The sequence below is a fragment of the Patella vulgata genome, chromosome 8, assembly GCF_932274485.2.
Source record: "Patella vulgata chromosome 8, xgPatVulg1.2, whole genome shotgun sequence".
In the NCBI taxonomy this organism is placed as follows: domain Eukaryota; kingdom Metazoa; phylum Mollusca; class Gastropoda; family Patellidae; genus Patella; species Patella vulgata.
In genome coordinates this window covers 34,531,193-34,675,371 of record NC_065886.2, presented here as the reverse complement: position 1 = coordinate 34,675,371, position 144,179 = coordinate 34,531,193, and the positions used below count along the sequence as shown (strand labels likewise).

At 36.2% G+C, this 144,179-nt stretch overlaps 1 protein-coding gene and 1 long non-coding RNA gene across 6 annotated transcripts; both read right to left on the bottom strand.

The window, feature by feature from the left end:
* Positions 1-29,994: 29,994 nt before the first annotated feature.
* LOC126829386 (uncharacterized) lies at positions 29,995-44,274 on the bottom strand. The gene is made up of 4 exons (XR_007683375.2): positions 44,026-44,274; positions 42,798-42,968; positions 34,276-34,426; positions 29,995-30,639 (listed from the first exon to the last, which is right to left on the bottom strand). It is a non-coding gene; the product is annotated as an uncharacterized LOC126829386 (long non-coding RNA).
* A 14,122-nt stretch (positions 44,275-58,396) lies between these two features.
* LOC126829368 (uncharacterized) lies at positions 58,397-131,572 on the bottom strand. 5 transcript variants are annotated; one of them, XM_056103076.1, is made up of 11 exons: positions 131,313-131,456; positions 122,567-122,917; positions 121,195-121,542; positions 88,211-88,609; positions 84,082-84,411; positions 82,983-83,024; positions 74,854-74,976; positions 74,407-74,440; positions 73,594-73,645; positions 72,697-72,822; positions 58,397-62,900 (listed from the first exon to the last, which is right to left on the bottom strand). In XM_056103076.1, exons 1-11 carry the CDS (start codon positions 131,368-131,370, stop codon positions 62,694-62,696), a joined length of 2,070 nt encoding a protein of 689 aa, XP_055959051.1. In that variant the 5' UTR covers positions 131,371-131,456; the 3' UTR covers positions 58,397-62,693. The 5 variants fall into 5 exon arrangements, with proteins under 5 accessions (XP_055959051.1, XP_055959052.1, XP_055959055.1 ...); XM_056103077.1 differs by lacking the exon at positions 72,697-72,822 and having other exon boundaries at positions 131,313-131,451; XM_056103078.1 differs by lacking the exons at positions 58,397-62,900; positions 72,697-72,822 and adding an exon at positions 68,378-70,421 and having other exon boundaries at positions 131,313-131,554.
* Between the last annotated feature and the right edge of the window lie 12,607 nt (positions 131,573-144,179).

Sequence of the window (144,179 nt, the reverse complement as noted above, 5' to 3'; positions counted from 1 at the left end):
CCTTTCTTACATGCACAAATAAATAAATATAATTCTTTGCTATAGATTTCACTTTTACTGAACCTGATTACATTACGGTGTAGTGATACATCATTTTTTGACAGTTCTTACAAAAAAAAAACAATTCACAACCAGATATTTATAAGTTATTAGTAGAAATCAAACATCTACCAATGTGTACTACCCCACTAGTAATGTTAACTATCCCTTATCGCATTTAAAATACAATACCCATAGCTACACACACATTAATTAGTTATTTCTCTCTTTCAAGCAACATTCTTCAATCCAGTCATTTCATGCCTAACAATTACAAACAATTAAACATTATTTTGATTTTATCAATAATTAAACCTTAAAAAACTTCCTTCATCTTTCCTGCAATATTCGTCCTGTTGTTGTTTTACACGGCGGAATCCAACATGGCGTTCGATTGCCTGATACGACGTATCAGTACCATCTTCGGCTAAGTAGGGATCTTGCGGAACATCGTCCGATTCGAAACTGTTGTCCATACCTCGGTTTGTACGACAACCATTTGTCTGGATGGGTGATAACTATGTTCAGAATAAAGTAATTTGACTGAAATTTTCAATATATTCGCCCACAGCTAAGTGCAAGCGAATTATAGAAATAGACTTGAACCATATGTCAGTCCGAAAATAACCTAGTTTATGTCCAGTGGACATTAAACCCCATTTTTCTCTCGTGTATCTTTCTCCCGTTTTAAAATAAGATCTAAGGCTGCGCAAAAGATTAATTCTTTAAACGAGGCAGGTCTCTAACTCAATATTCGACATTGCAAATACAACCTATTGGCCAATTTAAATCAACATTGATGTTGTTATCTTACCGTGAAAAGATAGGCTTCTGATATCCAATATTTAAGACAAAATACTTTTTTAAAAAATGGCATACCAATCGCGTGCCAGAATGCTTCCGTACGCCATTTGTAATGAAGCAATTCTATGAACGAGGCTAAACATATCCCACAGGCGAATTCTACCGAAGCACTGAAAAAAAAAACTTGTGTTGGATCTCAACACAAGTATTTGTGTGAAAATTATTCTACACAAAACTTGTGGTTTTTTTGCATTGCATTAACACAAACTTCTGTTCTTTTTAATGCATTAACACAAATCTTGTGATTTTTTCATATAATTAACACAAGTAATGTGTAGACCGACAATAAATATTTTGTGTTTTTAAAAATTGAACTCCATACAAAGTCTTAATTCGGGGGTCCACAAGAATAAGAAAAGTATTTTTTTTTACACAGACAATATAGCCAGACAGACTTGAATGCTTATTGGTGTTTAGATGTCTGTAGTTAAAATAAATAAATATTTTGTGTTTTTAAAAATTGAACTCCATACAAAGTCTTAATTCAGGGGTCCACAAGAATAAGAAAAGTATTTTTTTACTCAGACAATATCCCAGTTAACATTGATGGTTAGATTTACGTAAAGTTTACGTCATTATGGTTAGATTTTGGTTAGCGTCCAATAATGGTAAAATTCTTTGGTTAAATTTACGTTACTTTTACGTCATAATGGTTATGGTTACTTTTACGTCAGAAAATGACGTAAATGTAACGTAAACTTTATGACGGATTACTAACCAATTTTTTTCCCTTTGAATACTTCTTGATTAAATAACATTACAAGTGTGTGCACATTCTAACAATTGATATATAGTCGGAATTGAGACATAATAATTATATATGTATTATTGGTTATAATTCTAACGTTAATCTAACGTAAATTTTACATCAGGTTTCTAACCGTTAGTTTATGGTTAGTTTTCTGACGTAAATCTAACGTTAGTTTTCTGACGTAAATCTAACGTTAGTGTTAGTTTTATGTCATAATTTTAAGCGTTAATTTAACGTTAGTTTTCTAACGTAAATCTAATGTTAATTTTATAACATAAATCTAACTTTAGTTTTCTAACATAAATCTAACGTTAGTTTTCTAACATAAACCTGATATTAGTAGTAAAACGTAAAACAAATGTCAGTTTAATGTCATGATACTAACAATTAAGGGCCTGACAAGACAGCTGTCTAGTCATTAAAATGGGTAAGACCCTGGCTCGCTAGCCTGGAGGTCGGGTGTTCGATCCCTGCATTGGCCGAGAAAGTTCATCCAGATTTCCGGCGTGGTTTCCACTTGTCAGTGATGCAGGACGGAGAGTCTGACAAGGACAGCTGTCTAGTTGTTCAGATGGGATAAAAAAACCGAGGTCCCGTGTACACATTGGCATGCATGTAAAAGATCCCTTGACAGTTGGAATTCGATATAAGAGTAGGCCGTAGTGCCACTGTCAGGGCAAAATTTCCCTCATAACACATTGTATGGTGTATGGCCATCTTCATTAGCCCAGTTCGGAGCAGAACAGTTGGACGTTAAACCCCATTTCATTTCATTACATTTTGTATCCATTTCTAAGTGCCCAAGAATAGAGATCTAGCTCCTTTAGTAGTTGCGGTCTGTAGGTGACACACAAAGAGAAACTGAATGAATGAATGATCTACTCTCATTTCAAATTCCAAATGTCAAGAGTTCTTTTACGTGCACACCCACGTGATGGACTAGACACTGTTTTTTTTGAGGTCCTCTGTCCTACACCACTACTAACAAAGGGAACTTTCTCGACCAACATGGGGATCACGTTGGCTAAGTGGGTAAGACGCTGACTCGCTAGCCTGGAGGTCGGGTGTTCGATCCCTGCATTGGCTGAGAAAGTTCATCCAGATTTTCCTGCGTGTTTTCCCCTTGTCAGTGATACAGGACGGTGGGCCTGACAAGAACAGCTGTCTAGTCAGGGATGAAAAACTGAGGTCACGTGTACACACAGGAGTGCACATGAAAGATCCCTTGGTAGTTGGAACTTGATATAAGAGTAGGCCATAGCGCCGCTGCCTGGGCAAAATTTCCTTCATAGCATACTGTATGGCGTATGCTCGTCTTCATTAGCTCAGTTTAGGAGCAGAACAGTAGGACGTTAAACCCGATTTCATTTCATTTTTCTCGACCAACACGGAAATTGAACCCCTCATTTGCTAGCCAGTGTGTTACTAATTACTAGAGAGAGAGAGAGAGAGAAATGGGGTTTAACGTCTACTCGACACAAACTAGGTCATTTCGGGACTAACATATGGTTTAATTTTTATTTACATAATTCGCTTGCGCGTAGGGGTCTTTAGCAGTGGGAGAAAACCGGAGGTTGGACAGGCGACCCTACTCCTTGTCACGTACAACCGGGGATCCGAAACCACGCCAGTCAACTCAATGACAGACTTTATGATACAGCGCCCGCACACTAACCATTCAGCCATCCAACCCCCCCCCCCCCCCCGTTACTAATTACTAAGTTTGTGAAATGTAGGTTTTTCCTCATGTAGGTTTGTCCTGATGAAGACAGGTACATACCATACAATGTGCTATGAGGGAAATTTTGCCCCAGCAGCGGCACTATGGCCTACTAATATCGAATCCAACTGCCAAGGGATCTTTTCGTGCAAGCCAATGTATACATGGTACCTCGGTTTTTTGTCCCATCTGAGTGACTAGACTACTGTCCTTGTTCCTGCACCTCTGACAAGGGGAAACCATGTCGGAAAATCCTGATGAACTTTCTCCACCAATGCAGGGATAGAACACGTGCCCTCCGAATTACCGAGCCAGCATCTTACGCACTTAGCCACCGTGGCTTTATCAAAATTAGTAATGAAGATGCGCTATGACAGAAATTTTGCCTGGACAGCAGCATTACCGCACTTACTAATGACGATGTGCTAGGAAAGACATTTTGCCTGGAGAGCAGCATTTCCGCATATAGTCATTACCAATAGTTCTAAGTGCACGCCAACCTGTAAAACAGGTCTTTACACACTTTTCCATCATTACCAATTACTAGTCTGTGGGTTCACTAGTCCGTGGGTGCACTAATCCGTGCATTCACTAGTCCACTAGTCTGACTCTATAAAATACTATAAATATGAGTATTAAAGAAACCCAGTAGATATGGTGACTGATATCACCCTTCGTAAACCGATAACCCAACATCACGGCATTTTAACCCGAAATCACAACATTTTAACCATTATAGCATATGCCCTTCTTCATTAGCCCACTTGGAACAAAATAGTAGGATTTTCAAACCCCATTTAAAATTCATTTTCATACTTTTCTGCACCAATCGGACTATTGAAGATAGTAATACGCAATGCAGAGTGCTATGACGAAAATTTTCTATGGACTGTGGCAGGGCGGAGGATCTGGCAAGGGATAAGGTATAGGTGTTTGGGTCATACAAAAAATCAAGTCCTCATGTACATATTGGCATGCACGTAAAAGACACTCCGACAGTTGTAATTCAATATCAGAGTAGGCCATAGTGCCGCTATCCGTGCAAAGTTTCCCTCATAGTACACTGTATATAGTGTATGCCTGTCTTCATTAGCTCACTCAGAGCAAAACAGTAGGATGTTTAATCTCATTTAATTTTATTTAATTTTCCTACTTTTCTGCACCAATGGGACTATAAAAGATAGGCTGGCAAGCGGACGAGTGCACCCGTTGACTATTGAGCATCATTTACTTGAAAACGTTGAGAGAACCCTCAACGAAATGTCGCTTTAATTAAAATAGTAATTGTGTTTTTTGTTGTATCATCGAGTCAAGTGAACGTTAAACCCCATTTCTCTCTCTCTCAATTTTGATACCCAAAAATTTGACAAAACAAATAATGATTGATTGTCGGAAACTGTTTCATAAAGCAAAGTTGTTCTCTACTAAAAGGTTATCACTGTCCAAATGTTCGGAGTAGTCCACACCTAGGCCGACTATGCATGAAGTGTTTTTATAATTAAATTTATTAAATATAGTACCTTGCACCAGTAAATATAAAATTAATGATCCTTTCACCAGTAAATATAAAATTCATAGGCCGACAATGCATTAAGTGTTTTTATAATTAAAGTTATTAAATGTAGTACCTTGCACCAGTAAATATAAACTTAATGATCCTTGGACCAGTAAATATAATATTCATGATCATTATTTATATAAGGCCTTCATCAACCTTACACCAGTAAATATAAAATTAATGATCCTTGCACCAGTAAATATAAAATTCATGATCATTATTTATATAAGGCCTTCATGTATGTTTGTACAAGTGTACATTCTTGGAATTGTATTACCATTAACAATATGGAGATCAATTATAATAACCTTTGGCCTTGTTCATGAATCCTTAAATTTTTGAAAATTTAGTTCTTAATATGAAACTATCTAAATAAAATATTGCTTAAATCAATGTGTGTTGTTAATGTCATTCAAAATGGCGGCTGTCTACATATACAATATATAAAATAGGTCATGAGTCGATTGTTGCCGTTTTTTTATTTCGAATTTAAAATTTCAACACTTAATTATATAAGTTGTAAAACCATATAAAAATAAAGGTTGGACCAAGACTAGTTCCATTTTTTTAAGTTATGAATCTGAAAAATAGATAATAATGACCCAGTCAATTAACATAGAGATCTACTCTAGCTATATGAGTCCATATATTTATCGTCTCTCGATAAAAGACCTATCTCTGAAAATTAAAATTCCCCGATTTGATTATTCTTTTAATATGACGTAATTATGTAACCTCATATAAAATATAGTAGAGCGTATACAAACAAATTATATGAATAGATTCATTATCAGAAATATTACAGGCCTTTCAAACGAACAGTCGCCATTTTTAGACCTATATAGATGTACAAATATATTTTTATCGTCTCGGGCAAGGTCAAGGTCACGATCTGTTCACGGTTGATGATTGTGTTTAAATCGGTTTATATCATATTATTTCTATTCACATTACAATATTGTTTATAGGTTACGGTTATTGTTGTTATTTATCTAAATTGCTTTTATTATTTATTAAATATTTTTTGTTTGTTCGTTTGACCGGAACGTACGGAATTCTGGGATTTAAAATGGCGGCATAGGTTATTATTTTTCCCAAAGAAGAAATGATGCCGTGATTTAAAGTTAAATAAAGCTATTCCACACATACACACACGATTTTGGATTCAGCAAAGTAAAGTTGAAGGTAAGTGCACTTTTTATGCGAACTTCCGTTGACAGTATACCGATAGATCTAATGTTGATAAAAAAATAATCTGGCCGTGGAAAAAGTTTGCACGCAACTTTGTATATCAGACAGTCAGTATTTGTTTTTAACACGATGCAGTTACATTGTCCGTAGATCATACTATTCATAAACAAAATCAACATTGCTTTAAGTTATGGAAAGTAATACTGGTTCCAAAATTGTTTTTAAAAAATCTGGATTAAAAAGTTATCAAACACATAACGAATTTATTAATGATGTAGACTGTTAAAATTCAGGCTGTGCTAATTATAATATAAGTACATGTATACTATTCAAAAAAAGTAGGGGATATTTGATTTTTAAGTGTTATTAAAGTCACCTAATGAAACTGACGAAGAAACAAATGACAAAATGAAATGAAGTTCACATTCATCGATTTATTCCAAATGATCGTTAGACTAAGTAAGGCACAGACTGACCATTATAAGGGTAAAATGATACCCGGGGTCAAACAGCAAAGTTACCACAGCATCACAACCAAGTCAGTAACGGGTAAATCCCCCTCTGTTTGCCAAACAAGCATTGATCCGACGTGACATACTCCTAATGAGACGTCTAAGGTCATTTTGGTCCAGATTGTCCCATTCCTGTTGCAACGCAGCAGCAAGTTCTTGGACATTGGCAGGACGTTGTTGACGTTGACGTAACCTCTGTCCAAGCATGTCCCAGACATGCTCGATGGGGGAGAGGTCGGGACTCAGTGCTGGCCAAGGTAATGTGGTGATGTTCTGTTGTTGGAGGTAACCTGTAACGATCCTGGACCTGTGACATCTTGCGTTGTCATCCTGGAAGATGAAACGGCGGCCATGACGTCGTGCGAACGGCACAACATGGACTGCCAAGATGTTGTCCCGGTAGTACTGGCCTGTAACACGCCCTGCAACAACATGTAAAGCCGTTCTTCCAGCAACAGTGATGCCTACCCACACCATAACAGAACCACCCCCAAATCGATCATGTCTGATGACGTTAACGTCTTGGAAGCGCTCGTTTCGACGACGCCACACCCTCCTACGTCTGTCCAAAAAATCAACAGTGAACCTTGACTCATCTGAAAACATCACATTGATCCAGCGTCGATTATCCCAGTGTTGACGATCCCTACACCAACGACGTCTTGCCTGAATGTGATGATCTCTCAAACAAGGGATCACGCGAGGACGTCGGGCGCGAAGGTGACCCCTATGCAGTCGATTCCGAATCGTCTGGCCACTCACTCTCACACCAGTGTCTGTTTGAAGACGAGCGCTGATCTGATTTGCTGTGATGACACGATTTCTCAAGGCCAAGGTACGGATAAATCGATCCTTGGCTTGAGTTGTCGCCCTTGGTCGACCTGAGCGTGGTCTGTCCTGTACAGATTGTGTATCACGGTATCTGGACCATAGCCTGCTTATGACAGACTGAGAAACATTCATCGTCCGCGCCACAACCGCCTGTGTTGTGCCGATCTGTAGCATGCCAAGGGCACGTAACCTTTCATTTTGGGTAAGCCGACGCATATCAAAATTTGTTTTCTGGTCACTAAAACAATTAAACTGATGTTTCCACCCTGGAATTCAATGCCACAATGACTGTAACATTCAAAGTCAGAGTCGTGCAAATCTTGGGTTGGACCCCCATGATGATCCCAAGCATCACCTGCATTCCATGCGGTAGCTATTGGTGCGTTTGGGCGTCACATGTAACTGGAAATGTTTCTTCTGTTAGGTTCTATAGTGACTTTTTTCGTAGTCATTTGCATATTTTAGTATTATGCCCCCAAAATCAAATATCCCCTACTTTTTTTGAATAGTATAGTATTTTCTAAACATTTTTATGGGTGTTTCAGGTTGGGTTTTTTTGTTGTTATTGTACTGATATTTTTGCAAATTTAATAATGCATAATGCAAGAGCTAAATCTATATATTGTACGTAGGTTAAGTAGGTATTTCTTGAGACTGTAAATGTTAAATTTTTTTATAAGATATTTTAATGTATTAACTTGCTAAGTCTATAATCAAGTCTCAATGCCATCGGGTGTAATTTGACTGAAATTTTCAATATATTCGCCCACAGCTAAGTGCAAGCGAATTATAGAAATAGACTTGAACCATATGTCAGTCCGAAAATAACCTAGTTTATGTCCAGTGGACATTAAACCCCATTTTTCTCTCGTGTATCTTTCTCCCGTTTTAAAATAAGATCTAAGGCTGCGCAAAAGATTAATTCTTTAAACGAGGCAGGTCTCTAACTCAATATTCGACATTGCAAATACAACCTATTGGCCAATTTAAATCAACATTGATGTTGTTATCTTACCGTGAAAAGATAGGCTTCTGATATCCAATATTTAAGACAAAATACTTTTTTAAAAAATGGCATACCAATCGCGTGCCAGAATGCTTCCGTACGCCATTTGTAATGAAGCAATTCTATGAACGAGGCTAAACATATCCCACAGGCGAATTCTACCGAAGCACTGAAAAAAAAAACTTGTGTTGGATCTCAACACAAGTATTTGTGTGAAAATTATTCTACACAAAACTTGTGGTTTTTTTGCATTGCATTAACACAAACTTCTGTTCTTTTTAATGCATTAACACAAATCTTGTGATTTTTTCATATAATTAACACAAGTAATGTGTAGACCGACAATAAATATTTTGTGTTTTTAAAAATTGAACTCCATACAAAGTCTTAATTCGGGGGTCCACAAGAATAAGAAAAGTATTTTTTTTTACACAGACAATATAGCCAGACAGACTTGAATGCTTATTGGTGTTTAGATGTCTGTAGTTAAAATAAATAAATATTTTGTGTTTTTAAAAATTGAACTCCATACAAAGTCTTAATTCAGGGGTCCACAAGAATAAGAAAAGTATTTTTTTACTCAGACAATATCCCAGTTAACATTGATGGTTAGATTTACGTAAAGTTTACGTCATTATGGTTAGATTTTGGTTAGCGTCCAATAATGGTAAAATTCTTTGGTTAAATTTACGTTACTTTTACGTCATAATGGTTATGGTTACTTTTACGTCAGAAAATGACGTAAATGTAACGTAAACTTTATGACGGATTACTAACCAATTTTTTTCCCTTTGAATACTTCTTGATTAAATAACATTACAAGTGTGTGCACATTCTAACAATTGATATATAGTCGGAATTGAGACATAATAATTATATATGTATTATTGGTTATAATTCTAACGTTAATCTAACGTAAATTTTACATCAGGTTTCTAACCGTTAGTTTATGGTTAGTTTTCTGACGTAAATCTAACGTTAGTTTTCTGACGTAAATCTAACGTTAGTGTTAGTTTTATGTCATAATTTTAAGCGTTAATTTAACGTTAGTTTTCTAACGTAAATCTAATGTTAATTTTATAACATAAATCTAACTTTAGTTTTCTAACATAAATCTAACGTTAGTTTTCTAACATAAACCTGATATTAGTAGTAAAACGTAAAACAAATGTCAGTTTAATGTCATGATACTAACAATTAAGGGCCTGACAAGACAGCTGTCTAGTCATTAAAATGGGTAAGACCCTGGCTCGCTAGCCTGGAGGTCGGGTGTTCGATCCCTGCATTGGCCGAGAAAGTTCATCCAGATTTCCGGCGTGGTTTCCACTTGTCAGTGATGCAGGACGGAGAGTCTGACAAGGACAGCTGTCTAGTTGTTCAGATGGGATAAAAAAACCGAGGTCCCGTGTACACATTGGCATGCATGTAAAAGATCCCTTGACAGTTGGAATTCGATATAAGAGTAGGCCGTAGTGCCACTGTCAGGGCAAAATTTCCCTCATAACACATTGTATGGTGTATGGCCATCTTCATTAGCCCAGTTCGGAGCAGAACAGTTGGACGTTAAACCCCATTTCATTTCATTACATTTTGTATCCATTTCTAAGTGCCCAAGAATAGAGATCTAGCTCCTTTAGTAGTTGCGGTCTGTAGGTGACACACAAAGAGAAACTGAATGAATGAATGATCTACTCTCATTTCAAATTCCAAATGTCAAGAGTTCTTTTACGTGCACACCCACGTGATGGACTAGACACTGTTTTTTTGAGGTCCTCTGTCCTACACCACTACTAACAAAGGGAACTTTCTCGACCAACATGGGGATCACGTTGGCTAAGTGGGTAAGACGCTGACTCGCTAGCCTGGAGGTCGGGTGTTCGATCCCTGCATTGGCTGAGAAAGTTCATCCAGATTTTCCTGCGTGTTTTCCCCTTGTCAGTGATACAGGACGGTGGGCCTGACAAGAACAGCTGTCTAGTCAGGGATGAAAAACTGAGGTCACGTGTACACACAGGAGTGCACATGAAAGATCCCTTGGTAGTTGGAACTTGATATAAGAGTAGGCCATAGCGCCGCTGCCTGGGCAAAATTTCCTTCATAGCATACTGTATGGCGTATGCTCGTCTTCATTAGCTCAGTTTAGGAGCAGAACAGTAGGACGTTAAACCCGATTTCATTTCATTTTTCTCGACCAACACGGAAATTGAACCCCTCATTTGCTAGCCAGTGTGTTACTAATTACTAGAGAGAGAGAGAGAGAGAAATGGGGTTTAACGTCTACTCGACACAAACTAGGTCATTTCGGGACTAACATATGGTTTAATTTTTATTTACATAATTCGCTTGCGCGTAGGGGTCTTTAGCAGTGGGAGAAAACCGGAGGTTGGACAGGCGACCCTACTCCTTGTCACGTACAACCGGGGATCCGAAACCACGCCAGTCAACTCAATGACAGACTTTATGATACAGCGCCCGCACACTAACCATTCAGCCATCCAACCCCCCCCCCCCCCCCCCGTTACTAATTACTAAGTTTGTGAAATGTAGGTTTTTCCTCATGTAGGTTTGTCCTGATGAAGACAGGTACATACCATACAATGTGCTATGAGGGAAATTTTGCCCCAGCAGCGGCACTATGGCCTACTAATATCGAATCCAACTGCCAAGGGATCTTTTCGTGCAAGCCAATGTATACATGGTACCTCGGTTTTTTGTCCCATCTGAGTGACTAGACTACTGTCCTTGTTCCTGCACCTCTGACAAGGGGAAACCATGTCGGAAAATCCTGATGAACTTTCTCCACCAATGCAGGGATAGAACACGTGCCCTCCGAATTACCGAGCCAGCATCTTACGCACTTAGCCACCGTGGCTTTATCAAAATTAGTAATGAAGATGCGCTATGACAGAAATTTTGCCTGGACAGCAGCATTACCGCACTTACTAATGACGATGTGCTAGGAAAGACATTTTGCCTGGAGAGCAGCATTTCCGCAAATAGTCATTACCAATAGTTCTAAGTGCACGCCAACCTGTAAAACAGGTCTTTACACACTTTTCCATCATTACCAATTACTAGTCTGTGGGTTCACTAGTCCGTGGGTGCACTAATCCGTGCATTCACTAGTCCACTAGTCTGACTCTATAAAATACTATAAATATGAGTATTAAAGAAACCCAGTAGATATGGTGACTGATATCACCCTTCGTAAACCGATAACCCAACATCACGGCATTTTAACCCGAAATCACAACATTTTAACCATTATAGCATATGCCCTTCTTCATTAGCCCACTTGGAACAAAATAGTAGGATTTTCAAACCCCATTTAAAATTCATTTTCATACTTTTCTGCACCAATCGGACTATTGAAGATAGTAATACGCAATGCAGAGTGCTATGACGAAAATTTTCTATGGACTGTGGCAGGGCGGAGGATCTGGCAAGGGATAAGGTATAGGTGTTTGGGTCATACAAAAAATCAAGTCCTCATGTACATATTGGCATGCACGTAAAAGACACTCCGACAGTTGTAATTCAATATCAGAGTAGGCCATAGTGCCGCTATCCGTGCAAAGTTTCCCTCATAGTACACTGTATATAGTGTATGCCTGTCTTCATTAGCTCACTCAGAGCAAAACAGTAGGATGTTTAATCTCATTTAATTTTATTTAATTTTCCTACTTTTCTGCACCAATGGGACTATAAAAGATAGGCTGGCAAGCGGACGAGTGCACCCGTTGACTATTGAGCATCATTTACTTGAAAACGTTGAGAGAACCCTCAACGAAATGTCGCTTTAATTAAAATAGTAATTGTGTTTTTTGTTGTATCATCGAGTCAAGTGAACGTTAAACCCCATTTCTCTCTCTCTCAATTTTGATACCCAAAAATTTGACAAAACAAATAATGATTGATTGTCGGAAACTGTTTCATAAAGCAAAGTTGTTCTCTACTAAAAGGTTATCACTGTCCAAATGTTCGGAGTAGTCCACACCTAGGCCGACTATGCATGAAGTGTTTTTATAATTAAATTTATTAAATATAGTACCTTGCACCAGTAAATATAAAATTAATGATCCTTTCACCAGTAAATATAAAATTCATAGGCCGACAATGCATTAAGTGTTTTTATAATTAAAGTTATTAAATGTAGTACCTTGCACCAGTAAATATAAACTTAATGATCCTTGGACCAGTAAATATAATATTCATGATCATTATTTATATAAGGCCTTCATCAACCTTACACCAGTAAATATAAAATTAATGATCCTTGCACCAGTAAATATAAAATTCATGATCATTATTTATATAAGGCCTTCATGTATGTTTGTACAAGTGTACATTCTTGGAATTGTATTACCATTAACAATATGGAGATCAATTATAATAACCTTTGGCCTTGTTCATGAATCCTTAAATTTTTGAAAATTTAGTTCTTAATATGAAACTATCTAAATAAAATATTGCTTAAATCAATGTGTGTTGTTAATGTCATTCAAAATGGCGGCTGTCTACATATACAATATATAAAATAGGTCATGAGTCGATTGTTGCCGTTTTTTTATTTCGAATTTAAAATTTCAACACTTAATTATATAAGTTGTAAAACCATATAAAAATAAAGGTTGGACCAAGACTAGTTCCATTTTTTTAAGTTATGAATCTGAAAAATAGATAATAATGACCCAGTCAATTAACATAGAGATCTACTCTAGCTATATGAGTCCATATATTTATCGTCTCTCGATAAAAGACCTATCTCTGAAAATTAAAATTCCCCGATTTGATTATTCTTTTAATATGACGTAATTATGTAACCTCATATAAAATATAGTAGAGCGTATACAAACAAATTATATGAATAGATTCATTATCAGAAATATTACAGGCCTTTCAAACGAACAGTCGCCATTTTTAGACCTATATAGATGTACAAATATATTTTTATCGTCTCGGGCAAGGTCAAGGTCACGATCTGTTCACGGTTGATGATTGTGTTTAAATCGGTTTATATCATATTATTTCTATTCACATTACAATATTGTTTATAGGTTACGGTTATTGTTGTTATTTATCTAAATTGCTTTTATTATTTATTAAATATTTTTTGTTTGTTCGTTTGACCGGAACGTACGGAATTCTGGGATTTAAAATGGCGGCATAGGTTATTATTTTTCCCAAAGAAGAAATGATGCCGTGATTTAAAGTTAAATAAAGCTATTCCACACATACACACACGATTTTGGATTCAGCAAAGTAAAGTTGAAGGTAAGTGCACTTTTTATGCGAACTTCCGTTGACAGTATACCGATAGATCTAATGTTGATAAAAAAATAATCTGGCCGTGGAAAAAGTTTGCACGCAACTTTGTATATCAGACAGTCAGTATTTGTTTTTAACACGATGCAGTTACATTGTCCGTAGATCATACTATTCATAAACAAAATCAACATTGCTTTAAGTTATGGAAAGTAATACTGGTTCCAAAATTGTTTTTAAAAAATCTGGATTAAAAAGTTATCAAACACATAACGAATTTATTAATGATGTAGACTGTTAAAATTCAGGCTGTGCTAATTATAATATAAGTACATGTATACTATTCAAAAAAAGTAGGGGATATTTGATTTTTAAGTGTTATTAAAGTCACCTAATGAAACTGACGAAGAAACAAATGACAAAATGAAATGAAGTTCACATTCATCGATTTATTCCAAATGATCGTTAGACTAAGTAAGGCACAGACTGACCATTATAAGGGTAAAATGATACCCGGGGTCAAACAGCAAAGTTACCACAGCATCACAACCAAGTCAGTAACGGGTAAATCCCCCTCTGTTTGCCAAACAAGCATTGATCCGACGTGACATACTCCTAATGAGACGTCTAAGGTCATTTTGGTCCAGATTGTCCCATTCCTGTTGCAACGCAGCAGCAAGTTCTTGGACATTGGCAGGACGTTGTTGACGTTGACGTAACCTCTGTCCAAGCATGTCCCAGACATGCTCGATGGGGGAGAGGTCGGGACTCAGTGCTGGCCAAGGTAATGTGGTGATGTTCTGTTGTTGGAGGTAACCTGTAACGATCCTGGACCTGTGACATCTTGCGTTGTCATCCTGGAAGATGAAACGGCGGCCATGACGTCGTGCGAACGGCACAACATGGACTGCCAAGATGTTGTCCCGGTAGTACTGGCCTGTAACACGCCCTGCAACAACATGTAAAGCCGTTCTTCCAGCAACAGTGATGCCTACCCACACCATAACAGAACCACCCCCAAATCGATCATGTCTGATGACGTTAACGTCTTGGAAGCGCTCGTTTCGACGACGCCACACCCTCCTACGTCTGTCCAAAAAATCAACAGTGAACCTTGACTCATCTGAAAACATCACATTGATCCAGCGTCGATTATCCCAGTGTTGACGATCCCTACACCAACGACGTCTTGCCTGAATGTGATGATCTCTCAAACAAGGGATCACGCGAGGACGTCGGGCGCGAAGGTGACCCCTATGCAGTCGATTCCGAATCGTCTGGCCACTCACTCTCACACCAGTGTCTGTTTGAAGACGAGCGCTGATCTGATTTGCTGTGATGACACGATTTCTCAAGGCCAAGGTACGGATAAATCGATCCTTGGCTTGAGTTGTCGCCCTTGGTCGACCTGAGCGTGGTCTGTCCTGTACAGATTGTGTATCACGGTATCTGGACCATAGCCTGCTTATGACAGACTGAGAAACATTCATCGTCCGCGCCACAACCGCCTGTGTTGTGCCGATCTGTAGCATACCAAGGGCACGTAACCTTTCATTTTGGGTAAGCCGACGCATATCAAAATTTGTTTTCTGGTCACTAAAACAATTAAACTGATGTTTCCACCCTGGAATTCAATGCCACAATGACTGTAACATTCAAAGTCAGAGTCGTGCAAATCTTGGGTTGGACCCCCATGATGATCCCAAGCATCACCTGCATTCCATGCGGTAGCTATTGGTGCGTTTGGGCGTCACATGTAACTGGAAATGTTTCTTCTGTTAGGTTCTATAGTGACTTTTTTCGTAGTCATTTGCATATTTTAGTATTATGCCCCCAAAATCAAATATCCCCTACTTTTTTTGAATAGTATAGTATTTTCTAAACATTTTTATGGGTGTTTCAGGTTGGGTTTTTTTGTTGTTATTGTACTGATATTTTTGCAAATTTAATAATGCATAATGCAAGAGCTAAATCTATATATTGTACGTAGGTTAAGTAGGTATTTCTTGAGACTGTAAATGTTAAATTTTTTTATAAGATATTTTAATGTATTAACTTGCTAAGTCTATAATCAAGTCTCAATGCCATCGGGTGCTCGAGATGTTCACATATTCAAACACTGGCGGTTAATGTTAATGATTTAATTTAATTGAAAAATGGATAATCAAGACTTTAAGCTTATATACATAGGCCTATTTAAATGATATAACATTAAATAACAAGTTTGCCCGTACATACTTGTACATAAAGGTTTCAGTCCTACTCTCCTGCTTATTTTTTCTTGTGGTGGCCAAGAAAGTTCATCAGGATTTTCTGGCATGGTTCCTCTTTTAACTGGTGCAAGACAGAGGGGCTGGTAAGGGCTAATGTACAGTTGTTCGGATAGGACAAAAAAACAAGCTCTTTTGTACACACGGCCAGTCAAAATTTCCATCACAGCACACTTTCAAGCATTTGTCCAACTTCTTTAGACTGTTTGAGCAGCACAGTATGATGTTGAACCCCATTTCATTACAGATCCACAGTAGGTTGGCTGTCAGCCCAGTTGGAGCTGAACAGTAGGCCGTTTAACCCAATTACGTTTTTTTTTGGGAGTATAAAGTTGCTTTTTATTTATTTTTATTTTTTACAGATCCTACATGTATATTTTAGCACCCTTGGTGGCAGTAATGACAAAGAAGTTCTAAAAAGATTTATATGGGCTTTATAATGAAAGTTAGACAACACTACTACTTGCCAAACACTACTACTTGTCACATAATGTAATGATATAAATATATATGTATCTATGGTAGCACAAATATCATCAGAATGTAGGCCAAAGCTTTACAAGCATTGTAGGCCTAAAATATACTATTCAAAAAAAGTAGGGGATATTTGATTTTGGGGGCATAATACTAAAATATGCAAATGACTACGAAAAAAGTCACTATAGAACCTAACAGAAGAAACCTTTCCAGTTACATGTGACGCCCAAACGCACCAATAGCTACCGCATGGAATGCAGGTGATGCTTGGGATCATCATGGGGGTCCAACCCAAGATTTGCACGACTCTGACTTTGAATGTTACAGTCATTGTGGCATTGAATTCCAGGGTGGAAACATCAGTTTAATTGTTTTAGTGACCAGAAAACAAATTTTGATATGCGTCGGCTTACCCAAAATGAAAGGTTACGTGCCCTTGGCATGCTACAGATCGGCACAACACAGGCGGTTGTGGCGCGGACGATGAATGTTTCTCAGTCTGTCATAAGCAGGCTATGGTCCAGATACCGTGATACACGATCTGTACAGGACAGACCACGCTCAGGTCGACCAAGGGCGACAACTCAAGCCCAGGATCGATTTATCCGTACCTTGGCCTTGAGAAATCGTGTCATCACAGCAAATCAGATCAGCGCTCGTCTTCAAACAGACACTGGTGTGAGAGTGAGTGGCCAGACGATTCGGAATCGACTGCATAGGGGTCACCTTCGCGCCCGACGTCCTCGCGTGATCCCTTGTTTGAGAGATCATCACATTCAGGCAAAACGTCGTTGGTGTAGGGATCGTCAACACTGGGATAATCGACGCTGGAGCAATGTGATGTTTTCAGATGAGTCAAGGTTCACTGTTGATTTTTTGGACAGACGTAGGAGGGTGTGGCGTCGTCGAAACGAGCGCTTCCAAGACGTTAACGTCATCAGACATGATCGATTTGGGGGTGGTTCTGTTATGGTGTGGGGAGGCATCACTGTTGCTGGAAGAACGGCTTTACATGTTGTTGCAGGGCGTGTTACAGGCCAGTACTACCGGGACAACATCTTGGCAGTCCATGTTGTGCCGTTCGCACGACGTCATGGCCGCCGTTTCATCTTCCAGGATGACAACGCAAGATGTCACAGGGCCAGGATCGTTACAGGTTACCTCCAACAACAGAACATCACCACATTACCTTGGCCAGCACTGAGTCCCGACCTCTCCCCCATCGAGCATGTCTGGGACATGCTTGGACAGAGGTTACCTCAACGTCAACAACGTCCTGCCAATGTCCAAGAACTTGCTGCTGCGTTGCAACAGGAATGGGACAATCTGGACCAAAATGACCTTAGACGTCTCATTAGGAGTATGCCACGTCGGATCAATGCTTGTTTGGCAAACAGAGGAGGATTTACCCGTTACTGACTTGGTTGTGATGCTGTGGTAACTTTGCTGTTTGACCCCGGGTATCATTTTACCCTTATAATGGTCAGTCTGTGCCTTACTTAGTCTAACGATCATTTGGAATAAATCGATGAATGTGAACTTCATTTCATTTTGTCATTTGTTTCTTCGTCAGTTTCATTAGGTGACTTTAATAACACTTAAAAATCAAATATCCCCTACTTTTTTTGAATAGTATACTTTCTGTCTGAACTTTTGACAGTCAATTCTTTGATGACTAGTTAGTTTAGAGCAGATATCCTGTCACAGTATTATATAACAGCTCTTTGGCTTAAAGTCTAAACTGAGTTGTATCAGTGAGTTGAAAATCATCTGTGTTCCTGTTATTGCTCCCTGCTGCAGCCAGTAAACAATAACCTTTTGCGTTCCTTACAAATCTTCCAATTTTTATTGATAGATCAACCATAGCAAAGATCTCTATTAAGATTATATTTGTAATGTGTGTAACAAATTCTATGACATAGGTATAATATTGGTGTAGTTAAGTATATACCATATTTATGCACACATTTCAATGTTGGCATATTATTAGTCTCTATCATCTAGAAAAAAATATTCTATATTCTACGAATATTAGTGTGGTTGCGTTGTCAACATTTGAGAATAATCGGTCATAGGCTAGATTATTCGGTCTTTTACATTATCATAAACAAAGTCTAAGGGAGGTAACTAGTCCTAAAACAAGATGTTGACGCCCATGGAATTTATATAAGAATGCCATTTCCGAAAATCCATTTGATTGCATTGTCAGTTCAATATCCAACACTCTTAATTTTTTTTATTGTAAAATTTCTCTCTTCATGGGCCATATCTATGGGTTTTTTTTTATTGAATCCTAATTCGTCATCACGATTCATGTTTGTTTATAAATGCAAGTGTTATTGACAATTTATATGGCCCAACTTTTCTTCGGCGTACACCGGCACGGTATTAGACTAGGATAACAGTCCCGAAACTCATGGAGTTGAAAAACATTAGTCTTATATACCGCCTCTACTTAATTATGGAAGTAGGTTGGAAAAATGTAAAATTTGGCAATTTGACTTATACTCAACATCGACTTATACCCTGTATGGTAATGTGATGATGCCCCCTCTTCCAGACAAGACATAGGCTATAACTGTTTCAAATGACAAGTGCTAAATGAAGTATTTATGTGGTCTTTGGTGAAAGAAATGAAATGAAATGAAATGGGGTTTAACGTCCTACTGTTCTGCTCCTAACCTGGGCTAATGAAGACGAGCATATGCCATACAGTGTACTATGAGGGAAATTTTGCCTGGGCAGCGGGGCTACGGCCTACTCTTATATCGAATTCCAACTGCCAAGGGATCTTTTACGTGCACGCCAATGTCTACACGGGACCTCGGTTTTTCGTCCCATAACGACTAGACAGCTGTCCCTCTGTCAGTTCCTCCGTCCTGCATCACTGACAAGGGAAACCACGCCGGAAAATCAGGATGAACTTTCTCGGCCAATACAGGGATCGAACACCCGATCTCCAGGCTAGCGAGCCAGCGTCTTACCCACTTAGCCACTTGATCCCCCCTTTGGTGAAAGAGAGAGAGAGAGAAATGGGGTTTACCGTCCACTCGACACAAACTAGGTCATTTCGGGACTAACATATGGTTTAATTTTTTATTTACATAATTCGCTTGCGCGTAGGGGTCTTTAGCAGTGGGAGGAAACCGAAGGACCCGGAGAAAACCCACGAGGTTGGACAGGCGACCCTACTCCTTGCCACGTACAACCAGGGTTTCGAAACCACGCCATTCGACTCAATGACAGACTTTATGATACAGCGCGCGCACGCTAACCATTCATCCATCCACCCCCCACCCCCCTTTGTTGAAAGAAAACAGAGCTGTGGCTAGTGAAATGAAAGTTTAACGTCCTACTGTTTTGCTCTGAACTGGGCTAATGAAGATGGGCATACGCCATACAGTGTGCTATGTGGGAAATTTTGCCCGGACAGTGGCACTACGGCCTTCTCTTATATCGAATTCTAACTTCAAGGGCTCTTGTACGTGCACGCCAATGTGTACATGGGACCTCATTTTTTTGTCCCATTTTAATGACTAGACAGCTGTCTTGTCTAGCCCTCTGTCCTGCATCACTGACAAGGGAGAACCACGCCCGAAAATCTGGAGTAACTTTCTCGGCCAATGCAGGGATCGAACACCCGACCTCCAGACTAGATAGCCAGTGTCTTACCGACTTCACCAACGTGACCCCCGTTGTGGCTACAATTCCTGGATTTGAAGGTCGGGTATGATATGAAACGAATATTTTGAACCGGTTCACCAATGCAACCAATCCGTGACGGGTTAACTGATAGAGGGTTACATCCTTGATATAAATATACTTGTCGCGGGTTTTAAAAATAGAAATATATATATAAAGGTAGCTCAAAATTCATCTCTACATGTACAGAGGCCAAGGGGGATCATGTGGCTAAGTGGGTAAGACGCTGACTCGCTAGCCTTGAGGTCGGGTGTTCGATCCCTGCATTGGCCGAGAAAGTTCATCCTGATTTTCCGGTGTGGTTTCCCATTGTCAGTGATGCAGGACGGAGGGCCTGACGAAGACAGCTGTCTAGTCGTTTGGATGGGACAAAAAAAAACAATGTCCAGTGTACACATTGGCGTGCACATAAAAGATCCCCTGGCAGTTGGAATTCGATACAAGAGTAGGCCATAGCGCTGCTGCCCGGGCAAAATTTCCCTCATAGCACACTGTATGGCGTAACCTTTTGCGTCTCTTCAAAATATTTCAAATCTTTTGTCATGGATCAACCATTGCAAATATCCGTGTTACAATTATATTTGAAATGTGTTAAACCAATTCTGCAACACATGTAATATTGGTGTAGTATATATCTTTGTTTATACACCCACATATCAATTTTGGCCCTGTTTGTCCGTACACTGGGTGTGAAATGTGAATCATTCCGAATGTGAGAGGACAAGCATTATCAATATACAGCTTTTCAAGACTTTGCTTTCCTTGGTTAATTCTCCCTAGTCTAGTCGTTTGGATGGTACGAATGATCGAGGTCCTGTGCACACATTGGTGTGCACGTGAAAGATCCCTTGGCAGTTTGAATTCGATATAAGAGTAGGCTTTAGCGCCGCTGTCTGGATAAAATTCCATAATAGGACACTGTATAGCATATTTCCATGTCATTAGCCCTGTCGGAATAGGACATTAAACCCATTTCATTTCACTCATTCCAAAGTTAACTTCTATTCCATCAATACCTTGAGCAAATAAGATAGAGGCTATAGGTTTTGGCATAAACTGTCCTTTGGGACTAAGTGATTCAATTCAAGTTGAATAATTCATCCGCACCAGGAATCTTTAGTAGTAGGAGGACCCAGAGAAAACCCATGTTCAAGTTGGGTGTGGAAACAAACCACTTGACTCAATGACAGACCTTATGATCTAAAGCGCACACGTTGGACCACTCAACTTTTAGCCTCACCCACGGGTCAGGAAAATTTGATTATTGGTTGAATGTACTTTTGAAGGTTTTAATGCTCATCAAAATTTGACTTTAGAATTGCATCCGTAAATGATGTTTATTTAATGTTAGATTTACGTTATAATGATCGGTTAGATCTCCATCATTTTGCTCATCCTTTTAACGACAATTTAACGTCAGGAAATGACGTTAATCTAGCGTAAAGTTTACGTCATTTTTACGTTATATTTACATCATTTTCTGACGTAAATCTAACGTAAAGTTTACGTAATTTTCTGACGTAAATCTAACGAAAATGACGTAAACTTTACGCAAATTTTACGTTAGATTTACGTCAGAAAATGACGTAAAGTTTACGTTAGATTTACGTCAGAAAATGACGTAAATATAACGTAAAAATGACGTAAAGTTTACGTTAGATTAACGTCATTTCCTGACGTAAAATTATCGTTAAAAAGATGAGCAAAATGATGGTAAACTGACTGACCATTTTTACGTAAATGTAACGTAAAATTAACATCATATTGTTATGTGGGATAGCCAGACAGACCTGAATGCTAATTGGTGTTTAGATGTCTGTAGTTAAAATAAAGTTGTTGATTAATTTATTGATCCAATAAACTGGTAGATTAAAGGAATACGTAATAGGCCTGGTGAGCATGTCCGGTGTGATTTTAACAATTGACTCCAAATGCGTTGACAAGAAAATGGGTAAAACTCTTATTTATTTATGTAATTGGTTGATAAAATCTACGTACTATAGACTACATTTTGTCTGCGATATCACCTCGGTGGAAGCGGGCGTTAAATAAAGCTATTTCACACACATACATTTAGCATTAACAGCGTGCTGAAATGATTTTTGAGCCGTGATCTGATTCACAAATATAATGGTCTCAGACAGAGAATACAAGACTGCAGGTTTGTAAATATTTATTAAAGATACATTATGGGAGATTTTTATAAGGAGTTAGCCATTCTTGCAATAACAGTTCAAAAATAGATGATGAAAGAAGAATATTATATTGAAAATTTCAGTCAAATTACTTTATTCTGAACATAGTTATCACCAGTGTAATTTTTGACTAGAAATGGGATTGAATTCCAACTTCACCGATTCTTAGTATGGCCGATCGTTTGATTGACAGGCGTTAACTCCACCTACATAATCACTGCTGTATTTTGTCTGCTGTCATATCCGAATTATTGTTTTACCTTTTTGGATTTTTATAACAATTGGACAAAATGAGTGAGAGGGTAAATTTTCATTCTTACTTGTATTTTGGGCATGCATTAAATCAATTGAATATAGGACATAATATTATAATACAATTATGATATATCTATAGGTAGGCCTATACACCAGTGGCGTCGTGCCTATTGGGGAAATAAAAATATTTTTATTGATATTATTAAGACAGAAGACCTGTCCGTCTGTATTACGATCTGATTAAATCACAGATCCAATTTCGTTTCGTTTTTATAGTTCAAACTTTCGGTTTTACTTGTCTTTACTACACTTGGATCTGGAAGCGTTAAATTGTTATTTAACTCGTGTTCTGCTTGGAATGAGGGGTCACCCAATCAAATGGTCTGTCGAATCGAGCGTTTGACCTTTTTTGCGCGGAACTGTGGGTAGACATTAGCGGCAATAGAAAAATACATGGCGGTCGCTAATTGGTTAATCAAATGACTGACGTAATTGGGTCAAATGTCGCTTGCTTGGTACCTGACGTCATAGAACGTGAACTCCCACTATAACTTGTTAGATCTACATGTTGTGTAGGCCATCGAAAGTATAAAAAACGAAACGAAATATAGATCTATATTTTAATTAGATTGTCTGTATTAGGGTCTCCAGGAATTGTATAATTTGTCATTATCTGTGTTTAGTTTATTGCACTTTAATAGTTTAGATGTCATTTGTTAAGGCATCGCTCAACAGCGGCCTCGCTTCGTACACTCTATCATTTAGCTTCGATCCGGGAGTATGACGTCAACGTAACGGTTAATCTCCGCGGCTTACGACGCCATTTAAAATTAAATCAGTCAACGAAATCCCGTTTAAATCCAAGCTGAATCCAAGCCATCCGTCGGTCTACAGAGTTGATTTTGTGCTTGTTGTGTACATAAAGATCACTCTATCATTTAGCCTCGATCCGGGAGTATGACGTCAACGTAACGGTTAATCTCCGCGGCTCACGACGCCATTTAAAATTAAATCAGTCAACGAAATCCCGTTTAAATCCAAGCTGAATCCAAGCCATCCGTCGGTCTACAGAGTTGATTTTGTGCTTATAAAGATCTAATTTATAATTTCTATGGCATATGAAGCCTAAATAAAGACTTGCAATAATCAGATTTAGCTCTTGCATAATGTTTAAAAAAATAATACCATGTATTTAATTTAGCATCGATATTTGTTTCTATGTATATTAGTATTTCGTTTCCTAAAAAAAAATCTCCGGAAGTTCATGCTTACCGCGAGGACAGTGAAAAAAAATTTCGGCAAGTTATAATTGAATCTGTCTAATTTCGGCAAGTTATAATTGAATCTGTCTAATTTTTCTGAAATCATGTTTAATTAACATTAGTTGTTTGGCGGTACGATGTTGTTCAAATACTCATATTACAGAATCACATTAAACCAAAAACGGCTGGACTTGAGCCAGCCAGCAGGTAAGAATCTGTTTTGAAATTATACCTAGGTAAGGCGGATTGATTTGGCGGGGGAAGACCCAATTGGCGACCATCTTGATTCTTGTTTCATGGGGTTTTTTTTTATAAACATTTGGGCAAGATTAGACATAAATCCGGGCACGTACTAGAAAATAACTTTTTACACTTTTGTGTTATTTGAAATGTTATCTAATTTCTGTTTTAAAAAAAAAAGAAAAAAAAAAGAAAACCTCTTATCAAATAAGCAGATATTTTCCCCCACACTCTGTTCAACCTCTGTGTAATATTATTTCACTGATTCAGTTATAGTTAATAAATGATAGAACTAGAATCGAGTCTGTGGAAGTTTCTCTATAGTTTCATTATTTTTTCCAGTCAGCGATGCTATATGTGACCCTTTCCAACTCCTAGTTTTAAACAATTATTGAGAATTTACCAAAGACTCCATTGTCGAAAAACTGGTAACTATTTCTTATATTTCATTTTTTTTATTACCAATGTCCTACAATTATTAGTGTATGTGAAGATAAAGTATTTATATGGCACTTATATACATGTATGCAACGGAGAGGGAAATGACATAAACAGGGCCTTACATGCATGTACTTGTATTTGTCGAATCCTGAAATGAAATGAGGTTTAACGTCTTCCTGAAATGAAATGAGGTTTAACGTCCTACTGTTGAGCTCCGACTGGTTTAATGCAGTGTGCTAAGAGAAAAAATTTGCCTGAGCAGCGGCACAAGGATTATTAAAATAGATTTTTACAGCTTAGGTAGTTCCTTGAGATTAAAACTTTTGATACATATAGATACATAAGTTTCAATTTAATATCACACAGTTTGAATATGGTAAGGTATCTTTAAAGGTTAATTACATGTCCTGTATCATTTTTTCAGTTTCAATATTGGATGCATACGCAAATCACCCAGAAAAAGATCATATAATAAAAGAAATTAAAACAAAGAGAAAAATGGAAGAAGAAATGGCTGATAGAGCAGCTTGATCTTGGTGGATACCTATTCAATTCTAATAGAAAAGATTGTTGTTATGCTATTTTGGAATCTAAAATTTAGTTTAGTATAGTAAAACTGTACACATACATCTATGAGCACAGACAGAATCTTAGTTAGATATGACTGTCTCATCTGTGGCAAAGCAAACGAACACATGAAATCAAAGCCCAGCTTAGGCATGGGCCTGAGGGGCCCAGGGCCCTGCGGTTTAGGGGGCCCCGCGGTTCGTGGCATAAAGAGAAAAAAATTCAAATTCCAGAGGAAAGTTTCACGGAAATCGATCTAAAGGCGCGAGGGCGGAGACAGAGCTATCCCTCAACCTTCTCTGTGAAGTTCCACAAACTTTTATGCCATTCGGAACTGAATAGATTTCGTATATGATCATATATTATGTAATTATTCTTGTATTACAGACCGTTTAATTGTGTGTTACGCATGTGTGTCATTCAAAAGGATATGAAATAATCTTTTAGTCACGTTAGGGGCCCCGCAATTTTAGTCAGGCCCAGGGCCCTCTCCGATTAAGCTGGGCTTTGCATGAAATAAAACAAATGTAATTAAATTAACATTTCTTAACTAAATCAAAACTGTCTAGTAAATTTAAGCCAAATAATACATAGCATATATCTTTTTTCAGTTACCCACCTCGGAAGATCAAGACTGTTGGAAATGGCTATTGATATTGTGGACGCGTTTTCTAACAGAGCTTGCTAATCAGACAAAGGCTATGTAAGTACCATGCATAATTGTTTTTTGAATCAGGAACTGGTTCTATACACTTGGTAATCTAGTTCTTCTTTTTGGGGCAATGTCTAGGGCTCTGCCATTTCATATACGTTCAACATGAAACTCAGGAGGCTTGTTTGGTTGATTTTCTTAGAGTTTTGATATATTACGTCAGAACTATAAGATGGATGCAATGTTACACCCTTTCATAACAAATATTATAAAGCGTTCAAATGCATGAGTTTGTAAAATAAAAATAATTCATATTATAATACTGTTTGCAATACTGTATTCACAATTGCCTTAGTGGAGCTAATTGATAAATCAAATGATTATTTTTTCATTGTTATTATCATTATCTTCTGACCCATTGAGGCATAATAATCTGCCTGGGTCTGTAATTGGAAAAGGCACAATAAGTATTATTGCAAAGTTGAAACAATAGAGAATCAACATGTGATAAAATAAGTTGTTTATTTAAATATTCTGAACCATAGAAAGTATATATTTATTGCCTACTACAATGTATAATATATTTTTTTTTCAGACTAAAGAGCATTTGATGTATGATAACAACAAGGGAACTCAACTATATACTTTTTGAATATTAAGCCATCAAATTATTTTATAATTTTGTAAAAGAATGTAGTGATTGTAAATGCTAATAAGTTATCTGTTGCATTTAAATATTTTATTTTTGTTTTTAATGTTAAATATCCTTCCCAAACACAATTATATATTAATTCTCTCCAGAAATTTATGTAAAATATTGACTGTAAAGTGACCTATAAATCACTTAGAATTTGGTCGGAAATCATAAAGAATTAAATAGGTATTATCTTGAAACCAAATGCAGATCGAATATACAAAGAATTACAAAAAACCCTTTAGGTACATTAAGGTGACTTTCCCTTGCTTATGAAATGAAATGGGATTTGACATCCTACTTTTCTATGTTATGAGGGTATTTCTGCCCTGGTAGTTAAGGTGACTTTCATTTGCTTATAAAATGAAATAGGATTTAACATCCTACCTTTCTGGAGGGGGGGGGGGTGTTTTTAATGATAAATAGGGCCACCTTTCCAACCTCGTGGGTTTTCTCTCCGGGCCCCTCGGTTTCCTTCCAGGTTGTGTCGAGTGGACGTTAAACCCAATCTCTCTCTCTCTTGTTCATATAACTTTATAATTTTTTTGTTTATTTTCTTTATTTTTTTTTTTATTTTTTTTTGAGGGGGGGGGGGTATTTTTTCATTATATATCACAATTATATTAGTATTGGATTTACTATGTTTTTATTACCCATCAAAATGTCTGTTTATTTTTGATTTGGTATTAATTTAATTGTTCATATAATTTTATGAATAAATAATCATTTTATGAATAAATAATAATTTAACAAACAAAATTATTGTCATGTCAGTTATCAAACATTACAGTTAATACAGAACAAAAGGAGGGTCTGCATGGTAAAGGCTGCTATACTGGATATAAATTGGTTAAATAGAACACAAGTTTTGTTGGTGGTTATACACAAGTTTGTATGAAACAACACAAGTTTCATAAATTTTAACACAAGTTTCAGAAATTTCAACACAAGTTTCAGAAATTTCAACACAAGTTTTACAAATTCCAACACAAGTTTCAGAAATTTCAACACAATTTTTTTTCAGTGTGTATAGACTGGAATAACCAGACGCCAAAAACTGCCATTCAATTTGCACGTCTTAGCATATTCCCCGGAACATAATTGATTAGAAATTACAGTTTATATATATTCATATTACGTTCTTATATATGTGTTGTGACCCATTTGTGTCCATTTCTAGGTGCCAAGGAATAGAGGTGTAGCCTCTTTACCTTCATCTCTGTCTCTTCGTTGTAACGTCGTGGACAAGGCATGACTCCGCGGGGCCAGATATATTCGATTCAGAAGACGATGGCGTTGAATTACCAAGTCAAATAATCCCTGTGAGTTTTAACCAGGACGGTCTCCCGTCACCAATCACCTCTGAACGAAAATCGAATAGAAAGAATCACAAGTATATGGGCCCTTTTGGTGGTAGGGAAATTGGGTTGCCGGGTGCGCTTTCAGTGCGTTTTGTGGGATTCCTTTAATATTTATACATAGCCCAATGCTTTCCGGAAATATTGTCATGTTAAACTTTGAGACACCTGATAGAAATTTAATACACTGTTTAATATAGTAAAATTATTGACCAATTCAGTGAAACTCTAGGTTTAGATTTATTTTCTGGTTTTTTTCTATCAATACGACGTACTAGGATTATGTATTCACCAAACGTATTCTGATAAATGGATGCATTATAAAAATGTGTTGGGACATGAAGTATGTTATAGGGGAATTGTATTTGCTCAGCAATCCTCTCCAAATGCTTGTTGTTGTTTAAATTTCAATCTAAACCATCCTCGTAAAATAATTGGTTAACTTTTTTTTATATAAGTAGTAGCGAAGAAATCTTAGGAAATTTTAAAAAATGGGTTGTGTGGAATGCAGGTGAACAGGAAACCGAAAGCGCCATTATCAGACAAAGATGACGTCACTATCAGAGAATCCACGAAAATAGAAACTATGAAATGGTTTAGGGTTAATACTGATGTTATTCACGGCCTTTATGTTCGGCGTTTATATTTAAAGATATTATTTGTAGAGTATATAAACGTACTCTACTGTTAAACTATTGGTTTTAATTTTAAATCTTGAAAGTGTTCTAACTCAGGGAGTTTGCAATAAACAGTAATAATTAGCATTGTGAGAGATACAAATTGATCAATTTTGAAGGAAAAAATATAAGAAAGTCAATTTTTGAAAAATATTCCAATATTTTTAATATTTTTGATGGGACTTGTTTGAAAATCTTTATATCTTTTTACAAAATTAACAAAGAATCTTAGAGTCTAGAACAAAAGGGCCCATGGATCCGAGCTTCAACCATGTTTACAAAAGAGCAATTAACTTTAAAGTTACAATTTCATATTTTTAAGTTATATTTTTAAAATTTATTAAAATAAAGCCTTAAAATAGACGGTATCTATAAACAGTCCTACCTTGTTAAAGAATAATCCTATTAATCCTATAATTCACTATTGCCAGTTGAGAAATTGGCAAAAATATTATTTTCAACTTCAAATTCAAACGTTTGAAGATAGCTATTCCATGGGGTGGGAGGGGTAGGAAAACAAGGGAGGTAATTGTGTTATTATTTCCTGTATCAATGATTTTTAAGTGTGGGAAATAATGTCTATGATCGTATAATAGTGAGTTGATAACGTATTGAGCAAAAGACACAGAAATAATTATGTTTTGACTTTCTTAGAAAATATGAAATTCTCGCTTTAAAGGGTCACTGTTCTGCTGTTATTATTTTATTTTGTTTTTGTATTATAAAAATGTTGCTAGAATAAAGGTATGAGGAAAAGAAGTGTGCTGATACATGAACTTATAAAACCATATAAGACGTATAGGAGGCAGACCACCATTACATTTCACCATCTCGGTACAAATTGTAGTTCGTCTATTCATCTCTCTCCCCCCCCCCTCCCTCTCCCTTCCTTTCTCTCTCCCTCCCCCCTTTGCATGGTCATTTTTGCTGATTTGTTGGTCTAGAATGGAAGAGGAAAGAGCTTTTGAATTATCATTAGTAAATATTCATAATTTAGCGGTGGAAGGGGTAACAACATAGTCAAGGGGTTGGTTACGGGGATATGCACGGCAGATAGGAGCGTGCTACTTAATGTTTTTGTATATCTCAAAATTTCACTGGTCAAACCCATTCAAATTCTAGACCAAAGCCATGACCAGTTATTGCTCAGTCTGTAGGGAAAAGCGTTCAGCCCAGCGAAAGTTTTGGAAAAAGCTGGAATGGTGGTCTGCCTCCTATATGGATACACCTTGTTTTATTCTGGTTGATGATAATATTTAAACGAGTCTTCAAGGGATGGTGTTTTTCAGCAGTCCCTTAACACCAGTCTCGTTAGCAATGTAAAGATGTGCGAATAAGTGCCAAGTCAAAGGTGGCTCGTCTTATTCTACTTCCTATCGTATTCCATTGATTTTCACCTGCAGCACAAATTGGTTCCATCCCAGTTGTAAAATAATTACAACACTTTATAGAATTATATGAGCTTTATATGATTCCAATAATACAAAACAATATATAAAAGCAGATAAGTGTAACTATGTAATATCATTGTAAGCTATATACACAAGCTAAACTATTGGGACAGTAAATTAAATCTTAAATAATATATCGCAAGTTGGCCTATTCAAAATCAGGAAAATATGTCATTTTGTGACGTCATGTGACAGCTCGCAGGAAGTGGATAATTGATCATACCGCCACATATTGGCATGTATTGGCGCACTGATGATGGTAAGCAACTGTAGCCTATTTGTGTTATCTCTCTTTATTTACAACAAGGCATGCTAGTTGGCGATATGATATCAGATAAAATATTAACAAAAGGAGGCAACGTAACGGATTGAATGTATAATATTAGTCTCGAACACCTAGAACCTCAACGTACGGAGGATCTGGGTCAGTTGTACATATTTGACAAAATTGTACTCAATAATCATAAACATAAAGAATCCCGATTCCGCATGGACAATGGAACATTTTAGTTAAAGCCAAGAAAGAGTGACAGATACTAATATTATATATAATAAAATACACAGGAGGACAAGTAATTGTTGAAGATATTATATCAGAAAGGAATGGGAAATATCTCCCTTTAATTACACTGTGGCATGATGGCTGCTGATAACGGGGGCACTAAAATGAAAACAAAGAAATTCTACATTAATGCATATCGATACATAATCTTATAGTCAAAAATATATATTAGGTTACCAGAATATGTCGAACCAAATAACTTGTGGGAGGGTTGGCAGTGCATAGAACTCACCAATCACACTGAGATTTTAAAATGATAAAATAGTATTGTTGATTACTTGATCATAACTCAATTTGGATCTGTACTTCTCGCGTGAAGATCAATAAGAATATATTGCTTTGGATGTGGTTATGCTAAATTATTATGAGATACTTCAACAAAAAGAGACATGGGGGTTTAGCGTCCACTCGATACAAACTAGGTAATTTCGGGACATGTTTTAATTTTATTTCAGTAAATCGCTTGTGCATATGGGTCTTTAGTAGTGGGAAGAAACCGGAGGACCCAGGAAAACCAAAGAGGTTGGATAGCCGATCCTACTCCTTGTCACATTCAAGCGGGGAATCGGAATCAAGCCACTTGATTCAATGACTGACATACCACTTGACCACCCAACTACTCGTTACTTTACAATGCACGTGTAAGACTATACGATATACGATATTGCTTTGACAGTAGTCATCCTAAATCATTACGAGACGCTTCAGCATAAGCTAGGTTAACGGCCTCAACGTTTCCGTCACTATATAGTACATTTGAAAGGCGGTAAACGTATTAGTATTACCGGGCAACGCACATGTTGAAATAACAACAGTGGGATAGTGGTTGACGATGTTAAATAATTGAGTGGGTTTATAATATAGTTTTGGTCTATAAATTCTTTGTGGGTTAATCATACAATTATACTGGAAAAAATAACACAGTGATATCTTTCACAACGTTCTGAATTTGCGTTTCGTTTCATACAATAAGGATAGGAGATTTTGGTCATCTAAAAATGGCAGTTTTTTCTTGTAGGTCATTCGGATTTTATTTATACAAGCTTTAGGTTTAGATCATTTAACCTTTCAATACTGTATCTATGTTTGATGAGAGCATGATAATTCATCGAAATCTATGGTTTATTACCATTTAAGACGATCGCACTTTCTAGAATTGTCATTTGAAAACTTCTAGAAACCATGGAAACTTCTGGAAACAGTGTTTAGAAATAATTGGTGAGTAATCGTGTACATTGTTATACTTGTACTTATTTGTCCCAATATCATTTTATTATTTATAGCTGTTATGCTTCTAATTATACTCATTTGTTCCAATATCTTTTTTATATATACTATTCAAAAAAAGTAGGGGATATTTGATTTTGGGGGCATAATACTAAAATATGCAAATGACTACGAAAAAAGTCACTATAGAACCTAACAGAAGAAACATTTCCAGTTACATGTGACGCCCAAACGCACCAATAGCTACCGCATGGAATGCAGGTGATGCTTGGGATCATCATGGGGGTCCAACCCAAGATTTGCACGACTCTGACTTTGAATGTTACAGTCATTGTGGCATTGAATTCCAGGGTGGAAACATCAGTTTAATTGTTTTAGTGACCAGAAAACAAATTTTGATATGCGTCGGCTTACCCAAAATGAAAGGTTACGTGCCCTTGGCATGCTACAGATCGGCACAAAACAGGCGGTTGTGGCGCGGACGATGAATGTTTCTCAGTCTGTCATAAGCAGGCTATGGTCCAGATACCGTGATACACAATATGTACAGGACAGACCACGCTCAGGTCGACCAAGGGCGACAACTCAAGCCCAGGATCGATTTATCCGTACCTTGGCCTTGAGAAATCGTGTCATCACAGCAAATCCGATCAGCGCTCGTCTTCAAACAGACACTGGTGTGAGAGTGAGTGGCCAGACGATTCGGAATCGACTGCATAGGGGTCACCTTCGCGCCCGACGTCCTCGCGTGATCCCTTGTTTGAGAGATCATCACATTCAGGCAAGACGTCGTTGGTGTAGGGATCGTCAACACTGGGATAATCGACGCTGGAGCAATGTGATGTTTTCAGATGAGTCAAGGTTCACTGTTGATTTTTTGGACAGACGTAGGAGGGTGTGGCGTCGTCGAAACGAGCGCTTTCAAGACGTTAACGTCATCAGACATGATCGATTTGGGGGTGGTTCTGTTATGGTGTGGGGAGGCATCACTGTTGCTGGAAGAACGGCTTTACATGTTGTTGCAGGGCGTGTTACAGGCCAGTACTACCGGGACAACATCTTGGCAGTCCATGTTGTGCCGTTCGCACGACGTCATGGCCGCCGTTTCATCTTCCAGGATGACAACGCAAGATGTCACAGGGCCAGGATCGTTACAGGTTACCTCCAACAACAGAACATCACCACTTTACCTTGGCCAGCACTGAGTCCCGACCTCTCCCCCATCGAGCATGTCTGGGACATGCTTGGACAGAGGTTACGTCAACGTCAACAACGTCCTGCCAATGTCCAAGAACTTGCTGCTGCGTTGCAACAGGAATGGGACAATCTGGACCAAAATGACCTTAGACGTCTCATTAGGAGTATGCCACGTCGGATCAATGCTTGTTTGGCAAACAGAGGAGGATTTACCCGTTACTGACTTGGTTGTGATGCTGTGGTAACTTTGCTGTTTGACCCCGGGTATCATTTTACCCTTATAATGGTCAGTCTGTGCCTTACTAAGTCTAACGATCATTTGGAATAAATCGATGAATGTGAACTTCATTTCATTTTGTCATTTGTTTCTTCGTCAGTTTCATTAGGTGACTTTAATAACACTTAAAAATCAAATATCCCCTACTTTTTTTGAATAGTATATATTATTAAGTGTGTTGTCTGATCTATGTATTGTGTGGATTGTGAATCAGTAAACTGCAATCGGTACACGGAGATTGAAACACTGTGGAAGTCGAGAAGTACGCGTTCGACCCACCTTTGCCTTAGCGTTACCTAGTTGCGACAGATTGGCCTAACTAGCTGCGTCTTGCTTTGGTCTTTCGGCAGCTATAGGGCTGTGCATGACAGAATGATATAGACCGGAAGGCGTAGTTAAATGACTTCATTCCTTCTTGACTTTGCGGCTTTTTACCTTCGCCCTACGATGAAGCCAAGAAGCATGCCGCGAAAAATGGTCCAAATCTCGCGCCGTTGAGGCTTCGTTTGACCATGAGTTAACAGGGCGAAGGCAAGTACACATATATTGAACAATACGAATACGTGACGCGACTTCGTGGCTACGCACTGATTATGACTTGCCTCCGCGCTGTTGAGTCAGTGAAGTGAAGCCTCGACGGACTGAGATAAGGGCCATTTGAGGCGGCTTCTTGACAAGGACAGCTGTCTAGTCGTTCGGATGGGACGAAAAACCGAGGTCCCGTGTACACATTGGCGTGCACGTAAAAGATCCCTTGGCAGTTGGAATTCGATATAAGAGTAGGCCGTAGCGCCACTTCCCGGGCAAAATTTCCGTCATAGCACACTGTATGGCGTATGCCCGTCTTCATTAGCCCAGGTTAGGAGCAGAACAGTAGGACGTTAAACCCCATTTCATTTCATTTCATTTCATTTCATTTCGTCTTCTCCACTTGTTAAGGTAAAGGCAAGAGGATGCGCCGGGTTTTATCGGCTTCCATGGGTGGGTGGGTGGGTGTTGGGGGGGGGGGGGCTTTTAAAGCATCATATACTCACTTGTTGGCAAGTCGAGATCTACTTTTATTCTCGATATTGGTATGCAACCACCACAGTATCCATCCCCTCTAGCTTCAAATCTATACGTTGACTGTTCTATTATATCACAATCTTCGAAATAAGTTGCCAAAGAACTGTTCTTCCAGGTAGTCTTTAATATATAACATGACATATATCATCGTATTGTACAGTTCTTACTATTACGATTGTCATCTAACATAAATCTATACTAAAAAATATCCTGGACGATAACACATGGTAAATGTGGAGAAAGTACACCCTATGTAACACTATCAGTGTATAACAGAATATCAGTTTGGTAAATATGAAAGTCATTCCCACCAGGAACAAGAATATAAAACAAGAATAGGAAATCTGGAACATGACGTAACAATTACATGGGTTCATAAACGGTTGTGACAAAGAAGTGATCTTTATACTTTTCATCAAATTGAACGATCATTTAGGTGCATAGAACTTCGTGAACTCTGCTAGATTTGATAGTATATGATATTGACGTATCACCTCTGTACTCCCTACAATCTTATTAAACATCTAATTAATTCAATATGTCCTTTACACGCTACACATGATATGTGTGTAACACTAGGCAGAACTTCAAAGAGCATGTAGTAGTGGTCAGTGTATCATACAATGATCTGACAATGACATACCAGGAAATATGCAGTAAGGCAGACTTGGAATAGACCTACTGAATTATGTCTATTTCATCTTTTTAATAAAGGTCTTATTAATTACGCTGATCTTCTGTTATATAGAGAATCTCCTACCAGTCTTTTTTGATATCAAAAAATATCAACACAAGTTGATAAAGTAACAAAAAACGAGGCTCTGCCGAGTTTTTTTTACTTTATCAACGAGTGTTGATATTTTTTGATATAAAAAAAAACGAGTAGGAGATTTTATTTATCACCCAATTCCTTCTTACATGCACAAATAGATAAATATAATTCTTTGCTGTAGATTTCACTTTTACTGAACATTAGAAGTGAACTGTTCTTTGAAAATAAAAAAAAGTAGTTCCTTTTCAACTGACCAATCAAATTCATGTAAAACGATATCTCCTAATATATCACACAAGCGATATCTACTGTAGAATGTATTATTGGGTGATAAATGTAGTGTCACACGGTGCATACTAAAGGAAAAATCAACCTTAGGTCCACTCGTTTAAAGCAACTACCAAAACAGCGACTCAAGCTGGGAATATTAAACAACACGACAAAAGAGAGAGAGAGATAGGGAAAAATGTGGTTTAACGTTCACTTGACACAAACTAGGTCAATTCGGGACAAACATATGGTTTAATTTTATTTCAATCAATACAGTAGGGGGAAACCGGGGTACCCTGAGAAAACCCACGAGATTAGACAGGCGAGCCTACTCCTTGTCACGTACAACCGGTGAATCGAAACCACACCAATTGACTCACTCAATGATAGATTTCATTATGCAACGCGCACCGGTTTTTCCGGTTTCCTCCCATTGCTAAAGACTCCTACGCACAAGCGAATTATTTAAATAAAATTGAACCATATGTCAGTCCCGAAATGAACTAGCTCTCTCTCTCTCTCTCTCTCTAAATTATAGGAACTAATGGTTCCTAAAATGAGTGCATTGGCCGAAAAAGTTCATCCAGATTTTCCGACGTGGATTCTGCTTGTCAGTGGTGCAGAACGGAGGGCCGGACAAGGACAGCTGTCTAGTTCTTCGGATGAGACGAAAAACCGAGGTCCTGTGTATATATTGGAATGCACGTAAAAGATCCCTTGGCAGTTGGGATTCGATATAAGAGTAGGCGATAGTGCCGCTACCCGGGCAAAATTTCCCTCATAGCACACTGTGTGGCGTATGCCCGTCTTCATTAGCCCAGTGTAGGAGCAATATAGGCCAAGATGGCCGACAGAAGTTAGACGTGTACCTGGTCATAGCAAGTTATTATAAATCATGAGTGATATACTTTAAATTATGGTGTGAAATTAGATTAACTTTATGTAGAGCCGATTTTAAAATATTTGATGTTTATAAGTGTAGATATTTTCCTCGGTTGACATATACTCAGTTGTGTGAGATTGTTGTGAGTAGATTTTATAACAGCCAGATTCGTTCAACCATACACTAAAACACCAAACATGCCTAAAGTGAAAGAACCGGTTGTATCCAAACTTAGAGATCGGTCTGTATCCATAAAACGTAAACGCGGAAATCATGAGTCGAGTGCCAGTTCCCATAGCATTTCTGAGTTTTTAGATGATGTTCTTTCGAATGAATCATCCTTAAAGTCGTTCGTTGGAGAATTATTCAAACGAGATCTGATCATGGACCACATTATAAAAATAATTCATCCAACATTAACAGACCCTCTACGCAATCGTATAGATGATTTAGAGAACCGAGTCGATGACTTAGAACAGTATTCTAGGCGAACATGCCTAAAATTTAGTGGCATCCCCGAAACACCTGAAGAAAACACTGATAATATAGTTTTAAATATTATTAACAATGACATACTTCCTGAAAAACAGGCCAAACTCACACTAGGTCAAATTGGCCGAACTCACCGGGTTGGAGCCAAACGCAGAGAAAAGGGCCGTGATATAATAGTACGTTTCAATAGTTATAGAGACAGGGCAAGGATATATGGTTCTAAACGCAACTTAAAACAGAGAAACCTCACCCAAATTCACAAGATATTTATCAATGAAGCCCTCACTCGTAAACGCGCTGCACCTTACAAAAGATGTCGTGATATGTTTAAATCAAAGCTAATTAAAAACTGTTGGACGTATGATGGTCGAGTTGACATACGACCTCTAGCAGACGACAGAAATATTGTCATAACCTGTGAGCAGGACTTCAATAACTTTCATACATCAACAAACAGAGTAAATTCACAAGCTAATAAGTCTCTGTTTAATTACAACGAAGCTACTTTATCACATTCTGCAATCAACACATCTTTTAGGCCATTAAAACAACAATCCTTACGAGATTTTGGCGGATTTGCCTCGACCCCACAGCCTGATAAAAAGAAATAATGATGCCTGACAGTATCTTTATATTTTTGAACCAATTTCATTCATCAATATCATTCCCAGACTACTGTACCTTATTGTGTACTGGTTTTTCCTTATTTTTCTTAATGTCTACAAATGCATGAATATATATACGTATTTAATTATATTTAAACATCCATTACAAAAGCTGAATCTGCGTATTGCAGGTCTTTTTAAGGCCTGAAATTTTATCTAAATTATTAATTAAGACATTAATTAAAACTTATCCAGACCATAATCAACTCTCGATGTCATCACTAGCCTGCGATATTTACTGGATTAGGATCCGATTTGCTGCTCAGCTTTCATTCATGATTTAATCGAATTCCATTTACATTATCTAGTTTTAAACTATTATAGTGAGAGATGCCAGCTCTTTATCTAATCGCCCATAATGTATCTCTAAGTTGATGACCAACTGGATAGTACCTCAAATCGTTTCATGCATTCGCCATTGCCCCAATTTTCCTTCATGCAATAATAAGTTTGCTTAGATTTTTAAAACAATGACAAAATCTTTCTGTAAAGTAAAGTCATGTACATGTATTTTACTTGTTGGTTCCCTATTGTCTAACTTTTACAGAGTAGTATTAGATTAGACCACTGTTTAGTTTATAATACATAGTTACATGTAGTTATACATTTATATTATTATATAACTAATTATGATATAAAAAGAATCGAATGTATAAAACTATGCCCACATTATTTATGCATTTAAAATGGGCGTATCTTTTAAAGTTCTCAATTATCTACTTAAAAGTTCCATTAAAATATTAACTAATTGGGTTATCATCTCAGTTTAAACTTTTGATTTCGTTATTTATTCCATTTAACTTACTGAAATGTAAACAGCCAATTATCTAAATAATTGTCAACTATGGGAACTCAGTCCTTGCATCAAAATTGCATATCGGATTGTTAAACTGACCACCCTCTAAGTATTATCACTTTAACTTTCATCTTCATTTTTTCTCAAAATTGCCTGCTTTAGATATCATCGTACGATATTGTTATATTAACTTAACTATGACCGAAACATTCAATGTTTATGTATTATACTATTGCTTTAACTGTAAATAATTCACTGTTTTTTTCTGTATATATGTTTTATTTGTTTACTATTTATTTACATCATGTTCTCATGTCTCTATATCCACCAAAACTAACCACTAAATATTTAAGATCTAACTGTTTGATGATTTCTCAGTCCCCTCGTGCAATACTGGCGCTAGTGCAACATCGCTACTGTAAAAGTTGACATTTACTACACAGTAAAGCACGAGGCATCTGAGAAATGGCAATAGTTTTATGTGAACTTGATAATTTATGTCTGCTAAGTACTGTTTTAGCCTTATTAGTTCTAAGATCAGGAGACGTTCATAAAAATCCTGGACCTTCAAATCACGATTCAAATGAAAACCTATCAGTCTATCACTTAAATGCACATAGTATAAGACACAAACTTGAAACAGTATACAACGATGTCAATGATTACCATATTTGTAGTTTCACTGAGACTCATCTGGATAACTATGTGTTAGATTCATCTCTAAAATGGGACGGTTACCATTCTCCATACCGGAAGGATCGGACGTCGCATAGTGGCGGATTATTATTATATGTTAATAAAACCATTTATTGCAAACGGCGGGATGATCTTGAGGTTACAGGTATAGAGAGTATTTGGGTGGAATGCAAATTTCCAAACACCGTATTACTTGTTGCCTTATTTTACCGCCCGCCAAACAGCACAATTGAATTCTGGTCATTGTTCGAAAGATCCATTGAACTAGCCTATCAAACCACGCTTAAGGTTGTAATTTTAGGTGATCTAAATGATGACTTGCTAGCACCACGCTGCAAGCTACGGGATGTTTTATCTTTAAATAATCTCAGAAATGTTATTGATGAACCTACACGCGTTATTCTGACGTCATCAACCTTATTAGATGTAATTTTAGTAAATGACGAAATTCAGATTAGTTCCAGTGAAACGATTAATGTCACTCCTGACATATCCGATCATAAGGGTGTTTATGCATTATTAGATTTTCCAGTTTCAAGTGCCAGGAATTTTAAACGGGAGATATTTGTATATACGGATGGTAATTATAATAGGTTAAATACTCTTATCAAAGAACACGATTGGGAGAGTACCTTTGCAAATTCTGATATTAACTTAGTATGTTCAAAATTTTATGAAATTCTAAATAGCTATATTACATTGTGCATACCAAAGAAATCAATAACTATAAGACTAACTGACAAACCGTGGTTCAATACAGAAATACGTAGAGCGATAAGAATCAGAAAGAGGTTACACAAAAAAGCTTTGAAAACACAACATGAATGCGATTTAAGAAAATACAAAGTTCAAAGAAATAAAGTAAATAATTTTAAAAAAGCGTTAAAAACAAAATACAAAGAAGAAATCACAAATTTCTTGAATTCTAACGATACAAATAGCCAGAATTACTGGAATAATTTAAGGAAAGTATTAGGCCAAAATGTATCAAATGATATTCCTCCACTTTTAGACCCCAATGGAAGAATTGCTCATTCAAATTTTGATAAAGCTGAATTACTTAACAACTATTTCGGATCAATTTCAAATAACACTCAGCAAGGAGAATTACCAAAATTCAATAAGCGAACAAATTGTCTACTTGATATTCCTTTAGTCGAAGAAAAGGAAATCGCAGATCTTATAAGTACACTGAAATTAAAAAAAGCCAATGGATTTGATAATATTAGTAACAAGTTACTAAAATATACCAAAACCTCAATATGTGTACCATTAAAATATATCTTTAATAAATCACTAGAATCAGGCGTTTTTCCAACAATTTGGAAAAAAGCAAATGTCCTACCTTTCTATAAAAAAGGAGACAGCTCTCTAGTTTCAAACTACCGACCTATAAGCCTATTAAGTACTTTGAGTAAATTATTAGAAAAGGTAGTTTTCAAACACCTGTTTAACTACTTTCATGAAAACAATCTCTTGTACAAATACCAATCAGGGTTTCGACCGAACTACTCTACTGTTCATCAACTTTTAGAAGTGTATCATGATATCTCATCTGCAATAGATAAGCAACTATATTCCTGCTATGTTTTTTGCGATATATCTAAAGCGTTTGACCGCGTATATTTACCTGGTTTGATACACAAATTAAGTCAATATGGGGTTTCAGGCATGCTAATTCCGTGGTTGTCTAGTTATGTCCAAGACCGGGCTCAACGAGTATTCGTAAATGGCTCTGTGTCATAAGAAATTACTCTTCAATCAGGAGTTCCCCAGGGATCAGTTTTGGGCCCCTTTTTGTTTTTGACTTACATCAACGATGTACAAGATGTACTCCATAATGTGGCTAGATTATTTGCAGACGACACGGCACTTGGGTGTAGCAAACAGTCAGTTTCAGAGATAGAACAGTCCCTAAACTACGATCTGACAAATCTCAACATTTGGGCGAATAATTGGCTTATAAACTTTAATCCAAACAAAACAAAAGCTATTTTATTTAGCTCCAAAAAAACAGAAAATTATCCGAGTCTGATATTCGATAATCAAGCACTTGAAGTGGTTAAATGTCACAAACACTTGGGCATTACCCTTTCAAATGACGCCAAATGGACCAACCATATAGAAACTATTATCTCGTCCACCTCAAAATTATTAAATATTTTGTGTAAACTAAAATTCACCTTTAATAGACAAACTCTAAATAACGTATATTTGATATTCATAAGGCCGAAATTGGAATACGCTTGTGAAGTGTGGGATGGGTGTAACGTTTCCAATACCGAAAAACTTGAAAAGGTACAGCTAGAAGCTGCCAGGATTGTCACTGGACTAACTAAAACTTGTTCTCGTGAAGCGCTTTATTTTGAAACCGGATGGAATAAATTGTCAGACAGACGTGCACAAAAGCGACTAACTACATTTTTTCAAATTAAAAATCAGAGAAACCCAGTATACTTATATGACATTCTAGAATATTATCAACAAACACCACAAAAATACAATTTAAGAAACATTAGCGAATATAGATATCCTTATTGTAGAACAACATTACACCAAACTTCGTACTTCCCCACAACAATTCGAGATTGGGAATTATTAGAGGACCCCATAAAGCAATCAACCAACATTAAATCCTTCAAATATCTATACAAACAAAAATTACATTCCTTAATACATAAAGCGCCAATCTACTACTGTAAAGGTAATAGACCTGAAAATATTATTCACACTAGAATACGGCATGGGTGTAGTTCGTTGCAAAATGATTTGTATGAAATAAACGTTGTGAATGATCCCACATGTTCTTGTGGCAAATTTATAGAAAATGCCGAACACTATTTCCTGCAATGACACTTATATGATGTAATTCGTGCCGAACTATTAAATACATTGTCAAATTATTCTGTGATAAATATAGATATCCTATTGTGCGGCAATTCAGAATTGTCAATTGAGATGAATACAAACCTTTTCCTTGAAGTTCACAAATATATCAAACTTTCAAAACGATTTAAATAAAAGTTATTGTTAGTAGTTACATCTTAGAATAAATTATTAGCTATAGCTTTTTTGGTGGATAACATTTATTATTGTATATACTATTTCGCAATCTTGTTTGTATTAAATTGTGTCTGTCATTTGTATGTATGTATGAAACTTGTGCTCAATCCTTTTGATATTTGTCAATAAAATATGTTTAAACCAACAGTAGGACGTTAAACCCCATTTCATTTCATTTCATTTCATTTGGTTTTACATGTTCACTAAATCTAGAAGATTGAAAATCATCATTAGATATGGAGTCTGAAATGAAATGAAATCGGGTTTAACGTCCTGCTGTTCTGCTCCGATTGAACTAATGAAGACGGGGATACGCCATAGAGTGTGCTGTGAAGGAAATTGTGGCCAGACAGTGGCTCTACGGCCTACTATTATATCGATTTCCAATTGACAATGGATCTTTTAGGTGCACGCCAATGTGTACACAGGGCATCGGTTTTCTGTCCTGCACCACTGACAAGGGGAAACCACATCGGAAGATCCCGAAGAACTTTCTTGGCCAACACAGGGATCGACCACGGAATCCTTACCTTAGGTTAGTGAGCCAACGTCTTACTCACTGAGCCACCGTGGCTACTAAATATGGAGTCTTATATACCACACGTTACCGTATAACTGACAAGCCTATTAAGGAAATCTTTATGTTATGATATGTTATGTTAAGAAATCTTTATGTTATGATATAATCTCGATTGTCAAGTACCATTCTTACGACAATAAACACAGTCTCGATTATCCAGTTTTACGCTAATTTATTAAATGGTGATGGTGTTTTAATCCATTCAATATCTCGGCCATCAGATGGTTTAGAGAGTTGATTAGAGACTTGTAAATATTAAAAAGTAGATACGAACCAAGGGACTTAATTTAAATCCCGTCTGTCTAAAGTCCACCAAAACATAGCCTCTTCTTGGACAAGTGACGTGATCATGAATTCCAGAACATGCTATAGCATCACCAAATCGTTTCACTTCTCCACTGATTTGTGTAGTATAGTAGTCGTTAGTACCAATAATTTCCCCTGTCTGGCGAAAAGAAAAATATAAATTATGAGGAACTGAACTAATTGAGTACACAGACAGTACGGATAATGCAGGTCGTGGGTGCAGAATGGAAGGCATGACAAGGAAATATGTCTAGGCATTCGAAATGCACTAAAATGGACTCTTGATAGTTGGAATTCTATGACGAATGGATGGAAATCCCGATGTATGTTCAACATGTTCTTCAGACGAGGACTGGCTAAAAAGTTCTAAGTCTGAAAAGGATTGATCAATTGGGTTGAAACAAAATATTGCCACCAATAAATAAAAGCATTGAATGAATCATAGACATAAGGACTGCAGTAAAGAAGGGGGCTGGAAGGCCATCAACAGCAACCATTCAAGAAAACATTACCCTGGTGCATGAGATGTTGATGTTGTTAATATTTTGTCTGTAAATAATTTACAGGTTGCAATTATTAACATATTTTGATCGAATTCCCTATGATCCATCATAGAGTTGTACTTATTTATATTGGTCCATGTCCAACTCCCAGGGGCTGAGCCACGCCAAATTTCTGCGGTTGCCTACAGGTTGGCATTCTGAATCTGAATGGATCATCTTGGAACTTGGCATATTTATTAATTATACAATAAGAATAGCAACTATTTATTTTGGTACATGTCCCGACCGCCAGGGGCGGTGTCACACCCACTTTATTTTAAAAAGTACCATATGAATCAAAGCAGGAATGTGGACGTATATTGCGGTGATAGCGATGCTCTCGTTTAGGACTTTACCGTACAGCAAAGTAGGATTTTAAATCCATATTATATGGATTCTAAATGTCATGCAAACTTAAAGTTCATATGATTAATAAGTCGCTTGCGCCTAGGGGCCTGAGAGCGCCTAGTCGTTTGGATTGGACAAACATCCGAGCTCCGTGGACACGTAACGTTGCTGTTCATGAGCTCAGTCGGCACAGAACAGTAAGACGTTAAATCTCATTTCAAATTTATAATAACATCAGATTTACTGATGCCGTGTACAAGGCAGGGTACATTTTTTCACATTTATAATAACCTAACAACTATTTACCGATAAATCTAGTCTCACTTTATGAAATTCCGTTTCTCCCGGATTCATTGGAGTTGATACTGTTTCGTTGACGTCGCAACCGGTCCCTACATATTTACCACTAGGAAACCTGACAACATTCAGGTGATGTAAAGTGATAAAATCCCTGGGAATAACCTTTGAAAAATCACCACAATATATCTTGACTCTGTTATAATTAAATATAGGAGGGTATAACCAATATTCACCACTAACATACGATGAATTACATCTCTTTATATCTAAACATGACGATACTGTAATATAAAACATATCCATGATATAATACCATTATATATCTTTACATAAAATCCATTATATTATTATATCTTCATGTGTTGATATAACTAAAATATAAAACATTATATATAAAACCGATATATATTCTTCAAAATAAAATAGGGGATATTGAAATGCAAATAGCAATGCAGGTTGTGATATGATAAATAGTCATGGATACTTATCGCTCCAACAGAACCACTGAGCTGCACATGCAACACGCAATAGCGCCATTCGCGTGGGAGGGGTTCATTGTCAAATTTGACACTTCAAGGAAGGGTTGATGAAAAGTGCCGCGTGCTGGTTTATCTATCCATGTTTGCTTTCCTATCGGTTCTTGCATACGATTTAATGTTTAGCGTATCTTTGCTTTTGTGTGTCACGTTTAATTTGATCAGGAGACGTATTCGTCGACGTCAACGTCAACCGACAAGACTGCAAGAATTGGCCGTGGCACTGCAAGAGGGGTGGGTCAGATTGCCCCAAATCGTGATTGGACGGTTGATTAGGAGCATGCCACGGCGTATTGCTGAATGTCTGGGGATTGGTGGAGCAATTACTCATTATTAAGCCCAATATATCAAAAACGTCCATTTTCACTTTTGACTGTGTATCTCTTTGCGAGTGAAATGGGGTCGTCAGATAAGCCGCTCATGTGAACTGTTTATGTTCATGTGTAGGCAATTGACCTGTTATTATCATTTACATAAAAACAGCAGTCCATTTCCGCAGTTTTGTATTGTTTCAGAATATCCCCTACTTTTTTTAAGAGTATATTCTCCACGTGATGATTTAATTATAATATAAAACCAATACATGTCTCCAAATGATGATATAACTAAAATATAAAACCATTATATATCTCCAAATAACTATAATATAAAACCATTATATAGCTGCATATGATGATATAATTATAGTGATATAACGATAATATTAAACATTTATAGTTCTCTATTTATATGTGTCCTTGAATATTGTAGGATATAATAACCAATATTTACCATTAACATACGATGTGTTATATATGTCAACATCTCCCAATGATGAAGTATCTATATATATATATAAAAAAAACAGAATATATTTAGGCATTTCCTTACAGTGATACAAATATAATATAGATGATACAAATATAACGATATGAAATCCAGTAGATATCTTCCCATGATGATATAAAAGCATCATTGACATCCATTTTTTGACAATATCGAGACACCCTTCCAGATTCTTGATGACGACATTTTGATCGATTTGACTTGGCTTGAAGTTGTCAAGGAGCTGCGAATCATCAGCATAAAAATGATACAGCAGAATGTGATCACGAATAAGTTTACCTAACGTCTTTGTATATATTGTCAAGATTATCGGGCCCAAAACAAATCCTTGGGGAACACCACATAACATTGTTGATGACTTGAGGAGGAGTTGGTTAACTTCAACATACTGAAATCGTCCAGTGAGATAGAATGACAACCATTTTAGAATGGATCCAGTTGGTCCATCATCTGATAACAGTCGATCCAGTTGGTTGCCATGGTCAACAGTATCGAAAGCTGCTGATAAATAAAGAAAGGACCAAAAATCCGATCTTTGATTTATCAACAGAGAATTTTATGGTACCCAGAACACATAGTAGGACTTGCTTAACAACCTTCTAAGAAATGTGGACAGAAAGGTCAGATTAAATACTATAATATAAACGGACTATATTTTCACATAACTATAATATAAAACACTATTATACATCTTCACATAATAGTAGGATATAACTAATATTTACCATTAACATAAGTTGAGTTAACATCTTGACACGGTATCATATCTAGAATTATAAAATAACATTATACATCTTCACAGGATCGGGTAAGCAAATAAATTATCTATAAATATCCAGATCTCGTGACTTGCAGGACATCCATAAGGTATCCTGTATTATAAGTCCTTTTTTACTGCTGAAAGTGCCTTAATTTTCTCAGACCCAAATATGTCCGTTCCCAACACGTTGCAGGGATCCCAAATGACTCAAACCATCGACTCAAACACACCAGCCTGGTCTAATTAATGCTTCCACTTTCAAACGAATTCTTGTTGTTTAGCTGCGGTGCCCTAATCCTATAGACTGACTTTAGACAGACATCAATGATAGCATCTTGTGGAATCGGCGGCGTATACACTCATGCCAATCACCGACGCGCATGAGTGCAACTAGATGTAGCATTGTTTCATGTGTGAACAGTACACAGTACAAGTTACAAGGCTTAAATAGTGAAGTGGCTAGATTCGTCTTTTTCCCCATCATAATGCTCGCTCGCCTTGACAATTTTCGAGTCGCATGTTCAACTGGCTTTTTTGCTCGATTTTAAGGCTCTTTTTCAATGATTTCCGAACGTTAACTTAGACGAAAATATCAGCCAAATAGCTCTTGGAATGGCTACAGATGCAAGGAAATGACGGATAATATTCTTTTTTTTTTGACAGAGAGGAGTGAGATCAAAGGTTGCGACTTGGACATTAGCTTAATACTATTTGTTACAAGACACGGTAGCTCAGTGAGTAAGACTATGGCTCGCTAGTCTGGGGGTTCGCTCCCTGTGTTGGTCGAGAAAGTTGACACTGTATAGCGTATGACGTATTCGTTAACCCATAGTTATAATTAGCTAATTATACCCTAATGCTGTCTTAATTTCTCTATATCAACCCGATGAACTAACCTTCAGTAATCCAATAGTCAAATCCATCCTCGTAAACCAGGTTTTGTGTAGAGTTGATGTTATATGATAAAGGTATACAGACCTCGGTATCATTATTATAGAAAAACGATGTCCCATCTGACTGTATTGTTATCATAACACATTCTAATTTACTGGTTGTATAATTTACCAGAGTTTGGTCAGGTAAAATATAGTTAGATATAAATATAATAAAATTAAAGTCTGCAATATTCATGTTATCTGCATCAGCTATTCTGTCATTTTAATCTGTAAGAATGGAAATAAGAACAAAATATATCATGCAAGCTTAAAACAAATTTTACTATTTGAAATCTTATAAGTTGCTAAACATAAAAAACATTTTATTATAGTTTTGACGAGATTTAAATTGTTCCTCTATACTTTTCTGTGATATATGTGCATTTATTGTTATATTATGTGATTTTCGTTGTAGGAATTGTGGAACTTTGTTCACATATAGTAAAATGGAGAAACTGGTGGGTGTCCGTACTGTTAGTCTCAATTAATCCATTCGGTTTTAACAGATATGTGATTTACTGAAATGTGGTTGGCTTAAAGTATATGGTGAATTTAATGCGTTCGTCTCAATCTGATTAAAATACAGATCTATATTCCGTTTCGTTTTTCTATACTTTCGATGGCCTATACTACATGAAGGTCTGACCAGTTGTGGTGGGAGGTCGCGTCAGGGTCATATGAGCGGCTTTTGACCCTATAACTTCAGACATTTGATTAACCAATCAGCGTTGATGTTTCTAATAGGATGCCCACAGTTCCGTGCACCCCACGCCAAGAACTCGCTGCAACAGACAGTTCCACTGGCTTATCCCTAAACGCGGGTTATATAACAACTCTTCTAGACCCTAGTGTAGTAAAGACAAGTATAACGAACTTTCGAACTATAAAAAACGAAACGAAACAGGATCTGTGTTTTAATCAGATTGCGTTCATCTATATTATTTAAAGGGGCATTATGTAAGATTTAGATAAAGTGTTGAAAGTTCTATAATAGTTCTGTTATAGTTATGTTATAGTATCAGTCTGATTAAAACACGGTTCCTACTTCGTTTCGTTTTTTATAGTTCAAAATTACGTTTTACTTGTCTTTACTACACTAGGATCTGGAAGAGTTGTTATCTTTGACGTGTTTTGGATGGTGTGAGGTATTAGCCAATGAAATGGCCTGTTACGGCGAGCTTTAGGTGTGTTTTGCACGGAAAAGTGGGTAATCCACTAGTAACATCAATGCTGATTGATTAATCAATTGTCTGACATCATAGGTCAAAAGTAGGTCGTATGACCTCTGACGCGACGTATCGCTACAACCTGTCAGATCTTCATGTAGTGTAGGCCATCGAAAGTATAAAAACGAAACGAAATATAGATCTTTATTTTAATCAGATTGTTTTAGAATAGAGATAATATGTTCCTATGTTTAGTCATATACGTATACATGTCTTATCACACCTCCTCGAATAGCCTTTTCCTACAGAGTGAAATACTATGCATACTGTGAGTCGCTGGCTACATGTGGAAAGCCCAGACGCATAGAAACTCCCCCACCCCCACAGCCGACGTGTAACGCACACTCTCTTCTGCTACATATTTTAATAGCCTTGTAATCGTCAAGTATTTGTAATTCTCTTCATTTGACTAGGACTCAGGTTGTGTATATTCGTCTTACTATCTTAGAAATGAAGACGTCTGTCTTAACGGGAATGACAATGCATCAGTTTGCTTCTACATTTTATATCAAGCTGGATACATGTTATAGGCACAATACAATACAATGCATAGTTTACAATACAATACTTAAAATTAACTTGTCTTTCTCTCCTACCCCTAACTCGCAGATGAGTTTACTGATGGCTACATCATATGGCTCTTCTACAAATCAATGGGGTCGACTCATGCCAGCTGGTGTCTCTTGAACCTCGGCGGTCTCACCAGAATTTAACTGTCCAAGGCTAAGAAATGTTCATGATGTTTCAAATCTATAGGACCTAAATCAGTCTTATAACAGTTCTGTCAATTATTTACTTAGATAAATATTACGTAATTAATTATGATGATTGGTTAGTAAGTCAAATGATGCAATATGAATTTTCCAACACAAGTGATAAACATGATATTCTTGGTTCATCTAAAATCATCTTCTTTTTTTTTGGTTTTATAAATCTTTTTATGTGCCAACCACTCAATCATTTTAATTTGAGCACGTGAAATATGACTTCTCTACAATGTGTGAATCTAATAATTAATTAAAGATACAATATCATTATGGTCGCAAAGACCATAGTACTACAAGAGCTCATGTACATCAAAAAGTTGTATAATTATTGAAATACTAGTATGTAGTTCTATCAAGATCCCTTACTCAACTTTAATTTAGTTAGATCCACATCATTAATTGCGGTTTCCTACAATCATAGGTTTAGACTAAATTTAGAAACTAAGAGGAATAAAAGTTAATAATAATAATAGTAATAATAATAGTATATTTATATTGCGCAATATCCATGCATGAGCATGCTCAAAGCGCAGTCCAAAAATGATCACAAATGTCACAAAGTGAATGCCTTCTTAAACAAAAAGTTTTTAAGTCTGGATCTAAACACAGCAATATCTGGAGAGTTCTTTATTTCCAGTGGGGCTGAGTAGGAAAAAGTTCTTTGACCAAAACGGGTTGTTTTAGGCTTAGGCACTACAAGGAGTTTCTTATCTACTGATCTTAAGGTCCTTACAGGAGTATAGGATTGTAAGAGATCACTCAGGTATTTTGGGGCAGTACCATTTAAACATCGAAATGTATAACAGAGAATTTTAAATTTGATTCTGTAACTAACAGGAAGAAAATGAAGTTCTTTGAGAATTGGTGTTATGTGACTGTAACGAGGAGCAAGTGATATTATTCTAGCTGCTGTGTTCTGGATCTTTTGGAGTCGCGAAACAATAGAAGTAGGAGCACCAGCCAGTCAACTATTGCAGTAATCTATTCTGGAAAGAATCAACGAGGACACCAGTATCTTAGTAGAATCAACATTAAGTTATTTCCTGATGCACCCAATGTTCCGTAGAATGAGATAGCACACTTTAGATATATGGTTACTTAACACTGACGACAAGGGTTAGTGTCGTTAGGTTAAATATAAGGGTGAGCCTCGTCGATCTCTTCACTCACGTACATTGTATACACCAGCGCCCGCAATAAATGTCAGTTGTCTTAAAAGTATGCTTTTCCCTTAGGTAAGTCTAAACTATATTATGTTCATTGTATATTTTAATTGTGTTCATTGTATATTTTAATTGTGTTATATTTTATATTATTATTTTATATTTTAGTGGCAAATAGAATAGTTTCCAACATTGAGCATACCATGTTTGTACATTTTTAAGACCACATACGTATATGCGTTAATGAATGAATAAAATCTTGTATTCTTGTATCCACGAGCGTATTAGGTAATTTATAAACGATGTACAATGTTCCAAGTAGAACCCTAAATCATACCCAGCTCTAATGGATTATAGACTACATCTTAAAGATATATTATGTAAGATTTAAATAAAAAAGCTAGCTAGCCATTCTTGCTATGATAGTTCGAAAATAGATAAAGTAAAATTAATAATTTGAAAATTTCATTTAAATTACTCTATTGCGATCGAAGATATTAGCCTCTGAAGGTTTAGCAAGACGTGTGCAATAATTTCAACCACAATACTGGTTGTTCGAAGTTAAGTCTCGCTCCTCCATTTTTAAATTAAATCAAAATATGGCTGAACCGTTCTAATCTATTTAATATCGGAGAATTCCGATGCCATAGAGAGTTGATTATGGCCTGGATTAGTTCATTAATGTCTAATTAATAATTTCGAAAACATTTCAGGCCCCAAGAAAGACCTGCAACCGGCAGATTTAGCTCTTGCATAGTGCATGCTTAATTATGAATAATGTCAATACTGTGCAAATATTACACGCACACAAGCTTGCTCATCATAAAGGACATTGCATGCGCATATGCCCTCCATATGGTAACATTAACGTTCACTTTATTACATAAAATAGGTTAGCTTTATTACATAAAGCACATGTATATTTTATATCAGTCCACATTTTATATTCTTATCGTTATACATTTGTAGTAATATGTATTTTCTTTATTCATTATCATGCATTTTTATATTACTATGGACTCGCGTACATTGTATATACCAGCACCCGCAATAAATCATAGTTGTCTTAAAAGTATTCTTTTCCCTTAGTTTTTAGACGCTCCAGTATCGTCATATTATTAAGTATTGCTGTTGGGCAAAGGTTTCCCGTTACGCATTACCGGAAGACGCCCCTACTCTATATAATATTCCCGAGGCTCATTGATTCGAGCGGATTATCAATGTATCCTCGGTGTAAGGACGATACATAATGGAAATAAAACCCCGTTTCTAGTTCTTCAAAAACAAAACAAAACAAAAAAAAAATCAAAAAAATCAAAGACATGAAAGCTTAGGTGGGACCAACTGTCGTACCCTTAGTTACCACTTCAATTTGGGAACGATATTGGGATCGAAGGAAAATATTTTGTTTAATACTTGTACAATTTGGAAACAAACAATATGTTCTGTTCGAATATTACAAAAATTATTTCTTTTTGTACACAAAGGAGTGTAACTGGATTTAGCGTCTTCTCTAAACAATCAGCGGCTGCCAGGCAGGATTCGCCCACATTTTCGAAAGATGGATGGAGAACAAGCCAAAAAGAAAGTGATTTTTCCTACAATCAAGGGCCATAATTCAGGAAATTATAATTCGATATGTGCAAATATCGAAAAAAATGACATCTTTGGGTTATAAACTTACATTTCAAGTTTCAACAAAATCGGATAAAAATTGTGACCTCTATAGGGTCCACAACTATTTTTACGCTATTGCAGAACGAGGGCAGCCATTTTGCCAGTCAGTTTTGGGCCGATTTTCACAAAATTCCAATTCAGCCGTCCTTGGGGTGTAAAGGTGGTACACTACAATGTTTTTTTAAATCGGATAAAAATTATGACCTCTATAGGGCCCACAAGCTATAAACGCAATTTTTCCTACAATCAAGGGCCATAATTCAGGAAATTACAATTCGATATGTGCAAATATCGAAAGAAATCGAGATCTTTGTGTTATAAACTTACATTTCAAGTTTCAACAAAATCGGATTAAAATTGTGACCTCTATAGGGTCCACAACCTTGATATACCATATTTTTACGCTATTTGAGAACGAAGGGCGGCCATTTTGTCTGTCAATGTTGGGCCGATTTTCACGAAATTCGAACTCAGACACCCTTAGGGTGTAACGGTGATATAGTAATACGTTTTTTTTAAATCAGATAAATATTATGACCTCTATAGGGTCCACAATCTAAAAACGTGATTTTTCGTACAATCAGGGGCCATAATTCAGGAAGTTACGGTCTGATATGCGCGAATATTGAAAGGAACCGAGATCTTTGGGTTATAAACTTACATTTCAAGTTTCAACAAAATCGGATACAAATTGTGACCTTTATAGGGTCCACAACCTTGATATACCATATTTTTTACACTATTCGCGTACAAGCGGCGGCCATTTTGTCCGTCAGTTTTGGTCCGATTTTCTCGAAATTCGAACTCAACCTTTATTACGGTGTAACGGTGATATAATAAAACGGTTTTTTAAATTGGATAAAAATTGTGACCTCTGGAGGGACCACAAGCCAAAAACGCGATTTTTCGTACAATCAGGGGCCATATTTCAGGAAGTTACGATCCGATATGCGCGAATATCGAAAGGAACCAAGATCTTTGGGTTGTAATCAGGCATTTCAAGTTTCATCAAAATCGGATCAAAATTATTGTGACCTCTAGAGTGTCCACAAGCTAAAAACGCGATTTTTTTGTACAATCAGGGACCATAATCCATGAAGTTACGGTCAGATACATGCCAATATCGAAAGGAACCGAGATCTTAGGGAGATAAAGCTATATTTGAAGTTTCGTTGAAATCGGATAAAAATTGTGACCTGTAGAGTGTCCACAAACAAATTGTGGACGGACGTCCGGACGGACGGACGAACAGGGGCGACGACAATATACGTCCACATGAAAATGTGGGCGTATAAAAATTCAATCTTTCTGATAAAAGTGTATTATTATTTACATATGCAACAGAAACGTGTGCTATCCTTATTCGGACCTTAAACAAGCATTAAGTAAGAGCTAATCCTGCGTTTTGCAGGTCTTTGGGTCTTAATTGTTATATAATTTATTAATTAGGCATTATATTAACATGACAAGACCTATAATCAACCCTCAACGTCATCTGATGGCTCCGATTATAAGTAGATTAGAAAGGTTAGGCTATTTAATGATTTAATTTAAAAATGGACTAGTACTCAAATGACTAGTACGGTAGTTAGATCAATGCACACATCTTGTCAAAACTACAACCATTTATAACAAATAAAGTAATTTGAATGACATTTTCAATATATTCATTTTTGCATTATCTATTTGTGAAATATATCGAGAACGATCAGCTCTTTATCTAAATCTTACATAATACCCCTTTAAGATGGGTATGGTTTTAAATCAATGTTAAAGTGGTGGGGAAAAATCAGCTGTTGAATACTAATTTTCAAACCCCAATAAAATTCAATGACAACATTCATATCTTGTTTCGTCTTCATCCTCGAGGTTAAACGTCCGCTTCCATAAGCGTTTACTATATATAAGAAACTTGCCAAAGAAACCATACAGTAGGTTTAGTCCAGCGTGGGTAGGAGACGTGAGATCGATTAGTAGGCCTGTTCGATTTCGTTTCCTTAAATAAAGACATATTGCCTTTTGCAATGTGTCGTCCAAGGTAAATTTCATCCAAAGGTGTTGCTCTGGGGATTAGTAATGGGGTTTGTATGGGAAACCGTAAGAAGGCGAGCGTGCGTAGTCTGACAAGAGTTGCCATCAATGCTATGGTATTGTGGGGGCTAGACTGGTAGATCTGACTGGCAGCTAGACTCGTGGTCCCGCCGCCTGTCCGACCTGGGTCAATCATACCTTGCCATAAGTTTTAACACTTTATACTTTACACGAATCAGTCCGCTTACTCTAATACAAAAACCATTTCCCCGCCAATATAATCCCTTTAACTCGGTAATTAAATCTATGCCTTACAACTAAACAAATTCCAGACATAGGAAAGTGTGATCAACAATTACCATTCATTTCGTTAAAGGTACATTATGTAAGATTTGTATAAAAAGCTGATTGGTTCAAAAATAGATAATGCAAAATAAATATATTGAAAATTTCATTCAAATTACTTTATTTTGAGCCAAGTTATCACTTTTTGTAGTTTTGATAAGATGTGTGTGATTGATGGTGTATTAACTTAACCACGGTACTGGTATACATGTATTAGAGGCTAAGCCTCGCTTTTCCATTTTTAAATTAAATCTTAACATGGCCTCGAGTATCCGATGTCATCGAGATTTGATTATAGTCTTGCCATGTTAATAAATGTCTAATTAATAATTTATCCACAAAAAAATAAGATCTGCAACAATAGACAGATTTAGCTCTTGAATAATGTATAGAGTCCTTGAATACATTTTATTAAGCAATATAAATTACTGTCTAAACATCAGGGTTTTACCACATAACCCGGAACTAAACCAACTTGAGGTATATAACATAATTATAAGCAGTCTAAATAAAGAGAAGGGCAATACTATTTTAATCAGTGATTTTTCTAAAGCTTTTGATAATGTTTTATTAAACCGAACCAAGTTATATATCGGAACTTGTAGGTTATGGAGTTTAGCGCGTTAACCTTTTGCTTTTATTATTATGATCATATCAATGTGGGCTAATACACGGTTGGTAATATTGAATCCCAAAAATTAAAAACTATCAGGTATTACCCTAGTAATATCATTATCACATGCCTCGCCATTTCGTAGCTGAATTAAAAATTTCATTATGGACACCGTCAGGAAAACATCATTTATTGCAAGCAAGAAATAAATCAAGTAATGTCAATAATCACCCTCGGAATTGAAAGTATGTTACAAACAATATTAATGTATATAGATGCACAATTATCATACGGAGAGAGAGAGTTTATAGCCCGCCCGTTCCCCAATTCATTTTCTGTGAATAAATATTGTTTGTAAAAAATTTATCATCTGAATTTCCTGAAGCAAGATTTTGAAGGGTGCAAGTCGCTAACTTAGTATCATTCACAATCTTCGACATTGATGTTGTTATCTTACTGTGAATAAGAGAGAGAGAGAGGTGGGACTTAACGTCCACTCGACATAAACTAGGTCATTTAGGGACTAACACATGGTTCAATTTTATTTTAATAATTCGCTTGGGCGTAGGGGTCTTTAGCATTGGGATGAAACCGGAGGACCCGGAGAAAACCAACGAGGTTGGACAGGTGTCCCTACTCCTTGTCACGTACAACAACCGGGCATTCGAAACCACACCAGTTGACTCAAATGACAGACCTTATGATACAACGCGCACGTGCTACCCACTCGACCAACCATCCTCCACCCCCACCTAATTTTGAATAGCTGTACAGATCTAAGGAACAGTTATAATTAATTAATTTATAAAGACTATCAAAAGTTTTTATTTTTTATAATGTTGTATCAAATAGTCGTATCGCTTGTGTTGGTTATGGAAGCCTATAACTACCATTCATAATTTCTACGTTTCGCCTCTTCAAAACACGAAAGTCGAAAAGTCGAAAAGTAGAAGTTACGACAAAATGTGAAGCGACAACACGCTATACAAGCCAAAATCAACTAGAAAATAGGAAATGAAGAAATAACACATAGCGATAATAGCGCCCCTCGTTTTTCCTAATTTCTTATTGTCGACTTGCATGTTGGCTTGTATACCGTCGTGTCGACTGTCGACTTAGTCATATTTTTGTTTTTATTGATGTCAGTAAGAAGGCGCCAACACCCTATACAAGCCAAAATGAAACTCGAAAAGTAGAAATTAGGAAATTAACACACCACGCTATTAGCGACTTTTCGACTTTTCGCCTAGGAAGTTGTTGTAGTCTCAGTTTTCCAGGTCGCATTTGGATACTTGCAATCAGGGCTCACACTGTATTTCATGCTTTTCCGTCAAAATGGATAATAATTTTTATATAAAAAAAATGTTCATATTTTTTTTCCACCAACTGGGATATTTTATCTGCCAAAAATGTGTAGAAATTATGAATGGCAATTATAGGCTTCCGTAGTTGGTATATATCATTTCCTCACGAAAATGTAACTATATATGTTAGGTTTTAAAGCAGTATGTCTGATCTTATTTTTAATAGCTAATGTATACTATTGAAATATTTTAAACTTTTTTCTATATCCTTACGTACGAACTTATACATGTATAGGCATTCAATCCATTTCAAATAAATAAAATATTGTTTAAATTATAATTGAATTCTACTATATAATTACTTACTCTACATAAATGGTAGCAGCGCAGGAACTTTAACAGCTATCCGGCTTTCGTCCTTCTCGGGTAAAGATCTTTTGTCAACTGACAAAGATATCTGATTTAAAACAATAGTGATTCAATTATTCCCATCTGAGCACCTTCATTATCATGATGATTTTTTTTTAAAATGTATTTCTTATCCGAGTAAACTATGGAAGCACATTTTGGCCACGTGACAATAATTTATGACTGGAAATTGTACGGCAGTTACTCAAAATGTCCAGTTAATAACTTAAGCATATACTAACGTATCCAAGTAAGGCTAAATCGAAACATATTTGGATAACAATAAGGTAGTATGCGGTAGTATTTAGTAGTATTTGGTTATATTAGGAAGTATTTTGTGGTATATAGTTATTTTGGGTTGGTGTTCAGACTCCTGAGCTACGTATGTTGATACAATAAATAGACTTTAGCAGTTTACCATAAACATTTGCGAATTTACTCAATTTGTATTGATATAATTAAACTATTCTGTTAATTTTTCACAATACGGGGGTAGTAAGTGGCGGTGTTTATTATTGCTGGGTAAAATCATCGTGTTATCCTATATGTTTCTCTTTTTGACGATTTTGAAGTTATAAGAGGTGATTTCACTAACGAACTTATATGTACTAACCAGCTAGAACATTTACTTGTGGTGCTGTTAGGTGCACTGGTCATTTTGATGTACGACAAGCCCGTTTATATAAGACTACACGGGATCTCACGGCGACATAAACTTATAATTTTAAATAGAATGTTTAATCACCAGTGGCTCATGGCGTATGACAATTTTTCGTTACAATTATCGATATGCTAATCCAGTTAATCATGGCGGGTCTTCTTTAGTCGTTACGATTAGGAACCGAGTTGAGGTGGTTTGAAAATAATTGGGACGGGGTCTTTTTGGTTTGTGGTGGAATGCTATCTAATTAAAACAACGTATTTCATTAATAAAGAAAAAATCGGTGCCCATCATTCCTGGCATTAAATAACTGGATTATAATTGTTGGTGCGATTGTAGGACACTCAAGATGCGGGTGGAGGAATCTTGGGCCCATGCTGTTATATCTGTTGCGTGAGTGGGTGCTTCTGTCGCTGTAGACGCTACTGTGTCTGCGGTGTGTGTGTGAAATGGGGAAAGAGCTACTATCATTCGGGTGTTTTGTGGGGAGACACTACTAATGCTGTGGAATTTTGCTGTCGCTGTGGCATAGGGACAGAGCTACTTCCATTTTGGTTCTGTTGCTGTCGCTGTGAAATCGGGATAAAACTACTGACAATATTGTGTTGGCTTTTTTCTTTTTAGGGGGATGGCGGTTGGGGTGGGGCAGTACCGTTGTCGAGTAAGATAGTGCCGTTGTTGCCGTAATTTTGGTGATTGGGTAAACACTCAAGTGCTGTTGGTCGCTTTAGAATCGGGACAGAGCTTACTACCATTATGTTTTGGGGATACAACACCGTCGCTGTAGACTCGGACAGAGCTACTATTAACAACTATTGGTGTTGTCGTGGACTCATTGTGGTTACTGGGGACACACTACTGTCGTCGAGGGTGTAAGTGCCGCCGCTGCTGCTGCCGTTGCTATTAATGTGGACTTTGCTATATAATGTGGACTGTGCGAAGTGCTACTAGACTGCTATCCTTGTATCGTTATGTTATAGAGGAATTAGAGGGCGTGTACGGACACTGCCTTTCAAACTTAAGTACAAACTCCTCCAAGGCGAGTTGCTTTTACCTTCCAATCTCTTTTCCAAACAGTTTTCTCGGAAATCAAAAATATTTGTTTAAGACCAACTCGTACAATATGTTGTTTTGATTATTTTTTTTTTAATAAAAGAAAAACATCTGATCTGGGTAATTAATATAAATGACGTAATGTACAAGATATTAGCAATATAAATCTATATTGGTTATATTAAAATTATGTTAAATAATGATTCTATTTAAGAAAGTAAATATATAATGACTAATGATACTAGAACGTGTACCGTAAAGCAAGAACATATGGTGACTGTACATGTAATTACTGTCTTTAATGTATTCCACACAGATGATTTCCTAAATATCAAATTTTAATACTCTCAAAGACATGCTTGGTGCTAAGCAGTCCAAATGTGTACAATGTTAAATCAACCAACTGATTTGTCATCATGTCGAAATATTTTGCTATTTGAATGTCTCGAAGAGTAAATGAATTCATTGTTGCGTGCAAAGACAAATTCAGTTTCATTTACTCTCAAAGACATGCTTAGTGTTTAGTGGGCCAACTTTAAAATAACCAACTCTAATGCTGCATATCAAAACAACTCTTGCTCTACAGTAGTTTAACTTGCGTATTAAAATGGACGTAATAATTCTAAATATAGGCACTTTCAATATGGAACTAAACTACAACTGTACATGGGGATGCTTATGTTACTTTTATCAAAAGATTGGGATGAGTTCCAAATTTCAAAAGCAAATAAAATTCCTGAATTTAAAAACATAAAGAAATCTGTTTTTTTAACATAGGGATAAATGGCTTAACACAAAAACATACACACAAATAAAATAATAAAACTTCTTTTAATACCGGTTATGCGTAACGAAACGGATTGTCTTCATTTCTTTTTTTTTTTTTAGCTTCCAGCGAGTTTTCTTTCATTTACACTGAAAGGTCGGAATATTTGGTTCCATTTAAGCTGTGCAATATTTCGATAGATTTCGCGAGTTTTTCTTTAATTCGTTAGATACATGTACATGAACTGTTGTGATGGGGTCTCCTGTGACTATTTATAACAACAGATCCATATAGTCAGTCTAATTTTGGAAGAGATTTCATGTTAAGTACAAATATATATACTGACTTTAAAATAATATTCCGAATAAAGAATTCAATTTTGAACTATTGTCCCTAGACGCCGATAGGATACAAGAATAAATGAATGATATTTCAATATGTAGTGATTATATACACGTATGTAATGTTTACTATAATCATAAATACAGATAAATCTACTATTGATGTACACAGTATATATAATAAAAGATGCAGTATGTAAGATCGAAATCTGTCTATTGCAGGTCTTTGTTCTGGCTTCAAATGTTATACAAATTATCATTTAATCTTTTATTAACATTTATTAAACCCATAATCAACTCTCTGAGCCATAGTACAATTAGAACAACCTCGGACATTTTCATTTACGAGTTTAACGATGGTCTCAAAATATAGTAATTTGACTGTGACGGAAATTTTCATGACATTTTTTGAACCTATTATAGCGAAAACTGTCAGTTCTGTATCTAAACCTTACATGATGCATCTATTATAATCAACACAAATAAAAGCAACCTAAAATATGGAAGATTTTAAAAATCAAGAGTCAATCTAACACAATGACGGAAAAAAAACAGATGTATAAAAAATAAATCAAAATTTACAATTATGGAAAGTAATCATATATACAATTAACAATAAAAATTATTAAAGAAAAAAAACAATATGTATAGATAATGTGTATTATAATATAGATATATATTTATATCAGATTTTAATCAGGGGCTTTAAACATGTGCAATAAATGAATTAAAAACAAAAATTTCATGTGTGAACAATTGCAATGTATCTAAGTGAAACGGACATTTCATGTGTGACCAACTGCAGTGTCTAAGTGAAACAACTATGTGTGACCAACTGCAGTTTATCTAATTGGAACAAACACGTGCATTAACACAATTTAATTATGCAATGTGTCTAACAACTGCAATGAATTGTAGTGGAAAATCCATTGTATTAACAACTGTAATGACTCCAAGGAAAACGGTAGTTTTATTAACCGCTGCAAGGAATTTACATGTAAGAAATGGTAAACATAAAACGGCAGTCGTGGTGATTATATTGTTAATTTTCTATATAATCAATTAAAATAGACAATAAGAATACTCTGTACAATGAGAGAAAACTGTTGTAGCCCCTAATTAAAATCTTTATCATGTCATGATTTATAGTATTTAATATACATAAGGGTAGTGTCCAAACGGCTAACCTATTTCCGAGTCAACTTTTCAAACCCGTTTAAAAAATTACCCTATTCATCAACTAACGAACGGAATGATGTTAAACCGTTAACGAATAAATGTTTTATGATTTGTTATCCCCAAATAATAGCAATGGATATCCGGATAACCGGTAAACTACGAAGAAACAATCAGTAACCGTTTGAGCACCACCAACAAGACAAATGTTGGTCGGATTCTAACTAAATCGCAAAAACAATTTCCCGACAGTGTGCCAGGCATACAATTATTAATTCTATGTAATTGGAAACTTATATGAGGGGCTATAGCATATTTTTATTCGTCACAGCGTATAATCACATCGAGCCAACATTCTGTATCGAATATACGATAGGGTTTTTAAACTTTGTAAAGTTTCAAATTGTATGAATTCGACCAACCGAACCAATTAGGAATGTTTGATAGTATAAAATGATTGTCCTGATTTACACGTATGATATAACATAATATAATACTATTACTAATAATAATAATAATAATACGAATTTAAATGCTACGTGATGGATAATATTTACACTTCAATGATTATTATTCTTAAACAAGCCCAGATTTAATATCACCACCGTGATTCTTTCAACGGGCATAATCATCTTTTGCTTCTTTTTATGATTATTGGATTTTTTTAACTGCCTCTATTAAATGGTTTGATTAGACCCGGAATTAATTAAGGAATTTAGTCTATTATTATGCATTTGATATTCTCTAATCAGATACCATTGGTAACTCGGCACACTCCCTGCTAAAACGACTAAAGGTGGGGATAATAATTCATTTTATTTTTTAATTATAATTCTACAACAATTTAAAGCATTTTGTTAAGAGACAGCCACATAGCCAGATGTCAGTTAATGTGAATATCTGAACAATGTGTGTTACATTGATAATTTCAAAGGCGACACATTTGTGACATTTTATATTGTTCATGGCGACACGCATGTAGCATTTGGTACTGTCGAAGGCAACATATTTGTGATATTTTGTACTGTCAATGGAGACATATCTGTGACATTTTATATCGTACATGGTGACATTTTATATCGATCATGGCGACATATTACTATTAGTGACATTTTATATCTATCATGGCGACATATTAGTGACATTTTATATCGATCATGGCGACATATTAGTGACATTTTATATCGTCAAAGGCGACAAACAAATGTTATTTTGAAATAACACAAGATCAACAAAACGATCAGACATTGCTTCGATGTGTCGTAATACCAACTAGGTGACATAAAATCTGAATTAATATCCATTTGTCATTTGGATACATTAATATATCGTGATGTATTTAAAGATTTTAAATCTGATTTTCTTTTAAAATTCGCGTTTTAGCCTCATAAGAGTATCTCCTTGCTAATCCGGCTACGTTACTGGACAGGGACCAGTTTGTTGGGAACTTGAAGGAACTACTAGCTAACTTACAAAAATATATAAAAAAGACATTTCTGTTTGGATATATAATACAACCCTTGGGATATTGTACAAATCAAGCAACATAAAATATATAGAACAGGACCAAAAATAAGATATTATTCTGTTTCATGTTCAGAATAACTCAATACAAGGTCCCTTTCAAGTGTTTTTGTGGTTGTTTCGTTTCTATCTAGAAGGAGCGAGGTTCAGATAAATAATTTGTTATTACAACATATTCTAAATACAACTGGGGATCAATATACAGTGTATAATATGCAATTGATAAAGGAGTCAATATTCAGCTGTCTGACACATTAATTCAAGGGGTCTCACAAAAAACAACAATTCACAACCAAATCATTATAAATTATTCCTAGAAATCAAACATCTATCAGTGTGTGCTACACCAGTAATAATCAAAACTATCCCTAATCGCATTTAAAATACAATACCCATAGCTACACACACATTAATTAGTTACTTTTCTCTTTGAACTCACATTCTTCAACCCAATTATTTCACACCTGACAATTACAAACAATTTACACGTTATTTTGATTTTATCACTAGCTAAATCTTAAAATAGTTCTTTTATCTTTTACCGCAATATTCGTCCTGTTGTTTTACACGGCGGAACCCAACATGGCGTTCGATCCTCTGATATCAGTACCATCTTCGGCTAAGTAGATATCTCTTGGAGCATCGTCTGATTCGAAACTTTGGTCCATACCTTGGTTTGTACGACCACCATTTGTCTGAATGGTGTATGGCCGTCTATCTCGATCGTTAGGTGAATCCTCCATAGATTTATTTACTCTACCGCGAACCTCCTGAAATGATAATCACATAACACTTATTTTAAAACCATTGAGATGTTATTTTGAAACTAATAAAATATTATTTTGAAACTAATAAAATATTATTTTGAAACTAATAAATAGTCATTTTGAAACCAATAAGATGTTATTTTGAAACCTAAGAGGTGCTATCTTGAAACCAATAAGACAATATTTTGAAACCAAAAAGATGTTAGTTCGAAACAAAAATAATTTATTTCGAAAACAAAAATATGTAATTTTGATAACAAAAATATGTAATTTTGATAACAAAAATATGTTATTTTGAAAACAATATAAGATGTTATTTTGAAAACAATATAAGATGTTATTTTGAAAATATAAGATGTTATTTTGAAAATATAAGATGTTATTTTGAAACCAAAAAGATGTCGTCAGGACTTTAAGTTGAGGAGGATTTCTCACATAACCTTTTAAATTGGATATCGCTCATTGTTTATATGAATGACAAGCAAAACACTCTCCCTGTTTTTATTAGAGAGCAATGAGTAAAATGCACCATATTGAACCCTGTAACATTCTCAGTTGTAACTAGTATAAAACCATAAAAACATAAGATAAAAGAAATGAGAAATTCAAAAGGGCATCTGGGGATTTTTAACGTCTTTCTAGGGACACTATCTATACTTTAGTAGAAAATGGAGCAGGAACTACACAACGAAAAGGATGACACAAATGCAATGAATGGGGTTTAGCATCATACTTTTGTGTTTGACTGAGGTAATGAAGATGGAATAGATGAAACAAATGATACATTTGTACAAGATACAATCGTATACCTTCAAACGATATACAACTTGTAACAGAATGCTGGAACATTTGTGGTCTTGGGAGGGATGCAACACCACCTGTGCAAAGTTGTCCCGGTGAGGATGGACAAAGAAAGTTTACAAAGAAAGATGTTATCAAAATCCCGAAGGTCTTTCTTGGTTCGCCTATCTCCCATGGCCCCACGAAGTCGAACTCAGTTTTTGATTCAATCGCCATCAACATATTGCATTGAATTATTACAAATACCACCAGATCTAACAACACGGGTCACAAATAAAATATTTTATATCTACCTAATTTGGACAGTACTCGGTACATAATATCAAAATATTTATGTAATTTGGACACTAAATAAAGGTCCTTAATATCAAAATATTTGATATTTGACTAATTTCGGATTTCCTTACCGTTTCGTCAGGCTTACGGTTCACTGAAATTCCAAAGATACGATGAGCTATTTTCCTGGTGGAACCAGTATCTGTGTTTGTCTTTATAATTATACAATATAATACATTAATTGATATAGGACACAGGGTGAATCTATAGGGCACGCGATGAATCAATAGGAGCTGAATCAATAGGACACTGGATGAATCTATAGGACACTGGATGAATCTATAAGACACAAGATGAATCAATATGACACTGGATATTTCTATAGGACACGAGATGTATCAATAGGAAAATTGGTTTAACAATACTTTGGTCCCAAGTATCCACTACAAATGAGAGAGAGAGAGAGAGAGAGAGAGAGAGAGAGAGATGGGGTTTAACGTCCACTCGACACAAACTAGGTCATTTCGGGACTAACATATAGTTCAATTTTATTTTCAATAATTCGCTTGCGCGTAGGGGTCTTTAACAGTGGGAGGAAACCGAAGGACCCGGAGAAAACCCACGAGGTTGGACAGGCAACCTTACTCCTTGTCACGTACAACCGGGGAATCGAATTCCCGCCAGTTGACTCTATGACAGACCGTATGATACAGCGCGCACGTGCTAACCATTCGGCCACCCCACTACAAATGAAATGACAGCAGTTTTATATCAGCGGTAAGTTGCTTGTTACTGTATCCAATTATTCATTTTATTCCCTTTATGATTGTATATACGAAATATGAATAAATACTGTTTAAATCAAATGGAATGAAATGAAAATCCTTTCTTTCCAGCACCGATAAGACTAATAAAAACACTTGTTAACAATACATTGAAATTATTGTAAAATCAATAGTGTTTTGTTGATGTGTTTGGTAAGTATGTTCATAAATCACTGTGCAATATAACACAGACAGGGGGGGGGGGGTAATTTTATACCAATTTTGCATCAATTAAGCACGATATTTTACTCATAAGTTAACTGTATAGATATCTTTCGACCCACATAACAAATAACCAGTAAAATAAAACCAAAATGAAAAACACCAAAATTATTACAAACAATTTTAATACATATCTGAAAATTATATCTACAATTGCAAATGTACAAAAGTTCGGCTAACATATAATATTAAAATATTATAAAAAAAAATAATATACAAGGAATGATTAAAGCTGCATCGGATGTATATCAGAATATAGTAATTATCATTAAGCTGTATCAGACCATACATGTGGTAGGTTTCCTAAACATGGACAGTTGCTTTCATTTGAAGGTGCTATTTCCCGTCAACCAAAATCTTAACTCACTATTTCATTTTTAAATTCTATTCTGATACTCAGTGTATATAACGCAGTAAAGGGCACATGAAATTCACTAATGTTGCATTGAGCCCAGTGTCTACGATTTTTCAAATTTATATTAAAAGCGCTATTCTCAAATAGAATCCACATCATTTGACCCTGATATGAGAGAGAGAGAGAGAGAGAGAGAGAGAGAGGGATTCTTTGATTTCACTATTGTCTAATTTTGGGGATTTTTGGTCTGGTTGAGCACTAAACATACATTTTGAACAGTAGTTATTTTACACACTTCACGTACATAAAATAACAACTATTAACTTTTAGCGACAGCCATACATATGCCTAGTCTAAACCGTTTAGTCCAGCACTGTGGTAAGGATATCGTTTGATCGCGAGTCCACTATAGTAAACACGACAATTTACCGTTTAGCTATACCGACCTGCAAATTCAAGACTACTGTATTGGTCTAGTTCTTTAAAACAACTATTAGCTCTATTAAAAATAATTTATGATATTAGATTTATTATTTACATGGTGAGGTAACATGGCCGCCTATCAAATTGGGCATAATGTTATTACTGTTAATTGATGCCCGACCCCTAGTCCTGTGTACCCGCAGTTCAATTACTAAATGTTGCACAGTAATAAACAGTGATTGTATTCTATAGAATAGGGTCTTGTGTCTCAGTGATTTTATTTTATAGAGTAGTGCCCTGTGTTTCAGTAATAAACAGTGATTGTATTCTATAGAATAGTGTCCTATGTCACAGTAATAAACAGTGATTATATTCTATAGAATAGCGTCCTGTGTCTCAGTAATAAACAGTAATTGTATACTATAGAATCGTGACCTGTGTCTGAAAAATAAACAGTGATTGTATTCTATAGAATAGTGCCATGTGTCTCAGTTATAAACAGTAATTATATTCTACAGATTAATGTCCCGTGTCTCGGTAATAAACATTAAGCATATTCGATTAAACACTTTAACAATCGATTAAAAGATATAAGCTAACCGAATTATTATTGTGCCACTCAACATAATTATGATAACTTCAATAATACATGTATCTATTAAATTTATATAATGACTGAAGATATAAAGTTAATCAAATTATTATTGTGTGTATTAAAATAATGATGATCACATCAAAACTAATGTATCTATTGAGTAAGCAAATTTATATAAAAAAAACATATAATAAAAAATATATTGAAATAATATCAGATACTGCTTTTGATCGTTTAATTTTGATGGAAGATTCAAATGAATCAGTATGTAAGAAATGTATATAACCTCAAGCAAGCCACGGAATTATTTATATATAGTCTGGATAAATGCAATAGAATAATGTGTAAAATCATACATATAGGTAAAGATGTGTTATGCAAGAGCTAAGTCTGCCTATTGCAGGTCATTATTGTGGCTTCAAATGTTATATAAACTATTATTGAGAATTTATTCACAAGACAAACCTGTAATCAACTCTCTAGATCGGCGGATGGCCGAGATTTTACATGGCGTGAAACATGATCACCATTTAATAATTTAATTTAAAATGGATAACCTAGTCTTAATCTCGATTGTCAAGTACAATCTACCCTACATCTTCAAATAACTTCGCTCAGAATAAAGTAATTTGAATGAAATTTTCAATAATCATTTTTCCATATCTTTTTTTTGACTACTATAGCAACAGCCGCCAGCTCTTTATCTAAATCTTACATACAGCATCTTGAAGCCTAATATTAAAGAAACTCTAAAATTCATGTAACATTTTAGTAATTATTGAATAAACATAAAATCCAGGTTAATTTGTATTTCGATTGCTACGTGTGTGCAATGAAGGTGGAACTAATTTTTCCCTACTTTTCTAAGTCAAAGCTTCTTTTACCATGCATGTCAATGCACTGCCTGAAGGACCAGGCACACCTTTCGTGTTGCCCACATCAGGTGAAGGCAAGCCTGAAAAATCCTAAAGGTTCTACTTGCACATACTTTTGTCATAGGAATAAAATTTGCATACAGAATTTAAAAGGCTACATTGGCCTTAAGAGATACTTTGTTAGGGAATATTACAATTTTTGGCAATTAGAAAATGGAAGATTAAGAGTTAGCCTTAACAAACATAACAATGTCAATGCTTTGAAACACCTATTGGAGATGTACATGTATACATGCCATTAATCGGAATACAAGTTGTTCACATATACAGTACAGGTCAGGTGGAAGTATGAAATAAGTCCTTGGTGGTGTTTATTCCTCTCAAGAATTGCACAGTTTTTCCTATTTACATATTAAAAGTATTTCATACCACACAATCCAAAACAGAACATAACAAATTATTAACAATAATATAAACAAAATTAAGTACAGTTGAATAAGGCACCTTGGAGATTAACATAATAAACATTATAATATACATAAATTACTACTATATATACCTACCTATATGCCAGGGGAGTTATTTACAAAAAACTTAACACTAAAATATTTTAAAAATTCAATTCTTGCATTGGTAAAGAGCTAAAAGTTGTGAAAATGAAATGAAATAGGGTTTAACATCTTACTGTTCTGCTCCGATTGGTCATACGCCATGTAGTGTGCTATGAGGGAAATTTTGCCCAGATAGCGATGCTTATATCGAATTCCAACTGCTGAGGATTTTTTTACATGCCATCCAATGTGTACATGAGACCTTGGTTTTTATTCCTATCCGAACAACTATACGTTGTCCCTTGGCAGGCCCTTTGTCCTGCACCACTGAGAAGGGAGAAGCATGCTGGAAAATCCAAATGAACTTTTTCGGCCAATGCAGGAATCGAACACAGGATCTCCAGGTTTTGGTTAGTGGGCCAACCTCCTACCCACTGAGCCACTGTGACTACTAAAATTTGCATTAGTGATCAACGAATGAAATGTTCGCATCCTTAAAATATTTTAGTAGAAGTTTTTTGTGAATTAGGCCCCAGTTCTTTATAAAGTACAAATGTACGGCTCTTATTTTAGAATTTTACTTAACAATCAACTGTTTCCTTATTTTCTTTTTCAAAGAATTTTAACAATTTTAGGATTATCTTATTTTCTAAAACCATTTTCATACATAGAAGTAGAAAATATACATTTAGCTGTATTTATAATCACTTAGAACATCTAAATATGCTAATAAATATGGCTTTCTAAATTAAATTGAAGCTAAAACATGTTCAAAGCCTTATTGATCAATTTCTGTTCTTAAAGTTTTGGCAAATTTTTATAGTATTATCTCTATATTTTTACAAATAAAAACCAATACATGTAGTATCTGTAATTATTGCATTTACGGTTAAATTCCTTGAGATTTTAATATTAAGGCCTGTAAATCAACTGACTGGTAAATATCAATGCCTGTCATTGGTCAGTCAAGAGTAGCAAACATGTCCTCTTTGTAACAACCCAAGGCAGTCTTGGTAAATGGCACAAATGGTATATATTAATTCTGAGGTAAAATTTTCTAAACTATTCTAAAACCATGACTATTCTATCTTTATATACAAATATTGAGGTGCCACCTTTATACATGGTGTAACACATGTGACTTAAGCCTAACACATGTGACATGGGCCTATATACAGGTATAACACATGCGAGATAGACCTACATACAGGTGTAACACATGTGGATTAAGCCTATTTACAGGTGTAACACATGTGACTTATGCCTATATACATGCATATCTAACACATGCAGCGGACTTGCGTCAACACATGGACTTTAAGGCAAGATTATAACTTACATTTATTTACATGTGTACTTTGATTATTTCTCCCAAAAAGTGTTAATTTAAAACTCAAACTTGCTTTTATTGCAATTCTATAATAACTGGAAACATCTGGTTGTTTATATAATTAGCCAACCTAAATATTTTACCAAAACTTAATCCTGGATATTTGACTTAACATGAAGAATAAATTTTAAATTCTTTTACTCTTACTGTCGTTAAAGGATTAAAAACCAGTGACATACCGAGAATTAATCTATTCGAATATAAGTCCTCATATTTTTTTCTTAAAAACTCAAATCTGAAACAGAGTTACATGTATCTATCTCCCACTTATTTTGATATTGACCAAAACTTTCTAGATATTTTCTCTGGGTGAGAGAAAGTTAATAAACAAATTACATTGTACTGTATCATTTTGGTCTAATTGTACTCAGATAAAATGACTTATCCTTCATATGGAAATATGCATATTATTAAGCTTACTGATTAATAAAGATGGAAGTGAGGAACTTTTTATAGCCATAACTTACAATACATGTAGGATTAATCCATTCTATTAGGTTTGGTATGTCTTCCCTTTTGAGTTCTCTTATTGTTTATTGTCTGAGAGTCTATATTTACCATTTATTTTCACATTTTAATTATGATATAAATCTTAAACCCTTTCAAATATTTATAACCCCTATACAACCTGTTCAAATACCTATAATCCCTTTTCAACCAGTTCAAATATTCAAAACCCCTATACAAACGGTTCAAATATTTATAATCCCTTTTTCAACCTGTTCAAGCCAAGGCATTGGACTGTAGTATATCGTTATAATGTACATGTATATCTTAACACTGTCACGATGAGAATGAACTAAGCTAAGCGATCAAGTTAAAAAACAAACTAAAACACACAGAAACCATACAAAATCTATACAATAATATAAAAGTTAGTTTAAAAAAAAATGGTTGGTTTTCTTCATGTTTTCCAGCTGTCCAAATCAAACACAATCAGCTGAAGAAATGGTTTCAATTCCACACATATGAATATACATGTATCGTTAAATTAGGATTCAACAACGCCAGAACTCTATTTATTGTCTTTTCTTCTCCAGACTCGAAACACCACACTCATGATACACGCACAGATGCATATTCGATCGATTGGTCCTCGCTCGATTTTCTGGATGAGAAATCTTCAGGATGATTTTTGCGATATTCTGCCCGCGTTAGTTCGAGATCGGCATAGTGTAAACCTTCGACATTCTTGTGGTAGCCATTATCAGACTGCAAAAAAACAAAACAGAGGACAAATTCATCATGGCAGTTCTATTTACCTGGTAAAAAACATTGGAATCAATAGAAAATCAAAAGTTATTTTCTAAAATATCTTTTACCATGATAACTACTGCCAAGACTTAAATTTACCCTTGTTTTGTTTTTGTGGCTTTGATCCTATTTTCCCACCCAACCAAACGTTTCAGTCATGGGTCGCAAAATTACACGTGGAAAACCGATAATTAGTTAGCTGGTGTGACTGGTATTACAGCCTATCATGAGCTATTGTAACTTTCTCGATTGCATAAAAAGTGTCCCATATTTTCATTATTTACTTAGAAAAATTAGCAAGAATTTTAAAAAACTCAAAATTTAAAAAAAAAAAAAACAAAAAAAATAAATAATACAATTTGAATATTTTTGTCAGTATTATCATGGAAGGTGATATTTTATAAAACAAATTTGATTGGATAATTCACAAAAATAATTTACACAAACCAACACCACAACAGAGGCATGCAATGAGTTTAGTAAAAAAAAAAAAAAAAAAAAAAAAAAAAAAAAAAAAAAAAAAAAAAATAGGTGATATTAAATTATTTGATTCTAATTTCTTGCTAAAATTTCTAATACATTAATTGGTTCAATTTATAACTAATATATGATAATGATGTAATAAATTATAGTAGAATTTGTTTAATGTCCTAATAAGGGCACAAAATTAAATATACGGGTATATGTATTCAAGATCTCAACAAAGACACCTGCCATGGAGGGACAATTTCAGGATTAATTTTCTCAGGTATATTTCTGTTACATAGCTTTACTGTTGTTGTTTTTTTTTAAATTAATGCATATTGTGTAAAATCCAGGTAAACTTGAACCTTATTCATTGAGGACAGAATGTATTACAGTATCAAAGATAGAATTTGTGTAATTTTTTTACCAAAAATGTATGTAAAGTGGTTATGAAAGCAGTTGACATGGCAACTGAAGAGTTTTAAATATCTTAATTTTCAAATTTTAATCCCATTAATACTATTTTTGTTTATCCAGCTTCAAGGCTGTTTATGTTTATGATGAAGATAATAATTGATGATGATGAAGATTGATGATTATAATGAACATTTTGTTATTAATGATTGAAAAAATGATTGTCATATTAATCCCCTTAATACTATTTTGTTTATCCAGCTTCAAGGCTGTTGATGATAATAAAGATGATAATTGATGATGATGAAGATTGATGATGAAGATTGATGATAAAGATTAATGATGATTTTATCATGCACATTTTGTTATTAATGATTGCAAAAATGATTGTCATTTACATTTACATGCAAAACAAAAGCTACACTCAACTTCTCATGATTCTTGTCTATAAATGGATATTTGTCCCTTCAGATACTAAATATGGGGTTGAGGGAGTCACTTGTGTTTCCGAGGAAGTGGTTGAGAGTGTCTCTTCTGTTACTGAAAATAGGGGGGGGGGGGAGGGAATACCTTTTGTTACTTAATATGGAGAGTGTCTCTTCAGTAACTGAGCAAGGGGATGAGTCCCTTTTGATGGGGGTAAGAGAGTCCCTTCTTTTACTGAATACGGCAGTGACAATGTCCTGTCTGATACCGAAAATAAGGCTAAGAGAGTCCCTTCTGATACAGAAAATAGGGCTAAGAGAGTTCTGTCTGATACTGAAAGGTGTCATCAGAGAGCCCCCCGCCCCCCTGTTACTGAGCAAGGTGGAGAGAGAGTTCCTTTTTACTGAGCAGGGGGTTGAGAGGGTTCCTTATGACACTGAGTAAAGGGGTGAGATAGTCCCGTTACTGAGCAGGCAGGTGGAGAGAGTCCCTTATGATACTGAGAGTAAAGGGGTGGAGAGAGTTCCTTGTGAGACTGAGTAAAGGGATGAGAAAGTCCTGTCTGTTGCTGAGCAAGGTACATGTAGTGTGAGTTTCTCTTGTGTTATTGAATGAATGAATGAATGAATGAACACATGAAATGATACACATGAATCATATGGTAGATAATCCTACAAAAAAAGGACAGTGAGTGAACAGCATTCAACTCTTGATAAGGATGTGTGCTCCTTCCATAAATTTATTGTATTGGTGTGGTAGATTCTCCTTCCTGTTCTGGGATTGGTGAGGTCCTATTCTGGTATTGATTCTAAGCTGTTGTGGACTAGCATCCCTGCTGTTACTGGGGAATATCTCGCCTCCTGCTGAATTGGAGTCAACCAATGGGTCCCTTCCTCTGACTGAAATGAGTTGGAGAATGGGTCCCTACCTTTGATTGAAATGAGCTGGAGAATGGAGCTGAGTTGGAGCTGGTGTGGGCTAGCATCCCTTCTGTTACTGGGGAATATCTTGTTTCCTGCTGAATTGGAGCTAACCAACGGGTCCCTTCCTCTGACTGAAATGAGTTTGAGAATGGGTCCCTAACTTTGACAGAACAAAGTTTGAGAATTGGTCCCTACTTTTGACTGAATAAAGTTACAGAATAGATCACTACCCTTGACTGAACTTTTGGAATGGGTCCCCACTTTTGATTGACTTGGGATCTCTACCTTTGACTGGATAAAGTTGGAGAATGAGTCTCTACATTTGACTGCATAATAATAATGGGTCATTACCTTTGACTCAACTGAGTTTGGGAATGGGTCCCCATTACCTTTGAACAAAGTTGGTGACCGAGTCCCTGTCTGTGACTGAATTGGAGATAGAGAATGGTAGGCTCACTAGAACCTAATTGGAGCTAAGTGTAGGTAATGGGTTCCTTCCTTTAAATAAATATACCTTGGACTGAATTTGAGTTAGAGTAGAGTTAGTTGATGCAACAGGTGTTAGGTAATTGAATGAATGGGGGCTTAGAATATAGGTCCTTACCTTTGATGCAATTGGTGTTTGTTAATTGAATGAATGGGGAGTTAGTGAAAGACTGATTTGCTTGTGGAATAGAATCTTGCTTTGAATGAGAGAGCCTAAAGGAGGTCAAACAATTCTACAAGAACATACATGAAACTATAAGGGAGGAATGAACGAGGGTATTAATAACACTGACCAGTTGGTTACAGCATGTTCTCGCAACACTCTCAATAACTTGACCAGAGGAGTGTAACAATCGCCAAACCTATCAAGTATCTACAGAACATGCATCATTGAGATAAAATAACAATTTACTCACATTATTTTGTGTCCGATCATGATCAAGGGTGTCAGGTGTCATATGAGGATTTCTGAAAAAGAGAAAAATGTCAAAAATGTAGGGTTTTAGTCCCAATAATTAACGCACATGTATAATATGGGGTACAAGTTGAATATTCATATTTTACAAGGTTTTTTAACAACCTACTGTTCAAATGAAGACATGATTTTCAACTTCAACGCAATCTTTCATCAAGTGACAGAAGGGTAGCTTAGTGTAAAGATACATGTACATGTTTATAAAAACAAAATGCAAATAAAATTAATTTATTTACAATAATTAGCTGCTAAATGTAGGAGTATATTAATATTCCAGGTAGTAAAAAAAAGAAGGTTTGTTCTAACATTTTAAATAAAATAAAATGGGTTTAACATCCTACTGTTCTGTATCAACTGAGCTAATGAAGACAGGCATACCCCATACAGTGGGCTATGGGCGGCAGCAGCACTATGGCCTACTCTTATTTCAAATTCCAAACGTCAAGGGTTCTTTTACATGCACGACAATGTGTACACGGGACCTCAGTTTTCTGTCCCATCCGAACGACTATACATTGTTTCTTCTGCACAACTGACAAGGGGGAACCATGCTGAAAAATCCTGATAAACTTTCTCGGTTAACACATGGATCGAACATGGGATCTCCGGGTGAACAAGCCAACGTCTTAATCACTGAGCGACTGTTTCTCCCAAGATGATATAAAGATGGCCAGTATTGAAATATGTCAGGTTTAGTCACATGGTAAATGATTAGATAACTTGGTCAGCATCGTACATGAAATATAATACTCACGTTTGTGACTTCATACGGTCTTCATGTGTATCATCTGAAATATAGAGTTATTTCCCTTATTACACCATATTATTACAATCTCTATTCTGGGTTCCAGACCAATTAGCTTAACTCTAGCTTTTACCCTGTGGCTAGCGCTCAAGGTAAATTTCGGTCGTCAAAAATGTAATTCAAGCTATTTTCTTAGGTACATGTATTTAGCTCTTAAATCTTAACATGAAAGAAACAGGGTTTAACGTCCACTTGACACAAACTAGGCCATTTTTTTTCCAACAATCTGCAAGCACGTAGGGGTCTTTACCACTAGGAGGAAACCGGAGGGTGCACAGGTGACTCTACTCCTGGTAACGTACACGCGGGGAATCGAAACCAACGCCACTTTTTGGCCACCACCACCCCCACCCCCACTCCCATGAGATGAGAAAGATTTTGTAAACTTTAACTTACAATCTTTTCCTGCTGTCTGTTTTCTTTTCTTCAGAACCACAATGACGACAATAATAACAATGACAATAACAACAATAACAGCAACAACTATTCCTGCGATCATACCAGCATTATCTGTACTATCTGGAAATAAAACAAATATACAATCTTAATCAAAATTGATGTTACCTGTACATGAATATAAACCATGAAGGAGTAAATTACATGTAACAAACATAGGTCTTTCATCATTGATAAACACAAGTACAAGCAACGTAGCTTACACCTAAATTTCAAAACTTTTCATGCATAGTTACCATTTTAAATAAATTGATTTTAGCGATTTTGCAATGTAGGTTGATATTCAAAGCTAATTTTCCAAGAAACTGACAAACATATGGTTTTTAATCTCTCTGTTCTTAAAGTTCTTAAAACAGCTACGGATACACTATCCATGTGACAATTAACAACCTCTCTATAGTAAAATTCTTACATTGTTTCGAAATATTGATTTCTTTTCTCAAAAGTAATGACTTTTGGCACTTAATGCATGCCATACATAGTAGACAGAGCTTGTTCGGAAAATCTGATGGATGGTGGATTATTAATTTACATAAAAAGTTCTTCCAAATCCCCAAATTTGAAGAATATTGTCTAACTATAGAAGGAATAAAACCAGAACGCCAGAATAGATTCATAGAATAGTATGCTCGAACGAAACATACTTGTATGAATGGTACCTGTATCTCAGTCAATATTAATTCTAGAATCACAGTTTTATAAAAGTCTATATGCATATGTTCCATAACTTATAATTTTTTCATAGTATTCTGCAGGGGCCATGACACAACTTTCTTAGAATTTGTTTCATTTGACATGGAATGATACAGGTTCTGATTCCTTCACAGACCATCCACCCTGCCCGTTAAAAAAAAAAACACGCTGGAGGTTACTCACTCAACACCAGGATCAAACCCCGGACCTCCTGGTTAGCTCTAAACGTGAACAAAATTGTTTCAGAAAATGGAATTTAACAAAATTTTGGTGAATATATATATTGTACATTGTAAATTTATTGATAAATATGGGGATAAATCACTTTGAAATAAATTCGACATCATGTGGTAAAAATTGATTAATGAAAAAGCTGTCCAACCATCCCTAGTTATTACACTATTTTCCTGTAAATGCGAATAGTAAAACAGTCATCTAGTACTAAGACAATGTGTGATAAGACCCCTGGACCCACGCCTATAAGGACCTAGGATGGAAGCCCCCTCAATCAAGAATTGCTTCCGACGCCCCTGATATTAAAAGCAACTTGGATATCAAAGGTTTGAATGCATGTAGTCACTGATGTTAAAGATGCATTATTTAAGATTTAGGTAAAGATTATTTTGAAAATTACTTTATTCTGTGCAAAATTATGAGTTGTTGTGTAGATTGTTTTCATAGCAATGGTCCTAATTGACAACTCGATTATCTATCTTTATCATTAAACTATTAAATGGCCACAGTGTTCTCATCTCCCTAAAATTGAAGACATCCAATGGCCAAGAGAGTTAATTGGAAGTTACTTTGACAACCCAAGAAAAAGTTAATTACCAAATTGCATCTTATAAGGCCCACAAAAACTGAATAAATGTTCAGTAAAAAGTATTAAGAGCGCATACACAATTCAAAGCACTTTTATTTCAAAAAAATAAATAAATATTTTGGTCGAAGCAATATTCATATTAATCAATTCTAATTTAATGACCATTCAATGAAGCATTATGTAAGTGCTAAATCTGCCTACTGCAGATCATGTGTTTGGCCTCAAATGTTATATAAATCATTAATAGGCATTTATTCAAATGTCAAGTCCCTAATAAAAAAATCTAAGATATTTTCAGCGGATTTAAACACGATTGCAAGAAAATAATTTAATAAAAAAAAATTGGATAATCAAGACTTTGTAATTATTGTAACAAAGGTAGCAATGACAATCGAGACTACACCATTCTTCAAACTGCCATAACTCCGTTTAGAAAGAAATAATTTGAAATTTTCAACACAGGCCTATTTCCTTTTTGTTACATGTATCTATTCTTGAACTATTATATCGAGAACTGTCAGCTCTTTATCCAAATCTTAAAAATGAAAGATCTGCATTAGTCAGATTTAGCTCTTACATAATGCATTTTCTACTAGCTAGGGTTGGTATTTTGATTGAGCTTTCTTAATTAAAGGGGCATTATGGAAGATTAGATAAAGAGCTGACAGTTCTTGCTATAATAGTTAATGAGTAGATAACGTAAAGAGAATAATGTGCTGAAAATTGCTTCACGCTGAATACTGTTGCCTCGATTGTCTCAATTATCCATTTTTACAGTTAAAGATGAACAGTCGTTGAATCGCAGATCGGATTCAAATCTTTTAAAATCGTACCCATCAGATGGCATCGAGATTTGGTTATGGTCTTGCCATGTTGCCATGTCCAACAGTTTATATAACATTTAAGGCCTAAAGAAAGATCTGCAATAGGCAGGTTTAGCTCTTACATAATGTATGTTTAAATGTTAAATAATCAATGGGAGTACATATTTAGCGTGCATTAAGCCGTGAGAAAATTGACATAGCGTGAATGCAAATGGCACATCAGGACTTTCATTAAACAGAAGTGTAACAATCATCATAGAAAATATGAAATGAGATGGGGTTTAATGTCCTACTGTTCTGCTCCAACTGGGCTAATGAAGACAGACATATGCCATAAAGTGTGTTATGAGGAAAATTTTGCCCGGACAGAAGTGCAACGACCTACACTGTATTCTTATATCAAATTCCAACTGCCAAGGGATCTTTTACATGCACGGCAAGGCCAGGCTTCTCAGTGGCATGCAGAGAGGGTGTGGGAGCAATGGGTCAACAGCCCCAGGCATCCATTTCCCGGGGGCATTCAGTCAAAGAATGAAATTAAAATTGAGTTTTTAAAAATTACATGTATTGCTGCTAACTTACATGTAGTTGTACAAGCTGCCTTACTTACATTGTAATATGAATAAAAAGTATAATTAATTGTTTTTAGACATTCAAAATATCTTCCTTTATCAAATTTGACTGTAGTAGACCCTATACTGCAGTCTTGGGGGCATACAATCATACATGTACTGCACACTGTGGCCTCTAGTCATATAAACTGCTAGGTGTAGTTATTATGTCTTGCAAGCTCTAACTTAATCAAAATTACCATTACTACACAAAGCTACAAGTACATATATTTATGTAAAAGCTCATACTTCTTTAAAATTATTATTATTATAAACAAAGCTACATACATGTATTATTGTAAAAGTTCCTACTCAATTAAAATTAAATATATCATTTCTAAACAATTTACATGTACATTGTACTTTTGTAAAAGCTCATACTCAAGTTCCTATTCAATTAAAATTACCATTATTAACCTATAAACAAAGGTATTTATGTAAAAGTTCCTACATGTACTTCATTAAATCTATTACTATTATTATTATTATTGACAAAGTTACATGTACATGTACTTCCGTAAAAGTTCCTACTCAATTAAAATTACTAAGATTACAAACAAAGCTAAATGTACTTCTGTAAACATTCCTACTTATTCAAAATTACCAATATTAAACCAAGCTACAACTATTTCTGTAAAAACTGTTGCATGTATTTTACAAACAATAATTTGATCAATTATAAACTAAATTTTACTACTTTAGCTACAGAAAAATAACAACGCCGAAAAAAATAGTAATAATCCTGAATTCACAGCAATCATACCGGCATTTCCTGTAAATAAAGATATATACTATCTTATAGAAACTAGTCGTTAAACGTTTGTTCGTTCTTTAAGGTTTAACCTCAGCTTCCACCTTGGGTGGCATCGCTGACTTACATGTAGTGTTTCCAGAGAAACTTGCCAGCGAAGTCAAATAATAGAACCAGTCTAGCAAAGGTAGGAGACGCGAGATCAATTATGAGGCCTATTTGATTTTGTTTTTTATTGGTAAAGACACAATGTCTTTTGCAGGGTATCGTCCATGGTACATGTAAGTTCATCTAAGTGTTAACTGTCTCTGTTTTTTTAATGGACTCTGGGCATGTGACCACAGCATACGAACAGTCGTATTACGTCTTTCTTGTAATTCTTTTTTATTTTGAGTAAAGCCTGTATTATTACGGTTGGTCCCCGAATGCATTCACTTGATATGATATTTGTTGTTTATTTCTTGCAATGTCTGTGTAGTATGTCTCGTAGTCTTATTGGTTTTATTTTGTGTGTAGTGCAGTTCTCCTGTAGTTACTAATTGAATTAGATTACAATATCTGAACACACTTTATTCATTTATTTTTTTAAATCAGGACATACATGTACACCCAAAATATTACTGTAGCCTACTGGAAAGGAAGAGAGAGAAAACGTCTTCTCGATGTGGGTGGGAGAAAAAAAGAAATGAAATGAAATGGGGTTTAACGTCCTACTGTTCTGCTCCGAACTGGGCTAATGAAGACGGGCATACGCCATACAGTGTGCTATGAGGGAAATTTTGCCCGGACAGTGGTGCTATGGCCTACACTTATATCGAAATCCAACTGCCAAGGGATCTTTTACATGCACGCCAATGTGTACACGGGACCTCGGTTTTTGTCCCATCCAAACAACTAGACAGCTGTCCTGGTCAGGTTCTCCGTCCTGCATCACTGACAAGGGGGAACCATGCCGGAAAATCTGGATGAACTTTCGCAGCAAATGCAGGGATCGAACACCCAACCTCCAGACTAGCAAGCCAACATCTTATCAACTTAGCCACTTTGACCCCGGGAGAAAAAATGAAGTCCTGTCACTGTAGCCCGGTATCATTTAATTTTGTGTATTTAACCCTAATTTCTTTCACATTCATTCAATATCAACCCGTTATTTGAAAATTAGAAAAATTTGTTTAAAACCACCCAAAATCATCTAATTTGTACTTATATGGCCACTTTAAAGCTGACTGTTTATTTTTGATAACCCAGTGTTCAATTTACAAATATTTAATTTCCCGACAAATGTTCAAAAAAAAACCCTCAATTGGTTATTGATGTACCTGTATAATATTTAATTGGTATGTCATTTTAAACAGTGATCGGGTTAGAGGGTATGTACAGGTACATGTACATGTAGTTACATGTAGTTACATGTAGTTAAATGTACATGTACATGTATGTGGAGATGCAAAGGAAGTAAATGTATACATACGGTTAGATCTATCTCACATGGCCACCTGCCGATTTCTCCAAGGTCACGAGATGTAAACAGGGTTAGGGCACATGATTGTTGCCGAGGATTGTAGTTTAGGGTTAGGGTAAGAGTTAGGGTAAGGCTTAGGGCTAGCGCTGTTTACATCTTTTGACCTATGACAAAATCTGCACATGGCCATGTGAAAAAGATTTAACCATATACATGTACAGACTTACATGTAATTGTAGAGAACCATTCATTTAGACTCAAGTGGTTGAGGCATCAATATTTTTCAGACTATTTCTGCACAGTTTTGTGTTCGTTTGCACTTGGTTAGCAGAAATGAAATGAAATGGGGTTTAACGTCCTACTGTTCTGCTCCTATACTGGGCTGATGAAGACGGAAATACGCAATACAGTGTGCTATGAGGGAAATTTTGCCCGGGCAGCGGCACTATCGCCTACTCTTATATCGAATTCCAACTGTCAAGGGATCTTTAAGTGCATTCCAATGTATACACAGGACCTCGGTTTTTCGTATCATCTGAAGGACTAGACTAGCTGTCCTTGTCAGGCCCTCCGTTCTGCACCACTGACAAGGGGAAACCAAGTCGGAAAATCCCGATGAATTTTCTCGGCCAATGCAGGGATCGAACACCCGACCTCCAGGCTAGCGAGCCATCGTCTTAACCACCTAGCCATTGTGGCTCCCACTTGGTTAGCAAGCTCAACCTATTTTGCAAATGCGTGAAACGTGAGACTTCTCGTTTACAATATACATGTACATGAATTTCATTAAAAAAAAACACCCCAACCTTAACCAATATCTGTGATTTTTGAAACATGCTACATGTACGTAATTGTGTGTACTGCAGTATAAATATCTACATGCTATAAATATTCCTGGATATACATGTGTATATCACTGATATATAAATATCACTGGGTACAGGGGAAAATATTATAAATTAAGAATAGATATTTAATATTTATGTTAACACTGTAACCTGTGTATCGTTTACAATCTTGTGCAATTAGTAGTAATTTCTATCACATTCGTTATCAAATCTTGATTTTAAAATTCATGAAACTACCGTAGTTCAGTCATTTAATTTGTAGTTGTGTCCCGTTTAAAGCTGACCATTTAGTTTTGATAACAAGCATCCAATTTCCCCCAAACTGTTAAAAATAACGTGGAGATTGATTATTAATGTGTATATAGTAATTAATTAGGACACTATTTTTGAATAATGATCGGGAAAATACATATTGGATGATTTTAGGTGATCTTAGACAATTTCTACGAATTTTTACACAAAGAATTGATTATAAACGAATATGAAAGAAATTTGGGATACAATGTAAATACGTAACATTAAATGATATCCAGGTAACAGTGTAACATGCTATAGATTTTATGTGTACGTCCCTATAACATCAGTACATGTGACTGGAAATGTGGGGTATGAGGACACGTTCAACATGTAGATTTCATGTCACCATCAGTTCTCTTTGGTAAGTGTGATGAACAAGGTTTGCTGTAACCTTGGAACCTGTGGCAGTATGATTTACCCAATACCACATATAATGAGGTAGTTTCAGGTCAGTATATGGTAAATCATCCTGCCCGTGAACATGTATACCAGGTACATGTTAAACGCTTTGAGTTTTATCATATGTCCCCAACACCATGTACTGTAACATTTAACATATGGTAAATGTCTTATATGTACCCAAGCATGCCTGTACATGTACATGTATATTCCTATAAAAGTTTACATGTACATGATTATATTAGACCTATTTGCTTTCATGTTGACAAATAAGCAAAGATACACCTTCCGATCTTGTGCTTTCCAGCCGATAAGATTAAAGTGTATGGTACATGTATATAATAGGCTTCATGCATGTTTTAATTCTTACCGATCCATGAACTACGATTACAACCATCTATGTTAAATAATGGAAATAATTTGTTCAACAATAATATGAAGCAAATAGAGAAAGAAATGGGGTTTAACATCCACGACACAAACAAGTAATTTCAGGACTAACATATGGTTTCATTTTATTTCAATAATTCTCTTTCGCAGTGGGGTGTGAGAAAACCTGACAACCCAGAGAAAATCCAGGTTGGACAGGCCATACATGTACTTTGTCATGTACAAGTTGGGAATTAAAAACCATGACACTTGACTCAATTATTACAGACCTTATGACCTAAACATACACAATTGGCCATTCAGCTACCCACAGAATCAAATAGAACTAGATTATATGGGATAATTAGATTACATGTACATGTAGCAATAGTTATACCCTTAGTAAAAATTAATATTTTTGCGAACCGTGTTTAAATCCATTAAAAAATCATGACCATCCAATGGTCCGGAGAGTTGATTATAGGCCTGTTTAATCACAATGTAATCACAATAACAACCTAATATACTGTTTCATTTTAAATAAGGGAAGTAACTTTTGATGCTTTGGGTTGTCAGTGGACAGTAGAGGAGGGTGGGACGATTTACCCAATACCACCACATACTACCCAGTACTACTACATAATGATGCAAAATGGACATATCATTTGATTGTTTTCAAAAATAGAGAGTAATATCGCGGGAATGTACTTTGAATGCGATACCGATGTCTGGCTGTTCCATTTGTCTCCCTGTGGTACAAGCACCCAAAACAAGCAAATACTAACCCATTACTACCAAATACTCATCAAATACTACCCAATATGATCAACCTCATATTGTCAAGTAACAGCACATTAGTATAATTACTGCAACGAATATTCAAAATTTTGCAGAAAATTGAAATGTTTACCCAGTTATTTCCCTTCAATGGATAAATAGATACATGTACATGTACATATGTATATATTTAAAAAAAAAAAAGAATCTCTTACCATCACCAGTATTTGGACGAGGAGAATCAGTATTTTCAGCGTCTAAAATAAAAGAAAATTCTACATGTACATCAATTTTCTGCCATACATACATGTATTTTGTTTGATACATTATTTTCCCCTAGCAGTAGGTACATGTATCTCTCAAACATTAAATGTGAACTCCAGTCATTGCTATTTATTGATATCTTATTCATTATCTAATATTAAACTTTGACTTTAATTAGCAAATTAAGAAGCCAGATGTTCTAAGTCTGAAAAACTTAGATTCTGTCAATCATTAGACTCCTTTATATCCAGACTGAAAACATAATTATTTAAGAAATATCTGCAAGAGTGATTGCATTTTTTGTAGCGCTATGAGCATGACTACAGTGTATATGTGGAATTAGCGCGATATAATTGGAATTATTATTATTTCATTCTTGTAATACCTGTCTAAAATAATCTCTCTGTGTGAATACACAATAAGAAAATCATTGAATTGAATAATGTAAGCAGGCCATTGTTTATCAATATTATTTTATGCATAAAAGAAATGAAACTGGGATTAACTTTCCTGTGTGTTTTGAAGGACATTTTGCACAGACGGTGGCATTTTTCGCCTGCTCATCCTTGAATTCAAACTGTCAAGGTTCCTTTGACGACCACGGCAACATGTACATGTCCCATCCAAATCACAAGACTGCTGACAAGGGGAAACCATGCTGATAACCTGAAGTAACTGTCTCGGCCAAGACCATGATCAAACACGTGACATCCTGGTTAGCCCAGGCCTTACTCACTGAGCCACTGTGTCTCTCTTTCGACAACAGAGTAGAAACTACATGTAAGTAGTCAATACATGTAGCAAAGTCCAAGATGTTATGCTTACACTTTCCAGAACAGAACACATGATACCACTTCCAGTTTATTGGAGACATTCTTCAAACATAAAGATATATCAGGACCAATACAATATAAATCAAGCATTATCCTTCCTAGATTCCTAGAATCAGTTTTCAATTTCATTTAGTCAAATGGATCAAAATAATAAGTGATAACAGGTGTTTTTGAAAGAATAAATATAATAATTGCTTGTACTGTGATATTCACTTACTTATTAAGAAGATAGTTTTATTGTCACTGTGCAGTTCTGAGTTATCAATCTTACATCTGATTACCAGACCATTATCATCTTGACCAACGTAATAGTTCAATATACTTCTAGAATAATATCCACATCGAGTTGGTGTTGGTGGATCAACTGTGCCTTTTGTTATATTCTCTCTTATTGGGTTAAAGAAGGAATCACCAATTGATCTCGATTCCCAGGACCAGGATTTTTCAGGATTTCCAACATCTCCTTGACAAGTAATCTCAATGTTTTCACCAACACTATAACGTACTTTTTCTGGAACTGGGAACATTTCTGCCGTAACAGGATTACCTATAAAATATTAAATGGAATATTAGAACATTGTACAATAAAGATGAACATGTATTTAGTCTTTCACCATACATGTAGAATGGTGAAAGACTATTGTTATTACTACTGTCTGAACCATCGTAAATTTTAAACGGATTTCTTCGATTATGAAGAAACTACTTGACTTTGGTTATTATAAACTTACCTGTGTGTTTGAAATCAACTCCTGTTAAATAAAATCCATTGCACAACATATTATCCCACAAATTTTTGACACAGAAAAATACTAATATGGAAGCTGATTATGTCACTCTTCGGGAGATATCATTTCGTATAAGGGGTGACAGCATAGAAAATCGAAACGGCTTTCGGCACTTTCACGTCAAGTTTGGTTTAAGAAAAAGCTACAAATCTCGGCTCGACATTGAGTTTGGGCGTTCACACACATAACTGTCCCTATTCTTTTATTTTGTTACCGTTTTTTACATTCTAGTATAACCTCTGCAAATTTTATAATTATACCTTGCGGAATACTTTGTTTTAATAATGTTTTGATTAGCGACTCGGATGGGATAATTTTCTTTTGAACACACATGCGACACAAAAACAATTACATTCGTTTTACCTGCCTGAAATATTACATGTACATTTACCTATGATTATCTTTAATATGATGTACATGTATATAAGCAACACGCTTGTAAATGAAGAGCCCCGGGGAAGAACGATCTAAGTCACTTTTTCAACGAACCCCAGTTAATGGTGCCATCTGGTAGCAAACTGTATAAGCTTTCTGTGGCACAATCAATTTCAGGAAAAAATGATCGGTGTCACACCGAACCAAGGCCCTTCTGAAATGGCCTCCCAGACAAATACGTCCATCGTACCCTTTATTTGACCTTAATTTGGCTGAAAAGTTAGTTGTTGTACTGGTAATTATGATTTGTATTAAACATCATTTTGAAGTTGTAATCAAACCCACTCGTTGTTCTGTTCGCATCAAGCATTCTCGCCCAAAAGTCTGTTTTGCCTTTTATGCGAAAAGACAAAAATGTGACTTAGATTGTTCTTCCCCTGGACTCTTCAAATGTTATTGAAGTGGTTATTATTTGATCGAAAGAATGCTATCAAATTGACAATACACCCGGAGACTTCGGAGGTGAGCTTCATGATCCTTGTTAAATTATTCATAACGTAAAGAAGATAGGATATTTTTAGTTTATATTATATACATGACTTTATTTTTACGAGTATCCGTGCAATCAGTCTATCAAATTTCATTGTGAATAAAATATGATAGACTGACGATCAATGGTTTCCATATAAATCTCCTATGTAATTGCCTTCAGTTATATTTTTCGTTGCCCAAACTCAAACGATCGTAATGATCATGCTTTGTTTTCATTGCAACACGTGAATGTCAAACTATCTGTCAAAATTAAACCACCCCCGCAACAGCTGCATTGATTTAGCCCAACACGTAATGAAAGCATTGTTGTATTCCTCACAGCCGAAATTACAAGTAATGGGATATTTAGTTGTGCAATGGATTTTATCGAATGGGAGTTGATTTCAAACACACAGGTAAGTTTATAATAACCAAAGTTAAGTAGTTTAATCACAATCAAAGAAATCTGTTTAAAATTAACGATGGTTCAGACAGTAAGATTATTATCAAGCTTTCATATGAGGGATGTCTGAACTAGTGCTTACATGTACATGTAAATGTATTTCTGAAATTCTCAATTAACCGGAAGTAGTCATTAATCATAACCAAACTTTGACAAAATTCGCGAAAATGTGTGCATGTGCAAAAAATGTGATTGATCATGGGCTAATACATGTACATGTACATGCATTAAAGTGATAAATTCGGACACCAAAACGAAAAAGTTATACATGTAAGGCTGTGAAAAGCACAATACATGTATTTTACGATTTCAAGCACATTGAGACATCTTTATCTCTAAAATGTCGCTTGCAATTATCTTAAAATTTTCTCGAACAGGGTCTAATGAAACCATTGTACAAATTATTGAAATATTAGGAGTAGCAGAAAAAAACCGAGATGGAAATTCAAAATATGTCAGAAATCATAATTTTCGGTAGAAACTGACTAAATTCCGTACAGATGAATGCTATTGTCAAAGCTTAATAATTTCAAGTAGAGTGTTTCCTTTTAACCAAAATATGGGTTTAGTCCTGCTAGAATAGAAATAATTTTTTTCAATGTGTAATAATTAGTCTTTGAATTACATGTAATATATGTACATGTACAAATGTAGCTTCTTCCCACGAAAAACTCAAGCAACCAGCTTACGCTGTTTATAAGCAAATCCAATTTGTCTGCAGTAATATTGAAAACTGTTCTTGTGATGTGATCGATGGCAGTGTTGAGATATATCGGCTGAGTTTCAGTTATTATTAATATTTTTAATGTGGTCATAATGACAATTATAGACTGACTCCAAAGAGCAGTGTCAAAAAGTAATTCAGATTGATTCTTTGATACAGTAATGAGACACCCATACGAAGAACATAATTATGAATATGTTAGCTATGATAGGTTGGTGTAGATTGTCTTGATTGCGCTCACTGTGAGGTCTTGGTATTGTGAAAGCCTCACTCAGTATTGTGCACAATTCTAGTTACAGTGTATATTCTTGTTTCTCACTGAACATTTAAAATATTATTGAGAACATTTCATACATGTAATCTACATTTGTATATTTTTATTTGAGAGTAGAGACACCTCTATTCTTTGTTGTTGTTTTTTTTTTGAGTGAAACCTGTATATGTATTAAAAGGCCCAGGACTCTATACAGCGCAGTGGATGCCTACGGCTGACTGAAAGGGCTAATGCAGACAGGCAAATTTTGCAATGATAGCGGCGCCACAGCTTACTCTTATTTTAATTTCACATTGTGTACATGTACATGGGACGTCAGTTTTTTTTATCCCATCTGATGAGTGACTATACATGTACATTTTACATGTACATGTACATGTAGTTCTTTGTCAGGCCCTCCATCATCCTACATGTACATGTACATGTACACCACTGACGAGGGGGAACCAAGTTAGTAAATCCCAATGAACAATGAACACAGGGACTGAACATGGGACCTCCAAGTTACCAAGCCAACACCTTACAGACTGATCCAATGTGGCTCCCATATTTGAACATAAATATGTGGACATTACACAAATATAAATTGTACCCTGTACATGTACATGTATCTGAATTTATACTGTAAATAAACCAATGAGATTTGGAATTTGAAATACATGCTGTAGTGTTGCTGTCCGTGAAATTTCCCTTTTGGGATTTAGATAGCATTCTTTCTATTGTTTTTAACGCTCACAAGATTTCCCAAATTTTAATACAGACAATCAAATAGCTCAGTGATTTAGATGTACATTATACACTGTTCAGTCAGAGTTTTCTGAATTTTTATATGTACATTATACACTGTGCATTCGAAGTATTTTGAATTTTTACATGTTCATTATACACTGTACAGTCGAAGTATTTTGATTTTTACATGTACATTATACACTGTACAGTCAAAGTATTTTGAATTTACGATACGGTTCCTCCTAAAGCCCATATGACCACTACATGTACATGTACAAGCACAACCAGTTCTACAAACAGTAAATTTAGCATTTTGTCCTGTAATTTGTTGTGTTTACAAGCTTTAATAGACAAAATTAAAAGATGACCAGAAATGGTTTGTGTAACTTCAGAATGTACATATATGCATGGAAGAAATGACATACAACACATCCAACTGTCGTAAAAAATACAATTACTTACTTTGAACTGTGACATTTTTATCTTCTTGTAACGTCCCTGGATTAGTAGCTATAGTAGGTTGTCCAGCTGTTATACACTGATATTCAGCAGCATCATTACAATCAGGATTATTAATAATAATTTGTAGGAAGCCTTGGGTTGGTTGCTGGGTTATATCATAATTACCAGTCACTGTATATTTAGGTGGTGTTATTCCTGTTCCAGGTTTAGTACCTATCCCATTTATTACTGCCATGTTTGTTGTTTGTGAATTCTGTACCATGGTACGTTTGTTTATCGTTATACTGTATAGTGTAGTATAAACAGCATTAGAAACAGGTGAACACCGTAATGTTAAAGATGTAGCACCTGCCTGTAGATTCTGTGATGGTGATATTGTGAGCCTAGCAGCTTCAACATCTGAAAATGTATACCAAGAAAATAATAAAGTTTACATGTAGTACATTTTCACCCATAAATTATGTTTAAAAGGGTAATCTGAATGCATGTCACAAAGAGCATACATGTACATGTACTTATAAGTGAGTCTATGGTACTGGATTATCATACATGTACATGTACATGTAGCAACAGATAATCAATATCATTTACATGTACATATAATAACAATTGCAATTGACACACATGATACGTACACCATACATGTATATACTAATTCAACTCTGGAGTACATGTACAGATATACATGTACATGTACTACACATGCATGTACATGTACATGCATCTTTGTACATGCAGAAGGAGAATAACGGAAATCGATAGGGCTCATCCACTCAATGTCCCAACTACTGTACATGTACATGCACGTCCACATTTGTACATGGAGAATAAGGGAAATTGATAGGCTCATACACTCATTAATTATCCCAACTACATGTATGCTTATACACAAAATTTGAAAAAAATTGATTAAAAAAATTGCAGTTTCTTATCGCCTTCACAGCAAAAATGTAACTCTATTGTGGTGTTCATCCAATGTGTTCTGATAGATATTATTAGTGCCCATGTACTTTGATCAAATGTGAGCTTGTCATTGGTTTCAAAATGAAAACAATAGATCAAACATAAACTAGGTGCTTGTGTGACGAAATGATACTAGAGTACATGTATATCCTTTAATTTAGTTTAAACTGAAAGTGTCTATCAGTAACACATCTACATGTACATCAGGGTGTCATGAAGACCCCATTGTTTTTTAAATAATAAGATCAAATCAAACATTTCATCCTGGGAAGAACTCACTCAGCCTTTCCTATGGTCCTACATGTACATTAGATCAACTCCAAAGAGCCTATTGATGTTCTTGAGAGCAGAGAAGTTTGTAATCAATAATTCACTTTGTTCAGCAAGAATAAGAGTTCCACAAACCTGAACCTATGGTAAATTTTTTTAGACACCAGGGAAAGCACAACACTAGAAGTCCAAGGCGGATAACAATTTACATGTACAGTACCAGTTATACATGTAGTAGTACAATGTACATGTACTATCAACACATTGCCTCACGGCCGTACATGTATGTTTAACCATGGTAAAGGTTGTTTTTTTTCATATTTTTCATGCCCCAAGGTAATTACATGTAAGTGTCACCAAGATGTGCTTTACACCAACACATACATGTAAATTTTTTAGAAGATCCAAAAAGCACACCTTGTCCCGTGCATTCATCGAAAAATCAGTTGAAGATATTGACACTGTAACACGTTCAAAATTAGTAGCCATACTTCCCAAACCAATAAAAATGAAAAGGCAACAAGGAATTATTCGTTTTATGACTACGATATTGAGTAGACTGGTTATTATGATCTTACTTCAACAAAAATCGGTCAAAATTTATCTTTTTTATTCTCTAATTAAATTAAAAGTTCTTGAATCTTTGTGTACAAATGTATATCTTATTGTAACCATTAGACGACCCATTGGTCCCCATGAGATGGTCCATCTGACCAACACCATTAGGCCCGATGGGCTATCCTGAGTGATGTCAGAAAAATAGGTATAATTCCACTTTTCTTTAAGGTGAAGTATTGAAACTGTATGTTTATAGGTTAATATCTGATAGCAAAGATTAGTTATCCTCAGTGATTTGTAACTAAAGTTATCTGTAAATCAGCCCATCGAATCCCACTCCCCCCTACATGTACTAGCTCTGTAATGGAAGGTAGTGGAATGCAGATTATTGCTAGGGTTCTACCCTGACGAAACAGCACAGAATGGTGAAAATTGATAGTTTTCATGTTCCCAAATTCATCACATCTTTGGGATATAAACATGTACATCACATTTCAAGAAAGGGAGAGAGAGTTTAATAATGTCCACTCGACACAAACCAGATGTGTCCTGCACCACTGATAGGGGAGAAAAAAGCACATTGGTAAAATACATGTACGTTGGGAATTTCTCGGCCAACATCAAGAGTCAGTGTCTTACTCTCTGAGCCACCGTGGCTTTCTTGTCATTTAAAAGGAAGCCTTAGGAAATCTCAGTATCGTGCCGGAATTTTACACAGAATTACATTTCCCTTCAAACTTTAGTCGTAGAGAGAAACTTGGTGTGGCTCGCTCATTTGTGTCATAAGGTACATGTAATGAAATGAAATGTCCTACTTTTCTGATCCTACTGACAGGGCTCATGAGGAGAGGCATATGCCATACGATGTGCTATTAAGGATATTTTGCCTGGACAAAAGCGCTATGGCCTACTCTTTATTTTGAATTCCAACTGTTAAGGATTGTTTCATGTGCATGCCAATGTGTACATGTACACAGGACCTTGATATTTTTGTCCCATAAGAATGACTAGACACTGTACCTGGCACGTTCTGTCATGCACCACTGACAAGAGGGAACCATGCTGGAAAATGGTATATTACATGTCATACACAGAGATTTGCACGAAAATTTCCCAAACACTTTTATACAGAGTTGAAGTGTGAAATTTTTTTTTTAAACTATATTTTATTCAATAAGAATGGGATTGGGGAACAGGCTAGGCCTATATCATTTAGAGGAGGACACAACAAAATAGTATATATCATGGAACCTACATATAAATTCCAAATAGGATTAGGTTCTTTGTAGAAAAAGTTAATATTGAAACACAAGGGACATAACTCTTATATTGCATGAAAACGCTGGCTTGGAAATAGCATTTTAAAGGGAATTTTTTTAAACAAATTCGCATAAGAACAGGGTCAGACAAATTGGACCAAAGACCACTCGGACAAATGCATTCAAGAACGGTATATTATTAAATATAGATATAAAATAATATCATATGAGTTGAAATAATGGTGTCTTTGGATAAACTGTACTAGCGACCCGAGACATGCATGTCTTCAATATTAATTTTGTAATTTTATTGCAAGAGGCGTATAAATTATATACACACCTACATTTATTCTTGTTCCCTATGGAATGTCCGGCGTCATTCCCTCTTGTCAGTGATGCAGGATGGAGGGAATGACAAGGCCAGCTCTCTAGTCGTTTGGATGGGATGAAAAACCAAGGTCCTGTGTACACATTGGCATGCACGTAAAAGATCCCTTGACAGTTGGAATTTGATATAAGAGTAGCCCGTAGTGCCACTGTCCGGGCAAAGTTTCCCTCATAGCACACTGTATGGCGTATGCCCGTCTTCATTAACCTATAGTTAGGAGCTATGGAATGCCAAATCGGCCATACAGTATACCAAAATTCATAATTTAGGATTCTATTTTGAATATTTTGTAGCATCAATCTAACACCAAAATGTTCTCTTTTTTTAACCAAAATGCTGTTTCGTCTATAATCCTACAGAATGCCAGAATTGGGCAAATTGTCCTATCTATTTATCGTCCGATATGTCTTACTCTTTCCCTGGCTTCTACATACAAGCTGTGAGTGTGATAGATAACCCGTAATATTGCCGTCATTTCGGATACCAAATATGTCTAATTCAATTGTACATATGATTCATGCATAATAGGTATAATACGTATATACACAGAAAAACTATGAAATCGTAGGTCAAGGGCGTAAATAGTTTGTATATCCTACATGACAATACCTGTTTTAAAACTGCAAACGGATATAAAATATAAACTCGCACGACATCAGTAACTGACCATCTGAAATAACTTGATAGCCTACCTTTTAATACTAAAACACAAATTAATACAACAAGCGGCAAACACAATAATCCGTTAAATAACTTCATCTTTCTTGAATAAATCAACGGTTATTACAACATAAATATTCCGTTTAAACTTTGTAATGGCGCCCTCCTATAACCGTTACACCTGTGGTGGTGACTCGTCTTTGAAGTATTCCTCCGCGTGTGCACACACACACACACTCAGGTAAAAAAGACAATGATTAATAATGATCTAGAACTTTTTATTTGTTTCCCGTAACGAAGTAATCCTTCTGAATTATAATAAACTTCAAGCTTCAAGTCTAAACTACAGGAAATCACAAAACACAAATAAATTAAATTAGTCTCCGGACTATTTCGCGTTCACCTGTCGTATGTGTGATTTGACTACAGGTATTTTCGTGTTCTAGTTATTTTAGCTTGTCGTCTGATATCTGTAGCGTGTATTGTAACGATATCTATCTATTATCTGTTCTCAGCTCACAGCGAGAGACTGTTCACACTGCACACGAAGCCAGGCCTTTGTGATACTTAAATGTTATGTTAAAGTCTGGAGTGACCGAGTGGCGATTTCCGACTGAAATGCGTGTGATTAGTAATTTATGATTCACGGTGCATCAACCATCATTATTGACAGTTGACACCATAAATATTCACGAGTCTCCCACTAAAGATCAGATGACACGCCCTCAATTAGCACATCGATGTTAGATTTCGATCCACAAATTTTATTTGGGATTCGATTTCTAGATAAATAAGAAGATGGTCCCCGTGAAATTATTATTTGATAATGACTTTATAACTTTAAAAAAAAGTTTTATAATTAGTAATTTAAGTCGGGGAAGTAATTACCACTGTTCGAAGTTTGAATTTCATTTTTAAAAAGTAGAGATTAATGTGTTTTGTTTTAATGACAGAGAGGTCCATACCAAAAACACAAGGACCCTTTATATTAAATACAACAAGTAGAACGTTAAACCCTATTTCAATTAAATGGAATATAGTCACTGGTTTGTTATATAAACGAGAAAACATGCCGAAACACTGTGCGTTAAAGTAGCCAAGTCTCTAACTCAATATCATCCAAAATCTTCAACATTGAAAACGCGATTTATTTGTCAAATTAAATCAACATTCATGTTGTGATCTTACCGGAAAAATATGGGCTTTTGATATCCAATATTTAAGACAAAATAAACATTTTACCATTGGTACACGAATCGTGTACCATAATGCGCTTCAGCCCCAGTTGTATCAAGAGACCCGAGGGACGAGGCTAGACACATTGCACCAAATCAAACGGCGTATGTAGACTGGAATAACCAGACGCTAGAAATTTGAACTCGCTTGAAACTGCTGGCTTATTTCGCCGAACATAACTGATTTGAAATTGGAGTAAAAACCGAAACCATTGAATGTAAATCAGTTTATATTCATTCATATTACAGTATTATATGCGTTGCGACCCACTTTTGTCAATTTCTAGGTCCCAAATATTAGCGACTTAGCTCCTTTAAGTATAACAAATGGTCGCTGTGTTTTTACATGCGCTCAATTCGAAAATGCAACTTCAGGATAATATTCATACTCAATGAATAATACTGAATATTTTGCAGTTTCAGGTCGGGTGGGGGCGGGCAGGGGTAGACGTACCCGGTACTTAAACACTATTCTTCCAAGAGGAATCCAGAATAATGATGCATATACATGTCTTCACTAAAGTCTCACCCCGCCAACCGAGGCTAAGTCCGTATAATAAAGGGATGCAATTCCCACCAAACACGTACTCCCATCTCAACGACTCGAAACAGACAAGGCAATAACTATTCGAAAGGCATAAGAAAATCTACTGATCCCTAACGGAACGAATACTGGGATTCAGCGCTGGTTCACTAACTAGGATGTTACCCGTTACATCCTGGAGTTGGTCGAGAAAATTCCTCGGAATTTTCTTATCTGGTGTCGCCTTGTTAGTTGGGCAGGACGCAGGATCAGTGCAAGAGAGTGTAGCCGTGCTGATGGTATATTAAAAACCTAGATTTAGTAGCCGGTGGGGGTGGGGGGCAAGCGAATTATTGAAATAAAATTGAACCATATGTTAGTCCCGAAATCACCTAATCGAGTGAACGTTAAACCCCATTTTTCTCTCTCTTTTATTAGTACCGCAATTATTAGTGGCGCATGTTGACCTTCATTAACCCGATAGGTGCAGAAAAGTAGGACCTTAAACGGTCAGATCTATTTCAAGGTCACGAGATGAAAACAGGGTTAAGGCACGTGATTGTTGCTGGTGATTGTGGGTTAGGGTTAGGTCTTGGGCTAGGGTTAGGGGTAGCGCTCGCCCTGTTTACATCTCATGACCTGTGGCGATATCTGCAGGTCTGTATGTGAAATAGATCTAAGCCTAAAAACACCATTTCATTTCTTTACGTGACCAACTGGATAACGTAAGCGAAAAAAATAAAATGTAGATTATGAGATAACGGATGCACTCATAAGATCGTGTAAATACTTATCTCGATTGAAATCTATTATAAATTAACTATGGCAGATTTATGGAGGAATATCGAATGCTTGGTTGTTGATCATATTATTGAAGTAGAATTTATTTTGACATTATCAAATAATATATCATCACTATCCTTGTGGAATGATTCACTCAGCTCAACAACTTACTAAAAGTTATCTTCAATAAATCATTTATTATCTTCAAACCCCATGCACATGGTCAAAGATTATGTACACACAGATCGGAGAACTATTTCACATCACACGGGAAACCAACGAGACTATTCACGGACGTTGTAAGCAATCTAAAATGAACTAGTAGGTGATTCATTTTACAAACTACACAGCGAAACCTCCTTGATTTAAGCCAAAATAAAGTATTTAATCGGCTTTATGGATCACGTATAAATATATACATCATAAGAAAAGCCACGAAAACGCGGAAGGAAACCAACTAGATTATTCACGGATATTATAAGCGATGTAAAAATACCAAGTAGATGATTCATTCATAATTTCAACAAACTACACAGCCCCCCCCCCCTCGTTTGATTTCCGCCAAATAAAGTATTTAGTTGGTATGATGAGTTATTTCGGTTAGTAATGTGTCATGTAGGAGATTCGACTTTAGTTTTGAAAGACAAGACGGAAATCTGTCTTTTTCCTAATTTTCTTAGTCTTATATATACGTATATCATGGGACTGTGGCCTAAGTATTCCGTATAATATTATCGTGTCCTATGAATTTCATATAAATGTGTCATGTGTAGTCAATATTATACCTGCACCCTGTGTAGTCTATATACTCGTGTCGCATGAAGTCCATATAAATATGTGTAGTCCATATACGTACTTGTGCCCTGTGAAGTTCATAATATACTCGTGTCCTATGAATTCCATATAAATATGTCATGTTTATACCATATAATTGTGACTTGTATAGTTAATATAATTATGCCTTGTGTATAACCGGTTATGTGAAATGTTCTCAATATTTTTTCGATATTTGAGAGTCAATGAAGTAGACTGGGGCTAACCGAAGCTAGGAATAAATAAAGCAACAGGCTAAACGAAATCAGGAATAATTAAAGCAGCGGGCTAAACGAAACTATGAATCTGATAAAGCAGCGGGCTAAAGGAACTATGTATCTGATAAATGCCTATATAAACATAAATAAAGTTAAATACACCTATAAATATATCTGACAGTTCTGACAGTAATCTTATTAATTATACTCGTCTAATTAACTTCACCCGGGTCTATAATTAGTCTACTTATCACCTCGCCAATATTATTATAATATACCTACATTTTATATACTTGATAGCGTTCAGACAAATGTTTCCAGCACTTAAACAGGAAAACGAGGCAGAAAGATAAACGTTTATATAACTAGGTCTACTAAACAGAAACATATATTATTAAAATTTAACACTTCAAACATAACCAAAAGGGCAGAAATTACAAATTAATATTATAAATAAATATTAAACATGTAAACACGCCGCCCCCCCCCCCCCCCCCGCTCAAAACGCACAAAAAAAACCAGCAACACGCCAAATCACCCCCACCCCACCCTCCGCATCCAAATAAAACCAAAAGCACAATGCCCAATAAAATCGAAGTGTACTATTACGTAGAAATTAAAATTAGTTTCACGTATCCATTTTTATACACTTGATTAGTATTCGTTGACATCGAGGTCAGGGGAGTATATAACCTAAATTTTCGTTATTTTATTATTCTAAATAGGAAATCACAGACGTTATTTGTGTAAAATAGGAATAATTTTTTTTTAGGAATTGTAGCCCCATAAGGAGTTGGTTAGCGGTTGGGGCGACGAGAAGTGGACATTGTCCAAACCCCACGCTCAGCCCGCCAATGTGTACAGTGTTTGTTTCTTAATTTCGAGTTTGATTACCCATCTCGATTTCCCTCGCCCCCTCTCTAATAACCCAGTAATTATTTCCATGTTCCAGTCCCAGCCACTCGTTCAGCCGCTCCTATCAAAAAAGTTACATTATTTACTGAATAGAAGAAATATAGTAATAATATCTAAGTAACGCATAATTATGTTTTAATTTATGTACTATAACATTTTGAATATTCTTCTTCCGTAATCATTAGAACATGGTTTAAAAATTTTGAAATAATAAACGCTCTTTGTCTTTTCATTTGACATGACATTTCATAATAACGACATAACTTAAAACCGCAACCAGGATTTAAAACGCATCTCGACAATACAAATATATATATTGCAAAACTATTTCATCCTTTTAGATAGAAAGATAAGTTAGTTTCCAATTTCACATAATATGTCTTATAAAAGTTCAACAAAAATCCTAATTATAATTTCACTATTTATGAAAAAAAATCATTAAATTACCCCAAAACAAATATTTCATATTTATTATTACCATTTATAATATAAAAAAAAGTTAACTTCAATTTTCCCATGATTTGTCTTACAAAAGTTCAAAAGAAACTGTCACTGTAACTTCACAATTTATAAAGAAAGCCCATCCCCCCAGAAAATAAAAACATCAAAAATCAAACGCACAAAAATAAAAATCAGAAAATTTCATGTTTCACATGACAAATCTGGTAGATATGGGGGCGTGTGTAATAGTGTTGAAAACTCTTTAAATTAAAAACGGTCAAGATGGGGCTTGTGGAGCCAACTGTTAGTCTAAAAAACAAAAAACACGCGTAAAATCAACAAGATATTCGACAAATTCCACTCTTTGAAATGATACATTTTTGCGAGATTTGTGTGTAAGTATATTCACTTATGACAAACGGCACTTCTTGACCCGAGGCGGATATGGTTCACCTCCGCCTTATTGACGCTAGCCTCCGAAACTCGCACAACCACAACGTTTAAAATCTGCGGACCATAAATTATGTATAGGCCAGTTCACTTGGATGATAATTCAACAAAATTTGGCTGTATCAAATACTTATCAATTACTGATTTAATTTGTCTAATTACCAAGAATAATTTATGATCAGGAAAGTGGTCAGCCATGTTAAATTAATTTTGATTTATGGTAAATAATTTATGATTACGTCACCGGTTACACTTGAACATCCTCCTGCGGGTAATAATGATGTCATATTGCTATCTACAAGATTATTATTGCATAACAAATTTTATTTTCTGAATTATTCATACGCTCATTAATATTAGCTATATCAAGGAAAATTTATGACTTTATAATAACACGGAAATGGTATTACCTCATTCCTAACTCGAGTGATTTGATTGTTAATTTTAGTTCAAACTACGAGGAAGTTATCAGCTTCCTATATCTGGAAGATCATATCCCGTAAAGATTAAATTTAAAAATATTTATAAATTTTATTTAAAAGGCTGAATCCTTATGTGAACAATTCGCAGGTGGTAGTAAAGCTACTATACCAAATCGCCAGATTAAAATGATTGTTATCTAATACACAATTTCCCTCGTAGCTCACCGCATGGCGTATGCCCAGTCGATGCAGAAAAGTAGAACGGTAAACCCCATTTTGATATTTAATGTTTGTTATCTATTAATGAATTAATGAACTCGGAGTCACGGTGGCTAAGTGAGTAAGACGCTTGCTCGTTAACCTGGAGGTCGAGGGTTCCCTCCCGGTGTTGGCCGAGAAAGTTCATCGGAATTTTCCGGCATTGTTTCCCTTGTCAGTGATGCAGGAGGGACTGACAAGCACAGCTGACTATAGTCGTGCGGGTGGGATGAAAAACCGAGGTCCCGTGTACACATTGGCGTGCACGTTAAAAATCCCTTGGAAGTTGGAATTCGATATACGAGTAAGCCGTAGCGCCGCTGTCCGGGCAAAATTTCCATCATAGCACATTGTATGGCGTATGCTCGTCTTCATTATCCAAGTCGGAGCAGAACAGTAGGACGTTAAAACCCATTTCGTTTCATTTCAATTTCGCTCCGAAATCAAACAGCAGTGTGCTTCTAATTAGCGATATAAAAACGCCAAGGTAGAAAGGAACCATTTCTCGTAACCTGCTAGTAATAAATATTGAATATGCATATAAATTTGTACATTCCAACATTATTTGCTCTGGCACTTGCAATATTCTTCAATAATGCCCATTGTTAATTGACTTACGCAATGAAACGTTATTTTGTATACCAGTCATTTAAAAAATTGAAATGTTCAAATGTTATTGAGAAATGTGGAAATTTGAAAGATTTAATAACCTTGTAGATGGGAATAGTATAGTATGTTTTAATTTAACTGTATGCAAAAACTGGGTGTGGTTGGTTTTCAGCAAATAAACATAATAGTGCTATTTTAAACCAATAACAATTTGGTACAGGGAAATAGTCATGTGTTGATTTCATTAATGCTATTGGGGTGTTACAAGTGTCCGTCTTGCGACCGCTTTTGTTCTATGTAGACGTAAATGACATCCCGGAAAAACTTAAATTATCAACAACTCTCCAATTAGATGTATGAAGTGACCGACACCGTTTACAAATCAGGGTACGCGTATTCATACTTCTCTTTCATTTCAAGCCACAAGTCAGATTATTTATATTTTTCTCATAAGTTAACCGTTTGTACTAGTTGGCATTTTGTATCCTGAAGAAGGAAAAAAAATATATAAATAATTGATGGGCTTGTATGAAATCGATAGCACTATTATTACTTTATATGTCTAAGATAAATAAAGATGGTGGCATAAAGTCAATAGAAATCAATATAAAGTAAGAGATTGGTCGATATGATTTTTTTTTAAAACTCAAATGTTGTTTTTATAATAACAGCGTATTTTTATGTACGTTTTGGTTTTGTATGGCCCTACGCTCTATATTTAGGGGATTTGAATGTATGTCTAAATGGGAATGTTTTTAAGTTTATTTCAATTTCAAATTTATTGTACAATCCTCCGTTAATTCTCTATATAATGTGATCGATAAGAAAGGGGATTGTGTATAACTGGTCTATTAGGAGGCCTTTGAATCACTTATGAATAATTCTAACGATCAAATGTTTATTTAAATAGTTTGTTTACTAATCAGGTATCACGTAAATAGCTTTGTCATTCAAATCAACATTTTGAATAGTCCGTGCTATTTGTATGTAACTATTTGGTCAGTATTGTAATATGCATACATGGATCCTAAGGTTGGTAATTGAGTCACGTGGCGTGCTTTCCATTCCCAAGCGAAGTACTGAAATTCAATTGAACCATATTATGTTAGTGCCGAAATGACCTAGTTTGTATCGAGTGGACGTTGAACTCCCTTTTGTCGTTCGGATGGACTAAAATCCGTGCAGGTAAATCAACCCATGACCTTTGCAATTTGAAATACGAGTACAAATATAGGTGATATTGCCTCTGTCCGGGCAAAATTTATGCCAAAAGCACATCGTATGGCGTATGCCCGTTTCCAGAACAGTCGGAGCAGAACATTAGGGCGTTAAACCCCATTTCATTTCATTTTATTTTGTGTCGTGATCTTACATATATATCTATTATGGGCGGAGCCACGGTGCTTCAATGAGTAAAATACTTGTTCACTAAACATGAGACTAGGGTTCGCTCCCGAGGTTCGACAAAAAAAAAAATCATCTAGTCGTTCGTATGGGACGACAAACCGAGGTGCTGTGTACACATTGGCGGGCACGTAAAAAAAACCCATGACGGTTGGAATATGATATAAAAGTAGTTCATATTGCCACTGTCTGGGCAAAATTCCTCTAATAGAACACTGCGGAACAGCACGTTAAACCCTAATCATTTCATTTTCAATGTAAATAAGAAGTGCCTACAGTGTCGTGTGCTTGACAAACCTCACAATTGAAACTTAAACCCCATTTCAATTCATTTCATCTATTTTAAGTTAAGTGCGTTTCAAGAGTATCCTGCTTGATATGGTTAATGTAAGCCACATATTTCAATCATTACGTTTTACGAGTTTTGGTGTCTATTTATACACTATGATAAAATACAGTTGTGCATATATCTTGACAATATGTTTCCAATACATGATTCACTATTTAAATGATTTATTATATGGGCAAAGGAGTGATTGAGCATGCGCAGTGGGGTTGTTTATGCATATTATGTCGTTATGTTGAAAGCATTTAGGCCTAAAGCGGCATTATGGAAGATTAGATAAAAAGCTGACAGTTCTCGCTATAAAACTTAGAAAAAAAGATACTTCACTCTGAGCCGAGAAAATCTCATTTCAATAACACTGTTGCCTCGACTGTCATTTTTACCATTGTTAGGATAATAAACAAAGTGCCAGTTATCCATTTTTACGGTTAATCATCAACAGCCGTTGAACTGTTTAAAATCGGACCCATCAGCAGATGGCATCGAGAGTTGATTATGTTCTTGTCATGTTTTAACTAATTAATAGTGTAATTAATAGACATGCAGTTGGCAGATTAGCTCTCGCAGAATGCCTATTTAAAGATACATTATGTTAGCTTTAGATAAAGAGCTAGCCATTCTTGCTGTAATAGTTCGAAAATTGATAATGTAAAATGAATAATGTGAAAATTTCATTCAAATTACTCTATTGCGAGCGATATGGTCGCCTGTCCAACCTCGTGGGTTTTCTCCGGGTCCTCCGGTTTCCTCCCACTGCTAAAGATCCCTACGCGCAAGCGATGTATTGAAATAAATTTAAACCATATGTTAGTCCCGAAATGACATAGTTTGTGTCGAGTGGACGTTAAACCCCATTTCTCTCTCTCTCTCTCTCTCTCTCTCTCTCTCTCTCTTGCGAGCGAAGATATTAGCCTTTGAAGGTTTGACAAGACGTGTGCAATAATTTCAACCACCGTGTTGGTTGTTCGAAGCTAAGTCTCGCTCCTTCGTTTTTAGTTTAAAACAAAATATGACTGAACTGTTCTAATCTATTTAATATCGGAGAAATCCGATGCCATCGAGAGTTGATTATGGGCTGGAAAAGTTAATTAATATCTAATTAATAATTTAGAAAGCATTTCAGGCCTAAAGAAAGACCTGCAATAGGCAGATTTAGCTCTTGCATAATGTATGTTTAAATAAATCTTCACCTGTTTCGCAATATTTCTGAGCATATTGATTCACTATTATGTTACTGGAAAATAGCACGAACGCGTTGAATGCATGAAAAGAATCCGTTAAAGAAAAGCGCCGACCTTTCGCAATATTTACATACGTCTCTGTTTCGATGTAAAGTTAATAAATATTATATTTCTTATCAAATACACATTTCATTACTAGTCTCTGATTTCCAGACTATTCATGGATTACGAATATGATCACCATACCAGTGTAGTTTGCTATTATATTTAACAACTGCGAGAGTATAGTATGGACCAGGAGCCGATTTTGACCCCATAGCATCCATCCTGGAATCATGACGTTACATCAAAATCGAAGCTTGTCCATCGATGCGCAATTGTCCAAGGAACATGTCAAGTTTCGTGTCGAAAGTACTTGAAGTGGCAGAACCCTTGACTTTCTTCTCAGAGCTTCGCCCCTAAGAAAAAGGACAATCCCCAGATGTGTAGGGACCTGGGGCCTGTTTCACGAAATTTTAACTAAGATAAAATCCAAATTTTAGAAATTTGATTGGATAATATTACAATGATTGTAGTGCTTGGCCAATCAAAATTTAAGTATCTACTAAAATTTGGATTTTATCTTTAGTTAAAATCAATTTCAAAACCGACATGACAAACGTGCGGACAAAATGACACACAAACTGAACAAGCAATGAACAATAAACGATTGGATCTGGGGGCTGACCGTATGCGCCTACTAAGCTGTATAGTTTGTTTGTCATGATACAGACTTCAGGAGATTTTCGTGGAAATGTAATAAAACAATAATTATATAGATACGATTCGAATTTTGATAATAAATATTATATTCAAAATTGATATCTTGATAGCAAGTCATTGACTCCAAGGCGCTTCTTAAATGACAAACCAGCTGTCGTTTATTGGATTTCACGTTTGTAGCTTTACCTGTAGATTAACCAGATTTTATCCTCAAGGGACATAACATATCCATTGATATTAAAATATAAACAGTACAATGTGTTAATCTGCATTTATTTTAAAACATCGATAAAAAAGATCGAAACTATATATGTCATATTTCTTTCCAGTTCTAAACGCTATCATGTACAGTAACATGCTCAAGTCTCTACAATTGACTGATAACCTAAATTTTAAAACTGATTAAAACTGATGATCTACTTTTTAAAACAAATAATTCTCTCGTCTTAATCCACGTACAAAATGTAGACAAATTGGATTATTTAACATTAAATGTATCAACGGTATAATAATCTCCCAGCATGGATTCAGTCGGATTAAAAACAGTAAAATATATTTATAAAAATATTTGAGGTGACTCTCGCTTGTTTATATCATCTATACAGGATGGCTAATGTTACGAAATGTTCCATTCGTCATATCCTTATACTGAATGGGACTGGGCCATTTTTGGGCTGACATTCATATTAGGATTCAAATTCCACACTATTGTACTTGACAAAGGAGTAAAAAAAACCAAATGACATTCAACGACTTTACACAAGTTGTCGAAAAAATGAGTTAAGCCCGGCAAACACACTTTTACAAATCTACAACGAAAATCACTAAATTGGAGCTAAACCTAATAGATGTATAATAGATTTTTACTTAAACTTGAATTGTCCTCATTTTTGTCAGAATTCTTTCTCATCGAGCAAGCGAGATGTTTCGTTTATTTTACTTGTCTCCGTGCTAAAACATTAACAAAGGACGTCCTTAATACAATAAAACGACACTTGAATAATTGTTGTTAATTCAATACAGGAGATAACAGAATGGCGGCGACTGTTGGCCTTCGGGCGACACGGCGACATGTAGAAATCTTTTGTCGGTAATATCACCCCGGTAGAAGCGGATTATAAATACGTGTACACCTACGTGTACATATGTTAAAATAGAACATTAATGTAATGTTATTTTAATAATGTAATAACGTGATTTACATTCATTTTTAAATTTTTTTAATGGAATTGCTAATGAATTATGTTCGGTGAAATACGCGAACAGCCAAAATTGAAAGGCAGTTGAAATGTACCAATATTGAATTCTAATTCGTGTTTTTAATTTCGATATTATGAGAAATATTGAGTTCGCGGTTTATCAGATCGGTGGAAGCGACGATAATTAAATCTATTTCAAACATAGAATACTCTACTTTGTCAGCGATATCGTATAGAGTGATAGCAGACGTTAAACCCCACTTTGGCAATTCACCGTCATTAGATCATGAAATAAGTTCCAGGGACTATCAGCGTGGGATATAGTGTGAATTTATCTTCATTGTTGGCTAAGTGGGTAAGACGCTGGCTCGCTAGCCTGGAGGTCGGCTGTTCCATCCCTGCATTGGCCGAGAAAGTTCATCCAGATTTTCCGGCGTGGTTCCCCCTTGTCAGTGATGCAGGACGGAGGGCCTGACAAGGACAGCTGTCTAGTCCTTCGGAGGAGACGAAAAACCGAGGTCCCGTGTATACATTGGAATGCGCGTAAAAGACCCCTTGGCAGTTGGAATTCGATATAAGAGTAGGCGATAGTGCCGCTTCCCGGGCAAAATTTCCCTCATAGCACACTGTATGGCGTATGCCCGTCTTCATTAGCGCAGCACAGGAGCAGAACAGTGGGACTTTAAACCCCATTTCATTTCATTTATCTTCATTGTCTGCGACATAACTTCATTGTTGAAGCGGAGGTTAATTACAGCTATTTGACAAACAATTCACCCCTACTGGTGACGTATTGTTAAATAGAATCACCCTATGACAAAGAGTTAAATAAATCTCTGGGGTGTCGATGAGAAGATTATCGATTAAAAGTTAATGAATCTCAATATCTAGAACTTCTTTTATCTTTCTCCAAATCTAAATCCCGAGATATTGTTTCTATGGCTTACTACAGAATAATAGCACGAGTAAACTAAATAGAGATGGCGCGAGACGGAGTGTGATATTGTTGAAGCGTGTATTATAAAACAGAACAGAGGGGGTGTGAGGTAAACTTGTTGTTCTTAGTGTTTAACGTCCGCTTCCACCGAAGGTGATATCGCAGACAAGTCTTATTTTTCATTTTTATTATCTTAGCGCACGCGCTGGGACCTTTCCCGTGGGAGGAAACCGGAGTACCCGGGGTAAACCCACGAGGTTGAGAAGGCGAGATATGGGGATACCTGGGTTCGGGGTATGAATTACAATGAATGAAATGGGGTTTAACGTCCTACTTATCTACACCAACTGGGTTAATGAAGACAGGAAAACGACATAGTATGTGATGTTAGGTAAATCTTGCGCTGATAGCGACGGTTTCCTTGGTGTGTACGTAAAAGAACCCTTGACAATTTGAATTCGAAGAGAGTAGGCGGAAACGCCGCTGCCCGGGAAAAATCCTTCACGTGGCACACCATGGCGTTTGGGCGTTTTAATTAGCCCAGCTGGCGTAGAAAACTAAGACGTGAGACGCCATTTTATTTCTACTATATTTTCAGATCGATTCGAATTGATTTTAGTTTAAATTTAACCTAGATTTAGAAGCATGACATAACAATACGAAAAGACCTCGTGTTTAAACAATAAACACGCCATTATTCAAGCAACACGCGCGGAATTGATTTCATGTTGTAATAAAATCGAACTGGCAGCTCAACAATGCTATTATTTGATTTCATTAACATGTAGACCGTTAAAGTGAAATAAATGGAAGTTTAACGCTGCACTGTTCTGCACAAACCTGGGTAATGAAGACGTGTATGTGCCATACAGAGAGAAATGGGGGTTAACGTCCACTCGACACAAACTAGGTCATTTCGGGACTAACATATGGTTTAATTTTATTTACATAATTCGCTTGCGCGTAGGGGTCTTTAGCAGTGGGCGGAAACCGGAGGCCCCGGAGAAAACCCACGAGGTTGGACAGGCGACCCTACTCCTTGCCACGTACAACCGGGGATTCGAAACCACGCCAGTCGACTCAATGACAGACTTTATGATACGAGTGAAATGAAATGAAATGGGGTTTAACGTCCTACTGTTCTGCTCCGACTGTACTAATGAAGATGGAAAAACGTCATACAGTATGCTATAAGGGAAATTGTGCCCGGACAAGGGCGCTACGGCCTACTCTTATATCGAATTCCAACTGTCAAGGGATTTTTTTTACGTGCACGCCAATGTGTGCACGGGACCTCGGTTTTTTGTCCAATCCGAACGACTAGACAGCTGTCCTTGGCAGGCCCTCCGTCCTGCATCACCGACACCCAGGTTGTGAGCCAGCGTCTTACCCACTTGGCAACTGTGATCCCCGACACCAAATGAAATAGACACAAATTGAAATGGGGTTTAACGCGATCCGCCATCAGCCTTTTTCCGGGCACAATTTCCATTATAGCATACTGTATGACGTTTGGCCGTCTTCATTAGCACAGTCGGAGCAGAGCAGTAGGCCGTTAAACTCCATTTCATTTCATTTTCACCTGTCTCCTTAAAGACTGGATGTTTGTGTACATAAAACAATAACTGCGTTGAGGTTAAAAGGCAGAACAAAGGTTACATGCTGAATGTTCAAGTCAAGTTTAAATCTTCTCTGGTATTTATGAAGTTGGTGCGAGGTCGTCCATTCTTTAAAATACTTCTAACATGGCCAGGTCGTAATTACGTGAACACAGGGGCATGGTACGACTTATTCCTCGTCATCGTAAAACTATGCATATCATTCTCCTGTACGACTTATATCCCATAAACTATGCACGTATCATGTTTTCGTTATTAGCTAAACTTTTTCTTAACTATTTTGTTAAACGAATTAAAATTATGACATTCTGTTTTGCAAATTTTAATTCTTTTCTAATACGGTCACCATAAAAATCTTTTTCTTACAAGCTTGTTAAATGTCTTACTTTAAACCCCAACCAAAGGAATACTTCGTTAAACTTGTTTAATGAGATTAACTTTAATGAGATGAAATGGTTAACGCGTTGGATCACAAGGTCTGTCATTAAGTCAAGTGGTGTGGTTTCTATTCCCCGCTTGTACGTGACAAGGAGTAGAGTCGCCTGTCTCCCGCTGCTTAAAACCCCTACGCGCATGCTTTAGACCTAGTTTGTGTCGACTGAACTTAAATCCCTCCCCCCCTCTCTCTCTCTCTCTCTCTCTCTCTCTCACAAGTATCCACTAATTCTCGGCCTATATTACTTCTACCAATGATATTAAGGTTAATCCCAATCTGATCAAAACACTGGGGCATGTTTCACGAAATTTTAACTTCAAATTTTTGTAGATACTTCAATTTTGATTGGCTAAAAACTAAAATCAATATAATATTATCCAATCAAATTACTAAAATTTGGATTTTATCTTAGTTAAAATTTGGTGAAACAGACCCCAGATCTATATTTCGTTTCGTTTTTTTATACTTTCGATGGCCTACACTACATGAAGATCTGACAAGTTATACCGTAGTGGGAGTTCACTTCAGGGGTCAAACGAGCGGCTTTTGAGCCTATGACGTCAGCCATTGATTAATCAACCAGCGCTGACGTTTCTAGGGGTTTACCCACAGTTCCGCGCAGAGATCTCCAAGAAGTCGCCGTAACCATAGAAATATATACTGACTGTATATATTTCTATGCCGTAACCGACCGTTTCATTGGCTAATTCCTCACATCAATAAGAACGCCTATTATATAAGAACTCTTCCAGATTCAAGTGTAGTAAAGACAAGTAAAACGAAATTTTGAACTATAGAAACGAAACGAAATAGGATCTGTGTTTTAATCAGATTGGGTTAATCCCCATCATCAGAAATAGATCGGTAGCGCTGCCGTCGGTCTATAAATATTTCCCATCTTTTCCGACTGAAAAGGAGTATTTAGATGTTTGGCAGGACTAGGTAACTAACACTTGCCATGACAACCCCACGCAGTGACAAGTGTACATATTGTATGAAGTTCAGATAGGGAGAGCATACGCTGGGATAAAGATGAGTTAGATAATCACTAAGGATATTTCAACTTGTAAATATAGATTATCTTATCATTTAGGTTGATAAATTATTTATAGAGGCAATTTCAGTCTCCTTCAACTTAAACTTACTCTCCACTCTCTGTTAGTTAACCATATTTAAACATTTCGTCGAGTAATTGTCAATACGCCCATACAAATTAAATTTTCAGTTCTTGATGGTCTTCATAAACAAATTTAATTAATTTAATTGTCAGTTATTTTGGGATTTTCAGTTCTTTGATGTCGTCTCAAACAAATAGCCACTTGAATCACAAACTTACAATTTGTAACTAAAAGCTTTTGAATAGTAGGCCTACAAACAATTACTTTGGTTTAAAAAAATAATAAATAAAATTGGTGTGGCTTAATGGCTATTCAATTCTAAATATCGCCAGAACTGTCTACATGTATAACTATCACCAATTAGTCATAGATAAAGAGAGAAAGATATAAGTTTTGAAAATAGTCCGTGAATAATCTTGGTCAACTCGCCACCTGCATGACTAAGAATATTATCTATAAAACTTTTCATATAAACAAACTTGAGAGATAAACCAGTCTTATCTCTATGTTGGTAGTTTAGAACAAGACAACAACTAGCTTGGGATATGGGGGAGCAGGATAGTGAAAACCTAATTTGCTCAAAATTAAATGCAGTATGAATTAAAGCCCCACTTGTCTGCACCACTACGGGCTACGGAAGAGGGGCAGACACCATGACGCTACGGATAATACTCTTACATATATTTCGAATTATAGCTTATAAGGGTTATTTTACGTGCATGCTAATATGTGCACAGTACATTGGTTTTTTTTACCCATCCGCAAGACTAGACGCTACCGAACATGGTCAAAGATGTACCCTCGTCAATATTGTGTTTATTACAAAGCTGTGATTAGTTAGTACTGAATAAGAGAATTAGCCAAGACTTTGTTAACAGATCAAATAAGTCGTCTTTTATAATCGACCCTGGAATCAATAATAAACTGTAATATCCTAAGATGTTTTACATCCCCATTTAATAATCGAGTGCATAAAGACCGTCAAGGCTTTAAATTCTGTCATGACTGGGAAGGAGCCTTGCCATTTAGCAATCCTGTGTTGGGAGAAACGAGAGAGCATGTTAACGGTTGATATACTCCCATAACTTGAGAGGAACGTTTTCGTAATCTTTCATGCCCGGTTAAAACCCGACAGGGGCTAAGCACAACGACGCAACCATATCTTATTTTGAAGATGACCTATATTGAGTGCTGACGAAAAGTTACAACATCCCCGATCTATTAAAATCAAGTGGTGTGGCAATACCGTCTCGAGTTATATCTAAAACCGTACAATCGATATCTGTTTTTTATCTTATCATAGCAACAGTCAGAATAACGCGATATCAGAGCTCAATGACATGCTTTATTATAGAATACACGGTAAAATATATATTGTGTTATATAATAATACACTATTAAAAATACCAGTTATATTTTACATGGCAAAATGGAGTTTAAAGTTCACACGACACAAACTAGGTCATTTCGTGACTAACATATGGTTCAGTTTTATTTATATAAATGACTTGCGCGTAGAGGTCTTTAGCAGAGGGAGGATACCGGAGGACCGGGAGAAGACCCACGAAGTCGGACAGGCGGTCGCACTCCTTGTCATGTCCAACCACGCCATTTGACTCAATGACAGACTTGATTCAACGCGCACGCGTTAACCATTCGCCTCACCCCCTTTAAGCTTACTGCACCATGCGACGGATACCTATTTTGCGACTAACATGGGGTAAATTTAAGCATACATGCTTAATTTAAGCATACTTTTTATGGGATTAACACGGGGTAGCTTTAAGCTTACATGCACTATGCGATGGATAGTTAATATGAGACTTACATTGGTAATTTTTAGGTTACGTGTAATATGTGAGGGATGATAACTTTGAGACTAAGCTATGTTAACTATTAATTACATGCACTATACGATGGAGACAAAGATAAATGTATGTAATATTTTACATTACGTTCATCATATGAGGAAGTTAATTGTGCATTAAAAATCTTGTAACAGTTGTGAATCAACAATCTTGTAACATGTTTTTCTTGACATCCGAATGACAATGAGCAGTTTTCTTCGTTAGCCCCGCGGATGATAACTCTTAATATTTGTTGTATTCAACTATTTACATGAGTGAACACATGACCTAAAGATATATAATACTAACTTCAATTTGTGTGTTAAATAGAGCGGATGATATTAGAATAACATTTTGTTCATCATCATGTATGAACATATTATGCCTAGTATATCACTTATTTTCTATCAACTGATGTGTCCAAGTTACACTGATTATCTAATAATAATGAAATGAAATGGCATTTAGCTAGCGTCCTTCTGTTCTGCTGCTCATGAACTGGGCTAATCAAGACGAGCATACGCCATGCAGTGTGCTATGAGGGACATTTTGCCCCGACAGCGGCGCCACGGCCTACTCTTATTTCGAATTCCAACTGTTAATACATATACTAGGCATAATATGTTCATACATGATGATGAACAGAAAGTTATTCTGATATCATCCGCTCTATTTAACACTTCAACACACAACATAGCAGGTCACGTACAAATATGTGTTCACTCACGTAAATAGTTAAATACAACAAATATTGTCTTATCAGCTGATGTGTCCATTTTACACTGAACATTACATTACTCTTTAGACAAAGACAGCTGTCTAGTCGTTCGGATGGGACGAAAAACCGAGGTCCCGTGTACACATTGGCGTGTACGTAAAAGATCCCTTGACATTTGGAATTCGATATAAGAGTAGATTCTCGTGCCGCTGTCCGGGCAAAATTTCCCTCATAGCACACTGTATCGGGTATGCCCGTCTTCATTAGCCCAGTTCGGAGCAGAACAATAGGACGTTAAACTCCATTTCATTTCATTTCATTTCATTTTCATTACTCTTTAGAAAAATAAAACATAGAATCCTCGATCAAAGTTGAAATGCTACTAACCAGTAATCAATAGTAAGTGCTGGGGGACAAGACAAACTACATAGACATTGCAAGAAATAAACAACACATAATAAAATCAAGTGAATGTCTGTGAACTTTATTGGTATCGGGTGTTCCAGCATATAGTAACAATATTCTGTCTGGTGTACGATATCAGCCACAACCATATCCTTGAAATAGGAAATTAGGTGTAAAAGTATAACGACTTTATCACTGGGACGTGTCAATTCTATGAATGTCCCAAAAGCAAAGTGGTATCGAGTGTTCCGGCACGAAAACAAACACAATGTCCCACGTACGACACCCACCACACCGATGTGAGAAGAATTCTTTGGTTATTAATTGGAATGTATATCGAGACCTTATTCAATGCTATACCAAACATACACGAAGCATTTTAACATTCTCAAACAATTCAGGCATTCGCGGCCTCCAAACATCCGATATCTCAATTATACCACACGTTATTTAACGACAGTTGCCCTGAACTTCCCCATGTCAGTGGTGTAGGACGAAGGCCCTGGCAAAGAACAGTGTCTAGTCGTTTGGATGGGACGCAGATACCATTTATACCATTTAGCATGCACGTAAACGAGCCCTTGACAGTTGGAAATCGATATAATAATTTGCCGTAGCGCCGGTGTCCAGGCAAAATTTCCCTCGAAACAGAGCAGAACAGTAGGACGTTAGACTACTGTACCCCCATAGCACAATGTAGTAGGAAAGTAGGACCTAAAAAAATCCATCCCATTTTATTTAAACACATTTCAATTTGTTCCCAGGAAAGACATCAATAAATAGTGTAGGTTGCTATAGTAATTATTTACGGTATTAATTATTGATTTAGCTAAAGGTATATGTTACAATAATAATAATACAGGTAATAAGATATCAACGGTTTATGTTATAGGTTCATGGTTTCTACTGTATTTATTTATAATAGAATTGTATATCGTTACGTCTTATAAAACATAATTAGCACATGAACACGGACGTTAGTGTCCATGGGTTTACGTTTCGCCCCACCCTAATGACTACGCAACAACAAACACAAGGTATATATGGACATACTTACTTCTCCTTATATATAATTTCAAGTTAATTATAATTGTATATCGCACAATTCTATGTATATACAAATATTGGGGTGGGGGGTTGGGTGGCCGAATCGTTATCGTGTGTGAGTGAAACCATAAGGTCTGTCAATGAGTCAAGTGGCATGCTTTAGTTTCCCCGATTGTTCGTGACAAGGGGTAGGGTCGGCTGTGAAACCTCGTGGGTTTTCTCCGGGACCTCCGGTTTCCCCCACTGCTAAAGACCCCTACGCGCAAGCGAATTATATAAATCAAATTGAACCATGATATGTTAGTTCCGACATGGAGTGAGGTAGCGTATCCAATCTCGTGGGTTTTCTCCGGGTCCTCCTGTTTCCCCTCACTGCTAAAGACCCCTACGCACAAGAGCATTACTAACATATAAATGTGCTATGTCACAAAATGACCTAGCTCGTGTTGATTTGCTGTAAACTCAATTATGTCTACTATCTGTTTATGTTATTGTTTATGTTCCTGGTGTATTTTAATCTCTGTTTGATTGTTCCTGATATTATTTATGCACCTCTTTCATATTCTACTCCCGATCTAAATAAATCCTACATTTAAGAAACTGATCTCTGTTATTACTAATAATATTGTTACATGTTTTTAATCTTAATATCCAGTCATAATTCGGGTTTTTATTTGCGACCTCCTCTTCAGTAAACCCAGTTGACATACTAATAATTGCAGACTATAAATGAAAAGCTTATAATTAGATGTTATGCAGAACGAGGGGACAGATTTTTTTCCCACGGTTATAGATATGATAAAGGCCTTTTAAAATCTGTCAACCTTGACACATCAATAAATGTCGCCTTATCTTCTTCAATCATGGCGTTGTGTATTGTTGCAGCTCGAGTCCACACAATGTTAAAATACATTTTACTGAATAAGAGTGAGTGGGGTGGGATTGGGTGGGGGTGGGGGTAACAGCTCGTATACACGTTTTCAGAATAACATACCATACAGTTTTATTATTTTAATACTCATTTGTCCAATTTTATTTCAACAATTCGCCAGCCGGTAGGGGTCTTTAGCTGTGGGGGAAACCGCGGGACCCGGAGAAAACCCACGAGGTTGGACAATTGAAGAATCGAAACCACGCCACTTGACTCAATGACAGACCTTATGATCCAACAAACACGCGTTAAGCCATTCGGTCACCCAACCCCCATATGTATTCAGGTTTTCGAAAACAACAATATTATGTCATTCAAAAGATAAAGAGCACCATTCTCTGACGTTAAAATTTAATATATTATTTCCTATTTTCCTTACTATTTATATATTTGATATTTGAAGTTGTTTCCTGTGGTCAGAAATTGGCCTTAGAGATTGATCTTGGCGTTAAATCGCCAACAAAATTCATAATTCATTTTCTTTAAACCAAAAGTTTAGATAGAAGAGAACGATTCTCAGGTAGCGAACTGGCTTCAAATAATTACTAGACTACTGCTAAACCAAACATGGGAGAGAACGCAACCAAACAATACAATGCTTTCTGTTAGTCTGTACATAGGTTTAATATCTTTTCTCATTCTGGACCGTTTGTAAATAAATGCTGACTACAAATTACCTCACGTTTATAAATATTTACTTTTATATCTAATCGCTTAAAAAAATGAAATCGTTTAATAAAGAATTGAACACCCGACGCACCACCACATCTCGTGGCGGTTTCATGGTGTAGCGGTGAGGGCATCGAACCCGGTGGCTAGATAAACATCGAGCTTGGGACACCGAGACCGGTGGAGAGAGAGAGAGAGAGAGAGAGAGGGGGAGAAGCAACTAGTACCGTGTGGTTGGGGCATCGGACCTGGTGACTAGTGTCATAAAAAAAACCTCGGACGGAGAGGTAAGTACACCTGGCGAAACGCATTGCCTGATCAGGGATAGGTAACTGTTAATCTGGGGTCTATGCGTGCTCCCTCCTACGATCACCCGCCCCCCCCCCCCAACACACACACACCCTCCAAAGAAAAAAACCCAAAACAAACTTGGTATTCGTACAAATGAAAACGGAAGCCTTGTTGTCATGGAAATGGCCATACCACAGGTGAAAACTGAAAGATTTGAATAATATGTAGACTAATTATGACTTACATATGCTATATTCGACTAATTGTCTGGCTTATTTTCCCTTTCACATATATAAGTTTAAAAGTAGATTGAAAAGAAATGAGATATACACAATTTACTAAATGTTATAAAAATGTAAAAATGATCACGAAGCGTCAAAGACAGCAAATGTTAACATCGCTCAAGTGCAAATTTTTTTGAGGAGAATCTGATATCCCAACGGTCGCACTTTAGCGGTTCTCAATTTAAAAAAAATATTAGCAGGAGCGTGTTCATGATGGCGGGGCGGGTATCCGATCCAATAATTGTATAAGATCAGAAGCGCTGAGGCAATGTTTCTGCTCATATATTGGATTAGCGTGGATTGAGGTCAAACGGAAGCAATTAATTTCTTACACGATTGTTTGTCCGACGTGCGTCACTGGTTTAATGTATGAAAATAAAATTCCCTATGGGCGCATAATTGTGATATAATGGGGGGTACCCGGACCCGTCGGAGATTTCGTCTCACTCGAGGCATGGCGGGGTTCGTCCAGGTCCCCGTGCTGCAACACTGAAAATGGGGAAATCACAACATACAAACTGAATAGTGAATAAACAAAAACGATCAGTATACGGTTGCTCGTAGGGTTTATCGCCCGCTTCTACCGAATGTGATATCGCAGATGAGGTGTCTTAAATTAGCTGGGGTGTTTCCAATAGGAGACCAGAGTACCCGGGGTAAAGTCACATACGCTCAAACCAGGGATTGACAACACCACCGCAAGCTAGGGGTGACCGACCAGTAAAGAGCTCGAAACGCGACACTTCTGACCACTAGGCCATCCAAATCTCCATCCGGGACACAGTGTATATAATAGACAGTCTGCATAACTCAACTGCAATCAAGTGGAACTAAATACTAAGTAGTTCTATTTATCGTAAATCCCCGTGCAAACACAAATCCAGGTCAAACCCAAGGCTTAAATTACCTTCAGGTAGATGCCATGTCATCAACCAGTGATCGAAACCTGGTTGACCGTCTGTAGTAAATTATTCGTTTCATATACTACACAGGTCGCAATTACGGTTCATTACTAAACAACCTTTCGACTAGGCTTCTCTAGGTTTTACCAAATACCCAGGAAATCATTCGGTGGAACACAATAACTTTTTACACAAGGTTCTCTAAGACTTTATCATTCCTAAATTTACATCCACTTCCACCATAGGTGATACCGTAGACAAGAGACTTTATCAAGCCATAAATGATTATATTAAATACAATTGGGGCCTGTGTATTCACTAATACCGATTAGAGCTTCCCTAGTCTCAATTACTAAATGCCAGTGATACACTTTATCTTAGTATACTTGTACAGATACCAAGAGATATGGGGGTTTATCAAATCTTTTATGGTACAATTTTAATAGTGAGAAGAAACCGTTCAATGTCTTATAGTGGAATACATGTATGTATACAGAACACCATTCTATGGAATACAATTATTTCTTATTAGCGAGAGATGTTTCGACTAGGCTTCTCTGATCTTTATCAAGCAATGATAAAATGTATCGAGACAATCGATACGTCATGTAGAAAACAATACTTGGTTAATGTTGACCAACCGGAGACACCCTTCTAATTACATGTACCTTGAAGGAAACCTAACTTAATCCTGAAGATTTGATAATTAACCGTTTCATATTATAGTGTGGATATTTACTAGCCAATTCCCGTCTACACTCAAACTAGCCGTATATTATAACAGCCAGGAAATATCTTGGTTACCTCAAGTGGACGGATTCTAATGTTGCTAATGTTAACAAAAAAAAACAAGAACAGTTTGTGCGCTCGAATATATGTACTATATATAGTTTTTATTTGAATGTATCTTTAATTTTCAGCAGAATAAATTTTGACGCAATACATCACATCCAATGCAATACTTTTATATAAAAAAACAACAACAGTTTGTGCGCCCCAATACATGTACTATAGTTTTTATTTGTATGTATCTTTAATTTTCAGCAGAATAAATTTTGACGCAATGCAATACTTTTATATAAATTTCAGATGAAATTATGTTTCCATTCGTGCTCTGAAACTCTAGATCTTGATTGGGCAATCTTTGAAGATTAAGATATTTCACAATAGATTTATGTAGATATGATTTATCTGATCGTAACATGAACATATTGCATAGAATACACATCATACATATGTATATATAGTAACTCTATTATATGAATGCTATTTTAAATATCTTCTAGGATATAGGTATTATCACTATATAGGTATGTCATATGTGTATATAGTAACTCTGTTTATATGAATGTTATTTCAAATATATATAAAAGGTCAGTTTACATGTCGGTATATATAAATAGCCTGACTATCTCTAGGATACTCTATAGATATGTCACATGCGGTAAGGTAAATAAATACTACACGTACCACAATGGTTGAAAGCATGAATCACATATCTTAACTACAAACTCAAAACTAACTAGCTCACTAAGGGCTTAATATATGACAACATTTTATTTGAATAATTCGCGTGAACGTAGGGGTCTTTGGCAGTGGGAGGACCACGTGAAACCAGGAGAAAACCCACGAGGTTCGGCAGGAGACTGAAAGACACGGATAGAATAGAAATCCTTAGAGGAAATCAAATCGAAAAGTTCATAAAATGAAAGGAAAAATAGAGACACTAGTCTTTAGACTTCCTAACTGGGGATATATAATAAAAATAATAAAAAAAGTATCGAAATGACTAAATCTGTGCAGTATATCAATAGCCCGTGGGGTGAAACGATCTCTATCCAGACGGGTGAAATGATCTCCATCAAGTAGGATGAATCATCTCTATCCAATGGAGTGAAATGATATCTATCCAATGAGGTGAAATGATCTATATCCAAAGGAACGAGTTGAAGAGTGAGAATACGATGCCCCATTCGCGACACCCATCACGGAACCACAAAACAATAATTTATTACACATTAAATGCCGACGCTAAGTGTAAATATGAAAGTGAATACAAGTTTGTCACCTACGCAAATTGCGACGGGTCGCGACTTACGGTCGCCTCAGTAAAGACATCCTGCCCCGAGTTCACAATCATTCTGAGAATGCTTTGTGAACTCGGGGCCAGATCTCGTGAACGACCCCCGTGCTGGACCCTTGTCAGGATTCGAACCAATGCATTGGACCTTTGTTCTGACAGATCAATCCATCAGTGACCATTCCTAAACATTACTAACACACGGGTGTTCCGCAAGGATAGGTTTCCGGGTCCCTTATATTTAATACGCTTACAAATAAAGACTATGTGTATCTTTTTCTTGTCGTATGATGTTCTGTATATTTGTTACATGTAACATGATGATGATGTAATATAAGTATTTTTAGAATCGAGTACATATACTCTTCAAAAAAGGTAGGGGATATTGAAATGCAAATACCTATGCAGGTTGTGATATGATAAATAGTCATGGACACTTGACATGCTTTGAGAGTACGTTCACAGATGAAAAACTTATCGTTTTCACAGAACCACTGAGCTGCAGGTGCGACACGCAATAGCGCCATACACGTGGGAGGGGTTCATTGTCTAATAAAAACAGCAGTGCATTTCCGCAGTTTTGTATTGTTTCTGAATATCCCCTACTTTTTTTAAGAGTATATTAAAAGTAAGAGTATTGTAAAGTATAATTAAATTGCCTGTGTATATACGTTGCTATTACAACTATATCTATACAAACATAACACAGCAAAGGTTAAATATGTGAATTGCTCAAAAAAAGGAGTGTTACCAGGTGTTATGAAACAATTATATTACGACTATATCCTGTGACCACTAGATACCTCTATATCGACAATATAATTATTCAGGGTTAATGATTAATATACGACAGCCTTAAACACAAACAATAACTGACTCAAGATTTATCCGAGAATTATAATTCTTGCTACCCGACCATATCTCGCCCCTCAATCTATATGAGTACAATATATCTTAGATAAAAACGTAGTGACACTCTACATGGCTTACTTCCTTTCATATATGTTATACAGCTAATCTAGATATCATCTTTACATGGTTACTCTTTCTAGATCTCCAGATAACATTTTTCGTTTATTTGAAAACTTCTGTTATAATTTTTGTAATATAACGACGAAATTGACAAAAAAGAAAAGAAAAAAAAACAAACAAAAAAACAAAACAAAAAACAAACAAACAAACAAGCAAACAAACAATAATTACAACTATGGATTAGGGGTATTTAAACGTACAACTCAATAATCAACGCTCGGTCCACACCCCACCACTCATATACAAATGTTCGACTAGAATATACAGGGTTTGAATCCTGACGTAGGCTGAGAAGAATCGCGGTATTCATTTATCCAGGTTCCCTCTTGGCAGACGTAGCACCTGCAGGGCTGACGAGTCTTAAAAGACCCCTTAAAGGTTGCAATTCGGTGACAAATAGGCGGAATGACAGTAAATAAGAAGTGCCTACAATGTCTTGTGCTTGACAAACATCACAATAGAAAGTCAATTGTAACATAAAAGTAGATGTCAACAGCTGTAACTATCGGAGTTACAACATTTATATAGGCCTACGCCGTTTTACAGTTTAAACTGTGGTTACTTCATTCAGATACGCAGTTAACTGTGGTTGTTATTTTCACTGAGCGACTGAGAAGGTCGGATATGTAAATAAACCACCTTGACATTTGACCTCAAGAATTGAAATGTGGCGAATGTTGGTTAAAATTCCTCTCGTGACCTCCCGATTACAGGTGATTGGGCGAGTGTAACGAAGCCCAAACGATTTATCTCCCCCTAACAAAAGTCAATAACACTGAACAGACATTGGTGTAAAACAACACAACCTGGACTCAAACCACTAACATTATGTTAATAGTATTTATTTGTTAAGGATTACGGTTTTCAAACCACTTTACTCTGTCTTGAGTTGACAGATTGGATAAAATCAGATACAGTTAATGTTTAGCTTAGATATATTTATTATATTTTAGAATTGTATATTATATTTTAGAATTGCATATACTGTATTTTAGGATTGTATATTATATTTTAGAATTGTATATTATTATTTTTCGGTATTGTATATTATATTTTAAAATTGTATATTATATTTCAGAATTGGATATTATATTACCTTAGATATATTTATTATATTTTAAAATTGTATATTATATTAGGTTAGATATAATTAATGTGTTTTAGAATTGTATATTATATAAGTTAAAATAGATTTATTACGTAACATCCGTCTTACTGTCATTTGGTTTCGTCTAAGAATTGTTTTCTGAACCATAGGTTGATAGCACGATAAACATGATTCTCGTAGAGCACATAATAATATACACAATTCAGTAGGTTAAACGGGTGTCATGGTGGATAAGTGGGTAAGACGCTAGCTCGCTAGCCCGGAGGTCGGGTGTTCAATCCCTGCATTGGCCGAGAAAGTTCATCCAGATTTTCCGGCGTGGTTCCCCCTTGTTAGTAATGCAGGACGGAGGGCCTGACACGTGCAGCAGTGTTGTCGTTCGGATGGGACGAAAATCGAAGTCCCGTGTACACATTGGCGTGCACGTAAAAGAACCCTTGACAGTTGGAATTCGATATAAGAGTAAGCCGTAGTGCCGCTGTCCAAGCAAAATGTTCTTCATAGCACACTGTATGGCGTATGCCCGTCTTCATTAGCCCAGTTCGGAGTAGAACAGTAAGACGTTAAACTCCATTTCATTTAATTTCATTTCAATAGGTTAAAAATTGGGGCCGCATTTACAAAAGCATAAACTAAAATATTTTAATAATTCTGCTCTTTCATTAACCAAGAGCTAACATTTGTCCTAATAATATAACTATCAATCATAAAAAGGCTTCCTTCTTAAAGATATTTTAGTCAACGTTTACCTGAATTAGGCCCAAGAACATAAACTAATTACACAGTCACTTAAAGTGACGAAATGATCTCCACATCCAAAGGGACCAGAAGGCCTCTAAAATAGAGAGTAAATGATCTCTATCTAAAGGCGATATATCCAATGGAGTGTAATGATCTCTATCCAAAGGCGTGAAATGATATCTATCCAATGGGGTGAAATGATCTCTATCCAAAGGAACGAAATGATCTCTATCCAATTTGGTGAAATGATCTCTATCCAATGTGATGAAATAATTTCTATCCAATGGGGTTAAATGATCTTTATCCAATGAAGTGAAATAATCTCTAACCAATGGGTTGAAATGATCTCTATCCAATGGGGTGAAATGATCTCTATCCAGAGGGGTGAAATGATTTATATCCACACGCGACGAAATGGTCTATGTCCAAAAGGGACGAAATGGTATATTTAAAGTTATGGATGGCAAAAGAAGCTGTAAATATTGCTCTCTAATGTATGAAAATCAGGCAATGTCAGTTGACTGATCGTTGTGACTATTTCCGTCGTAATTGCAGTGCTCATTGAGTTACTAGGACCACGGAATAATATAAGGGCTATGCTAGGACCCAGACAAGTAATTTTTTCACGCATTGATCGTGCATTTCCCATGTTTTTTAATAAGTACAATTTATCAGATGTCTCTAATTAGTTGTATGATGTGATTTCCAGTCCAATGGATCATTGGTAACAAAAATGATAATCAACTTCTAAATCACCTAGGGTTGATAAAATCATAGTACAATAATATCTGGGAATATCTGGGAATCAAATTTGATTAGTGTGTGTACAAGGTCAAATTAAATAGGTTGTCGTATCGACCGGGTTTGATTGGTGAGTACAAGGTCGTATTAAACAGGTTGTCGAACTGAGCGGGTTTGGTTAGGTTGTCGTATTGACCGGGTTTGATTGGTGAGTACAAGGTCGTATTAAACAGGTTGTCGAACTGAGCGGGTTTGGTTAGTAAGTATAAGGTCGTATTAAACAGGTTGTTTATTGGCCGGGTTTGATTGGTGTGCGTACCCGGTCGTATTAAACAGGTGGTTGTATTGGGGGGTTAGATTGGTATGTATACAAGGTTGCATTAAAAAAGTGGTCATTTTATAAGTACTAAGCAATACTTACAATCAACTGTGATTGGCACCAGGTTGCTCAATGAAAAGAGATGAGAACTAAAAGATGGACTACCCGGAAGTATCTCGCAACCATATTCTGTATCATTATCACTTCTATCCATCACGTGACTAAAAGTATAGTCTATAATATACGATCCGTTATATAACTGGCTATAATTCCTCGTCAACAACTCCGTATCAACCTTCACAAACACAGGCGAGTGACTACGTTTAACTATATATACGGTTCCCAGGGGTCTTCCTGCTGCACCAGAACATGTTATATTCGCTACGTCACCTTCTTTAAAGTCGCCAACTGCAGGTTCTTTTACAGATATAACAGAAAATGCCGGAAGAGCTGAAAAATAACCAAGATTGTATTTATATTCGGTTTTCCAATTTGAAAAAAAAGGATCCACAACTTTTAGAAATCGTCGGATGTTTTTATTTGTTAAAACATGCAAATGACTATTCAAGGGAGATAATAACATATTATGGAGGCAGACCACCATTAATTTCCCCATTGACTTCAATGTTAATTCTGGACTCTTTGCCCACCTCCAACTTTTCCCCAAATTTTCGTTGGGCTGAATGCTTTTCACTACAGACAGAGGAACAAATGGTCATGTCTTTGCACCAAAATTTGTATGAGGTTGACCACCAAAATTTTGAGATACACAAACTTGAAGAAGCATACTAAAAACATGTAACTAGTTGCCGTACATATCGCCGTAACTAACCTCATAACCCTCTTATCCTTCCGCCTCAAAATCATGAATATTTACCAAAACCTGGCAGAAAACCTGTAAATCGGTTGACAATAACGGCGATCTTAACGATGCATTATACAGCAGCTAAATCTGCCTATTGCAGGTCTTTCTTTAGGCCTTAACTGTTATCTAAATTATTTATTAGACATTAGTTAACTTATCAATACCATAATCAACTCTCTGTGCCATCGTTAGCTTACGATAGTTAGTGGATTTGAATACGTATTTTGATGGATGATTTAACGTTAAAATGGATAATTGAGACTTTGTTTATTATCGTAGTAATGACGACCGAGGCTAGCCTAAAACTAAGTCAGGATGAAGCAATTTGACTGAAATTTTCAGCATATTCTGTTTTCATTATCTGTTTTATTAACTATTATAACGAGAACTGTCAGCGCTGTATCTAAATCTTAAATAATGCCCCTTCACTCAGAATATAGTAATTTGGCCGAAATTTTCAATATATATATACCCTTTTCATTACATATTTTTAAACTATTATAACGATAACTGTCAGCTTACGGTACAAATCATACATAATACACCTTTAAAATGGACCAAAAATGACCTAAGTAATCAAATTCATTATTATTTCATAGTGAATCTTACCAATTGTTTCAATGTGCGTCTGAAATTCCATGGTGACGTTATTAACGAGAACGTTTACTCCATATCTTCCTTCATCTGCTATAGTGACGTCAGATAGGTTGAATTGCAATCCCTGCTCTGCTATAACGCCAACTTTCACACGGTTCGTCCAATAACTTGACAGCTTCAACTCGGATTCTCCGGTAAAGTTTTGATGAAGGGACAGCAACGATGACTTGAGGCCGTTGCTTTTAAAAATGGAGATGAACACTTCGTCCTGGTCATTGAAAGGAACGAATAATATTCCAAACGAAACCGATTTACCCAGTTCAGCAATAATCTCTTTTGGAACATATACACTTGTTGGTGAAACTGAAATAAAGAAATAAAATGTGGGTATAGAATTTTATTTTTCTGAACTAACCTGGTAAACTGGAGAGAGAGAGAGAGAGAGAGAGAGAGAGAGAGATTCGTCCACACGACAGAAACTAGAGATGGGTTTAACGTCAAACGCACGGTTCAATTTTATTTCAATAATTCGCTTGCGCGTAGGGGTCTTTAGCTGTGTGAGAAAACCGGAAGATCCGGAGATAAACCACGAGGCTTGACAGGCGGACCTATTCCTTGTCACGTACAAACGAGTCAATCGAAACCACACCACTGGACTCAATGACAGACCCTGTGATCTAACGCATACTGTTAAACCATCCGGCCACCCAACCCCCAGGTTAATGAAGAAAGGCTATGATGGAACTGTTGACCTGGCAGCGGCGTACGGCTTACTCTAACTTCCATTTCTAATTGTCAGTTGATCTTTAACGTGTTTGGTCTAAACTAAGTTCATGTTTTTCGTCACAATCGAACAAGTAGACGTCTGTTTTACATTTTCCCTCTTCTTGTCTACTGACATGGGGAAACAAGACTGAAATCTCGAGGAACTTTCAACGTATGCACAGTGACCGTATCCCGGACTTCTTGGTTCATGAGCCAGTATCATACTCATTACGTAATCTTGATCCGGCATACTCATTACGTAACCTTGGTCCGTCATCCTCATAACGTAACCTTGGACCGTCTAATGTAGAAGAAATTAGTTCTTCATGTTATGCAAACCAGCCAATAGGAACGATGCGATATGCCAATTGCTCATTACGTACTTGTGTCTAATCTCAATTAGTTTGTGCTATAATTTCAACTAGTTTGTACCATTGCGTCTTCGTTTCTAACTATAGGGTTTAAACATAATTTTAATTAGTTTGTACCATTACTCCTTTGTGTATAACTAGGGTTTAAACATAATTTCAATTAGTTTGTACCATTACTCCTTTGTGTCTAACTAGGGTTTAAACATAATCTCAATTAGTTTGCACCTTTACGTCTTTGCGTCTAACTAGGGTTTAAATATAATCCCAACTAGTTTGTACCATTATGTTTTGGTTTCTAACTCGTGTATAAACATTTCAATTAGTTTGTACCATTAAGTTTCGGTTTACCATTGGGGTATACATATATTTTGTTTTGATAGCCTTCAACTTGTAACTTGTAATTAGCTTTTATGGGTTGTTTTGGTAAGAAATTTGGGAACTCGTTATGATAATTTACCGAGTTGACTAATAACAAGTTCATGTACGTTTCATACTTTCAAGTTTGGTAAACATGATGGTTTAAAACTTTTTAATTTACCGAGTTGACTAATTACAAGTTCATGTACATTTCATGCTTTCAAGTTTGGAAAACGTGCATTTTAATAGTTTAAAACATTTTAAAGTCTATTTTATATACAGAAAATGTATTACGTGTATTTTTTTTAATGTCAAATATAACATCACAAGCCCATGATGTAAACTAAAATTCGAGACTTAGTCTATTTCTTAATACATTTAAGAAAATAACCCAACACAGATACTATACGGAATGAATCCTAAGGACTTATTTTCTGGCGACACGTTGCTACTATCTAAATACAGAAAACACTAACACGTGAATTAACAGAAAGAATTGAAAGATAATTTGTTTTGTCTCGACACCCGGTTACTGTACATTATCGTTTCAATCAAATCCCGGATTACTTTCTGTATTAACGGCTGTTTAAACGATGAGGTGTGTAGAAGGTTTGTATCAATACAGGTATATTGAACAGGTAAATAAGAGGAAAATACAGGTAAAATGTCGATTAAATAACCAGGTGTGCCGCTAGCTAGATATTAAAAACTAAAGTTTAATTATCCAAGACGATCAATCACACGTTAACTACATAACATCACACACGTTTATAGGTTACCACGTTATACCATACTATTTAAAATGTCTCATTCCCATACACCACGTTATACCAACTATATTGTCACATTCCTATATACCACATTATGCCAACTATAATGTTGCATTCCTATATACCACGTTATACCAACTATAATGCCACGTTCCTATATACCACCTTAGACCACACCAACTATAATGCCACATTTATTAACCACGTCATACCAACTATAATGCCACATTTATTAACCACGTCATAAGAACTATAATACCACATTCCTACATACCATATCAAACCATACCAACTATAATGTCACATTCCTATATACCACGGCATACCGACTTGAATGTCACATTCCTACATGCCAAATCACTCCAACTATAATTTTACATGCCTATATGCCAAGTCATAATGTGCCAAGTCATATCAACTATAATGTCACATTCCTATATACCACGTTATATCAACTAATAATGTCACATTCCTATACACCATGTCATACCAACTATAATGTCAGATTTTGATATACCATTTTATACTCTATTATACTCAAATTCTGATATACAACTTATAAAATATTACCCCATCGATAAAGATCTCACAAGCATACCGAACAATCAGTTAGATGTGCCAACCAGCACAAGAAAACATCCTTCTCACAGCTGTTGATAGTGATAAGTGATACTAGGTGTTCAATATTTATGGATGCAAGATGCCTTAAAATGGTCCAACATCCAATTATATACAATCAGACAAAAATACTTTCATTAAACTTATGAGCCAAACATTATTAAAATGGACCAATTCTAAATAAAAGATGCATTATGTACGGTTTAGAGAAAGAGCTGGTCGTTCTTGCTACTCTATAGATCCGTCTTCATTAGATAAGTCGGAGCAGGACGGTAGGACTTTAAACCCCATTCCATTTCATTCCAAAAATAGATAAATGCCATCTTTATTTGTCTTAGACAACTAACATAATAATAATTCGTATCTCAGTTTCACAGATACCATCAAATACTTCATTAAGTTTTAATTTGTAACGAGGGCGTGTCTAAATATATAATAACATAATTGTTTAGCTAATTTAAATTTCAGCCGTAGGTGAACGTTCTGGCTGGTTGGGTCCAGAATGTTATGGATTTTGTGATACAACTTATACACAGATTAATCATATCACCACCATGTTGTGTAAAACGTCATCAACCAAAGTCTGTATAAATATTACATCAAACGTATTGACCATGTTAAACATGCCTGATTTTCCGGTATATCTGCATATACATGGACAGCGACAGTTCTTGGTATATCATAGTTATACACATCTACATCAAATGTGCATCCCGTCTTGCTTAACCCGGTTGATCCAGCAAAGCAGGTCGTTTAACTCTGTTTCATATCATTCAGATATGCACAAACCTGGTGCCGAATACGATATAGCCTACATACTATGGGAACCTGTCGAGGACAGGACACATCGCGGTTTATTAAAGACATTTATACCTGGCATTTTACGTTTAAGGCCGCCTATTACATTTAACTATATATTACAGGAATATTGCGGAATAATTGCAAGACAAGACAGTCTTCATATAGTCCAAAATACAATAAACTTTATTTCCGTTACGTGAAATTCTCAAACAAAATGAGCCATCGGGTGTTCCATATAGATTAAGCATACCCCTGGCACGCACATGACGCATATACCTGTACTGAGGGTTTAGTGTAACCCGGATGCTAGAAGGTTATAGATTCACCAATCCAATGATTTAAATACTACAATGCAAAAAAAATATTTGCTAATACAGTAATCCCAAAATCATAAATATACACACAATTCTTTGGAATATAATTACTGTTGATACTAGTAATACTAGATTAACTTTATTATTTCCTCGATACAGACTGGATAATCCTTGTTATAACGTCATTTAGTCATAAACAATACCATTGCTTGATACAGACTAGATAATCCTTGTTGAAACGTCATTTAGTCATAAACAGTACCATTGCTTGATACATACTAGATAAGCCTTGTTGAAACGTCGTTCAGTAATACACAGTACCATTGCTTGAAAAAGACTAGAAAGTCCTTATAGAAACGTCGCTCAGTAATTAACAGTAATCTCCAGTTCAATTACTAAATAAATGACAATGAACCGACAGGGATGGTTATAGATTTAATTACGTTCTAAAATCTTCACTACAGATGAATCAGAAAAACTTATCGTCTAAAGACGATAACAATTTATCAAAATGGAGGTCCGCTGTGGCTCAGTTGGCTCGCTAACCTGGAGGTCCCAGGCGCGGATCCAGGGTGGGGGGGGGAGGGGCGTGGCCCCAATCAGCCCCAGTGAGACTGGTCATCACTGTTCAGATCAGCACCTGCAGCCATCAATGGGAATCCCAGATTTTAGTTTCTGCTTAATGAGGCCGCGACGAAGATTCTGGGGACTACACCAAACCACTAATGCATGCGGCACTCTGATGATTACCCTTTGCTCCAATGTATGCCCCCCCCCCCCTCCGACAAAATCCTGGATACGGGCCTGGGTCCCGTGTTCGATGTGGATTTTCCGGCGTACCCCCCCCCCTCCCCACACCTGTCAGTGGTGCAGAACGGAGGACCTAGCACGGGACAACGTATAGTTTTTCAGATGGGATGAACAATGAACAATTTTGGCAATTTGGATTCGAAATAAGTGTATGCCATAGTGCCGCTGCCCGGGCAGAATTCCCCTCATAGCACAGTGTATGGCGTATGCCCATCTTCATTAGCCCCGTCGATCTAGAACAGCAGGACGTTAAACCCCATTTCATTTCATTCAAAAAAATGTCACTGATGATGTGTTGTCAAGTTAGTCGTGCTCTGGGTAGAAGTGAATGTTGTGAAACACATCACCGAACTGATATCTTGTAGAAGGTATTTTGACGTGAGGTGTGAACTGACCGTCTAGTATTACCAAGCAGGTGTCGACTCACGTTCTGGAACACGCTAGAACTACCAGATAAAAACCCTGTCGTTAAGAAGTTTAAATAAAGAAAATCTGTCACCACGCGCTCATGATACAATGGTTGGCAAATTACTGACCTAAAATGTAAAGTGCAATCGGCGCACATCGATATGGCAGTCGTTACTAGATGTGTTTCTGGTTATCTGTATGCGCCTGTTTCCACCAATGACGTTTGTAACCCTAACCAGTTAGCACGTGCACTTGGCACCATTTCGTAACTTTTTTTAAAATCTCTGTGTCCGAAACCATATATGGCCGAAACATCGATAACCGAAACATCGGTGGCACGACACGTCGATGGCACGAACAATGGGTAGCATGAAACATGAAACGTCGGTCCACCGGTTTTGTGTAACTGTATCACGCTGGTCTACCACTCTGCAATACGAGTCCAAACTATCAAACGGGAGAGAGAAAGAGAGAGGGAGGGGGGGGGGGGTATAACTATGTCATTTCTGGACCAACATATGGTACAATATTGTATTTCAACAATTCGCTTGCGCATATGGGTTTAATTGACGATAAATTCTCTACCTCTCTTCCGGCGTGGTTCCCCCTTGTCAGTGATGCAGGACGGAGGGCCTGGCAAGGACAGCTGTCTAGTCCTTCGGATGAGACGAAAAACCGAGGTCCCGTGTATATATTGGAATGCACGTAAAAGATCCCCTGACAGTTGGAATTCGATATTAGAGTAGGCGATAGTGCCACTGCCCGGGCAAAATTTCCCTCATCGCACACTGTATGGCGTATGCCCGTCTTCATTAGCCCAGTATAGGAGCAGAACAGTAGGACGTTAAACCCCATTTCATTTCATTTCTCTACCTCTCTCCATTAACCGACATGTAAAATACAAATTCAAACTTAACCTATTTATTGATGATTTGGATATTAATATGCGTGAAACGGACTGCCAATTGACCTTTATAGATTTAAAACTGACCTCTATTTTAACAGTATATTATATTATGTCAATTATTGCCCGGATGTATGATTCAGACCACCATTAAATAGATAATAATAACATTTAATAGTTTCAATTACTCTAGAATGTTTTTCTCGGCGAAAGAGAGTTTTTTTTTTAATGTTTATTTTTTAGTGGTTATGAATTTAGAATCATTATTTCATTGATGAAGGGCCGTATTTGGCGTATTTTAGGCCTTCAAACCAAACGTTTATACTGCGTAATGTAGTATTTTATTAAATAGTGTAGTATTTTACTGCATAGTGTAGTATTTTATTGTATATTGTAGTATTTTACCGCATAGTGTAGTATTTTACTGCATTTTGTAGTATTTTACTGCATAGCGTAGTATTTTACTGCATAGAGTAGTATTTTACTGTGCAGTGTAGTATTTTACTGCATTGTGTAATATTTTTACTGCATAGTGTAGTATTTTACTGTGCAGTGTAGTATTTTACTGCATAGTGTAATAATTTTACTGCATAGTGTAGTATTTGACGGCATACTGAAGTACTTTACGGCATACTGTAGTATTTTCTGCGTAATGTAGTATTTTACTGGGTAAAGTAGTATTTTGTATTACATTGTTGAGAAACGTAAAAGGGCTTTTAAAATTATTATTTACAATACAGAATGTTTTGTTCCAATGGTGAGGTATGTCTGAAGTGGTATATTCAGGACTAGGTCCAGCTAAAATAAACCCCACGATTTTAGACAGAGGTAGGGTGAGGTCGCCTTATGGTTTAACGTGTTGATCATAAGATCTGTCATTGAGTTAAGTGGCGTGGTTTCGCCCCCCCCCCCCCACTTGTACGTGATAAGGTGTAGGGACGCCTGTCCAATTTCTTGGATTTTTTCTCCGGGTCCTCCGGTTTCCTCCCATAGCTAAAGGCCCTGACGCGCAATAAAATTGAACCACATGTTAGTCCCGAAGTGACCTAGTTTCCGTCGAGTGAACGCTAAACTCCATTTCTGTCTGTCTTTGTCTCTCACCCACCAAGTGGTATAGGCCATAGGCAATAGACCACTGATAATACAAATTCAACCAAAACGCGAAATGTTTGCAAACACTGAAATATCATATCATTTATACTCATAGGAATTTGGATTTTCTTCTTTTTTTAAAAAAAAAAGGGCCGATTTCCTCAAATTAGTTTATAAAAATGTTCACACTGAGTTTATTATGGCCCCTAGCTTTTGTTTGATGTACTCTAGCAAGACGTGATGTATGGATATTTGAATGAGTAGAAATAGCGGTTAATAAAGTTTGTTAAACGTGGATCGTTGTGGAGTAGAAAGTTGCCATGACACAAAAGTACATAAAAAAACACCCCACAGTACCCAAACAATTGCATAACATATAACATCTGTACAAATTGCACATCGTTGAATTACAGCCGCCGAGGGATATTTTATGTGCATGCCAACTTGTGAATTGAAATGAAATGAAATGGGGTTTAACGTCCTACGGTTTTGCTCCGAACTGGGCTATGGAAGACAGGCATACGCCATACCGTGTGGTATGGGCGTAACGTTGCTCGGATAGCGGTACTACTGTCTACTCTTATATCGAATTCCAATTATCAAGGGTTATTTTACGTGCACGCCAACGGGATCTTGGTTTTTCGTCCCATCCGAACGACTAGACGACTGTCCTTCTCAGGTCCTCTGCCATGTACCGCAGACAAGGGTAAACTACACCGCAATATCAGGAGGAACTTTCGAGGCCAACATCTGGAGAGAACCCGAGACCTACAGGCAAGCGAGCTAGCGTCTAGCCCGGCTGAGCCACGTCTCAGTTTTAAGTAATAGGGTTTGTGCCTTGAATCAGAAAACAAAACCACCGCAATCAATAACTGAAGTACTTGAAGAACAGTCATTCGAAAGCTTTATGGATAATAAAGTATTATTTCGGCTCTATTATATGAGTTTGATTCCATTTTCTCCTGGTCGACTTTTATAAAAAAAAAACCCCAAAAAAACCTTTAATTGAGAATACATTTCGAATATATAGCAAGAACGTGTCAGGTATAGGACGTCGCCCTGCTTAGTGCACGACATTTTAATGAAGTAACAGTTTTGAGCGGTATTGTAGATGCTGAATCTTCAGAAAAATAGCTAGTACTTTGCAGAACAACTAAGATTTTATGGTTCCGTGTACATATTGACAGTCTGAAATCGAAATAAGGGTAAGCCATATTGCCACCACTGTCCCGGTAAAATTTATCACATATTACACTGCATTGCCTATGCACGTCTTCATTATTCCGGTTGTTGCAAAAAGGGAAATAAATTCCGGTTCATATCATCTCCGTTCACAATAAATGCATTAAAACATTTGCAGAATTTTGTCAGTCATACAAAGATGCCATTAAATCCAGTTTCAAATCTCTGGCGCTACAACTCGTTTTTACCTATTGTATGAAGATAGACATCGATTTTAATTCCGCTGTATTCGATACCATGTCCTATGTTTCACACTTTCATTTCAAAACAATGATTAAAATTAGATGACTAATAAAAATCACTTACCAAATGTCAAAAAACATGAAAATAAGCCAAAGAATATAATATGCTTCCCGCGACACATCCTGTCGGCTTAAAGCTAAACACTTTAGTTGAAAAATTTGTTGAATAATCTCGTTAAATCCTAACGCTAATATTATGTCCTAACTTGGCGAAACTTCGTCAAGTACAGTACACAGTCCGTTCAGTATTTGAATCTGTTAGCGTCGTATCACTTCTCGTCTGTAGTCGCCTCTCGTTAGCTCACTTCATACAAACTGTCAAAACTATGTTAACAAGCTCCAGGCCTACATCTACAAATCTTCCTTGTAAAATCCACCCATCTCGTTAAGCCTCGTTAAACATTAATTAATTAAAAATTATCCATTTCATATTTATTCTATGATAACGTAAATCCTTTTAAAATATAAAGGGTGTCACACATTTATTAAAACGTGATAAAGGGGCATCAGGTAAGATTAGATAAAGAGCTGACGGTTCTCACTATACTAGTTAAAAAAATAAATAATGAAAACAGACTATGCTGAAAATTTAAGTCGAATTGCCTCACTCTGAATCGAGATATTAGCGATTCAGTTTTAGGCTTGCCTCGATCGTCATTATTCACGTTGGTACGATACTAAACAAAGTCTCGATTATCCATTTTTATTAAAAAAATAAATAATGAAAACAGAATATGCTTCCCTCTGAACCGAGATATTAGCTATTTAGTTTTAGGCTAGCTCGATCGTCATTACTCACGTTGATACGATAATAAACAAAGTCTCGATTATCCATTTTTACGTCAAATTATCCATCATAAAATGTATTCAAATACACTAAATATCTTAGGTTAACGATGGCATCGAGAGTTTGGATCAGTTAATTAATGTCTAATTAATAATTTAGATAACATTTCAGGCTTAAAGATAGATCAGCAATAGGCAGATTTAGCTTTTGTATAATGCATGTTTAATATTCGTTCGTTCATGGCACAAATATCAATGTAATATGGTTCAACGTCCTGCGTTTTGCACTAACAGGTCCAATGAAGATCTGCATACACCGGGACATTTTGACCAGATCGCTAGCAGCCTACTCTTATTTCATATACCAAGTGTCAACGGTTCTTTAACGCGCACACCAAGGTTTATAGGGGGCATGGGTTTTCCGTTCCATCCAAATAAACGCTTTTCAGACACTTACTACTGAAGAAGGGGGCACCACGCCGAAAAATCTGGAGGAAATTTTACCACCAACAGCGGGAGCAAACCGAAGGCGAGCCAGCTTCTTACTTATACTCCGTCACACCGTGGTGGCGTCCTTACTGCGCTGCCGCGACCGTACGGCGACCAGAAAATACACAAGGTCGCCAGCAAACGTTAAATCAACGCGAGAAAATGTCCCAAAAAATTAAAAACTTGACAAAAGCCGCAGGTCAGATCGCAGAACCTTTTACCACGTTTAAGGCGACCTTGACGCGCTCTGGGGCCATTTTCCGTCGCCTTAGCAGCGCAGTAAGCACGCCACCCCTGTCTGATGGGGGTATTAATGAGTAACCGCCATGCAGAGCGCTTTGACGAAATCTTGTCCGAACATTGACTTTTCCGTCTGCTCCCCATCGACTTCTAACCGCCAATAGTCCTTTTACGGGCACACAAACGTGTACACGGGACCTCTGTGTTTCGTCAAATCCGAACGACTACACAATGCTTCTGACCAAACCCTCCTTACCACAACGCTGCAAAATTCCCGGGAACTTTCTCAGTCAACACCGGGATCGAACTCGGGGCCTCCTATTTAGAGGGCTCTCTCTCTCTCCCCCTATCTCTCTCTCTCTCTCTCTCTTTCTCTCTCTCGTTGTGAGGAGAAAATTAAGTGGTAGACACCCTTTAATGACAAATCTGATCGGTAAAAGTAATAAATATTTATTTGTGTTGGCTTCAAGGCATCCATGATTTTAACATTTTAACATGTTTCCTAAATAAGGTTATCATCACCTTCTACTATATGTACCATTTATAGATATTCATTCGTAGCTTTAATAGGGTTAACGAAATGTAATGTACTCAACAGAATAGTTAGGCTATTTTTGCACTTAGTAGTTCGGATGAGACGAAAAACCGAGGTCCCCTGTACACATTGGTGTGCACGTAAAAAAATATAACCCGTAACAGTTGGAATTTGAAATGAAAGTAGGCCGTGTTGCTGTTGTCCAGACAAAATTTCCCTCATAGCACACAGTATGGCGTATGCCGTCTTCATTAGCCCAGCCGGAGCAGCCCAGTTATATGTTAAACCCCATTTCAATTCATTTCATCTATCATTACATTTTTACAAAAAAAAAATATATTTATCGCGTATCCTGTTTTATATGGAAAATGTAGGCCACAAATTTCCGTCATTTAGTTTTACAACAGGAGGACGTTAAACCCCATTTCATTTCATTTCTTGGACTAATACGGTGAATCGGTTTGACGAATGCACGACGTTTCGATCACCGACGTTTAAAGCATGGAGATTTTTAACCCTCGAGGGGATCCTTAAATCCAGAGTTTAGGTAATAATATAAAATGACTTCAGAACAACGCTGAGATAGGGGCGTATTAACATGGGCATGCCCAGTACCGGATTTAGATGAAGAGGGGCTATTCCAATTGTGCGGTCCCCACACAATTTCCAACCTTCAGAACAAGGGGAAGATTAGCGTGTGTTTTAAACAAAATTGGGTGGATGATGACTGGGCTTTGGCTATATAAGGAAGGCATATGAAAATGCAAAAAATGTCATAAATTGTGGCCAGCGGCCCAGTTGAATTTGAAAAATGAAATGAAATGAAATAGGGTTTAACGTCCTACTGTTCTGCTCCTATACTGGGCTAATGAAGACGGGCACACACCATACAGTGTACTATGAGGGGAATTTTGCCCGGGCGGCACTATCGCCTACTCTTATATCGAATTCCAACTGCTAGGGGATCTTTTACGTGCATTCCAATATATACACAGGACCTCGGTTTTTCGTCCCATCCGAACGACTAGACAGCTGTCCTTGTCAGGCCCTCCGTCCTGCATCACTGACAAGGGGGAACCACGCCAGTTGAATTTGAGGTCCTATACTTCAGTCTGTCAAGCCTTAATCCGGCAATGGGTACATCTACGTATATCTTAGCGTCTACATAAAATAATGCTATGAAATGGGGTCTGGTTAAACACGACTTTTGAGACTAACATGGCTAGTTTCTATGGTGACGTGTGTAATGCGACGTAAGATAATTTCCCGTCTTCACGTCTCCAACTGCCATGTGTTTGTTTATGTGCACCCTAACAAATAATCAACCTTTCCTGGTCATCCCCGCTTGTACAACCCCTGCGAAATGATGCCGGAGCTTGACAAATTCCGAAGGGAAATCTCACTTTCTCACTTCACACACAACTGCAGCCGCGAAAGTTGGGGTATGCTTTTGAGAACGCCAAAAGTGACATTGTGTTTAAAGCCCACCCTTGAACATTTTATCATATAAATAACAAGTATGGGCTTACTATGGACTAGGAAATGGGTGTGGCATCACAGCCATCTTGAACTTGAACTTCATATCAAACGTAGAACAAAAGCGTCGCTTCCAGAACAACAAGAACAACACGATGACTAGCGCTTGGGAACCAGTCCCTGCTTCAAATGATAACCTATTAGTCAGTCTGTAGAGATGAGAGAAAGTTAAATGGTGTTTAATGTCCACTCGGCACACGTTAGGGGTTGGGTGACCGAAGGGTTTAGCGTGTGCGCTGTAGATCATAAGATCTGTCATTGAGTCAAGTAAGTCAAGGAGTAGGGTCAATTACATGGCACTTCGAAGTAAATCGATGGACGTGTCCATTTCAGACGAACCAGAGACGAGTCGAAAAACAGCAATAAATTAGTTTACTGTAATATTCCCCTTTATTCCCGAGCGTGGAGAGAGTAGATTCTCGCTGAGGATTATTTGTCTTCGACGCCAGTATAATGCGTCGTACAAAGCACACCACACTGATTTTCCATATCGGCAATGTTGTTTCAGCGCTCGGTCATATATTGAACTGTTCAAACAAAGCTAAATAAAGTGACATAAATCACAAACTGAAAAGAACCAACTCCGCTATCCATGCGTGCAGTTGCAAATTATATTTAGCAACTCCGCTAGAATATCGGCAATTGATTGTCTACCAGAAACATCGGCCGCAATCCTTGGGTCGTACAGTTTACCAACAATCAGCACTTTTCTAAACTTATGATCAGATTGTGTTACACGTATATCGAATATCTAACATATAAGATTAAAAGTTTTGTGCGTATATAAACTAAATGCTGACAACACGTACATGTATATCAAATTATTTGTTTTAATATTTGTATCAATGATTTTATATATAAACGATCTATACTATATCAGTGTATAATTTCCTCGGTAAATATGATTAACACTTTTATCAATAATATGAATAATATGATTAAACCATGGCACACTGTATGGCGTATCACGTCCTAATGAGCCCAGTCGATGCAGAACAGTAGGACGTTAAAGCCCATTTCATTCTATTTCTCTGATCGATATTTCCATTTTCCGGACAATATCGAATTCTTCACGGCTTGATCCACGCTAAAATATTATACCCAAGTTGATTAATTTACATCTAATGAAGAAAACAATACCAATGATAGATAATCTTCTGGCTTGGATTCAATCTATTCAAAAAACTGACTAGTTTATCGTCTACAGACAAGTCACCATTTTATCTTTGCAAGGACAATTTTTTTACTAATATTTCTTTTGAAGATCCAACTTTCACAATATTGGTTTAAAGATCTTTCAATTGATGATCAACAGCTTTAAAGAGTATATAGCTTAATTCTTAAGAACCTTAAAGTAGACGAAAATTGGTCTAACTGCGCATATCAATGTAATATGAATGTATATAGAGTGATTTATATTCAATTTTTAAACTTTTTATTGTTATTTCTACTCAATTATGTTTAGTATCCTACATGAATTAACCTCAGTTGTTTGCGCCTGCTTAGTCCATTCTGCATTATTTTTTTAGACATATTATTTTGTCGTTTGTGAATTAGCCATTTTTAATTACTTTCACATTGACTTGTGGGATATGATTTTGCTTCGTTAATTACAAATGGCGCTCAAATACTGGATATTAGGATCTCATATTTTTACGGTTATATCACAACAAGAATATTGATTGAAATGGACCAATTTTGAATTCTAATTCACGTTTTGTTTTAATTTCGAGTATTATGGATAATACTGAGTTTAAGGTTTGTCTCCTTTAATAAGTGATATCAATCATAGTCCCACATTTTACTTACCATATTATACATATGTTACTTTATAATTTCCTATTTAAATATTAACTTTTATAATAGCTAACATGCCAGGTAAATACTATAACAGTTTGAATTACTATAAAATCTACTGTAATTATAAAACTTGTGTCATTTAACCATCATGAAGTTGTTGTGGCTTCTTGTCTGTGGGTTTATACTCATTGTATGGTGCGATGCATTCGGTAAGATTTTTCTATTTAATATGGCAGTCTTCAAACAGTATTGTTCCATTATTCCTATCATTGCAATACGCATCGCTCTGTTATTGTGAGGCGTGGTTGCCTCTAGTCAGTTTGTACAGGACGGGGGTCTGACTAGGAGCAGTGTCTAGTTGTTTGGATGGCACGAAAAACCGAGATCCCGTTTAAACATTGGCGTGCACGTAAAAGAACCCTTGAGAGTTGTTATTTGTAGTATGATTTTCCGTGTCTGCTTTCCCCTTGTCAGTGGTGTAGAACGGGGGTCTGACAAGGAAAGGTGTATAGGATTGCATGAACCTAAATAAAAAAAACAGCCTCTGTCAAAATAAAATTCCTTACATAGATCAATGCATGACGCATTTCCGTCTTCATTAGATCGGATGGTGTAGGCAAAAACAAAAAGACCTTGAAATCCATTTCATGTCAACTTTGAAACCCACAGCTAGGGTAATAGCCCTTTGGACATATGCAGCTATTTATTGGAATGTTAATCACCATGATTTTGCTCGGCAACTGTGTCAGTGTCCATTATATTAACATGTCGTTTTGTATTTGTGGACATTGTATTAGATTGCTGGTGTGTATCTATGATACCATTGGGATGCTCCACTTTGCAATGGGAATCGAATCCTCTGACAGTTTTGCCCGTCACGAAATCAAATATGGTATGAACGTTTCTCGACCAATTCTCGTATTCACTCGACTAACAGCCTTGGAGAATTCAATTTCCGTAACGTTCAAAGTTTTATCCCTGGTATCTGATTAGACGCTCATAAGAAACAAAGGACGCGGTTCAAAAGAGATATCACAGATATTTTGGTATTAAATCATACTGGTTAATCGGTTGTTAAAAAACAGTTATCCAGTCGTCTGCCATTATCCCGTAATATTTCCATAAAAATACATACGTAGACAGGAGGTTGAAATGTTACCAACCCTGTTCTCATCTTTCTAATAAACGATACAAAATTCGAGTACTGTGGTAAGAATGAGAGTATATTGGAATGTGGCTTTCAATTTGTAAATGGACGACATTTATTACGATCATTGTTTTGTTATTACAGTCGTAGAGAAAGCAGAAGATGAAGACATCGATAAACGATTATTGCGCCGACATCGTAAGTATTAAACGTACTGGAGACTGGGGACTAGAATGTCCTGGATTTTACAACCCGGTCATCTGTTGTTAATAATCAATATGACTAGTCCTTCGTATGGTACTAAAGCCCTCGGTTCTACACAGTATGATATTTCTTAATGGTTCCCATTCAGCGAGACGTTAGATCGAATAGTCCAGGCCCCGAGTTCACAAAGCATTCTCAGGCTTAAGTTAAAGGACAATATTGGTGTCAGTCATTATCACATATGTGATAGAACTAATTAAACACGTTCCAAATATAATTTTAAGATAGGGATCATTGCTACGATAGCTGAGTAATAAAGGTTTCCTGAATTGGAAGTGACGAACGCCAAAGGAAAACACGTGTCATCCCTCTATATAACTGACTGAAGTGACGAATGATAACAGATACATGGGCGAATTTCTGCTCACTAATAATTCCTTCCAAGACCAAAAGTTGTTGTGTGAGAGTGTGAGTGGATATCTGACAATTCATAAAAAGAATTGACTGCCACTAGATGAGAGAACACGAAAGAAAAACAGAAAAAGTCCGTGCATTACCATGTTTTTATAAGAATATAAACAAGGGAATGTACGGACTATTTCTATTTTTCTCGTGTTCTCTTATCTAATGACATTCAATTACTTTATTGAATTGTCGGGTATACTCTTACAGTCCCATATAACAACTTTTGGTCTTCGAAGGAATTATTAGTGAGCAGAAATTCGGCCGTGTATCTGTTACCACTCGTCACATCAGTCAGTTATATAGAGGGATGACTCGCGTTTTCCTTTGGCGCTCGACACTTCCGATTCAGGAAACCTGTATTACTCAGCTATCGTAGCAATGATCTCTGTGTTAAAATTATATTTGGAATGTGTTTAACCAGCTCTATCATGTGATAATGACTGGCACCAATATTGTCCTTTAAGAATTTACTCAACTGTCGATCACTGTTTATGAGAAATATCTTTGATCCAGAAACACAAAACTTTGCACATAGTTTCTTATTTATGTATTTGACACATTAAAACAACAAAAGTTTTATAAAGGTCTATATTTTAGTTAAATTAAGGCGAACAATTTTGAGTTAATTCTTAACTTAAGTCTGAGAATGCTTTGTGAACTAGGGGCCTGATTAAACCATTCAAATAACCCTATGGTAGTATAAAACTGTCCACTCTCTCCATTGTTTAAAGGCCCACATCTACCAGATCATTCACATATATTTCAACAATACCTAGATTGTTTTCATTTTATGTGTAATTAAAATAACGTTGCGATTTTTATTGCATTTGTCGCTGATTAACCAACGCCAATATTTACTCGGATTGGTTATTTAAAATTTAATTAAGAAAACAAGAGTTAGAATAGATTAATTTAAATACAATTGGCCCAAATGTTTTTTTTAATACCAGCTCTGTTAATTCTTAATAATTAAACCTGGTCTGTTGAGGCTTTCGTATTTATCCGGTTTTTCTTGTCTGCAGGTTTTGGTTTTAACGTGGAGAAGAGCCTCGGTCTACATGTTGGAAGTAAGTTTGTAGTTAGAAAAATGTTGTTTTTTTCAATTGCATATACTAATTGTTACCCCTTAATGTGAATAGTAATATAACCAGGTTGGGATGGGTGGGGGCGGAGGTATCGATCAAAGGGCTCGTTATATTATAATACATAAAGCCGTTTAAATTTGCTTAGCTTTTTACTAAATTTCACGATAATGATTATTTATAAAAGATTTTCCCGTCAATTTGCCTTCATTGAGAGTTCATGTAGCACTTAGCCAATTATGGCCTACGCCTCTTGTACTTACTATATATATACAGGTGCTCTTCTTATTGAAAACATTTGAAAACAGCACATTTAGGGGACCTGTATCTAAGACAATCCAAAACCCCGTTTTCATTAGCCCAGTCGGTGCTGCAAACTAGGACATTTCATTTCAGAATATTTTAAACTGATGTATTTATTGGGGTATTTGATTTATTCCTACAGAAGAAGTCAGTTTGTTATAATTGTCTCGATTTTATCTTTTCAATAATGGATATGGTTAATTTCGTAGCGTATTTATGAAATTACCCACATTTATTACCAGAATTCCAGAACTTTTTTTTTCTTTTTTCATTTTAATCAGTGTTTTACCTATCCAATTTATTTCCAGGATTAAGATTAGGCGGACATGGTCGATTAAAACTGAATGTAAACCGTAAGTTGATTTCTTTACATGCGCCCCGCCCCCCCTCTTCATTAGGAGACAGCCCAGAAATGCAGTCTTGGCATGTATGTAGTTTCATTTGTTTATACTCTCTCTCTACATATGTATGTGAAAAGGTCTGATATAACTGTTGTTAAAGATGCATTATGTAAGAACCAAATCTGCCTATTAAGTGGGTCTTATTTCTAGCCAATAATCATCTCTCTAAGTCATTGGATGACTTAGATTTTGAATAGATTAGGACCTAATCTAACAATAAAATGGCAATCAAGACAATGCCATTCTTATCAAAATTTCAAACACTTCTAACTTCGTTCAGAATAAAGTAATTTGAATGAATTTTTCAATACAGTTTATATTTATTGTTCATTGCCTGGTTTTAAACTATTTTAACAAGAACGGTCATCTATTTTTTGAAATTTTACATAATACATCTTTAAAAGAGGTGTTGTTTATGGCCCAATAGACGTGTTGTAAATGATTTATACCGATATTGCTTGTTTACAGATGATGATGACGATAGTCAGACAGTTTTACGACGAAAAAGTAAGAATCATTTTATCGTCGCGTTTTAATCTGGAAATTTACACTTTCAATTCATTATACGATTTAAAATCTTATACAAAATATTTGCTTATTAGAACAAATAATCTAAAAGTTTAAATTATGCCACGTCTACTGAGCATGTAGGGCATTAACATTTTATATTATAATTTAAAGAACGATTTGGATGGTTCAAGAAATCAAAAAAATCCAAAAAGACGAAAAAATCCAAAAAGACGAAAAAATCCAGAAAGACGAAAAAATCACAAAAAACGAAGAAATCACAAAAGTCGAAGACAGGGAAATCGATAACAGGTAAGTAGTATTTCGTTTTGTTATAAAGTTGGGTTGGGTTGAGTATCTTTGAACAAATTGAATCAAATGTCCCTCCCAATAATGGAGTAAAATGAGATGAAAGAACATTGCTTAGTAGCATATGGTGCGATTCCAATTGAATCAACAGAGTTATCTCCCCTATAGATTGCTTCGCATGGTGTGAACAGATGAGTTACAATATCAAACAATTCACCTGTGACATCTCTCGTATACGTGGTGAGCTATTTATGCAAGACTTGACCTCACCTGGCAAAGGAATCGTGGCAAGGAAAGGCGCATAGTAGTTCTCGCGATGGGACGAAAAACCGAGGTGGAAACCGAAACGCTGCTTAAAGTTAAATCTCGATGTATTGACATTAAAACTCACTGTTTTGACGTTAAGCCTCATTGTATTGACGATACCTTAGACCTCATTGTATTGACGATACGTTAAACCCTATGGTATTGACGAGTCGTTAAACCCCATTGCATTGGCGAGACTTTAACCTCGAGGTACTGACGAGACGTTAAACCCCATTGTATTGACGGGGCATTAAACCACCCCATTGTATTGACGATACGTTAAACCTCATTGGATTGATCAGACGTTAAACCCCATCTTCTTTCCGTGCTAGTGAATTAACTTAAAGGTCATCGAAAAAGCTTCAATTTTTTTTTTATATAATGCAAGTAATTATGTCAACATACCCTATCCATAAGTATAACACGAACCCGACTGTCAACATTGCCTGCAACATGTAAATTTCAACGTTAGTAATTTCCGCCGTTCTCCGTGATTAGTCATAACTTTCCGGCAATAAACAATCCATGGCTTTATTTTAGTCCTTCTGCTCATATTCTTGTCTATACTTCTATGAGCAGAAGAGCTAAAATGACGTCACGGATTTTTATTATTAAAGGAAAGTTACGAATACCTACGGGAAACGGCGGAAATTACTAACGTTGAAATTTACTAGTATTGACATCCGGATTCGGGTTATACTTATGGAAAGGATATGTTGACATAATTACTTGCATTATTTAAAAAATGTATGAAGCTTTTCCGGAGACCTTTAACCAGCATTTCTATTATTCTATTACCAGGAATGTTTGCTAAAATGAAGACAGGAGGACATAAAGTAGCAACTGGTGTGAAGAATGTCATAAAAAATATTGGTTAGTATGTAATTAACTACCCGGTTAAGTACCTGGTTAGTATTTAGTTAAGTACCCGGTTAGTATATAGTTAATTATCTGGTTAGTATAGTTAACTACATGGTTAGTATCCTGGCTAGTATCTATAGAGGTCATAATTTGTATCTTATTTTCAAAACTGTTCAAATATATCACCGTTACACAATAATTATTTCCGCAAAATCGGAGCGAAACTTCCCCGTCAAATAGCCCCCCCCCCCCCTTTTCGAAAATAGTATAATAAAATCATGTAATACCCAGGTTGTGGACCATCTAGAGGTCACAATTTTATCCGATTTAGATGAAACTTAAAAAGAGTATCACTAGTTCATGGGTGGGTTCCATTTGCTTGCGCATCTGCCCCTGCCGTTTACACAAACTGTTAAATATGAATGAAGTTTGTGTACCTTTCACTATGAACTTCAACTGTGTGTTACGGATCAAAAGTTCTTGGATCAGTTCGACTTTGGTAGCATCAGACCTTACATTCTAGAGCTATAGCCCCTGCTTTTCAGGCAAAATCTGAAATATGTACGGATTTTGTAGGCACTCCAGGTGGGGGGGGGGGGCTACCATTGTTGTCCCATTCTGATGAACCTTAAATATGTTAAGGATCAAATGATCTTGAATGATAGGATAGCCCTTTTGATTTTACCCCTTCCCCGTCCATTTCTTACAAAATGTGGGCATATCTTGCATGGCAACCGCTTGTTTCAACTGACCATAGCAGTGAATTATTTGATGAATAAGGGGCACAAGGAAAGAGTATAAATAAAACTCTATCCCGTCGTTTTTCTAATTACCTAATATGTCATAGATACAACAGACATGAGATGGACTTGAAATAAAGATCGACCGTTCAGTTATCTAATCGCGACCCTCTCAGTTTCAGTTCTACTCACTTCTATGTTAAATTCAAGCCTTTTTGTTTTTAATAGAATAGTTACTTGCGTGCAACAACCTGGAGAAAAGGGTACTTGCAGCCAAAATATTGGGGAGGGGGGGGGGGGGCTAAAGCCCCCCCCCCCCCCCCTAGCCACCCTACTCCGCCGGGCCTGAACCACAACTTTCAGCTAAGTTGTAAGGATATGTGTATTGATTTTTCCTCGTGATTTATATTCATTGTAAATTGATACAGATTGTCTAAATGCCCAACAGCAGTTAAATTTGAATCAGTCTGATGGATATTTGTCAATTTTTAAATTGTAAAATGAAGCGAAATAGCTAACGGTCTATATGTAATCTGGGTCGGGCTAAACGTCCTATACTAATTATAATAGAGAGCCAATTTTTCAAGTTTTCTGAACTTAGAAATCGTTTGCTTGAAGTAAATATCCAACAAAACAAATCACACCCGCGCTTGTGTAATAATTAAAATGGAAGTGGGGTAATGATTAATCTACACCCACGGGTGTAAACTATTTAAGTGTAACATTACACTGTCTGAGTGCATCAGGCAGGTTACGGTACTGCAAGTGGCAACTATTTTCCACCTAAATTGGTGTAACGTTCTACAATAGTTGGGTGTTATCTGTTTACACCACTAAATGCTACGACTTAATCCTATTTAGGTGGCAACTAGTTTCCACCCGAATTGGTGTAAACTACCTTATTATTTTTGACGGTGTAGTTAACTACCTGGTTAGTATATAGTTAACTACCTGGGCGACCTTCGGTTATAATTTTTTCACGACAAGCGAGGTTGATTTATTTTGTCTAATTAGTAAAATAATATATACCTGATCAGACATAATAATTGTGTAGCAATAATATTTTCTGTGACCTTATAGTGAAAAAACTTCAATCAGTCAAGAGGTTATTACCGGATGTGGACATCTTGCTTGATACGGCATTTACCGGAAGTGGGCGTGACCTGTATGTGTTTGTCTGCCCAAAGCGATCGCCATGTTTTCTTTACAAATTGAAAACA

Coding starts and splice junctions, on each gene's coding strand:
- LOC126829368 (XM_056103076.1), bottom strand. CDS start 131,370: ATGTGTCGCGGGAAGCATATTATATTCTTTGGCTTATTTTCATGTTTT. Junction 88,610..121,194: donor GGTGCCAATCACAGTTGATT/GTAAGTATTGCT, acceptor ATACATTTTCAG/ATGTTGAAGCTGCTAGGCTC. Junction 72,823..73,593: donor ATGATCGGACACAAAATAAT/GTGAGTAAATTG, acceptor AACTCATTTCAG/TCAGAGGAAGGGACCCGTTG.